At 45.2% G+C, this 128,009-nt stretch overlaps 4 protein-coding genes and 1 pseudogene across 5 annotated transcripts in view; all 5 read left to right on the top strand.

Annotated features, from left to right (window-relative positions):
- The first annotated feature begins 39,484 nt into the window (after window positions 1-39,484).
- On the top strand, window positions 39,485-56,652 carry LOC121484346 (carcinoembryonic antigen-related cell adhesion molecule 1-like). 2 transcript variants are annotated; one of them, XM_041743494.1, is made up of 9 exons: window positions 39,487-39,706; window positions 40,516-40,875; window positions 44,574-44,852; window positions 45,437-45,691; window positions 46,916-47,191; window positions 52,122-52,248; window positions 52,960-53,012; window positions 53,702-53,733; window positions 54,788-56,652. In XM_041743494.1, exons 1-9 carry the CDS (start codon window positions 39,643-39,645, stop codon window positions 54,905-54,907), a joined length of 1,566 nt encoding a protein of 521 aa, XP_041599428.1. In that variant the 5' UTR covers window positions 39,487-39,642; the 3' UTR covers window positions 54,908-56,652. The 2 variants fall into 2 exon arrangements, with proteins under 2 accessions (XP_041599429.1, XP_041599428.1); XM_041743495.1 differs by lacking the exon at window positions 52,960-53,012 and having other exon boundaries at window positions 39,485-39,706; window positions 54,788-54,917.
- Window positions 56,653-73,019: 16,367 nt separating this feature from the next.
- LOC121479054 lies at window positions 73,020-73,870 on the top strand (annotated as a pseudogene).
- Window positions 73,871-79,102: 5,232 nt separating this feature from the next.
- Window positions 79,103-79,990, top strand: LOC121484347 (60S ribosomal protein L17-like). Its single transcript, XM_041743497.1, has one exon. The coding sequence runs from the start codon at window positions 79,436-79,438 to the stop codon at window positions 79,988-79,990; it is 555 nt and encodes a 184-aa protein (XP_041599431.1). The 5' UTR covers window positions 79,103-79,435.
- A 25,773-nt stretch (window positions 79,991-105,763) lies between these two features.
- Window positions 105,764-121,405, top strand: CXCL17 (C-X-C motif chemokine ligand 17). The gene is made up of 4 exons (XM_041743498.1): window positions 105,764-106,138; window positions 115,917-116,000; window positions 116,661-116,762; window positions 120,905-121,405. Exons 1-4 carry the CDS (start codon window positions 106,060-106,062, stop codon window positions 121,000-121,002), a joined length of 363 nt encoding a protein of 120 aa, XP_041599432.1. The 5' UTR covers window positions 105,764-106,059; the 3' UTR covers window positions 121,003-121,405.
- A 3,827-nt stretch (window positions 121,406-125,232) lies between these two features.
- Window positions 125,233-128,009, top strand: part of LIPE (lipase E, hormone sensitive type) — a 15,838-nt gene continuing 13,061 nt past the window's right edge. Inside the window, exon 1 of the mRNA XM_041743485.1 lies at window positions 125,233-125,407. Within this exon, the coding sequence (XP_041599419.1) occupies window positions 125,290-125,407 (118 nt within the window). The 5' untranslated portion in view covers window positions 125,233-125,289. The remainder of the gene's footprint in view (window positions 125,408-128,009) is intronic.

Consider the following 128,009-nt stretch of genomic DNA (forward strand, 5'->3'; position numbering starts at 1 on the left):
ACTGCTCCACATCACTTGGCATCAGGGAAATACAAATCAAAACCACATGAGTTATCACCCTACACCAGTCAGAATGGCGAAAATTAACAAGACTGGAAACCGTAAATGTTGGTGAGGATGCAGAAAAAGGGGAACCCTCATACACTGTTTGTGGGGATGCAGGCTGCTACAGCCACTCTGGAAAATAGTATGGAGGTTCCTCAAGATATTGAAGATAAAACTACAATACGATCCAGCAATCCCACTTCTAGATAATTCCTCAAGAGAATTGAAAGCAACATCTTGAGGAGATAGGAGCACACCAGTGCTCATTACAGTACTATTCCCAACAGCCCAGATATGGAATAAATGTCCTATGCAGATGAATGGTTGAGGGGGATGTAGTATATAGGTAAAATGTAACACTATTAAGGGGCTAGATCTCATATGACCTGTTAATAAAGTAAAAGGAAGATGAAAGACAATGATAAATGTTTTCACAGTTGAAACCAAAGCAAACAGCACCCTGAGATGCCACTTCTCATACATCAGAATGACAAAAAATTTAAAAGACTGTCCATGATTAGTGTTGTTGAGCATGGGGGCAGCGGGCACTCTCATACATTGCTAGTGAGAAAGTAAAATTACAATACTTTGGGAAACAATCTAGCATGTTCTTCAACAAAGTAAACTTGTGCCTCCTCAGCGATCCCCTCGCTGCCCTCCTGGGTGCAACTCTCCCCAAGAGATATGAGACCACACACCCATCTCAAAGACTGCTGCACAAAAGTTCCTGACAGTCTACCTGTAATAGTCTAGAGGTGGAAACAACATAAATGTCCATAAGTGAGTGAATGAATTTTTGAAAAAAGACCTTTCTGCATCTTTCCAGTGTAATACAACTAAGGGTGTAAAGAGAAAAAACTGTGAATCCACAAAACAAATGTACCAATGGGTGAATTTTTTTAAACCACACCAAGTAAAGAACTTACTCAGGAGCCAAATTGTATTATATAATTCAATTTCTAAAATTAAAAATTGAAACTAATGTCTAACAACAATCAAATGTAAGGTTTCATGTGAACAAGTGGAAGGAGGGTTAAGAGGGGCCAAAGGAAGAGAATAGAGAGGACATGAGGAGATTTTTGAGAGGAAGGGACATATTCACTATCTTCACGTAGGAGTGATGTCTGTGGTGCACGTACACGGGAAAACTTAATAAACTGTGTACTTTACATAGGTTGAGTATAACTTATTTCTTTACTGGGAGAGAGAGCAAGAGCAAGGGGGAGGGGTAACAGAAGAAACAGAATCTTAACTGAGCAGGGAGTCCCACCTGGGGCTCCATCCAGAAGCAGGAGATCATCACCTCAGCCAAAGGCAGAATTGAACTCCCAGGCATCCCTGGTGAGTTTCCTATATGTCCACTGTATCTCAATAACGGTGTTCAAATTACATATACATATATGAAATATTAAAGTACAAATTTCTAAAAATAGCCAACTGCAGGGCAGGTCTCTGTCTTCCCTCCTTCGCTCCTTGTCCAGCAGAGGGCGGCAGAGCCGCTCTGTAGCCAACAGCCTTGCTCAGGGCCCCACAGCCCAGCAGGCTCTGACCCACCTCAGTCTCACACAGGAGCAGTCCTCCTTGCTTGGCTCCCAGGCTCCTCATCCTGAGGGCCCCTGGTCTGTGGAGACCCCTGCTGTGTCTCCCTGATGATTTCTCAGCAGCCCATGGAGGCCTGGGGAACCAGGGGACGTTTCCAGGCAGATGGCACAGGCAAACCCAGGATCCGCCTTTGTTTCCAGGGACTGAGGGTCTCCTCCCCTTTCCAGAGGCAGCGCTGGGATCCCTCAGCTGAGTCTGGGTGGAGCCGCTCCAGCTCCTGGTTCCTGTGGGGACACCTAGAGCAGAGGACAGACAGGGACACAGATGACTTGGTGGCAGTACCCCCACCCCTGGGCTGTGATGAGGAGAGAGGGCATTGTGGTGTCCAGACCCCCATTGTGTGTTTCTTCCAAAGTCTGAAAAGTCCACTACTAGATCATTCCTTGAAATCTGGAGGACAGAGAGCTCCTCTGAGGGAACACATCCCTGGGTGGACAATTCTCCTGACACAGGCTCAGGAATCTTCTGGACAGTGCCTGTCCTCGCCCCAGGCTCACCCTGCCCTGGGATGGAATCAGGCAATCTAGGACCCACACGGACCAGGCCCCGGGCAGACCAGCCCTACCTCTGCCCAGGACTCAGGGCCACCCACATCCTTAAGAGCCCGGACAGCATCCCGAGTGCATCCCCCGGCAGTGCCTCCAGGAGGAGACATGGGGACATCCAGGCAACACCCAGGAAAAGAAACCCCTAAGCTGGCTTTGGCTAAAGACTTGGAGCAGGAGCCTGATTTCAATCCTTTCTGCACCAGACCCTCTGGTCCTTCCCACGTGCCTGTTCTGTCCTGATACCCTTTGGGGTATCCCGATCCATCAGGGATCCCTTTACAGCTCCCACTTTACTCCATCAGCCAGGAGGAGCTGGTGTGACCACAGGAGTGTTCCCCAGGCAGAGGACACAGGCTGCCGGCACACTCAGGAGCACATGAACAGTCTCTGGGCCACACTCCAGCCATCTGACTCTGAGAGGGAGGGGCTCCTCAAATCCTTCTCTGTGGACCAGAGAACCTCAAGCTACCTAATCTGCCACCACCATCTTCTCTTCCCTGGACACGAGGGAAACCCCCTTCCTATCTCATGACTGAACTCATGAGACACCTGGTTCTGGGGCTCTGACCCTGGAAGCAGAGGCCAGGTGGCTGACACCCAGGGATGGACACTGGATCCTCACCAGTCATCACCCTGCCTGCCCATGTCTCACCCTCAGAGTCCTCTCTGTGACCTTGCTGCCAGGAGGAAGTCCATCCTCCCCAGAGCAGGTGAGATCACTGGGGAGACCCGTGCCCGGCTGGGCTTCTCTGTTACCAAGGGAAACGATCCCCTGGATCTGGGGACCCTGGGCTGTGTGTGTGGTGCCCACAGACTCAAGGCCAGGACACAGCACAGGCCAATGAGGGAAGGGACAAGGGTCACCCTCTCAGGGAGCCGGGTCCCCCTCAGCCCGGCTCTTCAAAGCCTGCTCCCCGGGGCCAGGAGGATCTGCGTCCCCTGGGAGCTGGTTAGATGCAGGCTCTGGGGTCCACACCACACCTGCGGAGTCAGATCTGCTTTTCCACAGGATCTGCGGACCCTCCCTCCGTGGGCACAGAGCAGAAGCGGCTCCGGCGCCACGTCCCGGGGTCTCAGCCTGGCTGCGCATCTGCTAAAGCCGCCTGTCCAGGGGTCACCTGGGCCTCCGCAGGCTTGATGACGTTCCCCAGGTGATCCCCAGGCCCGGTGGGGGTGACGTCCCGGGACAGGCGCTCTGGAGGCAGAGGACACTCCCTACTGCCCTCAGATTCCAGTGTTCTCTCTTGGAGCCTTTTCCATCCAGCAATCAGAGTGGTATCACTAGAATAACATCATGTAAAATAGATAATGTCACTTCTGGAAAACAAATCAATCCATCAGCAGATACACAGTCTCTTGAGAGCCTTCTGATGGCACATAGAATAAGGCACAGAGTCCCTCAAACCTCTGCATGATGGGTTCCCGGGCTTTAGGCGTACTGGCTGCTCAGTTTGAGGGCGGATGGGTGTGAGTACGGAAAGTGGGTCTCCAGGTTCTTTCATTCTTTGGACTGTATCCCATTTCTTTTTATTGTGTGGTGAGGTCATGAAGACTGCAACCTCAGGATCATTGTCTCCCTAAAGACTGCGTTCCCTGTAGCTCTTTACATGAGATTCCAGCGTCATCTTGAATGATGCCTGTTCCTCTCACACCCATTCCCCTATATGTTCTCTCTTGAGCCAGGGTCCTTCCTCCTGGACTTCAGATTCATCACGTACCTTCATCCCTGCCCACATGTACCTGGGAGGGCAGCGCTTTCAAGAAAATGGTCTCAGGACACCAGCAGCTGGGGATGCCTGGGCTTTGGGCACCCAAGCTGCACAGACTCCTAGATAAAGGGAAGCTCCACTCAACAAGCCCAGTGTGGCTACTGTGGCCCAGGACTGCCTGAGGGTCAAAAATGTGGGAAGAAATCCTGTCTCTTCATGTGAACCCCAATGGTACCCTGGAGTCCAGAACGAGGACAGGTCCCAGAGCACCATCTGGCTCTCTTGGGTAAGGATGGTTGCTATTCCAAGGAGCCATTGCTCTGGTACCTTTCCCAGGACTCTGAAGCTCTTCTCCCTTTGAGGGGTTTCCTTGAGGCCTGTCCTGGAGCCTGGAAGTAGGAGGAACATCACCAGGAGACACGTTTTGTGCCCTTTGCACGTGTGCTCTCCTTGTCCTAACCATCTGTTAATGCCATGAATGACTCTCCTCCTCTCTCCTCTGCACTTCCAACTAGATGCTTCACCTGTAGGGCACTATTTCCATTTTATATCTTCAGAAAAGGCAAAGGTTTTCTTCAACACAAGGGAGCTTCAATGGCCATACAGAACACTGGACTCAGGAGCTTCCCAACCTGCTCATCTAAAGTATCTCCCTCCCTATCATATCCTGCCCTCATTCTTCTTTTTTTAATTTATATTTGTTTTTATTTTACTTTTAATTTTTTAAAAGTATATTTAATTGGCACCATGCAAGCATAGTGGCCAACAGGGGGCTTGAACACAAAACCCCTGAGATCAAGATCTGATCTGAGCTCAAGACTTGGGCGCTTCAACAACTGAGTTGCCCAGAAACATCTATTTTTATTTTTAAAGTAAACTCTATGTGGGGGCCTGAGGCCACCATCCTGAGACAAGAGTTTCCTCCTCTAGGTATTGAGTAACTTAGGTGCTCCCCTTTCTTCTCTTCTCTTTTCTTCTCTTTTCTTTTCTTCTTTCTTTCTTTCTTTCTTTCTTTCTTTCTTTCTTTCTTTCTTTCTTCTTTCTTTCTTCTTTCTTTCTTTCTTTCTTTCTTTCTTTCTTTCTTTCTTTCCTTTTATGTCAAACTTTGACTCTTTGGCCTTGATCTGCCCCCCTCCCACACAGTAGCCTCCTCTACCCATGTTTCCATCCCTGCCCAACCCTTCCTCTCCCACCTTGGCCCCTCAATTCCTGGTAATCCCTGGAGCTTTGAGCCTCTTCCCTATTATGGACTGAGGGGCTCAGGAACCCCACAGGCTGCCATGCAAGGTTGAAAAGAGGTGATTGGGAACTAGAACATCACCCACCAATACTTTGTATTGGTCACACCCAGAGCTTCCTCTTAGAAGGCAGGAAGGTTTAAGGGCCCCAGGGTCCTTCACCCTAATTTCTCCCTTAAATCTGTTAAAAATTATAATGAAAAACACATAACATTACATTTCCTACCAGGAACCCGGATATAGTTGAGCAGGGGTATCAATATTCCCAGTAGCGTACAACACATCTCTAGCACCTGTTCATTTTGTGACTGGAAGTCTGTATCCACAGCTCTGTGTTTGCTCCTCTCCACCCCCACCAGTCCCATAGTTCTTCTATTTCTATAAATTTGACTACTTTATGTACCACGTAAAAGTGGAATCATAGGGTATTTGTCTTTCTGTGACCTGCTCATTTCACGTGGCAGAGGGTCAGAAGAACTACCTTCTTCTCTAAGATGGAACCATGTTCCACTGGATCTGGATGCCCCATGTTCATTCTTCATCCTTCTGTGCGTGGACACGTGGGCTGCTTCTACATCTTGACTCTTGTGAACAACATTGCGATGAATGGGGATGAGTAGGGATCCCTTCATACTGTTGGCTTTCTGTTCTTATGGATGTAAAATTAGTAGGGAGATGGCTCTATGACATGGTAAGTCTATTTCTTAATTTGGAGTAAACATGGCACCATGTTCCACAGCAAATATTCCATTTTACTTTTTCACCAACTTTGTGCCAGGGTTCCAATTTCTCCAGATCTTTACCAACACACGTTAATTTATGATATTTGGGTTTGGGGTCCTTTTGGTTGTTGTTGATGGTGCCCATCCTAATGGGTGTGACATGATATGTCTTTGTTGTTTGATTTGCTTTCTGTAATGTTTAGTGATGTTGAGCATTTCTTCAGAAGCTTGGTGGCCACTGTATATCTTTGGCAGTCACAAATGTCTCTTCAAGATTTTTGCCCATTGTTTATTTTATTGATTTTTAAAGATTTTATTTATTTAGTGGCACTTGGGTGGCTAGTGTTTGAACGTCTGCCTTTGGCTCAGGTCGTGATCCTGGGGTCCTGGCATAGAGTCCCACATCAGATTCTACATATGCTCTCCCTCTACATATGTCCCTGCCTCTCTGTGTGTGCCTCTCACGAATAAATTAATAAAATATTTTAAAGGATTTTATTTATTTATTCATGAGAAAGAGGGCATGAGAGGGGGAAGGGGCAAAGGGAGAGGTAGAAGCTGACTCCATGCTGGGGAGGGATCCCAGTGAGGCAAGCCCACACTTCCAGGGCAGCCCCAGGACCTCAGAGATCCCAGGGAAGGTGGTTCCACTTACATCCTTTCCCCTCCACAGGGTCTCTCCTGACCCAAGGGGGGCATTCTCCTGAGTCTTCTGAGTTTAACCACCACCCTACCCCAATGTGGGTCCTCTGAAACATAAGCTTTGGGAGCCCTGACCTTTCTCCCAGCTCAGTCCTCAACCCAGGTGGCCCTACTCTGACCAAATTTGGGATATATGCCCTGAAAGTAGTAAGGATGCCTTCACCCAGTTCATGGTTCGTATGTCTCTCACTTTGAAGTTCTCCTGGGGAGAGGACACATCTCCAGACCTCCTGGGATGCTGTGTCCCAGAATATTAGCCTCAGAAACCACCACCAGCCCCATCCTCCATTCAGCAAATCTCACCCAGGCTGTGCACCCATCCCTCCCCAACCCACATCACACCATGGAGCGCTCTTTCTCATCACACTGGTTTTTCCCTCCTCTTCCTCAGATCCTGGCCACAGACTCTAAGCCACAAAGGGCTAGAAAAAAGGCAGCCTAGAATGGGACAGTAGGACTGCAGAGACTCCATTGCTTGATACTAACTTTATTTGCTTAGTTGTGTGAAATAAGAAAGAACTGAGGCTGCAAGCAAAACCAAACTGTATTGAAATCTGGGAAACACATTTTCAGAAAGAATCAAATGTGCTCTGAGGGGTGTGGGGCGGAGGGGCAACAGTTGATGAAGGTAACACCATAGGCTTGGAGATGTTCTGAGGAAATTAGGATTGATGCAGCATAAATAACTGGCTTTGCTATATAGAGATGGTAGTTGCTGGGTGCAGTTTGGCGAAAAAAGCTTCCTTCTTGACAACTGTGGCAGAACGGAGCTGTGTTTCAGTTGGTACAGGCTGCAAGTTCATGCGACATCCAGACGTGGAGGCGGATCAGACCAGCTTGCACTTTGGTCTCCGGCCTCCAAATCAGGCTGCTGAGCATTAGGGTTTCAGTATCAATGTTTGCACCTACAGTTGTGAGCCAGTGTTGTTTGTGAGAGGATAGAATGGGCCAGGCTCGGGGAGAGAGCGGAGCGTGCACACAAGCCTCCAGTGGCAGGAGATAAGCGAGGAAAGTCCTTTGCTCTCCTCCGGGTGCCAAGTATCCCCCCAACGAATGCAGGGTGAGTAGGTGTAAGAGTAGCTAAACGACAACCACAGCTGTTGGCTCAGAAACCATCTTTTTGTGTAGAAAGTAATATAGCTTATTGAGGAAGACTTCTCCAACAGTTAGATTGTGTATAATGGATGCAAGAGAACTCAGGACATAAATAAGGGTCTTCTTCACCATAAACTGGCACATCTTTTTGAAACAACCCAGGAGCTTCCATTGGTTGTCCGGCCATGTCACGAACAATGCAGGAACATAACTTCTTATCTTAGCCAGGACAAAGGTAGCTACAACTTCCACCATTAATTCTGTGAACCACAGTTTGATATTGAGCATAACTGACCTGTTACAGAACATAGGCAGTGTCCCCTTGTGTGCTCCGGTCCCAGGAAGATGTGAAGCCTCGAGACCAGCCTTTAATAGTCACTGCTATAGAGTAGGAGCTGGGGATGTGTTCTCTGTCTCTCTCTTTCATGGAAGAGTATGTGTCAGATTAGAATTACATCATTTATGTTTATAAATCTCTTCTACCAGTTGAAATAGATTCCAAAACAGTACAAATCAGTTTGTTGGTAAGTTCATATGACTACTCATGATTTTCTTCCGATTTGACTCAGTCTCAGCCTTTTTTGTAGATAATCACTCCACAAATGAATACCAAAGTTTGAAATCAGAATGTTCATGATCTCTATCAAAGCCATTGCCCTTTTTTTTCCCTTATGCCTCCTAACATTGCTTCTTGTGACAGGCTTGAAAAAAAACCTTGTCCTCTTGTTTATACCTATCCTGGCTAAATATAGGTATTTTCGGTTTCAATATTTTGTGAAAAACTTCAAAAAAAACCCCTGTCATCTTTATTACACATAAGCTGGCCAAATACAGGTGTCTATCTATAGTGACAATATTTTGTGAAAAGCTTCCAAAAACCCTGTCCTCTTTTTTACACATCTTGACTGAACCTAGATTTTTTTTGACAATATTTTGTGAAAGACTTCAAAAACCTTGCCCTCTGTTTTACGCATATCCTGGCTGAACATAGGTATTTTTGTGATAATTTTTTTGTGACAGGCTTCAAAAAATCATGTCCTTTGTTAACATAAAGTTACATTTTCTCAGCATTTGACTCATCCAGGAAACCTAATGAAAATAGGGCAGCACTTTGAGGTAAATTTCTTCATGGACAAATTGGAACTCCAATGCCATGTTCCCAACCTGAGTACTAGCCACTTCCCACTGCAAAATCCTGATTCTTGTGGCACAGATACTGCAATGTTTAATGTCACCTAAAATAGATTTTTCCATGTATAATATCCCAAAAACAGAACATAAGACTAATGGTATTAAAGTTCAGAAACAAAAAAAATACAAAGAAATCATGTCCTCTTTTTTACATATGTCCTGACCCAATATACATATTTTTTGTGACAAGATTTTGTGAAAGGCTTCAATAAACCCTATCTTCTTTTTTGCATATATCCTAGCCAAACATAGGTATTTTTGTGACAATATTTTGTGACTGGTTTCAAAACCTCTGGCCTCATTTTTACACGTATCCTTTACTTTTCATTAGGAATTTATTTATTTATTTATTTATTTATTTATTTATTTATTTATTTAAACAGAGAGATAGGCAGAGAAAGAAGCAGTCTCCCTGCAGGGAACCCAATCGAGGACTGGATCCCAGGACCTCAGGATAAGGACCTGACTGTCTGCTCAACCACTGAGCCACCCAGGTGCCCCACATATATCCCTGTTGTTACATGTCAGTCTCCTTCATTTTAACTGCTGGCTAGGATCCCACCATAGGAATAAACTTGTTGCCCTACTGAAAGGCAGTAAGTTGAAACCATTGGTTTTGCTATCATAGCAAGATTTCTGCATCCTGGAATATGTGTTCTTCCATACAGGCTGAAGAGTTCCCTCTGGGCTGTATTAATGCCCCAAAGTAAGGCCAGTTGCTGGCTCTGGAGCAAGGGCATCCTTCATGAGAATAGATATTTCCAGAAGCTTCCTCTGAGGGGTTCTACTAATTCACACGTCTATCATGAAAATAGAAGAATTTTAGTTTCCCAGATCCTACACTTGGTCATGTAGTAAGACCTTAGATACTACACACTCTTCACCTTGCCTTAGGAGAACAAGTTCACAGAATACAAAGTGTGAGGAAAACCATTTGCTGCTGTTGGAAACAAAATTCAGTAACTTTTTTAAAAAAAGATTTTATTTATCCACTCATTATAGACACACACACAGAGAGAAAGAGAGGCAGAGACACAGGCAGAGGGAGAAGCAGGCTCCATTCAGGGAGCCCGATGTGGGACTTGATCCTGGGACTCCAGCATCATGCCCCAGGCCGATGGCAGGTGCCAAACCGCTGAGCCATCCAGGGATCCCCAAATTCAGTTACTCTTGATGGCTCTCCTTTCACTATAGAAGTTTTGTGGGCTTCAGCGGACAAACATGGACTAGGTTAAGTACCTCTCTTGAAAAAGCCACTTGGAATCCATTCTTTTGGTAGAAGATTTGAGCCCATGTCTCTCAGCAATTAGAGGGCAAGCTAAACAAGAAGGCTATAGAATATTGGAGCAGTGAAAGAAGCTTAGCCTGTATATACATAAAATGCTGCAATACAGTTTTTAAAGCACACAAGGCAACTTTATGAATATTTGCCACATACTCCACCAAAGAGCAAATTTCAATAAATTCCCATAGATGGAATGCTCTGTGAACACTGTGCTATGAAGTCAGAAGACCGATTACAAGGGGGACCAGAACATCACCATCTGCATAGAAACTACCTCTTAAAGAACTTGTGCTTGAAGGAGAAATGGTAATGGCCATTTCAAAATCTCTAGAACTAAAAGTAAAAATACTTTTCATAGGGACACCTGGGTGGCTCAGTGGGTTAAGTGACACTTGATCCCAGCTCAGGTCTTGATCTAAGGCTCCTGAGTTAAGCCTCCCTTGGGCTCCACACTGGCCATGGAACCTACTTCAAAACAAAACAAAACAACCTTCTTTAGAACACACAGGATGCAACTGAGGCAGGCTTGTGGGCAAATTTAAAACACTAAGTTGCTTAATAGGAAAAAAATGAAAGGTTGGATGTTTCTGAGCTAATTATCCACTGGTCGAAGTAGGAGAAGGAACAAACTCAAAGGAGAAAGAACATAAGAGGTGAGCAAGAAACATAAAATTCTAGAGATGGTTCTTTCAAAAATTTCTAACCACGTGATCAGAAAAAAATGAACCAAGGTGCAAAAAGCAATGTTAGGAATCAAAAAGAAAAACAAAAGGATCATGCCCTTGAAAGAGATGATGAACATTCTGATTTCAAGCTTTGGTATTCATTTGTGGAGTGATTACCTACAAAAAAGGACCAGACAGGGTCAAAATGGAAGAAAAGCTTGAGTAGCCATATGAACCATCCAACAAACTGAGTTTTACTCTTTTGGAACCTATTTAAACTGATAGGAGAGATTTTTAAACGTTCATAACTCCATTATAATATGATACATACTCCTCCAGAAAAGAGAGAACATGTCCTCAGCTCTTATGGTGGTGCCACAGTAACCTTGACCCCCAAACTACAAAAAATACAGCAAGGAAAATACCAGGCCCAAGTCAGCACATACAAACATCCTCCAGGACTCGGAGACACAATGCAGCAATGAATTTAAAAGATCATATGCATAATATGTAGGGTTTATTCTAGGAATATAGTTAAACAGTAGAAAATCAGTGTAATTCACAGCATTAATGGTTTAAAGGAGGAAAGTCCTGTGGGTTTTTTGAAAGATGCATTTAAAAAAAAAAATGCTACCTAAATCTCAGGCTCCATTGGTGGTAAAACTCAGTAAACCAGAAATTAAAAGGAACTACCTTCATCTGATAAAGAATATCTCCAAAATGTCACAGCAAATGTGGTATTAAAATCAGGGGGCAAGGCTCAGGGGCTACCATCTACTGGAAGAGTATGTAGGGGGTCTTCTGATACAGCAAGGCAGAAACAGAAAAGGAAAGGTCTGACAAGGAAAAAATGCAGAAACAATGTCCTAATTCACAGGCGGTATCATTGCCTAGATCGAAAATTCAAAAGAATCTGACAAATTATCAGAATCAAAACTGTAGTTTAACCAAGAATGCCAGATAGGAGCATCCATATCTGAGGCTCAATGTCATGGCTTTATAAGAGCACCTGTGATTTCTTTAAAAAGATTTTATTTGTTTATTTAAGAAAGAGAGTGAGCAACACAGAATGAGAGAAAAGCAGGGGGAGCAGCAGAGGAAGAAGGAGAAGCAGGCTCCCCAAGAAGTAGGGACCCCAGAGGGGTGCATGGGGCTGAGGGGAGCTCGATCCCAGGCCTGTGGGATCATGACCCAAGCCAAAGGCAGATGCCCAACTGACTGAACCAGTCACATGCACCCTGCCTGCACATGTGATTTTAAATAATATTTTTAATGGCAACCTGAAAAGAAACGAAGAAAGGCCTTCTTTATTTAGAACAGAAAACTTGGCTGAACGTGAAAGTTTGGCTGTGAGTTAGCAATAAGGTAAAAGATGATAAATAACAGAAAGGAAAGGAAAAGATACCAGGGAGTATCAGTAAAGGACTTAGGACTTAATTGGGTGGAATAGCTGTTCTCCCCAAATTTTCTGGACAATTATGAATCTCCAATAGCATTGTAGTTGCTTTCTTTTAACTAGGCAAGCCAATTCTAAAATTAAATAGCATAATAAAGGGCCTCAAAGTAGAGTAACGAACTAAGTGGCAACTGCCCTGCTAGATTTCAAGATGGATCACAAGCCACACTGTTTCAAACTGGTGCTGTGTCTCCTCTAGGAAAGGGAATACAAACTCAGGAACCCCTCCTACACGCATAGAGAAACTTCATAAGGGAGGTGGCTGGACAGGTAAGGTGGGCAAAGGAGGCACTTTTCTCACAAATGATTGTGAAAAACTGGTCGTGTATACACACAGCCTTGGGAAAATATTCTAAAGTAGAGCAAAAAAGCACTAATGGAAAGGGAGAAGAGATAAATTCCACTATATTAAAATTAGTATCTCCTTAGGAAAGGACACTCTAAGGACAGAATAAAGACAAGCCACAGACTGGGAGAAGTGTAGATCACAGAGTTGGCAAAGAAGGCATCCAGAATATGTAAAGACTCTTACAATGCAACAAGGAAAAGGCAATCCAAGAGAAAAGCCGAAGGGGTCACCGCCAAGAGTGTGTGTGTGTGTGTGTGTGTGTGTGTGTGTGTGTTAGCAGACATGTACAGAGGAACATTCATAGAGGCACCGCTGGTACCACAAGAGAACAAAAACAAACAAACAAAAAAATCCCAAATTTTCACTAGGAGCGCTAAGTTCATTCAGTGGGAGACCATATAGGAATGAAAATGTCCAACCCACAGCAAAGAACCGGCAAGAGTAAATCTGGGGAACGTAATTTTGACTGAACAGAGCAAGTAGCAGAAAATCCAGTGTCATTTCATTTTTATGAAAGTCAAAAACACTCGAAATTAAATATATGGTTTTTAAGAAGAAAGTGTGTGATTAAAAAAGGATGAACTGCAGGGATGGGGCATATTTTGCAAAATGCAGCTGGGCGTGGAGTGGACTGGGGGTTGGACTGGCTGGGAACACAGGAGTGGTGGGGTGCTGGTTCTCTCCTTCCTTTAGCTGAGTGAAGACACAGAGTGAGGCTTTTTCTTTAAATTATTGCTCTCCACACCCAGCACAGCTGGTATAAGAAATTACTTTGAATATCTCCAATACTCAAGATGAAGACGAGAAAAAGTTTGAAGGTCTTTGCTGTCAGCTGAAGAAGAAAAGGCCCCAGTATAGACTCATACAAATACTGGGCAAACCTTGAGCCTACGCCTATAATAATCAACCAAGTCTTACTAAATATGTGGCTTACAACCTAGAAACATAACACATTTGAGAAGAATCCATAAGGACATAGGAAAAGGGAGGAATGAAGGGGAAAACAGGTGGCCAGTGCACACACATCTGAGGAGAGCCAGTGGAGGCAGGTCCGAGAGCCATCGCCCGAGGTAGAAATAGAACCTGTGACTGCTGGAAACCCCGTGTAAAAGTGCAGATGGAAGCTTCTCAACATTCTTCTGACACCCAGGGATTCAGGCAGATGGCTGATGAACTCCCGTGGAAAGGGTGCAGTTGGATGAAGAAAGACTTCCCAGAAATTTAAAAAAAAAAAAAAAAAAGATGGAGCATGACTGCTAAATAACTGGACTGTAACTGATGAAAAAAACAAATGATCTGGAAGATACGACTGAGGAAATCAACCATGAATCTGGGAACAAAGATGGGGTGTGTGAGAGAGAAGTGCTTGGAAAGATGCACCCATTTGTTTAGTGCCCAACGGGTGCCAGGTGTATGCGCAGGACTGATATGGTCTACTTTAGTCTTCAGGCAACCTAGGAGGATGTGAATGTGTCCCTTTCCCAGTTTCCTCTTGCAAAAGGATTTTTTTTTTAATTAGGGTTGACTCTGATCAAATAGTTTTACTAAATCTATTTAGATATGTAATTTTTCCTTTATTCTGTTGATGTGGAGAGTTACATTCTGATATTGAAACACATCTGCATTCCTTTTTTTTCCTTCTTTTTAGAGAAAGAGTAAGTGCAGTAGGGCAGGGTGGGGCAGAGGTAGAGAGACAGAATATGAAGGAGGCTCCACACCCAGTGTGGACCCAACATGGGGCTCGATCTGATGACTCTGAGATCATGACCTGAGCTGAAATCAAGAGTCAGATACTTAAACAACTGAGCCACCCAGCTGACCATCACCTCCCCCACTCCCGTTATTTTAAAAACACGCTTGCGGGATCCCTGGGTGGCACAGCTGTTTAGTGCCTGCCTTTGGCCCAGGGGGCGATCCTGGAGACTGGGGATCAAATCCCACGTCGGGCTCCCGGTGCATGGAGCCTGCTTCTCCCTCTGCTATGTCTCTGCCTCTCTCTCTGTGACTATCATAAATAAATAAAAAATTTTTAAAAATCATTTAAAAACACGCTTGCTTTCCTGATAGAAGCCTACTTGATCATGATAACTTTTTTATCTCTATGCTTTTTTTGTTATTATTAATTCTGCATTCTGTTTTCTAATGTTTCCTTTGATTATATATGTATTTGTGAGTGAAATTGGCCTGTAATTTCTTGCCTGGTTTTCCAGCCTCATAAACTGAGTTAGGAAGTGATCTCCTTTTACTGCTTTATTGCCTGGAGGGGTTTGTTGAGGATTATCTTATTTGAAGATTTATTAACTCACTCATAAAGACATTGGGGCCTGGTACTATTTTTTTTTTTTTTTGGTGGAGGGTAATTAGTGGCTCTCATTTTAATTTCTTTAATGGCTATTGCTCTACTCATCCATTTTGTTCTGAGGTCAGCTTAGGTGATTTACATTTATCTAGAGAACTGTTCATTCATCCATATTTGAAAATATATTGACATAGATTTTGTGGTCATCTCTGACAATGTTTACAATCTCTTTCGTATCTCCATGATAAGTCCTTAAAATTTTTTATCGGTATATCAATGGATCCCTTTATTTCTTTTTTGTTTTAATTTGTTTATTTTCTTGAGGAGGGAGGGGCAGAGAGAGAGAGGAAGAGAGAATCTCCAGCAGACTCCTTGCTGAGTGGGAAGCCCAACATGGGGCTCTATCCCACAACCGTGAGATTGTAACCTTAACCAAAGCCAAGAGTTGGCCACTTAACCAACTGCACCATCCAGGTGCCTCTACATTGATCCCTTCTTTGTTTTTCTCTCCCTCACTCTCTGTTTGTGGTTTAGTGGTGAATGGTACAGGGTAGAGGGAAACTCACAACAAAGATTCTCTCTTGGACAGACTTTAGTCAAGTTCTCAAGCCTCTTCCTTGACTAGGCCTGACCGTGTGCTTTAGGTCCAGATTGAACAAGAAACCTGCTAAGTCACTGGAGCCAGGTCTCTCACTATCAATACCCGACCAAATTCCTCACATCCCAGCATTTCCTAGGTAGTCTGTGATCATTCTGGCCTGTCTTCAGTAAAAGCCCTGTTGGGTCAGTTTAGCAAGAATTACTCTACCTTCCTGGTAACTTTCCATCTACTGACCATCACTCCATGCTGCCCTTTGGCTCTAATTCCCCACTCTTCTTGTTGATTTGAAGTGGAGTCCAATCTGTGTCCCACACTGCAAAACCACTGCAGTAGTCTGCCTCAACAAACTGTGCCTCACCGTCTGTAATGAATGTCAGAATATTTTTTTTGGTAACACATACAAACAAGTAATGACAATATGGTTGATGAGGGCTAGAAGAAAGTGCATAACAGGGGCTCTGTGGTTTCTAGAGGATCACTTGGGCTTGTAAAGGTTCAAGGATTTGGAAAATATTGAGACAAGTGAGAAGATGGTATTTAGAGTGGACCAAAGACTGGGGAAAAAACAGGTGTGGGAAACTGAGAGAAATTAGCCCATCAGTGGGGCAAAGCAAGTGAGGACCCCAAAGAATAAGTCTCAGAAGAGCTGAGCTACCTAATAGACATGTCAACATTTTATGTACAAAAGGCAGCTCTTGGGTTAATTTTTCTTCAAGTGTTTTCCCCTAAAATACACAGTTTCCCATATCACAAACTAGAACCTCTATTCCCTCTGGGTTGAACAAGCCCAAAGCTTCAGAAAGAGCAGTGAAGGCTTGCATTCTGGATGCACTTTTCTTCTTTTTCTTTTTGTTATTTTATTTTAGAGAGAGAACTCATGCAAGTGAGTCGGTATGTGTGTGAAGGGGCAGAGTGAGAAGGAGAGAATCTAAAGCAGCTTCCCTGCTGTATATGGAGCCTGACATGGGGCTCAATCCCATGATCCTGAGATCATGACCTGAATTGAAATCAAGAGTCAGTTACTCAGTGGATTGGGCCACCCAGGTGCACCACTGAATGTACTTTCTAAGTGTGTGGGGGGATACAGGGGATCGATGGATGATTTTCCAGAACTCCATGGCCTGTGAAGTTTGTCCTAGGAGTTCTGATTACTGGATTATCAGGAAACTCGTCAGTGGGGTTACTTTCAAGGATAATAGGGGCTGTTTCAAAACAGGAGTGACAGTGATTTTGATCAAAATGAGACATCTGAGTGAAGCAGTGCAGTGAATGTTCCCCGTAGGCACCCATGCTGGGGGAAATAGGATAATTCATACACTCTTCTAGTGTTTCCATGAATTAGTTGACAGGAAAATCCAACCTTTAAACTTTGTTTCAGAAGCAACAAGCTAGGTGTCATTGTCAGAAAGAAGGCAGCTGATGGTCCGTTGGCAGCGTGACTCTTTGGTCCAGATGATACTTCCAGACTCACTGGGTATGACCCCTGCCCATGGAGTCGCAGAAATCTAGACTAAATTCCATTCATCTGAAGGAACGTTATACAAGAGGACCCCCAGAGTCAGGTAGGTGCCCTGGAGGTGGGCTGTGTTCGAAATCTGAGCCCAACCATTTCTGTGGTTTGCTGGTCACCAGAGAAACCTGACCATGTTTCTTAGGCCCTGGCACAGCCCTGGCAGCTGTCTCTTTCCATCAGGTGCCCCACTGCCCACCCAAATCCACCCTAGCAAGGCTGAGGACCTCCAGGCCTAGGTGAACACCATAGGGATGGTGTCCCACTACATGAACTGCATCCACCTCTCCTCTCTGGCCTCTCACATTAGCTGAGATGAACCACTCCCTGCATCCCCTCCTAGGCACCTTAACTCACACACGATTCAAACATTCACCTCTGATCTTCACTCGGCCTCAGCCTGTACACAGCTCCTTCTATCCAAGGTCTTCCCGCCATGTGGCTGCTGCAGCAAGAATCATGAGAGTCACGACTGAATATTTGGTCCCCCCTGCCCCATGTTGAATCTGTCACCCGAACCTCTGCGGATCGCCCACCTGCCCCAACATCTTTCATATTTCTCCACCACTTTCTTCTCTGCTAATATCACAGTCCAAATTGCCATTTCCTATGTGGACCCAGGGGGTCTAATCATCTTGCAGGGATTCAGCTCCTACTGTTGCTGTAACAAAGTAGCACAACCTTAGTGGCTTAAAACAGCACCATTTGTGAATCCTAGAGTTTGTAGATCAGACTACAGCCAATGATCACCCAAGATAATTTCTTTCTTTCTTCTTTCTTTCTTTCTTTCTTTCTTTCTTTCTTTCTTTCTTTCTTTCTTTTCTTTCTTTCCTTTTCTTTTCTTTTCTTTCTTTCTCTCTTCTTTCTTTCTTTCTTTCTTTCTTTCTTTCTTTCTTTCTTTCGAGAATTAGAGAGGGAGAGCCCATGCACATGGGCAATAAGAGGTGAGGAGCCGAGGCAGAGGGAGAGACACATTCCCAAGGTGATTTCCCACAGGGTGCAGAGCCTTACACGGGGCTCCATCCTAAGACCCCTCAACCATGACCTGAGCCAAAATCAAGAGTTAGACTCTCAACCTACTGAGCTACCCAGGCGCCCTGATAATCTCCCCGACTAAAGGTCAGCCTATTAACACCCTTAATTCCCCGTTGCCATGTCCAGTCACGCATTCACAGGCTGGGAAGCAGGCTTGGACATCTCTGGGTGTAACTTTTCTGCCTACCGCACTCAGTTTCCACTGTCTCCTCTCTGGGGCCCTCTCCACCTGGTAAGCAGAGCGATACCACTAGAACAGCATCATGTAAGATAGATCATGTCACTTCTAGAAAATCAAACAACAAATAAACAATCTCTTTAGAGATTTCTGATGGCCTGTCTAATAAGGCACAGAGTGCCTAATGTGGCCCCCAAAGCCCTGCAGGATGAGTCCCCAGGCTTCAGGCATACTGGCTGCTCCAGGTTTGAGGGCAGGTGGGTATGAGTGGGAGGGGGGTCTCCCCAGCCTTTCATTCCTGGGGGGAGATCCTATTTCTTTTCATTGTGTGGTGAGGTCATGAAGACTCAAGCCTTTGTGTCATTGTCTCCCCGAAGACCTCCTCCATGTAGCTCTTTAGATGTCATGCTAGCCTTGCTATGATCCTCTACCCAGCACGTTCCAGCAGCTTTATGGACTCGGCCTCTACTTTAGTGAAACAAGCCTGTGAGTGGTTGATCCAGCTGGACCAAAAATAACAGAATATGTGGTGACACCCTTGTCTGAAGTCCCCACTATGGGAGGATGGGAAATAGTAGCTTGAACCATGATCCTTTTCTGCTATATTTTGAGGGGAGCTCAGAGCCACAAGTAATTTTTTTGTCTCTAGGATTCCAGTTACCTCTACATAACTGATGATATATTTTGGTTTTGTTTTTTAAATTATAATTGACACACAATGTTATTGTAGTCTCTGGTACAACACAACTATTCAACACTATGTTTTGTGAAGTGACCATCACAGGAAGTCTATTTATTACCACACATGTTACAAAATTTATTTTCTTGTGATAAGAACTGTTAAGATCTACTCACTTAGCAACTTTCAAATATGCTAAAAAGTGTTACTAACTATAGTCCTCATGCTATGCATTACATTCCCAGGGCTTATTTCTATTATAACCAGATGTTTGTACCTTTTGAACACTTTTACCCATTATGCTTCCCATCCTGCTCTGTTTCTGGCAACCACCACTCTATTCTCTGTATCTGTGAACTTGGTTTTTTTTTAATATTTTATTTATTCATGAGAGACACAGAGAGAGGGGCAGAGACACAGGCAGAGGGAGAAGCAGGCTCCATGCAGGGAGCCCGATGCAGGACTTGAACCTGGGTCTCCAGGATCACGCCCTGGGCTGAAGGCAGCACTATACCGCTGGGCCACTGGGGCTGCCCTGAACTTGGTTTTTTAATATTTATTTTTGTGATCCACATATAAGTGAGGTCATATGGTATTTGTCTTTTTCTAAATTATTTCATTTAGCATATTGTTCTGAAGATCTATCCATGATGTCACAAATGGCAAGATTTCCTCCTTTAAAAAAAAAAAAAAAGATTATCTATTTAGATGTGAGCAGGGGTGCCATGGAGCCAGGATAGTCAGATGCAACCATATGAGGAAAGATGTGAAGTCTCACTGAATTTTCACCAGGGCAACAAGGAGATAAGAGACTCTGATTTGGACTTGGACCCTGTGGCTTTGTCCCCTCCAGCTTTTATTAAGAGAGCTAGCAGGTTGGCTATAGCAATGATTAACTTTGGGAAGCAGAGAAAAACATGTTTACTTCAAAGGGTAAGAGACTAGGCTACTAACTCAAGGAGGGGGGCAGAGGAGTTGTATCTGGAGAACAATGTGGTAAAGAGTCAGTATGCGAGAAGAGTTACACCCAGAGATGTCCAAGCCCGCTCCCCAGCCTGGACAGGGCAATGGGGAATTAAGGGTGTTAATATGCTGACCTTTAGTGGGGGAGATTATCAGGGCACCCGGGTGGCTCAGTAGGTTGAGAGTCTAACTCTTAATTTTGGCTCAGGTCATGATTGAGGGGTCTTAGGATGGAGCCCCGTGTAAGGCTCTGCACCCTGTGGGACTCAGGACCTCACATAACCCCAGTGTGCCCAGGACTAGAGAAGTTCCGCAGCTGGTTCCCCATGCAGGGGGAAGGGCAGAGGGAGAAGAGAGAGAATCTCAAGCGGACTCTGAGCTGAGCTGAGCACAGAGTCTGATGTGGGGCTTGGTTTCAGGACTCCGAGATCATGACCTGAACTGAAATCAAGAGTTGGGCACTTAACCAACTGAGCCACCAGGTGCCCCCAAATTTCCTTCTTTTTAATAGCTAAATAATGTTCTGTGGCACCTGAGTGGCTGAGTCAGTTAAGTGTCTGCCTTTGGCTCAGACCATGATCCTGGGGTCCTGTGATTCACCACTGTGTGGGCTCCCTGCTCAGCGGGGGTCTCCTCCTTCTGCCCCTCCCCCAAATCATGCTTTTTCTCTCTCTCAAATAAATAAAATATTTTTTAAAAAAATTTAAACAGTTGAATAATGTTCCATTTTTCATACATACCACATTTTCTTTATCCATTCATCCAGAATGGACACTTGGGATTCTTTGCTTTAGTTTAACAGGTTAGGATAAAGAGGACTGATTCTTAAATCTCCTGTAAACTGCAACGAGGCAATGATCTGTCCTACTGGTGGAATCAGTAGAATTATACTATTTTGGAAAACATTTCTCAGATTCTCAGTGTTCTTGAAAATGACATAGGGTGAATTTTGGGAATAGAGATTCCTGGCGTGTATGTTCCTATGGCCGAGTCTGTAATAAACACTTTCCTTTGAGTGGGAGAAGCTGCAGGGGTGTGGGCAGAAGGTGTGGGTGGGTCACTCTAGCACTGAGCAGGCAGGAAGATTAAGAAGAGGGATTCAATACAACAGGAACCCTCGCTTATTTGATATGGAGTCTTACCATGAATCCTTTAATGTAAAATAAGTATTCACTGAATGAATCTCAAATTCCCTCAACCTCAGATTTCATGTGTGTGGAGAGGTTTGTCACACACACACACACACACACACACACACACACACCTGCATATGCACACATACACACACACACCCCTCAGGGAAACTTCAGGATCTTGGACAACTCCAGGCAGGCAGCTGCAGTGTGGGAATGACCCACACAATGTACCTGGGGCTGGTGTCTCTGAGGAGCGGGGACCTGCATGGAGGCTGGAGGGCACCGTGGAGCTGGGTGCTGATATGCAGGTGGGAAGCAGCATTGTGCCCAACAGAGCACATCTCTCTGCAGCAGCTGTGCACACAGGGTCCCCGCGGCCAGGCTGCCAGTGTCTCGGCCCCAATACCAAACCTGTACTAGGCCCTGGAATTTGTAGTCCGGGCCCCAAATGGTGGAAGAGAGGTTGCCAGTAACATCCCCTAATTCCCAGCTCAAAAGCCTATGACTAGAAAATAAGAAAATACCCAGGCAATCACCATGGACTTCCCAAGGCAGCACTCTCCAGGTTTAAATTAGCAAGAAGTTCCATTATTTTCCTGGTTACTGTCCCACATGTGGATTTGCAGATACGCAGAGTATTGTCCCTGCATCTCTCCTTTGTTTGGGAGCTGCCATTTCCTAATGAACGACTGACAGCCTCCAGGTTGGTGGGGACAGAGGTGCGATGACTGACTGGAGAGATCGGGACAGCTGGGCACACTGAGCTACCCGGGTGTGATGGGGACAAGGAGCTGATGCAGGACTGGCTTGTGGAACAGGACTGAGGTGCCTCGGCTGGAAGCACCAAGGTGGGAAGTGAGCAAATGTTTGCAAGGAACAGGCTGGATTCTCCAGAGGACAACCTCTCCGTTAGCGAGTCAGCTGCAGCAGCACACGGGCTGCGTCCCACGTGTGTGTCCATCACCTAACCACTGCTACCTCCAGGAATTACAGTCTCCTTACCCACCTGCCCGAACTCACCTGTGCTCCTTCACTGTCCAAGTCTGAAGGGACTTTGGGGTTCTTTCCTGCACTGCAGTCAGAGGGTGGGGAGGCCAAGTTCCCCACACACAGCCCAACAATGATGTCCTGCAGAACCAGGCCAGGTGAGACTTCACTCTCCCAACGTCTGGGGGCCTGACCCAGAGGAGGTGGTGAAGCCTGGATACCACCTACTCCTTCAGGCCCAGAGAAATCCTGTGCCCTAGTGAATGCCATACCTCTCCTGATTCTTCCAGGTAAGAAGGTTCTTGAAATACCCAGGAAGCCCTTCTGGAATGTTCCACAGAAGCCCTGCCAAAACCCATAGGCACAGATCCTTTAGGGACTCAGGCTCACAGTCATTCCCCCAGAGCCCGTACGTGGGGCTGGGGCATCTGAGAGTCCAGCCTACATTGCCCGCTGTCCCTGCACCATCCCCTCGCCAATGCATTGGACCTAAGGTTGGTTCCAGGTCACCAGCCCATTCTGACACATCCTCCCATTGGAGGTTCTTCTCTGGGGACCCCTATTTCCGTCCCAGGAACTTCACCCTGGGTGAATGTAAAGAGCATTTGAGGGTTGGTAGTTGTGGCAATGAAAACACTTAGAATTGTCTCAGGAGATGGGAAAGGTGGACGAGAGTTCAGGGAGGGCCGTGGGTGTCCCCTCGTGGATTGCTCCTGCAGATGGAAGAGCAGAGCGCCCTGGAGAGGAGACTGTGGGGCTCAGCCTGGACAAAAGGGACATTCAGGTTCCCAAGGAGGCATATTGAACAGAGATTCATTTATGGCCGCCCAGGGCTCACCACCTGGAAGACTGGTTTTGCAAAGCGGGTAACCACAAATCAGAAGGGCACCCACCGGGTTATACTGGCAAGTCGGCTGAGGGAGAACTGTAGACATTGGGACGTAGAAACACGCATGAGCACAAATCTGTATGCGATGTCCTTAGACGGTGTTCACTGATGTTCTCACCATTTGAGGGGCATCTTAGCAATGAATGTGCAGTTGTAGAGACTCTTCATTTGGAAGAAATCTCAACAGGGACATGAGCCTACGCGCCTTGTTTGGCGGACTCTTCCCCCAGTGGGGGGCTTGCTTGCTTAAGATTCTCTCTCCCCCTCTGCCCCTCCTTTCCCCTCACTTCCCAGGCTCTCTCTCTCTCTCTTTCTCTCTTTCTCATACATTATATCCCAGGAGTGTCTCTGTATCTTCAGAATCATATACTTTGGCATCATTCCCTAAGTATGAGTCTAAACTCCACAAAATGGACTTTAGTTGAGGACTGGACAGTATTGGTCTGGTTCCCAGCACCTGTGGGCTGGCAGCACCCTGCCCTTCAACCCTGGGTCCCCTCTGAACCACGGGAGCCTCTGATGCTCCACCATCTAGAGGAGTGCTTTATCAATGTCCTCACCAAGCACCCGCCCACCTCTGGACTCTGCGGGGCTGGTGACATCGGCTCTCCTGGGTGTGCACTGGCAGCTGATTGCATGTGTGCCCTCCTCCCAGTGCCGTTGAGTGGCTAAATCTCAACCATCACCAGAACCTCCAGCTCCTGGCCACAGGCAGTGTCCACAGATTGAGAAGTTCTGAAAGCACCGACCCGCACTCAGCTCTCACTGGCAGCAGGTTGGAGCTCCGGAGCACAGCCCGCACCGGTTCTGCCCCGACCCCATGACCACCCAACAAGATGCAGCTGGATGGGACATGCAAGTCCCAGCACATGGGGGTCACCTCAGCTTGGAGGCGCTTTCTCAGGAAGCTTCCCTGATCCTATAACTGGGCCCTTTTCTCCAATACAAAGACGGTTATGTGAGGCTCAGAGTTTGGTCAGCTGGAGGTGCCAAGAGGGCCCAGACGTCTGTGCCAGGGAGGCTGTGCTAAGGCAAGGGGAGGACAAAAGACGAATTTTGTCAAGATACAATGTGGGAGAGCAGCGTGCGGAGTCAGGATGCAGGCCATCTGCCCTAAGCCCCGATGAGAGAGGGGACAGTCCTCTCCTTGTGCCCAGTGTGTCCTCTGAACTGACACTGCACCAGCCACAATATCTAGGAGGATGAGACAGCAGCCCCGTCTGATATCCAGGCGTACTGTGTGCTCAATAAGAGTAGCTCATAAACATGTATGAAATTGATAAGGAAAACCACACCACAGAATCAGGTCACCCACGTGTTATACCTGGCAGTCACAGTCCATTACCTGTAGACCCAGGGCCATGGCATCAGCATGGGGGGAGGCCACCAAATGCCTGAGGCCATCCCTTCAAAGTTGTTGGGCCTTTACCCCTTGACCTCAGGGATCAGGCCCTGAGCTGAAGGCAGATGCTGAACCACTGAGCCACCCAGGTGTCCCAGAACCATACTATTTTGATTCCTTTACCTCTGTAGTAATTTTTGAAATCAAGATGCATGAGATCTCCAATTTCACTCTTTTTAAATTTTATTTATTTATTTATTTATTTATGTATTTATTTATTTATTTATTTTAGACATAGAGAAAGAGAGAGAGAGAGAGGCAGAGACACAGGAGGAGGGAGAAGCAGGCTCCACACCAGGAGCCCAACGCGAGACTCAATCCCGGGACTCCAGGATCGCGCCCTGGGCCAAAGGCAGGCGCTAAACCGCTGAGCCACCCAGGGATCCCCCAATTTTACTCTTTTTTAAAGATTGCCTGAACTATTTGAGATTCCATATGTTTTTAGGGTGGATTTTCCTATCTATGCAAAAAGGTCACTGGCATTTTTCATAAGGATTGTATCAAATATGTGTGTAGTTTTGGATAATATTGACATCTTAAGATTAAGCCTTTCAATCCATGCACATGGATTTCTTTCTATTTTTTTTTTGTGTCTTCTTTAATTTCTTTCCAAACATCTGGTAGCTTTCAGTGTATACATCTTTCAGCTTCTTGGTTTTTTTTTGTTTTTTTTTTTTGTTTGTTTCTTAATTATGTTCATATCAAAGTGTTTTTTCTTTCTTTTTTTTATTTTTTTTATTTTTTTATTTTTTTTTTATTTTTTTCTTTCTTTTTTTTAAAGATTTTTTGTTTATTCATGAAAGACAGAGAGAGAGAGAGAGGCAGACACACAGGCAGAGGGCAAAACAGGCTCCATGCACAGAGCCCAACGTGGGACTCCATCCCGGGTCTCCAGGATCAGGCCCTGGGCTGAAGGCAGCGCTAAACTGCTGAGCCACCCAGGCTGCCCGTATTTTTTCTTTTTGATGCTATTATAAGTGGAATAAGCCCCATCCCCTCTCTCCACACCATTGCTACCTCAGTGTCCCCAGAGAAGCCTGGGAACAAGACCTGGGTCCAAGGAATACATAGGATCAAAGAAAGGGGAGAAGGAGGTTGGGGGAACAGGGCTACATGGGGTCCATCTGGGCCCTGCAGGTTCTCCCTCCCAAAGGCATGTTCTGAGGACACTGTCCAAGAAGAAGTGCCTTTTTCCAGCCTGCCCTGCTCAAGTCACTCTCTATGTCCCTCTCCATCCCTGGCATGGCTGGACCCTTTTGTGACCAAAGTTTGGAAGAGCCAAAGCCCTTGGACATGTGTCTAAGAGACACATCAGAAAGCATTTCTTATCCCTGGGACTGGGAGAGGAGGGCTGGGCCTCTGCCTCCCCCTTGTTTTACAGGACATACTGACCCTGAGTTGCCCTCGCTACTGCTACACGTCTATCCGCCAAGGGTCCCATCCTAGTTCCCTGGAAACCCAGGAGATCCTGGTGACCCAGGCTCTGCAGGGGCAGCGCAGGACAGAGGCTGGGCCCAGAGGTGTTGTTCCTCCGTGCATAGGAGACTGGACCACATGGCTCTGCCTGGATGTTTTAAATATTTGGTACTTGGTTAAAAGTATACCTCTAGCAAAACTTACAAGATACATCAAAAGTGATGCTCTCAAGGGAATTCATTACCGTAGATGCTGGTTAAAAATGAGTTAATCATCCAGCTAAAGAAGTTGAATAAAAACAAAGGCAAGGAGGAAAGTGAACATAAACTTAAAAGGAAAAAATAATAAACCAGAAGACAAATACAGAATCAAGAAGATCCACACATTCCCAAATCCCAACATTCCTTTCTTGAGAAGGCTTATAAATTTTTAACACCTTTGAAAAACTCATCAGCAAATGATAGAGGAAGCACAAATAAGCTATGCTAGCCATGGGAAATAATGGACACAACTAGCTCCAGTAGAGATTAAAGAGTCCTACAAAATCTTCATGGCAGTAAACTCATAATTTAGACAAAATTGACAATGTTCTTAGAAAATTAGAAATAACACAAACTGGGGCACCTGGGTGGCTTAGTGGTTGAGCACCTGCCTTTGGCTCAGGTCATGATTCAGGGTCCTGGGATCAAGTCCCTCATCAGGCTTCCCTCAGGGAGCCTGCCTCTCCCTCTATCTATGTCTCTGCCTCTCTTTCTGTGTCTCTCATGAATAAATAGATAAAAATCTTTAAAAAAAAAAAGAAAAGAAACATTAACTTAGGAATAAATAGGAAATCTGACTTTTACTATAATGAGTAAAGGAAGTTTAGTTAATAGTTAAAATGTTTTTACACACTTGCATACAGACTTGTTTGTATGCACACACACATATATGTGTGCCACATGCATGCACACTCAGAAAACACAGATGGCTTAGAATGAATACAAATATCTCTGGAGGAAAATACAGGAACCCTAATTCATACCAAACAATCTTTTAGAAACTAAAATTTATTAAAAGTAGAATTTCTGGTCTTCAAAAGATGCCCAATTCTCTCTCCCTCTCTCTCTTTCATACATACACAAGTTATATGAGTGTGTGTGTGTGTGTGTGTGTGTATCTATATGATGAAGAAACCATGTCCAAAGTACCATGCAAAATCCTCCAAAAGCAATAAGAAAAAGACTGACAATCCAATTTTTTAAGTTGGCACTGAACAGCAGAACACGTGAAAACAGCCAACAAGCATATGAAGGTTGCATTTTTGGGAAACACACAGTAAAACCATTATGAACTATCATGTCAGCCACACAAGAACAGCTGAAATTAAAAGGACTGATGTCCAACCAAGAGTTGGAACATCTGAACATGTAAACACTGTTGGTAGGGCTAAAGATTTGTTCAACTATCTGGCAGGAGAATCTAAAACTTCTACATATTTTAGAAGATGTTCCAGTGAACACAATGGCTCTACCCCCAAGGAAATGGGCTAGAGACACCACAACACACATGTGTCACAATATTCATATCAGTATTATTCAGAAGAGTCAAGAGACAGCACAATCCAAATGTCCAACAATACAACAGGCAAATATCGTAGTGTATTCAAACAAAAGAATATTCAGAGATGTGAAACAGGAATGAATTCCAACTACACAACAATGTGGATAAATCCCACAACACAGACTTGAAGGAGAATAGCCAAAAGCAGAAGGAAACAAATGGATTCTACTCATGTAAAGTTCCCAAAGAGGAGAAACCAGTCTGTGGTAGTAGAAGTCAGAATGGCGGTGATGGTGGGGGTCCTAATGCCGGGGAGGGGCATGAGAGTGGTTCCTGGTGTGGGGAATGTTCTCTACATTGATGTGGGCAATGGTTTCATAGGCATACACCTATGCAGAAATTGATCGCGATGTTCATGTTACTTAACAAAAAAAGAAGTATAAAGTCTCTTCAGGTCACACACACAAAAAGCAATATCCACGAAACAATCAAAGACTACCTCATTCCAACCTTAAATAATTCTTCCAGAGAACAGAACAAGTAGGGAATACTCACAAATTCATTTTATGTGGCAGTATAACCATGTCAAGCCCAGACCAGGAAAGAATGAGGAAGTAAAGGTGTAGACTTTTCTCATGACCAGAGATGAAAAATCTCCAAATGAAATGCTACCAAAGTGGATCAGGAGTTCTCAAGCTGAATTTCGTTCCCCAAATGCAAGGTTGATTTAGCATTCAAAATCAACCATTGCCTTTTACCACATTAACACATTAACTAGAAAATCATTGCTAACAGTGAGAAGAGAAGCAAAGTGGCCTTTGACAAGCTTCCACACTCACTCAGATTGGGGCAATGCAGAGACCAGGGGCAAACTATTCCAGGATAGGAGCTCCTTGGCCTGATGAAGGCTGCTATACCTGCAGCAAGCACCAAGTTACTGGAGGATCACTAGAAACCTCAATTCTGTCAGGAGTGGGGCAAGGCTGGCTGTGTTCACCACCTGAACTCCAAGCCCCTGGGCCACAGCCCTGCTACAGAGGCTCTCTCTGGGCCACAACCCAGGGGCAGAGCCACAGGCAGGGTTGGTGAACAGAAGCCCTACTGGGGTCAGAGCACCCTGAAGACACAAGGGCCTGAGGGAGGGCAGCTCCACTGGACCAAAGAACCAGACCCATGGCTCTGACCTCAGACTGTGGATGGCCTATGATGTGTAGCAGGTTTCTTGAATGCACCAGAGGAAAGGGAGCCACCTTTCCAGACACTCTTCCTGTAGCTGAGGTGGAGACAGCGAGGTGACATGCTGGGCCTCCTATGGTGTGGAGGAGATCCACTGGCCCAGATCCCTCCTCCTGCAGTCCATTAGCCTCAGCAAGCATACAGATAAGTTCCAGATAAATGAGGGAATGGGGTGGGGGGACATGCTCCTCTTCCAGTAGGAAGAACTGCAAGGTCACAAAGGGCAAGGGTGTATAGCTCTACCGCACGGAGGGCAAGAACAGTTAAGAAGAGTGATTCAGTCCTTCAGAGTCATGGACTTACAGTCATTTCCCACAGTGCCAGCAGGTAGAGTGGGGGCATCTTGTTCCTGCATGTCCAGCCTAAGCTGCCTACACTATGTGTGGAACCATCCTACACTGTGTGGGCCCTGGGGCTACTCCTGGGTCATCAGTCCATTCCCCCTACAATCCTCCAATGTCAGATTCCTCCCTGGGCACCCAGATGTCTGTCCAAGGAGCTTCACCCTGGGCAAATCTAAAGAGTGTTTGGAGGGCTGGGAGTTTTGGCTTCAAGTAAAAAACTTTAATTTGTCTCAGGCAGAAAAGGTCAACAGAAGTTCAAGAAAGAGTGTGAGTGCCTTCTAGTGGATTGTTCCTGCTAGAAGAAGAGCAAAAACCCATGAATGCCTTTCTCCAGAGAAGCTATCCATACAGGTATGCCTAGGTGGCTCAGTGGTTGAGCATCGGCCTTTGGCTGAGGGCGTGATCCCAGGTCCAGGAATTGAGTCCCGCATCGGGCTCCCTGCAAGGAGCCTGCTTCTCCCTCTGCCTATAACTCTGTCTCTCTGTCTTTCATAAATAAATAAATAAATAAATAAATAAATAAATAAATAAAACCTTAAAAAAAAGAAGGTGTCTGTGCAGATGGCCAATGGACACATGAAAATATGCTCAACATCACTGATGTTCAACATCACTCATCATCAGGAAAATACATTGAAAATCACAGTGAGACATCACCTCACACCTGTCAGAATGGCTAAAATTAAAAATGCAAGAAACAAGTGTTGGCGAAGATGTGGAAAAAAAGGAACCCTCTTGCACTACTGGTGGGAATGCAAACTGGTACAGCCACTGTGGAAGACAGTAGGGAATTTCCTAAAAATTAAAAATAGAAACACCATATGGTCCAGTAATTCCACTTCTGGGTGTTTGCCCAAAAGAGAATGAAAACACTAATTCAAAGGGATACATGCACCTCCATGTTTATAGCAGCATTGTTTATAATGCTGTATTATATACATATATGTGTATATATTAATTATATATAATTATTATATTACTTATTAATTATATTACATACTAATTATAATATATAATATATATAACATTACTCAGCCATAAAAAATGAAATCTTGCCATTTTCACTGATATGGATGGAGTTAGTATTATGCTAAGCGAAATAAGTCAGACAGGGAAAGACAAATAGCATATTATTTCACTCATATGTGGAATTTAAGAAACAAAACAAATGACCAAAGGAAAAGAGAGAGACAGAGAGAGATAAACCAAGAAACAGACTCTTAGCTATAGAGGACACACTGCTGGTTACCAGAGGGGAGGAGGTGTGGGGGAAACAAGTGATGGGGATGAAGGAGCACACTTGTCATGATGAGCACCAGGTGATGTATGGAGTTGCTGAGTCACCGTATTGTATCCCTGAAACTAACAGTATACTGTATGTTAACTAACTGGAATGAAAATTTTAAAAATTAAAATAAAAAACACATCAATGCAAAAAAGAAAAAAGAAAAGAAAAAGAAAGTCAATTGATTAAGTTCTTCTGAGGAGATATTAGCATTTGGTTGGGAAAGTCCTTGTTATGTGGGACAGTCCTGAACCTCTTTCCACATTTATTACCCCTTCTCCCCACTCTCTGATTTCCAGAAGGCCTGTCAAGTCACTGATGGAACTAACCGATTGTCTTCGACACACATTTCCAATGTGTGGGAAGTGCTATCCCTTGGTGAGAAAAAAACTTCTAAATCTTTAACAAGTCTCTGACCCACTGTGGATCACCTGGAAAGGATCTGGATAAAGACGGCTCTTCCCTTCATTTGTGTGTGTGTGGGGGGGGGTTCCTTACCCATGGGGATTTTCTCTTAGCAGAAATTCACGTGAAACTCTGTTCTTTCTTTGGTCACGCAGAGAAAATATTATGTCTAAATGACCCCACCCCGCCCCCCATCCCTATCTCCTGGGAGAGAAGAGTTGTGGTGTGGGATGTGGTGAAGACAATATCAAGAGGAAAAAACGAGATTCACAAGAGCCCCTATCCAGTCAGAAGAGTGCTTGGCTGTCCTCACAGTGCCCCAGGGAACAAGGGACCATGGACAGCCCCCAGCCTTTTTCCCTTTACAGGTGCTGGTAGAGACACAAGAAAACAGAAAATTGGGCCAGCTGATATGAGCCAGGAAGCAGACACATTGTGGGTATCTCTTCTCTCAGCCCCCTCTCCCAGCATCCTGGGCCCTCCTACCCTCTTCAGCTCAGGCTCTGGTGGAAAGACCCAGAAAACACACCAACTCTCCAGAAAAGCCTACATTTTGTCTCATCTTGCCCTGTGACCTGCTCCTTGTCATCCTATCTCCACACATACTGTGGACAGTAGGGCCCCTCATAATTCTTGGCCCACCAAGACTTGCTCCTGTGTGTCTTCCCACCACAGTCCCTGCCTGAGGTGCACTCTCCCCCTTTCTTTATGAATCTGCTCCTTCTATACAGCCAACCTTGTTGGCCATCTGGCTGCAAGATCATCCCAATCTCCACAGGTGGACACAGTAAACTCCCCTCTGAATTCCCACCTCTGACTCTTGCTTCTTTGTGCTGTGATAACACATTTAGGGTCATCTACCTATGCTCCCATCACATGTCCAACAGATCCCTGAGTTCCCAAAACAGAGACAGGATGAGCCTAGTTGTATTTCTCAATGGCCCCATCACAGAAAAATGGCTATCAGTGTTCAGAGAATGAGCAAGGGAAAGAAAGATAGATAAATGGGGGCCTGCCTGCTTCTACTCTCATATAACCACTGCGGGCATGCAGAGTATATGAAGAAATGGACATTCACATGCACTCCCAGTGGTGTACTGCTACCAGTTTTATACAAGGTAATATGTAGGTTTCTTTCCTAAGTTTTTTGTTTGTTCATTTTGAGATAAAAATCACAGAACCTAAAATTCACCACTTTAAAGTGTGGGGCCAGGAGACTGGCCTATCCAGTCTTATCAGAGTTCTACTGCACTGCAGGATAGACCAAGGGTGGCTGGAATCCTGCATTCACTGTCCCTGCACGTGAGAGGTGAGACCCTATCTCTGTCCAGGGGTCAACATCCAGGGCACTGATCTGAACTCTGGTCATATGCCTGGTACTAAGCCTGACAGAGGGTAAAAATCCCCTTAATGTCCATCACAGGGCAACAGTAGGACACATGAAGGTGGTCTGTCTGTCTCTGTCTCTCTCTCTCTCTCTCTCTCTCTCTCACACACACACACACACACACACACACACACACGAACTGATGAACTCACTTGACCCACTAATGTCCTCAAGTACACTGAGCATGGATGGAGTCAAGGTTTCAGAGGAGAATGACCACCATCCCTAGATAAAATGATAGAGATGTTTTTGCTAAAGAAGATCCTGTGCCCCACAGAAGTGACATCATATCCCAGTTGCACCACCTGGGGAGAGCTATGCTGGATAAAAAAATGAATCCTGTCCCAATAAAGTAGGGGTGAGTTTCCTGTTAGTGCAAACACTGAACACTGTAGATTTCATTCTCCCTGTTCTTCCAGGACCCACCCCAGGAGCCTCAGCACCTTTCTCCCTGCTGTGGTCATCACAGGAATCATGGCTGGGGCCCAGAGTGAGCTGACTCTGAGCTGGAACCCTTGGATATCTTCTGCTTCCAGAAACAAGTGGGGTGATGGAGCCCTTCAAATCAGGCTCCTCCACTGCTTAGGGACACTCAGAGGGCATCCATTCATCTGCAAATAAGTCTCCCTTCCCATCCTCAGCCCTCATCTCCCACTCCATGACATTCTCTTACCCTTAGCTAAACAGGATGACTTTGCAATAGGCCTTTGACCAAGGCAACCCCAGATACCCAGAACTTCCCCTAATTCTGTTGTGTGAGCCCAGGGAGCATCTGGGAATGAGGGCTCCAAGGATACCCACATCCTCCATTCCCTCCCTCCTTGCACTGGCCTCTCTGTCACCTGGGCCTGAGTTCTTTTCAAATCAAAACCCTCAGCACAAAGTACCTCACACTCCCGCCAAGGCACAGGACATTCCCAAGCAACACAAACATCCTAAGAAAGAAGAGCCTCCAGACTGTCAGGCCTGACCAGAGGCACATGTCCATGGCACATGTCCATGGGCATTTACTTAGCTGGCTTATTCCCTTCAGCCACCCCAGGAGAATCTGAGATTTCATGTAGAATAGTCTCTCCCTCCCTTGGGGTTCCATGGACTGGGACACCTCTCTGAGAAAAATACCTCCAAATCCTCCCCACTTAGTTCACCAGGTCACTGCTAAGTTTTGCACCTACATCTGTTTATCTTGACAGACCCATGAGGTCTCTGCATCAGAGAATATCCCTGAGACTCAGAGACAGAAGAAGGGATCCAAAGGCTAAGGGAGATTGGAATGTGGTATGGACTTATCATTTAAGACCTGCTCATCCACCCTGGGAGGGTCCAGAGGACACACCTTTCTCTTTCATGACAGTGAGGTATCAGTTTATAAGGGAGCCCCAACACATGTGAAGAGCTCTGTGACTGCTCTTCTTTCTAGGTCAGAAATTACAGTGTGAGCTGCTGCCACTGAACTGGGAAATGTAAAAGTGGAGGTGATTGGATCCTGAGGCAGCAGGGACAAGAGGCTGTACTTAATCACTGAAAGCGAGTTGGGCCATGGTGACCATGAAGGACAGCAGACTCAAAGCAGCAATCAGAGTAGTCTGATTCACAGAGACCAATGACAATGACATTGGCTACTTGATCATGGTATTCCTAGAAATGAGATAGATGAGAAGCCTACTAAATGCTTCCTTGCTCTGTATAAGCAGAAGAATTCTAGGTCAAGTGAACAAAAGTCTATCTTGAATCCTAGAAACCGAGTGTTATATGGCCCCTTAGTCAATTCCTAGACTTCAGCCAGTTTAAGCCAGAAGCGCTTGAATAAAGGAAGGACCAGGTCCCCTTCAGGAAGGACTCCAGTAGGCTGCCAAAAATTTATACTATCAACCTTTCTCCCAGCATTCCTCAGAAAGACCTGTGGCCTTTTACCAGGATGATGTTCTTGGGAAAAAGAAAATAGTCACCTCTTTGGGGTGCCTCTTTGGGGCAGCACTAGGCACAGGCTCTAAACTGAGGACCAAAATGTCACATTGGCCCACCAATTAGAGGAGGGGCTGATGGAGCCCAGGCAGTCAATGGAGTCTGAGCTCAAGTGCATCTCACAGTGGGCCCAGATGGGTGGAGGGGTGTGTGTGTGTGTGTGTGTGTGTGTGTGTGTGTGTGTCCCTGAACCAGTCCTGTGGTTATTCCCATGTTCAGCATAATTGGAATAGTCATACTCAACACTGAGGGAACCTCTTTGGATTTCGAGGCAACATGTCCTCCATTTAGGTGTACTACTCTGGCTTATTTACCAAGTGACCCACAGAGCTCCTAGGTCTGAGTGGCAGCCAGAATAAGAGAAGGCTCTGCACAGAAGGTCCCACTCTTGGCAAACTGCTCTGCCATTGGGGCCATATAGCCCAGCAGTTCCAGTGATGCTTGAGGTGGCAGTAGTGGAGAGGGTTAGTGTCTGGAGCCTCTGGGAGACCCACATAAGTGAATCACAGTGCAGGGCCTTAGGATTTTGAAGCAAAATCTTGCTATCTTCTTGTTAATGCTCTCTTTTTGACAGCTTTTGGCTTGCCACCAGACCTTAATAGAGACTAAATGCTTAACCATGGGCCACCCAGTTACCACATGACCCAAGCTGCCTATGCAGTGGGGAAAGAGAAATACAGCCAGGCCTTTTGGAAGTTGCTGGACACAGGCTCTGCACACTGACAATGATTCCATCATGGACCAGGTGCTGTCTAACACACCAGGTCCCAAAGCCAGGCATACACAGCAACCCTCCATCATCAAATGGAAGTGGTAAGTTATATGATCAAGCCTCACCGGGCACTGAAGGCACAAGCAGTACATAAAGAAGGGGCCCAAATGCCCATGCTCCCACTTCTGCGACACTGCCTTCTCCCTCCCAGTCACACCTGTGGCCTCATGGCAAGTTGTCTATGATCGACTGATGGAGGAAGAGAACACTTGGGTGGGGCTTATAGATGGTTCTGCATGAACGGCAGAAACCGCTCCAAAGTAGACAGCTGTAGCACTGCAGGCCCTTTCTGGAACAATCCTAATGGACAGAGGTGAAGGGAAATTCTCTCAGTGGGCAGAGCTTTGGGAAATGTACCTGGCTGCTCATTTTGCTTGGAAGGAGAAATGGCCTGATGTATGATTATATTCCGATTCATGGGCTGTGACCAATGATTTGGCTAGATGGCCAGGGATTTGGAAGTATCGTGGTTGGAAAATCGGTGACAAGGAAGTCTGCGGAAAAGGTATGTGGATAGAGCTTCCTGAATGCTCACCATGCACTTCAGTACAGGAGGATTTTAATACTTACGTGGATAGGTGACCTGTTCTGTGGCTGTCAGTCAGCCAGCCTCTTTCACTAGCCAAGCTGTGATTGCCTGGTGGGCTCATGAGCAAAGTGGCCATGGCAGGGGTGGAGATATGCATGGGCTCAGCCATATGAACATCCACTCACCAAGGCCAAACTAGCTAAGGCCACTGCTCAGTGCATGATCCACCAGCTCAGAGACTTAATGCTGCACCCCTGATATGGCACCATTCCCTGGGGCCTGACACATCACAGATACCCAGGAAATACTCCTTCAATGCATGAAGGAAACCACACAGTGGACTCTAGACAGCTGCCTGCTGGCAGGCATTACACTGGACCACTTCCACCAGGGAGGGAGCAATGTTTTGTTCTTATTGGATAGCCACTCAATCTGGATACAGATTTGCCTTCCCTACACTCAAAGCTCTTGACAAAACTACCATCCATGGTTTCACAGAATGCCTTATCGACTGTCACATATTCCACACAGCACTGCTTCTGATCAAGGGACTCACTTCAGAGCAAATAAAATGCAACAATGTGCATGCTCACTCATCGTACAATTCTGAAGCAGCTGTCCTGATAGAAAAGTGGAATTGCTCTTTTGGGCACTCAGTTACAGCACCAGCAAGGGCTGGGGACAGGAACTCCAGGAGGCTGTACCTGCTCTGAATCTGTGTCCAGTCTGTGCTGTTTCTCCCCCAGCCAGGGTTCTCGTGTCTACAAACTAAGAGGTAGAAATGGGAGTGATGGGGGGGTTCCCAGGTGGCCCAGCGGTTCAGTGCCTGCCTTCAGCCCAGGACATGATCCTGGAGACCCGGGATCAAGTCCCGCATCGGGCTTCCTGCATGGAGCCTGCTTCTCCCTCTGCCTGTGTCTCTGCCTCTCTCTGTGTTTTCCATGAATGAATGAATGAATGAATGAATGAATGAATGAATAAATAAATAAATAAACAAATAAATAATAAAATCTTAAAAAAAAAAAAAAGAAAGAAATGGGAGTGACACCGCTCACTATACCTCTCGGCGTCCACTAGCCCACCACCTAGCATTCTAGCCACACACCACTGCTGTCCAAGGGCACACGCAGTGTAACTTCCTAGAGACAACACACATTGATACACATTCCTAGAAATCTGAGTTTCGTGACATTTTATTGAGGGAAGAGGCAGGGACAACGTACTTATAGCAACAGACACTGGGGACTCACAGAGCTGGAACACGATGGATATGTGATGCATGTGAAATGCCTACAGATGGATGTTGAATAAACATTCAGAATGGCTTGGCACATGACTCTGCTTTCCACACTTCCCCCCATGTCCACCAGATGGGGGAAGAGCTCCCCCCGCAGGCGGGAGACTTCCTCAGGGTGCCCACAGCCCAGCAGGCTGACTCTCCTCAGCCTAACCCAGTCACCATCCTCCTTGCCCCCAGGCTCCCCCCACTGCACTACGTCAGCCCCTCTGGCCAGCCAGGCCTCTGCCGCTGAGACTGGTTCCTCTGTGGGCAGCTCATCCCTCTACAAACTCTGTCCTTCCAGGGGTGAAGGTCCACTCATGCTTCCTGCTTCGGCCAAAAGATCACTTTCCCAGGATTCTCCATTTGACCCTCCATCAGCTGAGACCCCTTCCATGCTCCAAACTCACCAGACTCTTTCTCTTCCTGGCCCTTCTCTCAACTATAATTGACTCCTAAGTGCCTGTGATCCTGTTACAGGATAAACCCCAGGAGTCCAGGGCCCAATTCTGTCCTGTTGTCTGTGCAGTTCCCTGGACTCAGCCCATGGCCAGACACGTCACAGATACCCCGTAAATACTCTTTAAATGCAAGAGGGAAACCACACAATGGAAGCATTCTCCCCCAGGCAATAATTGGGCTCAGAGTCTGTTCCCTGTAGACACAGGGCCCTGGAATCAAGATGAGGAGAGGCGAGCAGGTGCCCAAGACAGTCTCTTCGAGGCTGTGGGGCCTCTACCCCCTCCTAGATTCAGGAGGGAGGATAGGAGCCTCCTCTAGTTACAGGCCAGATATCCATTCATTCCAGAACATTGACACTCCCTCCCATCTCCATCTTGTGAATGACTTCTCTCCCCAGAGGGCCTGGGTGGGCAGCCTGTGTCCATTCTCTTCTCTCAGAGATCTGACCTGGCACAAAATCTAGATCACACTCTAGGTGGGTTTACCACCAGGGGAGGTCAGAGCCCTACCCTAATCTCAAAAGATGTCAAGTGGCAACTCCTCATCCTGAGGGCCTCTGGTCTGCGGGGACACCTGCTATGTCTCCCTAAAGATTTCTCAGAGGCCAAGGAGTCATGGGGAGCAGGGGACATTCCCACGCAGGTGACACAGGAGAATCCAGATTCTGCCTTTGTTTTCAGGGGCTGAGGTCTCCTCCCCTCTCCAGAGGCAGCCCTGGGATCCCTCAGCTGAGTCTCTGGGTGGAGCTGATCCAGTTCCCGATTCCTGTGGGGGAGGCCTAGACAGGAGGACAGACAAGAACACAGACAACTTGGAGGCAGTCCCTCCATCACCTGAGCTGTGATGGGGAGACAGGGCATTGTAGTGTCCAGCCTCCCAGGCAACTGTGGTTTCTCCAAAGCCTCAAGAGATGCCTTCTAGTTCTTTTGCTGAAATCTTCAGGACTGATAGATCCTCCTGTGAAGCACATCCTTGAGTGGATAATTCTCCTGACACATGATCAGGACTCTTCTGGAGAATGGTCATCCTCTCCCGGAGCTCACCTTGCCCTGAGATGGACTCAGGCAGTTTAGGACCCACAGGGACCAGGACCCAGGCTGACCAGTCCTCACCTCTGCCCAGGGCTCAGGGCCACTCACATCCTTTGGAGCCTGGTCAGCATCGCGGGTGCAGTCCCCGGCAGTGCCTCCAGGGGACGACATAGGAACATGCAGACAACCTCCAGGAACCCAAACCCTAAAGCTGACTTGGTTAAGGAGGTGGAAGAGGAGCCTGATTTCCATCCCTTTCTCCAACAGACCCTCAGGTCCCTCCCACGTGCCTGCTCTGTCTAGGGCCCTAAAAGCACCCAATTTGTCAGCAGTCCCTATGTACCTCCCTATTGCTTGCCTGGCTCCACCAACGAGAGAAGCAGGGTGAACACAGGAGGGTTCCCAAGACAGATGACATGTGCTCCTGAGCTACCCAGGACACCCAGGAGCGAGTGGACAGTCTCTGGGCCACAGTTCAGCCCACAGACCCTGAGAGGGAGGATCTCTCCAAAACCTTCCCTTGGGATACAGGGTGCCTCAAGCGACCCAATCTGCCCCCATCATTATCTCTTCCGAGGACATACAGGAAGTCTTCTTCACACCTGGGAACTGAGCTACTCAGACATCTGGTCCAGGCTCTCTGTCCCTGGAACCAGATGCCAGGCTGCTGACACCCAGGGATGGACACTGAGTCCTCACCAGTCATCACCCAGCCTGCCCCTTTCTCACCCCAGAGTCCTCTCTGTGACCTTGCTGCCAGGAGGAAGTCCATCCTCCCCAGAGCAGGTGAGATCACTGGGGAGACCCGTGCCCCGGCTGGGCTTCTCTGTTACCAAGGGAAACGATCCCCTGGATCTGGGGACCCTGGGCTATGTGTGTGGTGCCCACAGACTCAAGGCCAGGTCACCGCAGAGGCCACTGAGGGAAGGGACAAGGGTCACCCTCTCAGGGAACCGGGTCCCCCTCAGCCCGGCTCTTCAAAGCCTGCTCCTCGGGGCCAGGAGCATCCTCGTCCCCTGGGAGCTGGTTAGATGCAGGCTCCGGGGTCCACACCACACCTGCGGAGTCAGATCTGCTTTTCCACAGGATCTGCGGACCCTCCCTCCGTGGGCACAGAGCAGAGGCGGCCCCGGCGCCACGTCCCGGGGTCTCAGCCTGGCTGCGCATCTGCTAAAGCCGCCTGTGCAGGGGTCACCTGGGCCTCCGCAGGCTTGATGACGTTCCCAGGTGATCCCCAGGCCCGGTGGGGGTGACGTCCCGGGACAGGCGCTCTGGAGGCGGCCCCGGGCTCCCGCTCTGCAGGGGGAAGCCCCAGGGCCAGGAGGGAGGGCTGTGGGGGCGCGGACCCTGCACCTCGCCCCCGAGCTGCGGGGCGCGCCCCGGACCCGACGCCCCGGGCTCGTGCTCGTGCCGAGCAGGCCGGGTGCGCGCTCGCGTCTGCCGGGAAATCCCAGCGGAAGACCGAGAGGCCTCAGCAGCTGCGGGGACCCCACGGGGACAGAGGATGGGAACCCGGCACCTGCCGTCTGGGGGGGGGTGGCCGGCGAGCCCCCGCCCGACCCACGTGACCCGGCCCCGCCCCCAGAGGCGGCCCCGCGCGGAGGGGGAAGGACGCGGAGCTGCCGGGCGGGACCGCGGGGCCCGAGCGTCTGCGCGGCGGCAGCTGCTCTCCCCCGGGCCGGACGGAGCGGGCAGCGGGCACCATGGAGCCCCCCTCGGCCTCTCCCCGAGCAGGGCGCGGCCCCTGGCGGGAGCTCCTGCTGGCAGGTGAGGGGGGGATCCCCTGGGAGGGGCGGGAGGTCGGGGGAGCGGCGGCCTGGGGCCTGGGGGGGACGGGGCTCCGCAGGGGACGGGGCGGCGGGCGGGGCGGGGGAGCCGGCTCAGCGGCGGGACGGCCTCGAGATCTGCAGGTGGGACTGAGGGGCTGTGTCCCAAGGGCCTCCTCACCGGGACTCAGTTTTGCAACCTGACGGAAACCACACCCAGGGACCCCAAACCCTGCCCTTGCCACCACCCTGGGATGCTGACCGATAAGCGCCAGGCTCGGAGGGCCCCGGGGACGCTCAGCCCTGGGTATTTGCAGCCGGGCCACCCCGGGGTACAGCACAGAGCAGACCAGTCCCTGCACCCTGAGCTCACTTCTCTGGGAGGAAGACAGACCCGCAGAGACATCTGGAATGTCATGTCCGGTAAGGACAAGCCCCCTGAAGGGAACAGAGCAGGGAAAGGTCAGGACGTGAAGACAGAGGGTCGTCATAGGAGATGGTCAGGACAGGCTTCTCCCAAGAACCCCTGAGTGTGAGCAGGTATCTGCGGGCAGTCAGAGAGAGAGCCACAGACATCTGAGGGAGAGCGTTCAAAACAGAGGAAATTACCTTCAGAGGCCCGGAATTAGCATAATCATTCCACTGACTTTGACCAGCAGCAGACATACACAGACACCCAGGTATGTGTGCATGTTCACACACCCACACCAAGAAGCTGGGGGATGAGGACCTGCTCCATGCCCAGGGCCCCAGCTCTCCATCCCAACACATAGGTCAGAACACTGATCCATCCCCTCTCTTCCCTCCTAGTCTCACTCTTAGCCTTCTGGAACCCGCCCACCACTGCCCAAGGCACTGTGGAATTGGTGCCTGTCCTTGCTGCTGAAGGGAAGGACGCTCTTCTGCGGGTCCCCAATCTGCCTGGGGATACAGCAAGCCTTGCCTGGTTCAGAGGGGAAATTGTATCGCCTGCCCATGAAATTCTATTATATGTAATAGACACCAAAGAAACTACCCCGGGGCCTGCATACAGCGGCAGAGAGACAATATACCCCAATGGATCCCTGCTGTTCCGGACCATCACCCTGAACGACACTGGATCCTACCTCCTACAAATCATAAACAGAAAATTTCAAACTGCACTAGTACGTGGACAGCTCCGAGTATTCCGTGAGTAATTCCTCTCTCACCTCTGGTGTCAGGTGGGGGGAATTCTACTTCACACACACAGGATTCATAGGCCTGCACTGGGCCTCAATCCCTCTCTGCTTTATGTCCCTGTAGTGGTTCAGGCATTTAGTGCAGGACACACAGTGGAGACACATTTCCAAGATCAGAATTCACTGCCTGGATTCCAGCCCAGCAGACATTCCCTGCAAAGAACAAGCCTGACAGGTGTAACTCAGCAAAGGGAAACAGATTCAGTCCAGCCCCTGGAGCTCCTCCCTGTAATCATGACTCTGAGAAAGACCCACTGGGGCTCAGTTAGCGCCAGGCCTGATGGGTCCCCTGGGATCCGCAAGAGAAGCTCAGGCCAGAAAGCCGCTGCCTAGACATCTGTTTCATGGCTTCTGACTCCTGTGACCAAGTTAGGGGACTCTATGCTAGGCTTGGGTTTTGGCTTCCTGGCAGGGCTGACTGGGAGCAATGATCTCCTGGCTGCCTGAGTCCTGAGGTTCCTGAGCGGGTCACCTGCCAGGGCTCAGCATCTGGGGAGGGGCAGAGCCTGGTCCCTCACCTGAGAGGTAGGGCGGAAAGCAGTGATAAGCAAGGTTCCTGAGACACTGTCTGAGCGCCCTGGAGGACAGGAGACCCCAGAGGAAGGTCAGCACCCCCAGGGAGGAAGAGGAGAGATGTTCCTGGCAGTAACTCCTGCACTTAGGATCCGGTCCAGGGAACTGTCTCTCACAGAGGTAAATAACAGATGTTTATTGGGCAGCTCCTCTATAGCCAGCCTTAGGTCAGGTAATTGTGAAAGATTTCAGGTTAATTACAGAGAACACAGCTAATCAAAAGCCATTACTTGATTTTGATTGAGGGGAAATGGAGGCAGAGGGCGATGCAGACACTGAATCAGAGTCACACAGACCAGAGCAGCAGGCAGATCACAATCCCACAGGGTCTGTCTGCAGCTGCGGCCCCATCTCCTCCTCCTCCACCCAGGGGGCCTTATTAGGCATCTTGGACCCTGAGACCAGCTGGTGGATCAGATCTTTCTTCTTAGGGATCCACAGCTCAAGGCAGATTTTTGGTCTGGGAAGTGAGAGCAAATGAGAATTCATGGTTTTACTCAAGAACTGAATTACCTTCATCAACGATCAGAGTCAGTGCGGGGAATGCCCAGGCCTCCCCTCAGTGGCCGATCCACAGCTCCTGCACTGGACCAGGACTCACTGTTTCCCTGTGTGTTGGTGTGATCCCATGGGCGTGTAAGGGAAAGGACTCTGCCCTCTCCTCCTGACCATGTACCCTGAACCCGCACAGGGCCCAACATCTCAATTGCTCTTTCATGAAGGAGGAAAGGAATGAATGAATGATTCCCAATCTCTTCAGATTCTGGACCCTGGGTGCAGAGTCCTAGGAGGTCCTGGCCACACCTGCTCCCTGTCCATCCAGGGGCTGAGAGCCATGTTCTGTCCCTCTGACCACCAGCCCCTGAGGCCACTCCCAGAGAAGAGTCTCCTGATGCCTGCGGTATTGCTCGACCATGGGAGGATTTACAGGGCTGCCCTGGCCCTGCCCCTGGGTCAGCTATGGGCTCTTCCTGCCTGGAGTCTTTGAAGTCTCTTGTAACCAACCCTGCTCACAGCCTGGGACACTTCTGGCTCCCTGCTCCTTCCATGTCCTTCATCTTCCTCCTCCTCCTCTTCCTCTTCATCTGGGACTAGTCCTGCTCTGCACAGCTCCCTCTACCCTTAAGCCTTCCCTGGATTCTTCTGCTAAGCCCTGTGGCCAGGCCCACCCTCCCGGGCTATTGCCTGGAGGACACCGAAATCAGAGCAGCAGCATCTGCCAGGCTCCGTGAGGAGCCAGCTTGCCCAGGTCACCAGGAGAATAAGCTTTCACTGTGCCCTCATCCAGGGCTCTTTCCCTCCATGACGCTAACAAGTGGAACACACCTGACAGGGACATGTGATCCCTCGATCTACTCTCTACCTGATTCATCCAGAGAGTTAAACGCAGAAGGGGTAGGTCTGCAGTCCCCAAAAGCTCATGGGTCATTTCCTGCCTTTTACTCCTGACTCACAACATCATCCAGGTAAAATTCTTCCTTACCAGTGGTTCCCCTGCCTTCCCACCATAGGACTGGCCACACCCTATACCTTCTGGCTGCTTCACTGCCTATATTACACACACACACACACACACACACACACACACACACACACACAGGTGCTCCTGAGGCCATCTTTACCATAGGGTGGGATCCTCTCACTTGGTGAGATCCACCAGTCACTGTCCTTTCACCTAGATGCTGCCCAATTTGGGTACATTTTATCAAACTTGTGTTTCCTGAGGTCAAAAGAAAGCTACATGCATGCACTCGGTTTCGTCCCAGTTGTCCTGACTGTAGAAATTGTTGGCAGGGACTTTCTTCCCTAAATTTGCTAACATAATGCATTTCTACTAATTTGGTATCATTCCTCCCTTTATATAATAACTGAGGCACCTCAGACTTTACCCCAATTAATTCTCTTTCTTAACAGAACTCCTATGTTTTTCTCTACCCAGGGAGCCACTAATTTCAAACCCACTATAACACCTTCCTTATCATAATGTGATCCTGGTTGGACTGCAGAACTTGGTGTACAGCGTATAGTGCTCTCTAGAGAGATACTCCTCCAGAAACTGGTCTTAGGTTTCTAGGGTATTAATGCTGATTTTCACATATGTACACAATTTAATTTCTTAAATTTCTATCTTACAACTGTGTTTACAAATGACCCACAAGGAACCAGATACACCCAACCTGACCCAGCCTCCTCCCACAAGTCACCCTTTCCTTTTTAAAAAAAAGATTTTATTTATTTATTTATTTATTTATTTATTTATTTATTTATTTAGAGAGCGGGAGACAAACAGAACAGGAGCAAGGGAGAGGAGTAGTAGGGGAAGCAGACTGCCCACTGAGCAGGGAGCCTAATGTAGGACTCCTTCCCAGGACCCTGGGATCAGGACCTGAGCCAAAGGCCAACACTTAACCTAATGAGCCACCCAGACACCCCACTACCAGTCACCCCTTCTGCATTTGAAAACATCCATTTGTATTTCCGGAGAGACCAGCATGGTCTTCACTGGCCTCTCCAGTGGGAAAAGAAACTTTAAAGACTGAGGGCAGAGCACATAGTTCTCTGCCAAAGCCAGCCCTGCCCTGCCCGTCCCCCTCACTCATTTCTGGATCATTTCTACCCTTGACTCTGCTCCACCCTGTGTGGAGTCATTGTCTCTTGTCACTCACCATGGAACACCTGGCAGATGCCCTACTTCGAGGCCTGAAGCCTGAGTGCTGTAGGTAGACTGGTGTAGGTCCGTACCGGAAAAAAGGCCTCAGCACCTGCACTTTCAAGTTGGTCTGATGGTTAGTTGGTCAGGGAAGAACCAGGAGAGATCTGTTCTGTGTCTTCTACAACCAAACCCTGATGCCTGTTTGACCCTAGAAAGCCCATGCTTGCTCTCGGATACAGAGTAGGGGCCTGTGTTCTCTGAGCGCTCAGATCCTCTCACATTTGTCTTGAGATATATACCTGCCTTATTCTTTGAAGGATTCAGGTTGGCTGAGAGGTGAGAGATGCCAACTCTGATTAAAGATGTCTGCCGAGGAATCACAGATACCACACAGGGCAATGTTCTCTCTGTTATCTGCACAGCGGAGTTACACAAACCCAGCATCACAAGCAACAACTCCAACCCCGTGGAGAATGTGGATTCTGTAGTGTTAACGTGTGAATCTCAGACTCAGAGCACAAGCTGCCTGTGGTCAGTAAACAATAAGAGCCTCCCGGACAGTCCCAGGCTGGAGCTGTCCCTGGACAACAGGACTCTCACTGTACATGGTGTCACAAGGAATGACACAGGATCCTATGAGTGTGAAACTCGGAACCCAGTGAGTGCTGATCGTAGTGACCCATTCACCCTGACTGTTCTCTGTGAGTAATTTCCGTTCCTACCTGGCCCAGGCTGCCAGCTCAAGTCCACACAGCCAGAGGCCAAGCCACATCCCTCCTTCTGGGGTCCATGTCCATGACCCTCAACTGGACACCCAGCCTGGCCATGGCTTCTTGTCCTGCAAACTTGGGCAGGCTCAGCCTAAACAAGACTAGGAGGGGATGAGCTGCTCCTTCCTGAGAGGGTCAGCAGCTTGGGAGGGGAAACAGCTTCATGTCTCAGATCCAGGCTCAGTGAACACAGGGGGCTTCTGGTTGGGACATTTTATCTTTTTTTTAAATTTTATTTATTTGAGAGAGAGAGACTACTTGAGCAGTGGGGAAGGGTAGAAGGAGAAGCAGACTCCCTGTTGAGCAGGGAGCACCACATGGGGCTTGATCTCAAAACCCTGGGATCATGACCTGAGCCAAAGGCAGATGCTTAACTGACTGAGCCACCCAGGCACCCTGGTTGGGACTTTTTAAAACAAGGTTGGGACCTAAAGGGACACTGTGGCCCTTATACAGGCAGGAGCTTCCCCTTCCCTGGGATTACATCACCTGTGGCTTTATTCTGTTTGCTCCAGATGGCCCGGACACACCCACCATTTCCCCCCCAGACTCCTATTACCGTCTAGGGGCAAACCTCAGTCTCTCCTGCCGCACAGCCTCTAACCCACCTGCACAGTATTCTTGGCTTATCAATGGGAGGCCCCAGCCATCCACACAGGAGCTCTTTATCCCCAACATCACTGCGAATAATAGTGGATCCTATACCTGCCTCGTCTATAACAATGCCACCCGCCTCAATAAGACCACAGTCAAGACTATCACAGTCTCTGGTAAGTGCATCCCTGGAGCATCTGCACTGAGCACTGTGGTGAAGGTCGGTCTGTCTGCCTTTCAGAATAGAGTCTAGAAGTTCTTTCCCAGTTTCTTGCCACAAGCAAATCCCAAAACTGTCCCTCAACTCTTCCATTACATGTCTGCACCTCCTCCCCTTGCTCTCTGATTCATGGCCCTGTGGGTCCAGCCTGGAATGTGGGGAGATGGTCTGTCAGCCCCAGGAAGCCCCATGTGGTGGAGGGACTCACAGAGGGAGAAAGAAGGTCCTTTTGCTCCTGGCTCGCTCTATGACTAACTGTTCTGCTGTCATCTGTGGTGGGACAGAAACATGGAGAAGGTCCTGGAAAAGCCTGTCTTCAATCTGGCCAAACTATCCCACCAGTTGTACCAGAGCCTCCTTGTGGTGAAGCCACTGGGAAATGGGAAAGAGTGAGCCCTAACTCAAACCCCCTGATTGTGTCCTGGCTCTGCAGTCTCCCAGTTCTCTAACACTGTGTGACCCCAGCACATGTGATCCACCACTGAGGAAAACACTGCATAATGGTGCCCAACTACAAAATAGGTAGATGCCCCCATGACGTCCCTTCATGGCACAGAAGGAGCAGTGCCAAAGTACATATTTATACCCACAACTAAGAGTACCAGCCTTCTGTGAAAACTGTGACCACTACTCTAAAGATTTCCTCCTTGTAATAGTCAATCCACAGGCAGGAAGTAAAAGTCTTACTCAGATTGAGAAACCCTTTAGATTGGAACTTCTCCACTCTAAAGCTACAAAGACTGGCTTGGCCATTCTCATTTTCTAGTAAATTATTTCACAAAAGAGAAATGCTTTCCCTTTCTATGTAAAGCTATTATACTAGAGAAGGGGCCTGATTTTTTTCAGAAAGCTCTAGGAAAGGGTCCCACAAAAACCACTGGGTATAAAATTCCCTGTGATTATGGGGATGCTGTAGATTTAGAAGAGGTTCCTGGTGCTGATGCTACAAAGATGTCCAGGTGGAGAAGACGCATGATGGAGATGCAAAGGGGGAGGGACAGCCCTCTCCTTCTAGATTGTCACCTGAACAAAGACACTCATCCTTCTGCAGACAGCAGGGCCATCCTCAGAGGCACCTTGACAGAGCTCCCTGGGGCCCTCCGAGAGGCCCAGATCTCAAAAGAGGGAGTGTGGCCCCAGGCCCCACTCTCATGCTGTCACCTCCTCTGTTTCTCCACAGAGCCAGTGTCCCAACCCCTTCTCACTGCCAGCAACACCACAGTCACAAAAGATGACTCTGTGGTCCTGACCTGCTCCTCAAATAACACCGGGGTCTCTATCCAGTGGCTCTTCAATGGCCAGATTCTAACGCTCACGGATAGGATGAAGCTGTCCCAGGACAACAGCACCCTCACCATAGACCCTGTCAGGAAGGAGGATGCCGGGAAATACGAGTGTGAGGTCTCCAACCCAGTCAGTTCCAACAAAAGTGACCCTGTAAGGCTGGATGTGGAAGGTAAATGACACCTTGCCCTATGTTACATCTTCCTGGGAAGATTACCAGTGGTGTCCAAAATGGATAGACGTACCAGAGGGCAGAAGAGCAGAATAGAATCAAGTGACCATTTCAGTAAACAGAATGGGAGTGTGGTGAAGACCTAAGTCTCTGAATCAAATACACTTAGTTTCTTAATTAGGTCTGGCATTTACTGTATGACCTTCCACAAGATTCCTTTTTTCCTCAGATACCATTTTTTTGTGTGGTAAAATATATATAATTTTTATCATTTTAACCATTTTAGGTATACAATTCAATGGTATTAGTATATTAGTATTTTTGCACAACCATCACCACCATCCATTAAACACTCCTGCCCCTAAGCCCAGTAACCAGCAACCTACTTGCTGTCTCATATGACTGTGACCATTCGTTTTTTTTTTTTTTTCGGCAGCCCCCTCCCTCCCCCGAGGCCCCGCCCTGCCCCTCCTCGGGAGCGCCCCCCCGCCCCAGGACTGTGACTATTCTAAGTACCTTGTATAAGTGGAATCCTAATAATACTTGTTTTGTGTGTGTGTCTGTATTTGTTCACTTAGCATAAGATCTTCAGGGTTCATCCATGTTGTAGTATGCGTCAGAATCTCATTTCTTTTAAGGCTGATTATTCCCTCGTGTGTATGTATCACATTTTGTTTATCATTTATCTGTCTATGAACTTTTGGGGTTTTCCACCTTTTGGCTGTTGTAAATAATGCTGCTAGAAACATGGGTGTACAAATATCTATTGAAACACCTACTTTCAGTCCTTTGGGGGCAGAGACTCAGAAGTGGAGATGCTGCACCAAATAGTAATTCTTTGTTCAATTTTTTGATGTTCCGCTGTACCATTTCTACAGCAAATTGCACCATTTTGTACTCCCACCAGGAAATGCAAGGAACTTCCAGCTTCTCCACATCCTCACTAACACTTGTTTTCTGTTGTTTTGTTTTGTTTTGTTTTGTTTTAATAAGAGCCATCCTAATAGGGCATGAGGTGATATCTCATTGGGTTTTTATTTGCATTTCCCTGATGGTGAGTGATGTTGAGCATATTTTCATGTGCCTGTTGGCCATCTGAATGTCTTCTTTGGAAAAATGTCTGTTCAAGTCCTCTGCCTATTTTTGATTAGGTTTTTTGTTGTTGAGTTTTAGTTCTCTATTATGGATATTAACCCCTTATGGGATATATGATTTGAAAATATTTCCCCCTCTCTGTGGGTTGTCTTTTCACTTTGTTGATAGTACTCTTTGATATACAAAAGCTTTTCATTTTTTTAAATTTTTTTTTATTTATTTATGATAGTCACACAGAGAGAGAGAGAGAGGCAGAGACATAGGCAGAGGGAGAAGCAGGCCCCATGCACCGGGAGCCTGACATGGGATTCGATCCCAGGTCTCCAGGATCGCGCCCTGGGCCAAAGGCAGGCGCTAAACCGCTGAGCCACCCAGGGATCCCCAAAAGCTTTTCATTTTAACTGAAGCCCAATTTATCTTTTGTTGCCTCTGCTTTTAGATTCATATCCAAGAAGTCGTCGCGAAACCCAAAGTCATGAAGCGTCATCCTGTGTTTTCTTCTATGAGTTCTTATAGTTCTAACTCTTACATGTAGGTCTCTGATCCACATTGAGTTAATTTTTTATCTATGGTGTTAAATAAGGATTCAATTCCTTTACATGGACATCCAGTTTTCCCAACATCCATTTGCTAAAAAGACTGACTTTTCTCCATTATGAATGGTCTTGGCACCCCTGTCAAAAATGGTGTGACCATGTATGTAAATGTAAAGGTTATTTCTGGGATCTCTATTCTATTTCATTGGTCTATTTGTTTGTCTTATGCTAGTACCACACTGTTTTGATTACAGTAGCTTTGTAGTAAATTTTGAAATCAGGAAATAAGAGTCCTCCACCTTTGTTGTTTCTTAAGATTGCTTTGGATATTTGGGGTCCCTTGACATTCCATATGAATTTGAGGATAGATTACTCTATTTCTGCCCCAAAAAATGTCATTGGGATTTTGACCAAGATTGCACTGCATCTGCAGATCACTTTGGGTAATACCATCATCTTAACAATATTAAGTCTTCCAACCCATGAACATGGAATGTCTTTCCATTTATTTATGTCTTTAATTTCTTTCAGCAATTCCTTTGTAGTTTTCAGCGTCTAAGTCTTTTACCTCCTCAGTTAAATTAGTTCCTAAGTATATTATTCTTTTCAATGCTGTGGTAAATAGAATTTTCTTAATTTCCTTTTTGGACTATTCATTGTTAGGGTATAGAATTCCAACTGATTTTGCATGTCGAGTTAGTATCTTGCTATTTTGCTGAATGTATTAGTTATTATAGGGATTTTTTGAGGGGGTGGACTCTTTAGTGTTTTCTATGTGTAAGTTTATGTCATCTGTGAACAAAGATCATTTTCCTTCTAATTTGGATGCCTTTCATTTCTTTTTCTTGCCTAATTATTGCTCTGGCTAGGGCTTCCAATGCTATTCTAGATAAAAGTGGTAAAAACAGACATCTCTATCTTGTTCCTGATCTTAGAGGAAAAACTGGGTCTTTTAACATTAAGATGTTGGCTGTAGGTTTTTCATCTATGGCCGTTATATTGAGGCAGTTTCCTTCTATTCTTAGTTTGAGGGGTTTTATTATGAAAGGATGTTGACTTCTGTTGAATGTTTTTATTGATTCAATCTCCTTACTAGTTACAGGTTTCTTAATGTTTTCTATTTCTTCATGATTCCATCTTGGTTGGTTTTATGTTTCTAGGAATTTGTTATCCATTTCATTCTAGTTATCCAATTTGTTGGCCTACAATTATTCATAGTACTTTTATAGTATTTATTATTTTTTAATATTTATTATTTCTGTAAAATTGATAGTGATTTCTCCCACTTTCAATTCTGATTTTAGTAATTTTAATCTTTTAAGTTAAAGGTTTGTCAATTTTATTCATCTTTTTTTAAGAGTCAGTTTTTGGTTTCATAAGATTTTCTCTATTGTTTTTCTACTCACTATTTTATTTATCCCTACTGTATTATTCTCTTCCTTCTGTTAAGTTTGGGTTTAGTTTGCTTTTCTTTTTCTAGTTCATTACAAAGTTAGGTTATTGATCTGAGATCTTCTTTTTTAAGGTGTTTACAATCACAGTTTTTTTTAAAGATTTTTATTTATTTATTTATTTGAGAGAGAGAATGAGTGAGGGAGAGCATGAGCAGTGTGAGGAGAGGCAGAGGGAAACAGACTCCTTCAGGAGCAAGGAGCCAGATGTGGGACTCGATCCCAGCACCCTGGGATCATGACCTGAGCTGAAGGTAGATACTTAACCAGCTGAGCCAACCAAGTGCCCTACAATTACAGATTTCTTTTTTTTTTTTAAAGTCTTTTTTTTTTAATTTTTATTTATTTATGATAGTCACAGAGAGAGAGAGAGAAAGGCAGAGACACAGGCGGAGGAAGAAGCAGGCTCCATGCACCGGAAGCCCGATGTGGGATTCGATCCCGGGTCTCCAGGATCGCGCCCTGGGCCAAAGGCAGGTGCCAAACCGCTGCGCCACCCAGGGATCCCCAATTACAGATTTCTTGCACAAGATTCTTAACTTCTCTGAGCCTCAAATTCCTCAACTGAAAATTGTAATGAGTACCTGCTTCATGATACTATTTTAAAGATTTAATGTAATAATCAATTAAACTCTTAGCAAAATGCTACACACAGAGGAAATGAAATGTTCCATAAGTGTTAGCTGCTATTATTACTATTATTGTCATTAGCTTCTATGAAGTTGGGTAGTACTAGAGTCAAATCTCAGATCCACCTTTTACTGGCCATATGACTTTGGGTAAATTGTTCACTACTCTAATTGTTTTCATCTGTAGAATGGAAATAATGTCTATCTGAAAGGGTTATTATATGAATCGAATGAGATATATGTGAAGTATTTACCCCAGAGCTTAGTACATATTAAATACCCTATAACAGTAGCTAACATTAATATTAATACATCAGGCTTCAGTTAGCTGGTGAAAGCAACAGAAATAAAAAAGTAACAGATAGAAACAGTATTATATACAGGTGTGGAAGGCATTACACAAAAAGCCACTGGGACATAGTTATTGACTGAACACGAGAAAGGAAAGAAGGGAATAGAATGCAAAGTTTCAAGCCTAGTATGTTAGTTTTTATCCCCTGAGATGCAATCAAAGTGGAATTACTTATTTATTTATATTTATTGAAAAAAATCTTTATTTATTTATTGGGAAAAGTGCCTGTGAGGGAAAGTAGGACAGGAGTGGGAGGAGCCTGGGCGGTTCCTCAGACCATGGTATAGATGTGACAGAAAGAAGTTTTAGATGGAAGTGCAGTTCTACGAGGGTGTTTGCAAGGGGTCCTCGGGCTCAAGTCACCCATCAGAGGAAACAGTTTCTCAGAGAGTTGGGGTTATTTCATATCCTTGCTGGGAGTCTGTGGGCAGTGTGGTCTCTGGAGATGGTGAATTCAGAATGCACTATCCAGGCCTTCCATCACTTAAATCCTCACCACAGAAGACTTGAGAGGCACATATTCATGGCTGCTGTGCCTGGCACACAGAAAAACATGTAACCATGAAAAGGTGGGAAGTTATAGAAAAATGGCAATCAGCCCTTCTCACATATCCAAAGCCTTCTAAAATATCTGAGTGCAGAAAGACCAACATGGTATTGAGGCAAATCTGATCAACAGCCTAAAAACTGAGAGAGAAAAACTGAAGGATGAAGTCAACTAATCACTTCACAGCAAATTTCCCATAGAAAATGTATTCCTTGAAGGAACAAGTAGAGACTATTACATGTTCAGAGATGTCCTCCAGGAGACTCCCACTGTAAAATAATGTCACCTTCATTCATTTTTCTCTCTGCTTTCCATGACAGATGATTCCACAGAACAAAGTTCTGGCCTTCCACCTGGGGCTATTGCTGGCATCGTGATTGGAGTTGTGGCTGGGGTTGCTGTGATAGCAGCCCTGGTGTACTTACTGTATTTCAGAAAAACTGGCGGGTATGATCAACTTTCCTCCTGTTCCACTTTCTCCAAGACTAACTGACATGCTTGGGAGAGGGAAGGAGACTTTGCCCTGTCTCTGCACCTGGATCTGCTCCTCTTTCTTTCTAAACTCCTGCTTCTCAGCACTAATTCCTGTGGATCTTTTCTTCATACTGTCTGGACCTTACTCTCTCAGACATGGTTATTCCTGTCTCCATCTGGTTTAGAGTGGCAGATCTCATTACTTTCTGTCTCAAGTCAGTGAATCCAAGTTCCTAGAAGGAAACAAATGAGGAAATGAGAGGAAGAGCAGGAGAAAGTGAATCGCTTGCTCTTTTGACAGGAGTAAGAGGGAGGGATAAGACAGGAAGAGAACCTAAGAAAAGGCAAAAACAACCAAAGCCTCTTGGGAAATAAGTAAAGTGAGACAAAAACCAGCATCTGCCTATAAAAGGGGAAAGGTGTCAGGGTACAAGTAGGCTCAGATGCAACTGATAAACAATGGACCCAAATGTGAACATCCAGCAAACAGGAAAGGAGTAAAGCCTAGAGGAGATCATGAGTAGACTGAAGAAGGAGGCCCTAAGAGGAAAGGCAGTACCAACAACATATAAGTGAACACTGAGGAGCCCCAAGGAATTGCCTGCTGACAATGTCCTTCCTAATTCAAGGAACAAAAGATCCTATGCTTGGGAATAGCAGTCACAGTGTCTGATATTTATTTAGGGCAAATGACCTGCGTGATGTCACAGAGCACAAACCCTCAGCCTCCAAACACAGTAAGTAAAGCCACTCACCCAGTGAGACTTGGTGTGTTCCACCATGTGTCCTGCCCTAGCAGGGAATCCTGGATTCCCAAGCTACTTCCTACCTTCTGAATTTTTGGAGGGGGATCTCCATTTTCCAACCTTAGGTTGGCATAGGGTCCTCATACACTTCTAGCCACAAAAGATGCCCCTGAGAGAGACGTTTATTCCACCTGGGCCAGGCAGGCCTGAGCAAGATGGACCTGTTTCCAGGAGCCATTTCCTCACCCATACTTCCTCCCTCCTGCCTCTGTGATGGATGTGGGCATTCTCCTTTGGTGAGACTTTCCCTGTCTTGTGGTGCTCTGGGTACTGTGGGCCTCAATGTCCATCCTTGCCACTGAAACCTGTTGCTGAGAAATATATCTGGGCAAAAATCAAAGCCTTGTGGACTAGAAGAAATTGTCAGAAGTAGACTGAGGCCTCCTCTGGTACCAATGCCTAGGGTCTGGACCACAGACTCTGCAGAAAGTGAATTCCTCAAGCATTCATAGGCCACTTCTTTATCCATCCTCCCACTAACTGCCACCTCCTTCAGCTAGAAATCACAACAGCTTAGGACCCACCTCCCCACCCCTGCTCTCACCCCCCAGTCCCTATTCTAAGGCCATAAATGAGTTTTGCCTTTTCATGGATTGGTAACTCTTCTTTTGTTTCACCAGGTCAGGACCAGTCTGACAATTTGTCTAACAAGGTAAGCATAGCCAGTTTCAATGGCTCATTTTCTCATGGAAATATTTCTGTGTAGAATGGGTTATTCTTGAAAATACAAACATGGGATCGAGTTTGGGTCAAAATTTCTCAGTGCAGCAACAAACAAAGGAGTACTGGTTAATGACTGCCTCAGTCTACCTCATTGCAAGAATGTGGACTTTGGAATTAACACCATCCTGGGTTTAAATCCTGGCTGTGACTCTCAATAGCTCTGTGATGTTCTACAAGTAATTTAAGCTCTTTGAGCCATGGCTTTGTCATCTTTGTAAAATGGACATGCTGCCAAGTAAGAGAAGTTGAAGGAATTAAATGAGACAACAAATGGAAAGCACCCAGCACAATGCCCAGCATAAGGCACCAGATCATTCTCCTTTCTCCACCTTCACTGACCCTGCTCTTACCAACAAATGATGATGTCCTTCTAATAGTTCTGAGGTCTTGATTCCTTTACTTTATGATAATTTTACCAAATTTTTCTCAGCCTTTCAGTAGAATATACATATATACCAAAAAGTACTTAAAACATAAATATATTTTAACAATGTATAAATTTTCATGAGTTGAACAGACAAAAGGCATCCAGGTCAAGAAAACATGTCATCCCCACCCCCCAAAAAAAACCCTCCAGTTACCTCCTTCCAAAGAGTAACCACTATCCTGATTTCCATTGCACTAGGTTACTTGTCTGTTTACGTTCTTACATAATGAAATACACAGTACATCCTTGTGTATATCTAGCTTCTTTCATTCAAAATTGTTTTGTGAGGTTCATCCATGTCCTTTTATGCATTTGTAGATTCTCCATTCTCATTGCTGTATCATTATACTCCAGTATGAATAAATACTATAATCTATGTCTTCTAATGATCATTCAACAGGATGTTAGCAAACAGAGTAATCATGGCTAATAAAAGCCTTTCTCCAAAGCTCAAAGTTTCCAAGTGGTGATAGGATATGGTGCTCAATCAGAGCACACAGGTGAGGGTCTGTCCTATGACTCTGATTTAACTAACCACATGGCTCATACCTTTCAGATTGAAGAAGTTGCATATTCTTCCCTGAACTTCAATGTCCAGGAACCAAAGAAATCAACTTCAGCCTCCCCATCCCCAGCAGGCACAGAAACGGTGTATTCCGAAGTACAAAAGAAATAATGTAACCTGTCCTGCTGGCTGTGCTACTCTTTCCAAGCTTCTCGTTCCTATCACTAGGAGATCCCTTTACCCTCAGAAAAAAGGGGAAGAAGCCTATTTCCCCACTTCCCTCCCTAAGGAGGCACCTCCAGGATGTCTAGTCACAGCCCTTCCCTTCAGCATCAATAGATGGAAAGATACATCTGGGATTCCTAGGGAACACAACCTTCCTTGTCATTGGAATTTGGCAAAGCAGACCTTGAGATGTGCCACAACCTCTACCCCTCCTCCTTTTCTTGTTTTAACCTTACCTACTCAGAGCACAGTCATTCCTTCCTGCCCCCATCCTATCCTATTGGAGTCTAACTTGAATTTGCCATAACCTTCAGAGTCAGTTCCTGATCCACTGAAATGCATTTGCCAGAAAAGAAGAGAGAGAAGAAGTAAAAGTAAAAGCTTCTATCTCTCCAAAGTCCAGTGTGAATCCCACCATGCACAGGAAAACAAATATGCTGAATGAGGATGCTGAACTGGGAAATTCTACACCTTTGTCCACTGTCAGAGTTGTCTACCAGGGCCTAAACACCTTGCTGCTTAACTAGAAAGCCACCTAAGCCATTTGGCAAGCCTGTTTTCAGAGAACCCACTAGAAGCAATTCAGAAAATTATTCGTGGAGGCCCACAGGTGATTCCTAATATAAAGTGCAAAAAAATGCCCATATCTTTCATAACTTTATGGGATTTTATTCAAGAAAATGCCCACAGAAGGATGGCTTACTGCTTCAGGAAGCAGTCAGCTCTTAGTAGAGACAATCAGCAGAGAATTTGGGAAAAGAGTCAGTCCCTTCAGAGATTATTTAAATAATTTTTAAGAATGCACAACTTGATGTATTGGCTTTTTTCCCCCTGAGATAGTCTGCCATTTTAGTTCTGCAGCTGCTTGTTTATGTGAAAGGGGCTCTTTTTATGTAGCTATGTAAGCCAGTCTGACTGCCTTAGGTAAAAGAAGCCCCAGAAATCCCTCTAGCCCCCTAGGCCAGGAGTTCCAAATGAAGAAGCAACAACAGCAGTTGTCCTCTTTTGTAGCTAGAAATGGGTCCAAATCAGTTTCCCAGCATCTCAGGCCAGTCTTCAACCACCATCCCTTTCCGTGTCTCTACTGTGCATGGTGTCTGCCCCACTCACTTTCTCAGGAGACCTGGCCTCTGCTAAGGTGCGATTGGTCCTTGAGAAATGGGGGTGCCCTGAGGGGAACACACTCACACCCCTGTTAACACTGCTTACACTCCAGAAAGCTACCCTGGTGCTGGTGCTCTCAGGGAACCACAGCTGTGAGGGAACAGGGGAGGGTAATAACTGGGCTGGAGGCTTCTTGAACCACCTCTGAAATGTTTTCTCCCATGGGGGTCTATGAGCCCCAGTGTGCAGAATAGAAAGGAAGAGTAGGAGAGGAGGAGGAGAGGCAATGTACTTCCCACCTAGCCTCGTTCTACATAGACAGAAACTCTTTGGGGCTGCTGAGAGTTTTATTCTATATTGATTATTTGATGTCATGCTGTGTCTAAGAGCCCCTCAAAGAGGGTGAGTTGGGGATTTTCTGTACTCAGGTACCTCTTTCCAGGGTTTTCTAACCCTGACACAGTAATATATACTTCCTCTCATCCATGCTATTCTGTGTTATTTAATTTTGCCTAGCTAGGGCCATTTCTGAATTATTTGTAAAATTTGCTCTATATTTATAATAAAAATTCTAAAGTGGACATGAATATACTGCCTCGTGGCTGGTGTTACTTTATTTTATTTTACTTTATTTAAAGATTTTATTTATTTATTCATGAGAGACACAGAGAGAGAGAGGCAGAGACATTGGCAGAGGGAGAAGCAGACTCCCCATGGGGAGCCTGATGTGGGACTCCATCCCAGGACCCTAGGATCATGACATGAGCCAAAGACAGATGCTCAACCACTGAGCCACCCAGGTGCCCCCAGTTGATACTACTTTAGACAATATCTTCTTTACAGGCAGAAGAAAGAGAACTGGCTGAACTGGAAGTCACAGTAAGCCTAAGTCTACAGATATTTAACCCAGTGATCAGAAAGTTAGTTGAAGGGCAGCCTAGATGGCTCAGCAGTTTAGCACCGCCTTCAGCCCAGGGCATGATCCTGGAGACCCAGGATAAGGTCCTACATCAGGCTTCCTGCATGGAGCCGGCTTCTCCCTCTGCCTGTGTCTCTGCCTCTCTCTGTGCATCTCTCATGAATAAATAAATGAAATCTTAAAAAAAAAAGAAAGAAAGAAAGTTAAAGTCATTTGCATGCCTGTTAACAAAGTGAGTCTATCTAGAAACAACAGGCCATAGTTTCAACCTACTTGGAAGAAAATGACTATTCTGGGACAGAAGAGGATTTCATGAGTAAAAGATCTCTGGGCCTCTTTATTATAGACAAAGGACACTTCCTGCACAGGTGGCTCCCGTGAATCAGACGCAGCAGCACAGCTCTGGCTCACAGAGCCTCCAACAGGTCCAGTAACACAGACCCCTCCCCTCTCTAGCACCTTCTATCTCTTCCTTGTCCCCAGTTTTTTTTTCCTGCCCTCATGGGGGGTTAGATCTCTTCTAAACTGAATACCTTCATTTATTAATCCTACTAAGTATTAGCCTATTCTCTCATTTCCTTCACTTCCAAGCCATAGAAACATGTGTGCTGAGTGCCCCCAGCCTCATCACCTGGTTTCTCCTGGCCTCTCTGCAGCGCTGCCTCTGTGCTTGAGACTGCCAGATGCAGCATGAAGTCAGTATCCATCCTTGGTCCAATTCAAAGATATTTTCACCATCCTCACGTTGTTCACTTTTACAACATCTAAAACCATGGACAACTTTTCCTTCTTGGACGTTCTCTTCCTTCCACCCATTGACCTATGCATTGCACCCCACATCAGATTTAGTAGTGACACCTGGACTGAATACTTCCTGCACCACTGTCTTCCACAGCTTCAATGACCTCTCTACAGATTGCTCCTACATCTGTATCTCTAGCTTTACTACTTCCCAGAACTCCTGAGCTCACATCCAAACACCTTCTGAAATTCCTCCTCATTTATATTGCCTCCCACCCTGACCCCACAGGCTCACCCAGCAGTTCATTCATCTCTTTCCACAATACCACTGTTTCCTCCATGTTGCTCTTTGGTTTCTGGGATTTGACACATCACAAAACCTGATGGTTCTTTAATACCTCTCATACATTGTTCTGTTCATTCCCATGACCCTAAATAACCCAGGCCCTCAACAACTATTTTGGAAGTACAACCTGACTCCTTGTCTCTGGTTTCTCTACTGCAATCTTCCTTGCTTACTCTTGCCTCACTACCCTCCAAAAAATTGGTTCACTCTCTGCTCAAGAATCTGTACTGGCCTACTCTGGCCATTAGGTAAGCTTAAATTTCCCCCTCTTTACTAATACTTCTTACTTTCTTTATCACAACTCTAATATAACTCCTCCATTCTAATTAAATCCGTCTCCTTACCCGACCCTGCTCCTCTACCCCATATACACATATAATCCTTAGTCCCAGTGATATGCCTGAACACAAATACCAAACAGGGCAAGGTTCTCTCTGTAATCTCACAGGAGTTACCCCACACTGGACATCACAACTCCAACGCCAGGGAGGACGGGGACTCTGAGACTCAGGATACAACCTACCTGTGACTGCGATCTTTTTCTGATGACCAATTCATATGTTTGTGAAATGCTTGTTGAGCACCTACTGTGCTACAAGGGTGAATGTCAGACTCCATGAAAGACACAGAAATGAGAAAGGCTAGGAACATAATGCCTAAGATAAGACATAAGACATGAAGAACTATCATAATACAAAGATAGAAAGGAATAAATGCCACAAGAAAAGACTAAGAAATCCAATGGGAAATGTGGCTGCACATTAGAATGATGGGGAAATTTTTTAAAAATTGACACTTGGGCCCCACCCCTAGAGAACTTCATTGGTTTGGGCTGGAACCCTGGTTCTGGTAAGTGTTGAAAGCTCCCCAGATCCTGTTCATGTATAAGCAGGATGAAGAAGCTCTGTTATCACAAATAGGCCTTGAGCCTCGAAGCAGTGGTTTTTAGCTAGGAATATAAACTGGAATTACCTAGGGAACTTTTCCAACATACATATTGAGCCCATGAACAATCCCTGAGAATGCAGCTGGTACAATGTGTCTGCAATGAGACCTGGGCTATTTGGAAAGACTCCCAGGTGATTCTCACACATATTCCGTGTTGGGAAATACTGACCTAAAACGTAAAACATAAGTAAGCTGAAAAACTGAGGAGTTGGGAGAATACTCCATGTGATGAGCATAAAATGAATATTCTATTCTGCAAGGCACAGAGAAGTATTTAGAATAAAATGATTGGCAAGTAGCTAAACTTTGAGAGACTGCTGATACCACCTAATGTGAGGATGGGAAACAGCTAATAGTCTTCATATTGTTGGTGGAAATATAAAATGACACAATCACTCTGGAAAAGAGTCTGGCATTTTCTTATAAAGTTAAATATACTTATATAGTCCAGCAATCCCACTTCTGGGTATCTACCTAAGAGAAATGAAAATAGATATCCACACAAAGAGTTATACATGAGTGTTTCCAACAGCATTATTCACAATTGCCAAAAAATGGAAACCACAAATATCCATCAGTATGTGAATGGGCAAACAGACTATGGTATATCCACACAAGGGAATACTAATCAGGAATAAAATGGGCACACACTACTGCTAAAATGAGATACATGAATCTTTTGGAGATAATGTTTTGGACATTATGCTATGAAGAAGCTAGACCCGAAGGAGCACATACCATATGATGCCATTTAAATGAAGCTCAAGAATCGGCAATAATAATTAATGATGTTGGGCAGCCCGGGTGGTTCAGCGGTTTAGTGTCGCTTTCAGCCCAGGGCGTGATCCTGGAGACCTGGGATCGAGTCCCACGTCAGGCTCCCTGCATGGGGCCTGCTTCTCCCTCTGCCTGTGTCTCTGCCTGTGTCTCTGCCTCTCTCTCTCTCTCTCTCTCTCTCTCTGTCTCTCATGAAGATATAAATAAAATCTTTAAAAATAATAATAATAATAATAATAATAATAATAATAATTAATGATGTTAGGATTCACCATAGGGGGTGGAATGGACTGCAAAGGTATACAAGGGAGCTTTGTGGGCCATTTTCGACATCTCAATTCAGGTGGTGATTACATGGATGTATACATTTACTAAAAATCAAATGGTACACTTAAGATCTGTATGCATTCCCTTTAAAAAAAATATTTATTTGAGAGAGAAAGAGCACAAACACAAGTGGGGGAGGGGAGCAGAGGGAAAAGTAGACACTCTGCAGAGCATGGAGCTTGGTTCAGAGCTGGATCCCAGGACCCCAGGATCACAACCTGAGCAGAAGACAACAGACAGCTAGCCAACTAAGTCATCCAGGCACCCCAGATCTATATGCATTTCAGTGTATTTCAATTTTATCTCAATTCTTAAAAATAAAGTGAAGGAGCATCCAATTCAATCCATCAGGTACAAAATCTACCACCAACAATGTGAACTCTGTTCATGCTCTCAAGGAGCTCCTCCAGGGTCCTTGTTTTAAAGAAAGAACAAAAAAGCCAAATGTAGTCAGTCCAAACTCAAAATGAAATAACAAGAGACTAAGGACAAAAAACAGAGACAAGAAAACCTGGCCTATTTCCTTCTAGCACGTAAATATCTAAGTCACAGACACACTCACTGTCATCAAAACTTTAGTAATGTTCACAAGCACTGACAGTAGCCAGCACCTAAGTTAATCCCTAACTAAAGTACCAGAAACCAAAAGCCATCCCAAGGAACCAAACAAATATGACAGTAAGGCTACACTCATTCAACTAGGCCATTTTAGAGATTTCTAATGAGTCATTTACTAAACATTTACTGATGATTTCTATAGGTCAAGCACTAAGCCAGGTGCTGATGAGAACATAAAGATTAAAAAAATAAAGCCGTTAAGGAGTGCGGGGTGGCTCAATCGGTTAACCCTCTGCCTTCACTCAGGTCATGATCCTGGAGTCCTGGGATGCAGCTGCCTCAGGCCCACTGCTCAGCAGGGAGCCTGCTTCTCCCTCTCCCTCTGCAGCTCCCCCTGCTTGTGCTCACTCTCTCTCTCTCAAATAAATAAATAAATAATTTTAAATAAATAAATAAAGCCCTTGAATTTTTATTCAAACAACTCTGCTTTTTGAAAAAAAGGGGGGGGAGGTAGGCAAAGAAAGAAATAAAGGAACAAAAAGGTGGGAAAGAAAGAGAAGGGAAGGGAGGGGGAAAATCATGAGATAACTGAAGACATTAAAGCAGTTAATGTTTTATAATATTGAGAAATATTTTTAGTGCGATGATGGTATTGTTATGTTTTTTGTAAAGATACCTTGTATTTAAGTAATACAATTGGAATCTTAAATTATTTGATGTCTTGGGCGTCTGGTTGGCTCAGTGGTTGAGCGTCTGCCTTCGGCTCAGGGCATGATCCCAGGGTCCTGGGATCAAGTTCCGCATCAGGCTTCCCTCACGAAACCTGCTTCTCCCTCTGCTTATGTCTCTGCCTCTCTTTCTGTGTTGCTCATGAATAAATAAATAAAATCTTTAAAAAAAAAAAAAAGAAATTATCTGATTCTGAAATTTACTTCAAAATAATCCAGGTTTGAAGTGCCTGAGTGGCTTAACCAGTGAAGTGTCTGCCTTTGGCTTGGGTCACAGTCTTGGGGTCCTAGGATCAAGCCCCACGTTGGGCTCTCTGCTCAGCAGGGAGTCTGCTTCTTCCTCTCATTCTCCCACAGTTCTCTCTCTCTCTCTCTCAAATAAATAAATAAATAAATAAATAAATAAATAAATAAAATTTTTAAAAAATAATCCAGGTTTGAGAAGGGGAATATATGAAACAATACCGGCCACAAAATAATTGCTGAAGCTGCGTGATGAGCGCATGTAGAATCATTTTATTATTAGCTTTACTTTTATAACTGTTTGAGATTTTCCAGAAAAAAAAAAAAGTCCCTGCTCTCCAGAAGCTTAGAACACACAAGGAATCAGATCTTCCGACAAATACACTACTATATAGTTTACAAAATTTGATAAAGTGCTAGTCAAGCTCCAAGGACAGTGACTGCCCCTAGGATAGGCAAGAGAAGTCAGAGGAGATGTTAAAGGAGAGTCTTCCCGTGGATGGAACTGGAGGGTATTATGCTGAGTGAAATAAGTCAATCGGAGAAGGACAAACATTATATGGTCTCATTCATTTGGGGAATATAAATAATAGTGAAAGGGAATAGAGGGGAAGGGAGAAGAAATGGGTAGGAAATATCAGAAAGGGGGATCCCTGGGTGGCGCAGCGGTTTGGCGCCTGCCTTTGGCCCAGGGCGCGATCCTGGAGACCCGGGATCGAATCCCACATTGGGCTCCCGGTGCATGGAGCCTGCTTCTCCCTCTGCCTGTGTCTCTGCCTCTCTCTCTCTCTGTGTGACTATCATAAATAAATAAAAATTTAAAAAAATATTATTTAAAAAAAAAAAAGAAATATCAGAAAGGGAGACAGAACATGGAAGACTCCTAACTCTGGGAAACGAACTAGGGGTGGTGGAAGGGGAGGATGGTGGGGTGTGGGGGTGACTGGGTGGCGGGCACTGAGGGGGGCACTTGACGGGATGAGCACTGGGTGTTATTCTTTATGTTGGCAAATTGAACACCAATAAAAAATAAATTTATTATTTAAAAAAAAAAAAAAGGAGAGTCTTCCCCTTGACCAGTCTTTAAGAAAAAGGTATTATAGGCAAAAGGGCAAACAAATGGTACAAAAGCACGAAGATGTGAAGCAGCAGAGTTCCCGCATATGCTTTGGATGACTTACCAGAGATCACGTTATTTAGGAGCACATATTCTGGAGCCGGACTACATGCTTTGGAGGTCCTGCTATTAAGGTACCTACTCTGAGACTTCAGGCAAGTTACTTCACAGGACTATTGTCAGAAGTCAATGAGTGGGCAGCTCCAGTGGTGCAGCGGTTTAGCACTGCCTGGAGCCCAGGGTGTGATCCTGGGGACCCCAGATCGAGTCCCACATCGGGCCCCCTGCGTGGAGCCTGCTTCTCCCTCTGCCTGTGTCTCTGCCTCTCTCTCAATCTGTGTGTCTCTCATGAATAAATAAAAATCTTAAAAAAAAAAGTCAATGAGTTAATACATGGGTAAAATGCTTAGAAGACAATAGACAAACAATAAATGTTAGCTACAGGATATAAAATTAATATATAGAAATCTGTTGCAAAAAAAAAAAGAAAGAAAGAAATCTGTGCATTTCTAAAGAATAATAATACCAGCAAGAGAAATTAAGAAAATAATAATCCCATTTACAATTGCATCAAAAGGAATAAAATACCTAGGAATAAATTTAACCAAGGAGGTGAAAGACCTATATTCTGAAAACTGTAGACATTGATGAAAGAAACTGAAGATAAATGGAATAGGTGGAAAGATATACCATGCTCATGAAGTGGAAGAATTAATATTGTTAAAATGTCCATACCACTCAAAGCAATCTACAGGTTCAATGCAATCCCTATCAAAATACCAATAGTATTTTTCACCATGCTAGAATAAATGTGTACGGAACCACAAAATACCCCACATAGCCAAAGCAATCTCAAGAAAAAACAAAGCTGTAAGTATCACAATCCCAGAGTTCAAACAATACTACAAAGCCAGAGTAATCAAAACAACACGGTACTTGCACAAAAACAGACACATAGATCAATGGGACATAACAGAAAACCAAGAAATAAACCCAAGCTTATATGGTCAATTACATACAAAAGAGGCAAAAATATGCAATGGGGAAAAAGACAATGTCTTCAATAAATGGTGCTGGAAAAAACTGGACAGCTACATGCAAAAGAATAAAACTGGACCACTTTATTACACAAAAATAAATTCAAAAGAGATTAAAGACCTAAACTTGGGGACGCCTGGGTGGTTCAGCGGTTGAGCATCTGTCTTCAACTCAGGGTATGATCCCGGGGTCTGGAATTGAGTCCCACTTTGGGCTCCCTGTGAGGAATCCACTTCTCCCTCTGCCTCTCTCTCTCTCTCTCTCTCTCTCTCTCTCTGTGTGTGTATCTCTCATGAATAAATAATTTTTTAAAAACAAAAAAAAAAGTCCTAAGCTTAAGACCTAAAACCATAAAATTCCTAAAAAAATATATAGATAGTAATCTGTTGGATATCAGCCTTAGCAATATTCTTCTGGATCTGTCTCCTTAGGCAAGGAGAACAAAACAAAAAAAACTATTAGGACTTCATCAAACTTTTTTGCACAGCAAAGGAAACCATCAACAAAATGAAAAAGCACCGTACTGAATGGGAGAAGATATTTGCAAATGACATATCTGATAAGAGGGTTAATATCCAAAATATATAAAGAATTCATAAACTCAATACCAAAAAAATATCCAAATTAAAAAATGGGCAGAGCCTGGCCAGCTCAGTCAATGGAGCATGCGACTCTTGATTCAGGGTCCTGAGTTCAAGCCCACACTGGGTATAGAATTTACTTATTAAAAGAAAATTAAGGCAGCCCTGGTGTCACAGCGGTTTAGCACCACCTGCAGCCCAGGGTGTGACCCTGGAGACCCGGGATCGAGTCCCACATCGGGCTCCCTGCATGGAGCCTGCTTCTCCCTCTGCCTGTGTCTCTGCCTCTCTCTCTGTGTGTCTCTCATGAATAAATAAATAAAAATATTTAAAATAAAATAAAAAAGAAAAGAAAAAAATTAAAAATAAACTTAAAAAAAAATGGGCAGAGGATCTGAATAGGCACTTCCCAAAGACAACATATACAGATGGCCAAGAGTCACAGGAAAAGATGTTCAGCATCACTAATCATCAGAAAAATGCAAATCAAAACCACAATGAGATATCACCTCATACCAGTCAGAATGGCTAGTATCAAAATGACAAGAAATAACAAGTACTGGCAAGGATATGGAAAAAAGGGAACCCTTGTGCACTGTTGATGGGAATGTAAATTGGTGCAGCCACTATGGAAAACAGTATGGACGTTGCTCAAAAAATTAAAAACAGAAATACCATATGATCCAGCAGTTCCACTTCTAGGTATTTACCTGCGGAAAACAAAACACTAATTCAAAAAGATAAATGCACCCCTACATTTATTGCAGCATTATTTACAATAGACAAGATGTGGAAGCAACCTAAGTGTCAACTGATAAATGAATAGATTAAAAAATATGTACACACACACACACACACACACACACACACACACTGGGATATTACTCAGCCATAAAAAAGAATGTAATCATGCCAGCATGGATGGACTTAGACGGTATTATGCTAAGTGAAAAAGAAAGAAAAAGACAAATACCATATGATTTCACCTATATGTGGAATCTAAACAAACAAAACAGAAATAAACTCATAAATACAGAGAACAAGCTGGTAGTTGCCATAGGGGACGGGTGTGAGGGGGGATGGGTGAAAGAGGTGAAGGGATTAACAAGTACAAACTTCCCAGGACCCCTTGTGACTCAGTTGGTTAAGCAGCTGACTCCTGGTTTCAGCTCAGGTCATAATCTCCTGGTCATGATCTCCCAATCCTGAGGTGAGCCCCATATCAGGCTCCATGGTGAGCCTGCTTAAGATTCTCTCTCTCCTCTCCCTCTAACCCTTTTCCCACCTCCCACTACCACACCCCACCCGACTCCCACATGCACGTGCTCTCTAAAAAAAAAAAGTAAGTATAAACTCCCAGTTATAAAATAAAGTCATGGGGCATGAAAAGCACAGCATAGGGAATACAGTCAATAATACTGTAATAACTTTGAATGGTGACAGATGGTAACTACACTTGTAGTATGCATTTCATTATGTATATAATTGTTGAATCACCACATTGTACACCTGAAACTAATATAATATTGTATATCAACTATACTTCAATTTAAAGATTTTATTTATTTATTTATTTGAGAGAGAATATGTGAGCACAAGCAGAGGGGAGAGTCAGAGGGAGAGGGAGAAGCAGGCTCCCCACTGAGCAGGGAGTCTAACACAGGGCTCAATCCCAGGACCCTAGGATCATGACCTCAGCTGAAGGCAGATGCTTAACCGACTGAGCCACCCAGGCACCCCAACTAGACTTCAATTTAAAGAAAATGTTAACTGCTGGTAATGGTAGCAGTAGCTCAGCCCACAATACCAAACATTTTGAAACTCTCATCTAATTTGGGTTGTTGGGTTTTTTTTAAGATTTATTTATTTAGTTAGTTGGTTAAGTGAGAGAAAGGGAGACCTGGGGGAGGGGCAGAGGGAGATAGAGAATTCCTGCTGAGTGCAGAGCCCAACTCAAGGCTCCATCCCAGGACCCCAAGATCATGACTTGGGCTGAAATCAAGAGTTGGTCATTTAACCGACTGAGCCACCCAGGCACCCCTAAATCTCATCTAATTTGTACTTGTTATTTATCCTCTTTTTGTTAAACTGTATACTTGTAAAGTAGGGACTATCTATATCTTATTTATCTCTATATCCCCACAACCTACCCTAAGGCCATATCCACAATAGCCACTAATCAAGCAACTCTTCTTTCAGGCACTAAGGAAGGGACCACCCAAAGCCTTCACCTAGCCCCCTTTATTACTCTGGATTATACCCTCAATTCCTACAATTCTTTGGCTTCCTTTAGCTCCTTTCTTTGTTTCCACCTCCTCCCTTACTCTCCTCCAGAGATGTTCATTCACTAATGGTGCTCTCTGGTATCTTCCCTGGCAGATGTTCCAATGCCTCCTTTTTTTCTCTCCCCACAGCTGTATTATCTAAATAGCCTGTGCATCATTTATTCTGCAATTCATTAAGGATGAAGGGAGGCTGAATTTCTTGACCATTGGTCTCATACCTATTTGTGAGAAGTAGAATCTTCTAGAAAAGAGAAAAGCAGGTAAGACAGTAACATTAAAGCCTTCAAATATAGCTCCATCATTAAAAAAATCCTGTAGATACATTTGTTCAATCAGCTAACATCTCATTGGGGTTTTGAGAGGGTCAGAAACTGCTGGGGAGTGAAGGGAAACATGATGGGCAGGAAGTTCAGAGGTATGTTCATTTTTGTTTTGCAAATGTCAGGGTTCCCCACTGCCAATAAACATCTTCATTTTTCCCTACAGCAGAGACTCAAAGAGAAAGAGAATATTGAAGATCCAGAGCTTAAGAACTAAAAAGATACAAGACTATTGATAGCTACAGACTCTACAGATGAAGCAGGAAGAGGGTCAGATACAGGCTTCCCTCGAATCACAGCTCTGTACAAAGTGCCCTCTGCCCTGGGCAGTGTCTCCCCAACAGTGGGAAATGCTGGTAGAAGATTAACTACCAGGACCAGAAGGAAATGGAGCCCTCTGAAGTACCTCTCCTTACTCATTCTCCCCGGACTTCCTCTGACAGAACAATTCAAGGCCAGATTCCCAGCCCCAGTATTTTGTGGGTTTTTTTTATTTTGGGTTTTTTTTTTTCCTGTAAAAAAAGGCTGAGGAGGGGATCACAAAGCAGAAATGGGACACTGGAGAAAGTTTAAAAAGAGCACTTAAGTTTTTTAAATTAAATTTAAAAATTAAAAAATAAAAATAAAATAAAAAGAGCAGCTTAGGGCAGCCCAGGTGGATCAGCGGTTTAGCGCTGCCTTCAGCCCAGGGCCTGATCCTGGAGACCCAGGATCAAATTCCATGTCAGGCTCCTTGCATGGAGCTTCCTTCTCCCTCTGCCTGTGTCTCTGCCTCTCTCTCTCTCTCTCTTTCTCTCTCTCTCTCTCTCTCTCTCTCTCTGTCCCTCATGAATAAATAAATAAAATCTTAAAAAGAAAAAAAAAGAGCAGCTTAGACATGAGAAAATGCTCTGCATCACTTGCCCTCAGGGAAATACAAATCAAAACCACAATGAGATACCACCTCACACCAGTAAGAATGATGAAAATTAACAAGACAGGAAACAATAAATGTTGGAGAGGATGCGGAGAAAGGGGAGCCCTCTTGCACTGTTGGTGGGAATGTGAACTGGTGCAGCCACTCTGGAAAACTGTGTGGAGGTTCCTCAAAGAGTTAAAAATAGAGCTGCCCTATGACCCAGCAATTGCACTGCTGGGGATTTACCCCAAAGATACAGATACAGTGAAATGCCAGAATACCTGCGCCCCAATGTTTATAACCGCAATGTCCACAATAGCCAAACTGTGGAAGAGGCCTCAGTGTCCATCAAAAGATGAACGGATAAAGAAGCTGGGGTCTATGTATACAATGGAGTATTACTCAGCCATTAGAAATGACAAATACCCACCATTTGCTTCAACGTGGATGGAACTGGAGGGTATTATGCTGAGTGATGTAAGTCAATCGGAGAAGGACAAACATATGGTCTCATTCATTTGGGGAATATAAAAAATACTGAAAGGGAATAAAGGGGAAAGGAGAGAAAATACTGGGAAATATCAGTGAGGATGACAGAACATGAGAGACTCCTAACTCTGGGAAACAATCAAGGGGTAGTAGAAAAGGAGGTGGGCGGGGGGTTGGGGTAACTGGGTGATGAGCACTGAGGGGGGCACTTGATGGGATGAGCACTGGGTGATATGCTATATGTTGGCAAATTGAACTCCAATTAAAAAAATTTTTTTAATAAAAAAATAAAATTAAAAAAAATTTTAAGTTTACAAAAAAAAAAGAGCAGCTGTTATATACAAAAAATATATATATATCCAAAACAACAACAACAAAAAGAGCAGCTTAGGGGTGCCTGGGTAGCTTATTGATTGAGCATCTGCCTTCGGCTTAGGGCATGATCCCGGGATTGCCGGGATCTGGGATTAAGTCCCGCATTGGGCTCCTGCTTCTCCCTCTGCCTATGTCTCTGTCACTCTCTCTGTGTGTCTCTCATGAATAAATAAATAAAATCTTTAAAACTAATAATAATAGGGCAGCCCTGGTGGCGCAGCGGTTTAGCGCCGCCTGCAGCCCATGGTGTGATCCTGGAAGACCCGGGATGAAGGCCCACGTTGGGCTCCCTGAATGGAGCCTACTTCTCCCTCTGCCTGTGTCTCTGCCTCTGTGTGTGTGTGTGTGTGTCTCTCATGAATAAATAAATAAAATCTTTTAAAAAAACAAAAAAGAAAAGCTTTTAAAAATAATTAATTAATTAATTAATTAATAAAAAGAGCAGCTTAGAAGTACCTGGGTGGCTCAGTGGTTGAGCGTCTGCCTTGGCTCAGGTTGTGATCCCAGGGTCCTGGGATCGAGTCCCAATTTGGGCTACCCAAAGGGAGCTTGCTTCTCCCTCTGCCTATGTCTCTGCCTCTCTCTCTGTGTCTATCATGAATAAATAAATAAAACCTTACAAAAAAGGAACACCTGGGTGGCTTAGCAGTTGAGTGTCTGCTTTTGGTTCAGGGAGTGATCCCAGAGTTCTGGGGTCGAGTCTCATGTTGGACTTTCTGCATGGAGCCTACTTCTCCCTCTGCCTAGGTCTCTGTCTGTCTCTCTCTCTGTGTATCTCATGAATGAATGAATGAATGAATGAATGAATGAATGAATGAATGAATAAATAAATAAAACCTTGAAAAAAAAATGAAGCAGCTTAGGGACTCCTTGATGGCTCAATCAGTTAAGCCTCTGACTCTTGGTTTCAGCTCAGGTCATGATCTCAGAGTGGTGAGACTGAGCCCTGCATTACTCTCCATGCTCAGCAGGGAGTCTGCTGGAGATTCTCTCTCCCTCTCCCTCTGCTCCTCCCCCCTGCTTACTCACTCTCTCTAATAAATAAATAAACCTTTAAAAAAAAAAAAAAGAGCAGCTTAAGCATGCTTTGTTTAAAGGTCAAAGTCTTGTGCAGTGTGCCAGTCTCTCTTTAAAGCCTCTCTGTGTCAATGAGCCTTGCCCTATCTGACCCCAGAACTCCTCTTATCTGGAGACTAGAGCAAGGGAGGAAAAGGGGAACTGGGAATAGGAAGACAAATAAATACAAGCAGAGTTGGAGGCCCCCTGTAATACTAGGTGTGATTATTAAGGAAGTGAAACTGGTCTTATGTAGGGCTCAGACTAGTTTTGAAACTCTACATGATAAATACCAAACTGTTTTGAGTAACAACTCAAAGTTGGAATAAATGTATAGCCACCCAGGACAACTACTTTTTTTTCTTTCCGGGACAACTACTTTTAAAGTGCCAGTATTTATTGGATATGTTATCCAAACTCACGTGAGTCTCATAATTTTCTTGTCTTAACTTAAATAGGACCAAGGAACAATTTGATACTACCAGGAGGTTGAGGAGAAAGGAAAGAGCAGGGAAGACAGCAGTGTATATGGTGGCAGAGATGATGGCCATGTAAAGAGAAGAGCCAAAGAGAGGTGTAATAAAAAAGGAACAAAACATTCCTATTGTAAATACAAAGAGGGAAACATGATTTAATTGTGGCTAAAATCAGGGCACCTGGGTGGCTCAGTGGTTGAGTGCCTTTGGCTCACAGTGTGATCCTGGGGTCATGGGATTGAGTCTCACATCAGACTCCCCAGAGGGAGCCTGCTTCTCCCTCTCCCCATGTCTCTGCCTCTCTAAAATGGGCCTTTCAAAACCCTAAGTATTTGCTAACTTATAAAGATCCAGTGGAGATGCAAACAGTTGCCCTTTCCTCTCCCTCTCTTTTTGTGCCAGCAGCAGAGTCTCCACCCCAGTTTCTCTCTGTGGGAGTGCTCACTTGTTATTGTTCTTAGAGAAGCTGTGGTTTCAGAAATGGAAAAGGGAAGAATCTGCCTAAGCAGCAAGTGCAAAAGAGGTCCTGACCCTAGGACTGACGGTCAGGAAGGCTGTCCTGCCTGCCCCCCGGGGCAGTTACTCAAAAGTATCATCTCCACACTGCCTAAAAATTTCACCCCACTTTATTAAATTACTTGATATCTCACCCAGTTGATTTAGCAAATGATTATGAGATTAGAGGGCTTTCAGCTACACATGTATCACTTGAATGGTCACGCTGCTTTCCCCTCAACCACCTACCTCAGACCTACCATGGGGCTCTGATGAAGTAGGGTTGGGAAGAGGGCTCAAAAGCAAGGAAAATTGGGGCCTTCCGTGAGGAGCAGGGTGGACCTCAGTCAGGTACTACAGCGGAGGGCTGATGGAAGCATCCAAGTCCTATGTGCCTGAAATCTCAGAAAAGAGAGAAGCTTTACATGAGAAGCATTTGGGAGATGAAAGGGTATCAAAGGTAAGTATCATTTTAAAAGTGTGCCCCATGTTAATTCAATTCCAGGAAAGGAAAGGTAGATCAAACTCTTTTCCTTTCTCTGAATATTTCTAAAATTCAGGACCTAAGTGTATTAGTCAAGGTTCTCCAGAAAAACAGAACCAATAGGATGGATATATATTGAGATACAGAGATTACATAGACAGACAGACAGATACAAAAAAAGAGATTTATAAAGAATTGGCTCACTTGATTAAAGAGGCTGACAAGTCCCAAGATCTTCCGGGTAAGTCAGGAAGCTAGAGACCAAGGGAGCCAAAGGTGTAGTTCTAGTCCAAAAGCCGGTAGGCTCCAACCCAGGAAGAGCCAATGTTTCAGTTCAAGTCTGAAGGCAGAAAAAAGCTGATGTCCCAGACAGCCAGGAGGAATTCTTTCGTACTCAGAGGAAGGTCAACCTTTTTGTTCTATTCGGAGCCATCAACTAATTGGATGAGGTCTACCCACATTGGGGAGGGCAATTTGCTTTACTCAGTTTACCAATTTAAATGTTAATCTCATACAAAAACCTTCAGAATAATGTTTAACCAATATCTGAGCACCCCATGGCCCAGTCAAGTTGACATGTAAAATTAACCACCACATTACACCAGTAATATAGTTCTGTCACATGGTTCATTCAACATTTACAAGGTCCTGTGCTATGAAATACATAAAATTAGATCCTTTCCTCCTAGGGGGAATAAGAATGATAACTCATATATAATTCTAGTAATAGCATTAAGTACTATGAGGGGGTCTAAAAGCTGAGATGTTCAGGGTAGCAAGACTATTTCTTCCACAGGGTTTCAGCGAAAGAGGGTAGCATTTCAGCAGGGAACTGAAGGATGATGGCAGTGGCATAAAGGAGGAGGCATTCCTAATGAAGAAAAGAAACCGAAAGACAAAGAATCAGGAAAACATGGTGAGTCATCTAGTCTAACTGTAGTTTAAAATATGTGAGGAGAGGGGTGCTTGAGTGGCTCAGTTGGTTAAGCTTCTGCCTTCAGCTCAGGTCATTATTCTGGGGTCATGGGATTGAGGCCCACACTGGGCTTGCTGCTCATTGGAGAGCCTGCTTCTCCCTCTGCCCCGCTGGTGTTTGTTCTCTCTCTCTCTGTCTCAAATGAATAAGTAAAATCTTAAAAAAAATAATAAAATATGGGATCCCTGGGTAGCGCAGCGGTTTGGCACCTGCCTTTGGCCCAGGGCGCGATCCTGGAGACCCGGGATCGAATCCCACGTCGGGCTCCCGTTGCATGGAGCCTGCTTCTCCCTCTGCTTGTCTCTCTCTCTCTCTCTCTCTCTCTCTCTCTCTCCGTGTGTGTGTGTGTGACTATCATAAATAAATTAAAAAGAATTAAAAAATAAATAAAATAAAATAAATAAATAAAATAAAATATATAAGGAAAAACAAAAGCAATTTGTATAATGGTAGGTGGTAAAGGAAACCTAGAGCTTCCCAATCACCCCAATAGGACTTTCTAAGAACCTACAGCTTTTGGCCGAGAACCTAGAACTATTCTGAATTGTTTCAGTTCAGCTTTTATTTTTTTTTTTATTTTTTATTTATGATAGTCACAGAGAGAGAGAGAGAGAGAGGCAGAGACATAGGCAGAGGGAGAAGCAGGCTCCACGCACCGGGATCCCGATGTGGGACTCGATCCCAGGCCTCCAGGATCGCGCCCTGGGCCAAAGGCAGGCGCTAAACCGCTGCGCCACCCAGGGATCCCTCAGTTCAGCTTTTAAATAGTTGTGAGAAGTAACTTACTTCCCATGCTGCTAACTTCTCCCATCTCTTAGAGTTCCTCTCTTCCAGGCCTCGGGATGTCTAGTTACCCACTACACTACAAATTTAAAAGGCTTTTGAGGGGGTCAGCAAGCAGGGTGCTGCCAGTGTGGAAGGGGAGTAGGGCCATGGAGAAGCTGTGGTGGGTCCTGAGGGGCCAGGACAACTGACCTCACAGGTCCTGGATGCCTCATTTCTTAGTGTCAATACCAGGTAGAAGTGATTTGTCTTTTGCTTCGTGTCTGGCATTTTCTTCTCTATCCTTAGAACTGGATTTCTGTGAGGGGCACCTGGGTGGCTCAGTTGGTTGGGTGTCTGCCTTTGGCTCAGGTCATGATCCTGGGATCCTGGGATTGAGCCCCACTTTGGGCTCCCCGCTCAGTGGGGAGCCTGCTTCTCCCTCTCCCTCTGCCCAGCTGGTGTTCTCCTTCTCTCTCAAATGAACAAATAAAATCTTAAAAAAAAAAAAAAAAGAAAAGAACTGGATTTCTGTGGCTTCCTGGTGGCCTAAAGCTTTCTGCAGCATTTTATACCCTTGGAAATACTGCTGCATTAGCCAGGGCATGCTTTTTAATGGGACCCAGGAAGCAACTCAAGAAAATGTTTGAAACAACAAGATTGCTTGCAACAATTATGCTTTTGTGTTCCATATTTATCTTGTATGCTGCTCTCTGTGTCATAAGAGGAGACTGGCCCTATTCTGCATATTGCAGTTCTTGTCAATGACATGGTATAGTCTGTCATACAACCCATATGCAACCCATACGGTTGAGTTCTGTCTTGCCATTTCTAGTCCTCTAAAAATCTTTAAACATGAACATTAAAATACTAAAAACCTGTAGTACATGTACATTAAAATATGATATAAAAGGCAAAATAAATAAATATAAATAAAAGGCTTTTGAGGAGGAATAAGCACCTAATCAACATTTACAATATATTTCATGAAACATATTTAAAGTACCAAAAAATGAATTTCAAAATTACGGAACAAATGTCTACCATCACCCACAATATATCATGCACTGTGGTAAGTCTTAGTAATATAAAAATGAATAAAAATGTGCTTAGGTGCCAGTCTTGAGTTGCTTCCTGTCCCTCAGTCACAACACTTGTCATTCTACTCTGTTAACTGCCTGTTTATCTGATTTTCTTATGAGACCATGAGCTCCTTAGGACCACTAAAACCTTTAGTTTTTATTTCCAGTATATGCCCAATATAATGCTTACTATTTAGTAGGCATTCAGGAAACTAAATACTTATTAAGAGATTGATTGAATGAGTGAATGAAAAATATCAAGCATTTATGAGAATCTGTATATGAGGCACATGGAAAAGCCTCAGATTTAATGAATATTTATTAGGTACCTATAATATCAGTAGTTCTTGGCAGTTACTTTAAAAGTCAGAAGCAGAAGTGTTCTATAGTTTTTAGGGTATAGATCCTTTACCTCTTTGGTTAGGTTTATTCCTAGGTATCTTAGGCTTATTCCATGCTCATGAATTGGAAGAATTAATATTGTGAAATTGTCTGTGCTACCCAGGGCAATTTACACATTTAATGAAATCCATATCAAAATACCATGGACTTTCTTCAGAGAGTTGGAACAAATCATCTTAAGATTTGTGTAGAATCAGAAAAGACCCTGAATAGTCAGGGGGATATTAAAAAAGAAAACCAGAGCCAGGGGCATCACAATGCCAGATTTCAGGTTGTACTACAAAGCTGTGATCATCAAGACAGTGTGGCCTGGCACAAAAACAGACACATAGATCAACTGAACAGAATAGAGAATCCAGAAATGACCCTCAACTCTATGGTCAACTAATATTCGACAAAGTAGGAAAGACTATCCACTGGAAAAAGGACAGTCTCTTCAATAAATGGTGCTGGGAAAATTGGACAGCCACATGCAGAAGAATGAAACTGGACCATTCTCTTACACCATACACAAAGATAAACTCAAAATGGGTGAAAGATCTAAATGTAAAACAAGAATCCATCAAAATCCTAGAGGAGAACACAGGCGACACCCTTTTTGAACTTGCCACGGCAACTTCTTGCAAGATACATCTATGAAGGCAAGGGAAACAAAAGCAAAAATGAATTATTGGGACTTCATCAAGATAAAAAGCTTCTGCACAGCAAAAGAAACAGTCAACAAAACTAAAAGACAACCTACAGAATGGGAGAAGATATCTGCAAATGATGTATCAGATAAAGGGCTAGTATCCAAGATCTATAAAGAACTTATTAAACTCAACAGCAAAGAAACAAACAATCCAATCATTAAATGGGCAAAAGACATGAACAGAAATTCCACAGAAGAAGACATAGACATGGCCAACAAGCACATGAGAAAATGCTCCACATCATGTGCCATCAGGGAAATACAAATCAAAACCACAATGAGATACCACCTCACACCAGTGAGAATGGGGAAAATTAACAAGACGGGAAACAACAAATGTTGGCGAGGATATGGAGAAAGGGGAGCCCTCTTGCAGTGTTGGTGGGAATGTGAACAGCCACTCTGGAAAACTGTGTGGAGGTTCCTCAAAGAGTTGAAAATAGAACTGCCCTATGACCCAGCAATTGCGCTGCTGGGGATTTACCCCAAAGATACAGATGCAGTGAAACGCCAGGATACCTGCGCCCCAATGTTCATAGCAGCAATGTCCACAATAGCCAAACTGTGGAAGGAGCCTCGGTGTCCATCGAAAGATGAATGGATAAAGCAGCTGTGGTTTATGTATACAATGGAGTATTACTCAGCCATTAGAAATGACAAATACCCATCATTTGCTTCAACATGGATGGAACTGGAGGGTATTATGCTGAGTGATGTAAGTCAATCGGAGAAGGACAAACATTATATGGTCTCATTCATTTGGGGAATATAAAAAATAGTGAAAGGGAATAAAGGGGAAAGGAGAGAAAATGAGTGGGAAATATCAGTGAGGATGACAGAACATGAGAGACTCCTAACTCTGGGAAATGAACAAGGGGGTAATAGAAAGGGAGGTGGGCAGGCTTTGGGGTGACTGGGTGACAGGCACTGAGGGGGGCACTTGGAGGGATGAGCACTGGGTGATATGCTATATGTTGGCAAATTGAAAAGAAAGAAAGAAAGAAAGAAAGAAAGAAAGAAAGAAAGAAAGAAAGAAAGAAAGAAAGAAAGAGAAAGGAAAGAAGGAAGGAAGGAAGGAAGGAAGGAAGGAAGGAAGGAAGGAAGGAAGGAAGGAAAGAAGGAAAAGAGAAAGAAAGAATAAAAAAAGAAAAGAAAAGTCAGAAGCAAAGACACTGCTTCCAACCTTAAGTTGCTTTCAGAGAACTGAGGGAAGTTAAATATATACTCAGATAAAAAATAGGTCATAATGACAATACAATCATGCTATTAAAGTTATCAAAAGGGCAACGGGAAGGCCATGGCCACAACCACATTGTTTTCCAGAGCTGTTCTTACAATCACCCTAGTTATTCTGGCTAGGTAAGAACAAACCTTTTCTACTTAATTCAGCCAAGACTAATTTTTCAGTAGGAACTATGAACAGAAGCAAGAAAAGAAAAAATACCAAAAAAAATTTTTCCAAAGAAAAACATCTCCAGCCAAGGATAGCCAGAGCCTAACCAGGGAATTCTCACTGGATACCACATGCCAAAGTCTGAACTTCCTAGATTAACAGATCCAGTTCCTCAGGCCCCTGCACCAAGGATTTGGCCTGACTTCGTTTTCACTCCCTTTTAGGAAAACCTGGGTGGCTCTGTGTGTAAACTGGCAGGTCCAGATGGGGTGGGGGTGGGGGAGTGGTTTACTTCTCTTTTTGCCCTCTAAGTATCTCTCTTGAGCTTTAATCTGGACTGAGCTTACTGGCAGCCAACTCTTTTGTCCTACCTACAGACCACTCTAATTTTGAAACCCTGGAATTTCTTCTGAAATTTTGCCTGAAACTCACCTTTCTCTGTCTTTTTTAAAGAACCTGTTTGGGGTAGGGGGTGCCTGGGTGGCTCAGTTGGTTGAGCATCTAACTCTTTTGGTTTGGGCTCAGATCATAATCTCAGGGTGGGGGGATCAAGCCCTGCATTGGGCTCTGCACTCTGTGTGGAGTCTGCTTCTCTCCCTCTGCTCCAACCCCCCACTTGCTCATCATGTGCACACACTCAGTTTCTCTCTCTCTCTCTTAAATAAATAAATAAATAAATAAATCTTTTTAAAAATCCTATCTGGAATATCTGCCTTTGCCTGAACTTTGTCAAGGATGGATGGTTCTATCCTTTAGGGGTATCCAACTGGTTTCCTCTCCTTCCTCTAAACTTACGCTGCTTGGTCTCCTCTCAGATACTTTCTTCGAATGCCACTCTGTCATCCTCCCAAACTTTGCACATGTATATAGTTCACTTGTTTAGGAAGTCTTCTCTGAGCAGCCTAGTCCAGGGAAGCTCTCCTACATCTGAACCCCAAAAATTCTCATGTCTGTTATACTTGGGGCCCTGTGTTACATTATATGCTGCTCCTATGACATTGTGATTTATGTTTACTTGTCTCATTACCGCTGACCCCACCCAGACTATAACTTCCTTAAAGGCAAAGAACTGTATGTTATATTCCCCCACCCCTCAACTTCACCCAGCCATGACTGAGAGCAGTTACTGAGCACCTACAGTATGTGAATTGTTGTTCTGGTGCTTTATGTATGTTATTTCCCTTGATCCTCACAATTTTCTCACAAATGAGAAAATTGAGAGTCAGAGAACATGAATAAAAGGCCAAGGCCACCCAGTTAAAAAGTGGCAAAGCCATGAAGGAAATCCAAAGCCTTGTGGCCTCTAAACCCCGCTGGCACCTCAAGTGGAGTAGGTGTGCCGGAACCGTTCATTGCTCACCAAGCCGTTCCCAGGGCCAGGCGGAGAGCCAAGGTACACAACACCAGGTAGCAGAGCCAGCTTGATACCGCCCTCCTCTGAAGCCCACATATGGGTCTCTCTGCCTTCCAGGCACAACCCCTTCCCCCTCTGCCAATTTAGGCAGTAGCCTCACTCTGTTCCACAGGTGGCTTATTTGGAAGCCCTGATTAAACACATTAGATGTCAGGAAGTGAGAGGTCAAACTCCTCTGAAGCAGAGTCAGAGAAGTGATTCTCGAGCATTGGCTTGCAGGGAGAGAGCCCCTCCCTATGGCCACCCAGTTTCAGCTTCTGTGTTTTCCTTTCGGGGCCTGTTGGGCAACTTTGGGATTACAAGGACAAGACTTTTGCCAATAAGTCCTATCTAAAAGAGACAGATTGGTAGGAGCCCTGACACTGTGTAAACTCCATGTTAGCAGAAGGACTTCTGTCCCTCCCTTCTGACCCGGACTCAGGGCCACATCTTCCAGCTGCCCATGTGTTAGCAGGCTCCTCCACTCTGGTAGAAAGAGGTACCATTTACTGAGCACCTATAATGTGCCAAGCACTATACCCAGTGCTTTTAAATGTTGGTCTCTATGAATTCTTGTTAACATACTAGGAATAAAAGGTCTAGTACAGTAGTTAGGGACACAGACTCTGGGGTCAAACTGCCCAAGTTCAGAATCTCAGCTCCACCACTTACACATTGCATTAACTTGGTCCTGCTACTTACCTTCTCTGTGCCTTCATTTCTTCATCTGAAAAATGGCAATTACATTAGCACTTAATTCCTAGAAATGTATGAGGATTAATTGAATTAAAAATAGGCACTCAATGCATATTTCTCTTATACTAACTATTATGTAGGTATCATCTCCATTTGAAAGGAGTGAGCAACTGGGTATTAAGAGAGCTTAAAAATAAAAAAAAAATTTTTAAAAAAAGGGGGATCCCTGGGTGGCGCAGCGGTTTAGCGCCTGCCTTTGGCCTAGGGCGCGATCCTGGAGACCCGGGATCGAATTCCACATCGGGCTCCCGGTGCATGGAGCCTGCTTCTCCCTCTGCCTATGTCTCTGCCCCTCTCTCTCTCTGTGTGTGACTACCATAAATTTAAAAAAAAGAGAGAGAGAGAGAGAGCTTAAGCTACGTGCCAAGGTCACATAGTTAATCAAGAACAAAGTGTGAACTTAAATCCAGGTCTGGTCTACCTGACTCTAAAGGCACATGGACATCTAAGAAATCCCAGCACTTGAAGTCTTGCATAGGGAACAACTGGGCTGGCGTAAGAGCTACAAAAGGACCCCCGCTGGAATGAAGCTCCCAGCGTCAACCTGGAGAAGTAAAAACGTGCAGGCCCAGAGCTGATCACAAGAATGTAGAGTAAAAATTTTCACTCACCCTACCCCAAGTAATTTTACACCAGTGACCTCAAGCTGAAATGAGTTTCAAAGGCAATACTGGTCTTCCTCTTCCCCCGAGTGGCCTAAGGTGACCTCCGGAGATGGTTCGCTACTCGCTGGACCCAGAAAACCCTACAAAAGCATGCAAGTCGAGAGGTTCAAATCTTCGTGTTCACTTTAAGAACACACGTGAAATTGCCCAAGCCATCAAGGGTATGCATATTCGAAAAGCCACCAAGTATCTGAAAGATGTCACTTTACAGAAGCAGTATGTGCCATTCCATCGCTACAATGGTGGAGTTGGTAGGTGTGCACAGGCCAAACAGTGGGGCTGGACACAGGGTCGGTGGCCCAAGAAGAGTGCTGAATTTTTACTGCACATGCTTAAAAATGTGGAGAGTAATGCTGAACTTAAGGGTTTAGATGTAGATTCTCTGGTCATTGAGCACATCCAGGTGAATAAAGCCCCCAAGATGCAATGTAGAACCTACAGGGCTCATGGCCAGATTAATCCATACATGAGCTCTCCCTGCCACATTGAGATGATTCTTACTGAAAAAGAGCAGATTGTTCCTAAACCAGAAGAGGAGGTTGCACAGAAGAAAAAGATATCCCAGAAAAAACTGAAGAAACAAAAACTTATGGCCCGGGAGTAAATTCTGCATAGAATAAATGCAAATTTAAAAAAAAAAAGGCAATACTGAAGAGGAAAAGAAGTCACAAAAGGACATCACGAAGTCTTAGCGAAATGTTTTCCAAAGGGAGGGGAAGTACTACCCCAGTCAGAAGAAGTTTTGGCACCAGTCAGTCTGAGCATTTTTAGTGCATTAGCTACTGCCAATCTCTAGGTCTGAATGGAGTGAAGTTAACTGTAATTCCCTAAAGATAATTCTGCAAGGCCTCAAATTGCCCTCCCTTCTCACTACTGATGTTCTTTTTTCTTTTTTTAAGATTTATTTATTTGAGAGAGAGAAAGAGTGGAAGGGTCAGAGGGAGAAGGAGAGAGGGAAAATCTTAAGCAGTCTCTATGCTGAATGCAGAGCTGACACAGGGTTCTATCTCAACCCTGAGATCACAACCTGAGCTGAAACCAAGAGTGGGAAGCTTAATCGACTGAGCCACCCAGGCGCTGCTCACTGCTGATGTTCGCTGCTCACTGCTGATGTTCTTAAGAGTAGCTAACCAATCTTGCTTCCAAGGCTTCACAGAACAGGCACTCACTGTACATCTCTGGGATTGCTTGAGGGCATGTTCTTGAGTCGTGAGGAGCTGAGAGACAAGGTGAGGAACAACTGGAGCTGCCATTCCCACCATCTTACCTATTGCAACGTTTCTGAAGGAGCCTAGTTTCCTATCTCCCACAGTCACTGTGCTCCTAAAAAAGATAGACAGCACAGGAAGCTGGACTCCTGCCCCTTTCTCCTGCATCCGCCATTCTAGCATCGACCTCTCCTGTCTGGTCCGGAGAGCTCCCAAAGGCTTTCTGGTGCAAGAATCAGGTACTGAGGGAATTGGGCCCAGAAAGTCCTATCCAAGGAAAGGTCAACTATTAACAATTCAGGACAGGGGATGCCTGGGTGGCTCAGCGGTTTAGTGCCAGCCTTTGACCCAGGACGTGATCCTGGAGACCTGGGATCAAGTCCCACATCAGGCTCCCTGCATGGAGCCTGCTTCTCCCTCTGCCTCCTTCTGTCTGCCTCTCTGTGTTTCTCATGAATAAATAAAATCTTAAAAAAAAAAAAAAAAAGGACAGGGAACAAATTTCATTTATCTTTGAAAATTCAGCACCTGACAGTTGGAGTAGGTGACAGTATTAGTGAAATTAAATTATTCTTAAAGGTTGGAATTAGAAACAAGCCACAAACTTGACCTGTTTATTGCTTGTCAACTTTGTCTCTAATCATCCCAAAACAACATAATACCTCTGTCACCAAAGCTCTTCAGTCTTCTGGATCCTGCTCACAAATCCAAGGACAGAGAGAGTTAAATAATCAACATCTAATTTCTGAGAACCAGCCTCAACTGCTCAGGAAGGCCCAGTGTTTCATTCTCCACCTCTCCACACCCTCACACATTACATACCCGAGAATAAAACAATGTGAATTTCAGACCAGATTAAAGAAATTTCTAACACCTTTTTAATCAACTATCTGACAGCATGTTAGTAGTATTTTGCAAAAAAGAGCAGAAACAGAACAAACCAGCTCCTGAATCACTTCCTCTCAGCATCAACTACCCTAGACCCCACACTCTGAACCACAAGCACACTCAGGCACTTGTAACCCAGGCATGCACATTCTCAGCACCTGCACTAAACTAAATGACAGTGACACACAAGCCATCAGGATGCCACATGACTTAAATAAGTGTGCAGCGAGCCCTCAGACAATATTAAGAACATAACCCCATCACACTTCAACACAGATGAATGCTGGGAGCTAGAGCATGCACTCGTGTCTCTGTGCCTTGTATGTTCTGTTCGCTTCTGTGGGGAAAGAGGAAAACATGAAATGGAAGCCCTGATGGCTATGAAAAGAATTTCCTGCTATTTGTTTCAGGGAACCACAGGCAGGAAAGAGCCCGGAAAGTCATCCAAACATAACCCACTCCGGAAACTGAATGTGATGCTCAAGGTAAGGCTGTGAAGGAGGTGGAAGAACAGGAAAAGAAATCATATCAAACCAAAACATGAGTATTCTGTGCAATGGCAGAGAACTGCAACTAGGCCCTCCTTCCCCAGGGCCGATGGGGCACCTGGCTCCAAAGACTCTCCCCACCACACCCACGGTGGATGTCTTCAGGCCACTGAAATAAACACAGAGCAGTGCAAGAAGAGACACCGATAGAACTGCCAACTTGCTCATTTGGCATTGTCACGCACACGTGACAGAAGCAGCATTCAAGGTTCTGCCTTTCTGCTGCTAATCATAGAATCAGAGCTTGAGGGCAAGAAGGAACAGAAAACATTATATCAGGGAAATTCAACTTCAGATAAGAAAACCCAAGTCCAGGGTAGGCTAGTGACTTTCTCAGGTAACACTCAGTTCACACACTACTAAGAACCAGCTCTCCTCACTCCCAGCCCCGGGCTCTCCCCCTACCTCTGGAACTCCTGGAGGAGGAGGCTGGTGTGGGAATATCCCTCAAAGTGAACTGTATAAAACTCCCTTGTCCTCACTCAAGGTAGGGGTGTAACTGGATCGGCCCTCCAAACTCAGCCAGGGGTGAAATGACTGTTATTTCCTCCCATTTATCTGCATTGCCTGGCTTGGAGCCCTTAGGGAGATTAACCTTCCATTTCAGAAAAGCCCACTGCCATGGGTGACAGGGTCTCTACCCCACATCCCAGGCTGTGGCTCCACTGTCCCCACTCTCACAGGGTGAAGCAGCTAAACTGCATGGAAAGCTCCACCTGCAATGCCATTGCCCCCTCTCAGCATAGCCCCCACAGAGCCTGAACCCCTCCCTTGTTCCTCTGCCCTCCCCTAGTCTCTGTATCACCCAGATGGTAAGCTACCGCAGGGGACAGGGAGAGAAGTGAAACCCACCTTGAGTGGAAAGAGGCAAATGAAGGGTGAAAGGAAAATGTGAATAAAGGACGCTGCCTCCAAATGCCTCCCTATCATAAATGTCAGCATGATTTCATACATTCTCGGGAAGGAATGTACCCCTCCAACAGCCCAGAGGAAGAAAGCAAGCGTAGACTGCATTGTTGATTCACAGAGGGACCAGACCCAAACTGTGGGTGACTAAAGAAGCCAAGATTCCACTGCCTTCCAGAACCCAGACATCCAGCCCCCTCTCAGTAGTCTCAACTATCCATGTTAGAGAAATTCTGCTTTTGGTTGCTGCAGGGTGAGACCCTTGGATCTCAATTTTTAACAAACATCCCAGATAATTCTGATACAAAAAATCAAGGACCATCTCAGAGAAGTCCTACCTTCTCACTGCCCCACCTGACTCTGAGTAGCTAAGAGCACAGGTTGTGAAGTCCCCAGACCTGCCTTCAGACTCTGGCTCCTGTGCAAGAGCTGCAGAGAGCTAAGCAGATGACTGCAGTTGAGCCCCCGCATCTATAAAATGGGGTTCATAAAAGTACCCACCACATGTGTTTATGGGGAGCTCATGAGGTGATCTAGTTATTTACCATGTTTAGCACACTGCCTCGCAGGTAGTAAGTGCACAGTATTTGCTGGGTACTAGCTGTTCTACTAGTTGTCAGTTGTACTATAATTAGTAACCACATTATGTTTTATATTGTAATATGTACATATAAAACTCATTACTCCCAAGAAACTGACAGGTCAAGTAACTTTTAAGCTAAGGATTTCTAGAGCGAGTTGCTTTGCTAGCTTAATCCTAAATTACCTCTGCCCTGTGCCCTGCTAATCTCACCACCCTTCTTCTGCCCCTGGATGCCAGGCTCTCAACAAAAGTTTAAATTTACATTGTGCTTTTATTTTATGATGAATGTCAAGTGTTTTGTAGGGTGTGTTCTGATTGCCTACTCTTTTCTATTAACTTTCTCCAAAGCCCTTGCTTGTCTTCCCTCCTTTCCCTCTCTCCCCTCATCGACCCACAGCCCCCATTTTCCAAATGATTTATAGACAGTTAATATGTGACCCCCAGGCAAAGAATATCCATCTGGCCGAAACCCTGAAAAATCACTTTGATCAACAGAAAAGGTGGACAGAGAGTAGAGCTCAGGCCTGCACACCCATGGCCTTGTGCTGAGGGGACCAGGCCAAGCTGAGAGACAGGCTCTGGGCACACTCCCTCTTCTCCGTCGCTTCCTCCATCACTTCTTCACCCCAGCCTGGCCTCCTCATAGAGCTTCTCCCCACTGTCCATACAGTATTTCCACCAGGACAGTCCATAGGCATCTCATACAAACATACCCAAAGCTGCGTTTAGCATCTCAGTCCCAGGCCAACCTATCCCTCATCCTTACCTCAGGGCAAATGGCACCTGACCCACCCAGGAGCCCAAACCACGCACAGCTCCAAGTCATCGTCAGCCCTCAACCCACCACCACCCGCTCTGGTCACTCACCAAGGCCTGCCAGTTCTTCAAATGGCTCTCCTGCCACTGCTCTCCCAGCTCAGATCTGACTCCCAGGCAGACTCCCTGCAGCTGCAACAAACCAGATGCCAGAGCGTATGTCCTGAAACACAATCTGACCAGGTCACTTCCCACTGAAAGCCTCTGGTAGTTCCCCACTCACAGGACTTCAACTCCTTAGGCTGGTTGTCAAGACTTTCACAATTTGGGAGGGCCCTGTTCTTCTTGCTACCAAAGAGAGCCCCAAAATAAGACCAGGCCAAAATATCCAGTACTCCACTCTAACCTAAGAGGCCAGCCACCTAGGGAACATGTCATCTCTCACACAGACATCAGCCAAATTTATTTTATATAATGGTGGATCGTTGGGCCCTGAAGGGATGATATGGACTTTAATGCAGAAGATAAGGGAAAAGCATAGCCAGGATGTTCAAGCCGCAGGGCCTGTGCTCTTCTAGCCAAAGCCCCTCATTGTGCACATGCCAAAACTAAGGGCTAGAGAAACAAATCTCCTAATTCAAGGACAGAGTTTTAGTCACCAGCACCAGGGCCGAGGTCCCCTGGCCCACAATTCTGCTACTTCTACCAAGAGGCCTAGAAGACTCTCCCAAGAACAACCATGTGGGATTCCCATAACCTTCCTTTTTTCCTGGACATAACTCAGGACTCCCCAGCACACCCCACAAGCCTGCAGATTCTCAGATGACCTGGGAGGAACAGAACAGGAAGTCTCAAGCTTTGGCACCAGTTCAGAGTGGAACTCCTAAGGCCAAACACAAGGGCCTTTGACTCTAGGGGGGAAAAAGGCCCATTGTCTTGGTGGGTGGAATCAAACCATAATAGGAGCAAGGAAACCGGTTTTGTGCCTAGAGATGGGGACTTGGCCCTCAAACATCAGGGTGGAGAGGGGCAAGGGAGAAAGGAACACATAACATACCTTAAGAAAACAGAGGCAACTGCAAGTGAGTTCTTACTCACTCCTGGGTTTTGTTTTCTGTTGTGTATTTGTTTTCCCTCACAGAGAGTTCTGCATGCCCTCCGAGTCCCCCAGGATCTATGAGGACCAGGAAAAGGTGTGGCTCCCTGGAGAGTAGAAGAATCCAGATGAAATTTCGATGACTCCATTATGAGACTGTTAGTGGAGAAAGGAGCCACTCTACCATTTCCTTAATTGCTGGTGGGAAAAAAAAAAAAAAAACCTCCCCCCGCCCCCCCCCCACACAAAAACAACTCAGAGCTCGCTACAGATCAACAAAGGCAACAAACTCTTCCTGCAAAATACCAGGGACATATGCACAGGACAGGGGGATCCTGCCCACCCCAGTACTGCAAGAAACAGGAGGGAAAGAGTAGAAAAGCCAGAGCCTTAAACAACAAATATTTCTTTCTTTTCTTTTCTTTTTTCTTTTCTTTTTCTTTTCTTTTCTCTTTTCTTTTCTTTTTTCTTTTCTTTTCTTTTCTTTTCTTTTCTTTTCTTCTTTTCTTTTCCTTCTTTCTTTCTTTCTTTCTTTCTTTCTTTCTTTCTTTCTTCTTTCTATCTATCTTTTTATTTGAGAGAAAACAAGCTGGGAGTGGAGCAGAGGGAAAGGGACATGCGACTCCGCACTAAGTGTGGAGCCCAAGTTGGGGCTCAATCCCACAACCCTGAGATCACTATCTGAGCCAAAATCAAGCATCAGTCACTCAATCCACTGAGCCACTCACGCTCCCCTAAACAACAAATATTTCACGAGCACATTCTCCCTGGACACCAAGTCCAAAGCTACTTGATACAATTCCCAGTTGTTGAGAGTGTCTTGGTTTGCCCCATAACAGGTCTCTGATCTTATTCCTTGGTGCCTAGAAATTCATTCCTTTGGGTTTGATCCACTGGGGTTATGGGCCATTTATATTTAAGAACAAAGTCTACTGTTTCTAGGCCGCGAAGGGGGAGGAGGGAATCTACTGTTTCTCTCTTCCTGCCCTTGCAACAGCTGTTCCTCTGCCTCTAACACCCTTCCTTCTCCTGCTCTTGCCCTCAGCAAACTCAAAGGGCATGCTCAAAAAAAAAAAAAAAAAAAAAAAAAAAAGGGCATGCTCACTCAGCAATCTTGAAGGGGCTCCCGCAGGCAGATAAATGCTTCCTTCTCCCTGCTCCCACAGAACATTGATTTCTTAGGGTTTTGGCCATATGGATATTCTTTACCAGGGGACGGGGGTGTCACATATTAACTGCCTATTTAGTCTTCTGGAAAATGGGGGCTGTGAGTAGATGAGAGGAGAGGTGAGAAGGAAGGAAGGGCTTTGGAGAAAGTTAATAGAGAAGAGCAGGCAATCAGAACATACCCTATAAACCAAGCATCCCTCACTAATCCATTCCGTGCCCAAGTGCTATCTATGTACAGAGGTGAGTCGGTTTCCTTTATTTTTTTTAAGATTTTATTTATTTTTTTAATATTTTTTATTAGAATTCAATTTGCCAACATATAGTATAACACCCAGTGCTTATCCCACCAAGTGCCCCCCTCAGTGCCCGTCACCCAGTCACCCCAACCCCCCACCCACCTCCCTTTCCACAACCTCTTGTTCATTTCCCAGAGTTAGGTGTCTCTCATGTTTTGTCACCCTCACTGATATTTTCACTCATTTTCTCTTCTTTCCCCTTTATATTTTCACTCCTTTTATTTATTTATTCATGAGAGACACAGAGAGAAAGAGAGGCAGAGACACAGGCAGAGGGAGAAACAGGTTCCATGCAGGGAGCCTGACGTAGGACTCGACCCCAGGACTCCAGGATCACGCCCTGGGCTGAAGAGAGATGCTCAACCGCTGAGCCACCCAGGTGTCCCATGAGTCAGTTTCCTATTCAATGAATGCTTTCCTCCCTTTTCTGCTCTTTCCACCCGCACAGCTCAGTGCTGGATCCTCTGGTTTGGCCCCAATCCCAGGTCTCTAGTATTAGTCTAAGAAGACAAGCTCAGGAGGGGCTATTTATGACATTCTGGAGTAATGATACTTAATGTTTTTATTTTTGAAAATTAAGGTAAAGTATGAAAAAGAAAATACCTATCATCTACTCAATTTTCCACCTGTAATCTAGACCTAATCATTGTTTAATATTTGGCCATATTCTTTCCAGTCTTTTTCCAGGTGGCAGATTGTAACCGTCCAGAATGCAAAGATCAAATACTTTCTTTTTTTTTACTTTTTTAAATTTTTATTTATTTATGATAGTCACACACACACACACACAGAGAGAGAGGCAGAGACATAGGCAGAGGGAGAAGCAGGCTCCATGCAACGGGAGCCCGACGTGGGATTCGATCCCGGGTCTCCAGGATCGCGCCCTGGGTCAAAGGCAGGCGCCAAACCGCTGCACCACCCAGGGATCCCTCTTTTTCCAGTTCTTACACTTCTGGAGGTCAGAAGCCCAAAATGGGTCTCACTGGGATAAAATCCAGGTGTTGACAGGCTGATATTCCTTCTGGAGGTTCAGGAGGCAGATCTGCTTCTCCACCTGTCCCCATTTCTAGGGGAATGTGTCCCCATTTCCCACATTCCCTGGCTCTCAGCCCCTCTGCCTTCAAAGCCAGCAATGGCCAGTGGATGGCCTTGCTCTACCTCACTGCTATTCTCCAATCCTGGCTCTCCTGCTTCCCTCTCTCACTTACAAGGACACTGTGACTGCACTGGGCCCTCTTGTATAATCCTGGATGCTCTTACCATCTCAAGATCCTTAACTTCATCACATCTGCGAAGTTTCTTTTGCCAAATTAAGTAACATCCACAGGGGTTAGTATGTAGACACTTGGGGGAAGCCATCACTCTAGGTACCACAGGTACCTTTTCTAAACTCTACAACAGAAATTTGCTTAGCCTTCCTTCTCTTTTCTTCTGACACACAGGCAAGAGCACAAGCTTTGAGGTGAAACACCATATCTCTCATGTTAACTGGCTGGATGATCCTGGATCAATCACTTCACCTCCCTGCGCCTCTTTTTCTCTCATCTATAGCACAAGGTTAATGCTCACTGCATTAGGAAAAGACAGTGAAAGGATAAGGTAAGCTGTCTGAAGCATCACACACAGTGCCTGGAGTGCAATGTACCCTTGCTAACCATCCTTTCCACCCTTTCCCTCACTGCCCCCATTTCTTTCCCCCTTTTCTCTCCCCCTCCCACCCTCATTTCCCCCTTTGTCTCCTTTCTCATCATTTAGCAAAGGCCCTACTACCCACCTCTTGTGACTCTGCTTCAGTGTTTCTGGTATCTGATATCTATTCAAGGCAACCACTGTATTTATATGAAGAGGTCTGGGTTTTTTTGTTTTTCTATTTATTTATTTTTAATAATTTATTTTTTATTGGTGTTCAATTTGCCAACATACAGAATAACACCCAGTGCTCATCCCGTCAAGTGCCCCCCACTCAGTGCAAGTCACCCATTCACCCCCACCCCTCGCCCTCCTCCCCTTCCACCACTCCTAGTTCTTTTCCCAGAGGTAGGAGTCTTTATGTTCTAGGTCTGGGTTTTTAAAAGTCCTTTTATGTTCACTTAAAACTTATATAGACTTCCTCATAACTTACAGGCGCCAGTCCCAATTCTGTGCTGTGAATCTATACATTCATTTCTTTATTTCATCCTTCTGTAGTCCTCTCTCTACTCCTTCTAAATAACAACAGTGCAGAGAGAGGAGCAGTGCCCAGACATCCCAAGGAACTCCTTTAGCAGGATGAATGCTGTTTGCAAAGATGTCCCCTAAAGCCCACTTCTAGGCTCAGCTTCCAGCAAGACCACTGAACTCTGGGACACATTTCCAGGCCCCGCCCCCAGGAACAATAACTGTGATAGAAGCCACACACCCTCTGGGAATCCTGCCATTGGATTATGACATTTTCCAGAATGTTGTTCATGAGTTACTGTGACCTAATCCTTCCACTCCTGGAAATTAACTTCTCCCTATCATTTTCATGTCCAGCTGGTCTGCCAGGACCCTGGCTTAAACGTACATCCCCACTCAGGTGACCAGCATCTCTGCCTATTGCCATTACTGTTAGAGCTCACATCCACTCAGCGCTTGCTATGTGCCAGGCACCATCCTAAAGGCTGTTATGTAGCTACAGCCTCCACAAAAAAAAAATCCCATGAATATTATCATCCTTGTGTTAACAGATTAAAAAAACTGAGACAGAAAAGTTAAGTAATTTGCCAAATATCCCACAACTCATAATCTAACTTCATCTCCCACCCAAATATTAATAATTTAATCTGGGAGGAGAACATCCTAAGATTTTGGAGATCTCCCAAATGAAATCTGTCTTTCAAAATGATTTTTGCTCCCCAACCCCATTTGCAGGATTCAACAGTCAGCATTTCATTTTCCATCTTGCCTTTCACATATGCACCTGTTTCCTCACACCACACTCACAATTGCACATCCCTCATAAAAGCTTGCCTTTATGAACCTCAATCTCTTTTAGGAAAAATCTCCTTTGGGAAGATCAGGTTCCTAGTCTCCATGAAGTCATTCTTACTGAACTGTCAACTATTTGCACAGCCATTCTCTGGCCACAAAAGAGGTATGCTAGGGAAAGATGTAATGAGAAGCAGGAGGTTGGGAATGGTCATAAAGGGGAGGAGATTGCAAATGCAGAAATAGTCATAAAACACACCCAGGTTTGTGGCCTTTGTACAATGGCAGCCCCACCTGTCTCTTTCCATGCCTGTTGAATCTGACTTCCTTCTCAGCTTGCCCCTCCTGGGCTTGTCTTCTTAGACCAATACTAGAGACTTGGGCCTGGGGCCAAACTTGGGCACTGAGAGCTGTGCGGGTAGAGAGAGCAGAAAAGGGAGGAAAGCGTTCACCGCACAGGAGACCTGACTCATCTCTGTACATAGCACGGAATGGATTACTAAGGGCTGCTTGGCAGGACTCGTGGCTTAAGGACTTTAGTAAGGAGTTGTACTTCCTCAATACTGTCTGAGAGCAAAGGGGAGGGTGTGGGAGGCATCACAGTGCTCTCCATTTAGAAACCCATTGTCCCTCCCTTCTCCCTCTTTTGAGTTACATTCTTCTACCCATAGGTCACTTATTCACTGAGTTGGGTTCCAGGAAAAAGTAATCTCAGTTGAATTCCTTAAAGCCCCAGCCACTCAATTCATCTCAGGAGTGTCTATCATTTTAGTGATGACCAGAAGCAATTATATTTTATTAAAGGACCAGCAGATAATCTTGATGAGAGCCTTTGTTCCCACAATCCCTCTGAGGCTACAAAGGAAGAAAGGAAGGAACCTCCTAGGTGCTGGGGAGCTTTATGTTTACACCTCACCTAATGCCCTTTGAAGCAAGTGCTATTATCCCTATTTTGCAAATGAGAAACCAAAACTCCAAGAAGTCTATTAACTTGTCTCCTCTGCAAAAACTGGTTAAAAAAATGGAACCAGGACTCAGATTCACATATTTCTGAATCTAAAGCTTTTCACTCCACAGCATCCTACCTGCCAGAATTCAAGGAAAGGAAAGATGACTGCTTCTAACAGAGGTACTCACAAAGGGCTTCAGTGAAGAGACAAGGTCTGAGATGGGCTTTAGAGTGAACAGTAATTCAGGAAGCTAGGCAGGAAGGCAGGGGCATTATAGGAAAAAGGGAAAGAATTAAAATAAATTCTGACACAAGAAAGTAAACTGTTGGGGCGCCTCCATAGCACAGTCAGTTAAGTGTCTGATTCTTGGTTTCAGCTCGTCATGATCTCAGAATCATGAGATAGACCCTTGAGTCAGATTCCGCACTCAGTGCAGTGTTTGCTTGTGTTTCTCTCTCCCTCTGCCACTCCCTACTATGCGCTCTTTCTCTCTCTCTCTCTCTCAAATGGATAAATAAATCTTTTTAAAAAAAAAGAGAGAAAAGAAAGGACAGAAAGAAAGGAAGGAAGGAAGGAAGGAAGGAAGGAAGAAAGAAATCTGTAAATTTAAAAAAAAAAAAAAAAAGAAATCTGTAAATTGAGCAAGGCAGCAGATCGGGGCCATGCTACGGGAGCTCTGAATGGCAGCCTGAGGAATCTGAGCTTATCCTACAGATAATAGGAGTAACGTAACTGGGAAGCTTTAAGAAAGTCAGAAACATGACAGAACAACATTGCCAGGAAAATAACTCTGATAATATTAGGCAAGATGACTCAGGGAAGAGATTCTCAACTCTGGCAATTCATTAATTCCCTGGAAGCCTTTTTGCTTTGCTTTCTTTAAATTTTCATTTTAACATACTTTCAGACCTTCAAAACTATTCCAAAAATAGTCCAAGTAGCCATATACCCTTCACTCAACTTCCCCAAATATTAATGTTGTAGATAAGCACAATTACCAAAATCAATATATTATCATTTATATAATACAATGAACTAATCTACAGTTCTTGTTCAAATTCTATCAAACTTTCCACTAAGGTCCTTTTTCTGGACTAGGAACCCATCTAGGATGAAAAATTATATCTGATGCCTTTATATTCTTAGTCTTCTTTAATCTGGGCCAATTCCTGAGAATTTCTTTTACTTTCATTAACTTAACATTTTTAAGAGCATTGGCCAATTATTCTGTGAAATGAATGACCCTCAGTTTGGACTTATCTAATATATTCTCATGATTAAACTTAAGCTATGCATCTTTGGCAAGAATACCACAGACATGATGCTATCCCTTCTCAGTCCATCATATCAGGCCTGTGACACTGATATCTCCCATTACTGGTGATGTTAACTTTGACCACTTGGATAAGGTTTCTCTGTAAAATAACTATTTTACTTGGAAGCTTTTAAAAATCACAAATACCTGGCCCACACCATAGACCAATCAAATCAGTCTCTCTGGGGATAAGGCACAGACACTGGTAGGTTTTAAATGCATTCCAGGAGGGACGCCTGGGTGGCTCAGCGGTTAAGTGCCTGCCTTTGGCCCAGGGTGTGATCCTGGAGTCCTGGGATTGAGTCCCACATCAGGCTCCCTGCATGGAGCCTGCCTCTCTCTGCCTATGTCTCTGGCTTTCTCTCTCTGTGTCTCTCATGAATAAATAAATAAAAATCTTTTTAAAAAAGTAAATAAATGCACTGCAAGTGATTCTAACCAGCATCCAGGGCTGGAAACCACCAGCTTAGACAGTGAAGATTAGAGTCCTGGAAATCGATAAGGAAGCCATTCCTCAGGCCTCTTTCTAAAATAATAAAATAACAGCCAGTTCCAGGCACAAGATAAATATTTTTGGACCTTGGCATGGACCCATGGTAGGGGAAAGGAAAGACCAAAAATCCCCCGATTGAGAAAGTGATGACTGAGTAGACTGCTGTCCAATAAAAAAAGAAGGCAGGATGCTAAGTAAAGTGTCCAGCCCTGCTGGTCTATTTTCTCTCCAGACTTCAAGGAAACCTTTGCTGCAAAGAAGGCACACACCATATAATTTTACTGTCATGAGCCTGACGTGAGCTCCTAACTGCCACTGAGGGAGAGTTATAAATCATGTGATATAAATATATGAACATATGCAAGAAGAGCACTACCAGGTACAACTGAATGAACTATTCACAGAATCTAAGTCAGAGCTACACAACCTGCCTTAACCTTGCTCTCTCCACTTGGTCTTTGTCTCTTCTGAAGTAAATAAGGACCCTGTTGTAAATTTCATGAAATAGGAAAGTGTACACATCTCCTGTCACCAGGTTGTTGAAGCAATGATACCATGCTCAACTTCCTTAGCGTTATTATCTTGAGGTTTCCATAAAGAGATTTCATCAACCCTTCCCTTGCATCTGATAACATGCAAAAAGGAACACCAATTTAACCCAAATCCAGAGGCAGGAAGGACCCTGATGAGAACTATCCCTAAAGTATTCACAAATCACCAGGATCTGGTGCTGCTGGTGCAGAGGAGCTGCTGCTAGGCAGTAAGTGACAAAAGAGATGGTAGCTATGACACTCACAGAGCACTGAAAAAAAATGTAACTAAATTTCCCTCAACTATTACAAATCCAAGTAATAGAGGGCAAGCCTCTCTACTGGGTCTCACTGAGAGCCTGGCACATAGTTAAATGCTAATACTTAGGTGAAATAATTTACAAAAGGGTGGGGTCGCCTAGATCAGGAATGGCTGGGAAAGGTTTCACAAGAGGTAGGATTCAGGTTAGGCCTTTGAATCGTTAAGCCTTAGGGACACAGAGATGATGAGAAACACAAGCACAGGGAACCAGGTGTCAGGCACCACTGTAGAAGCTAATTTTGAGGGGGATTTCAGGAATGAGAAGGGGTTTGCATGTTATTTTATTTATCCCTCCCAACCACCTCATGGGGTTATTTCGGAGGATGCTGATGCTCAGGAAGAGAAAGTAACTTGACAAAGTTGGTGTTGGATCTAGGATTATTAGAAAGTAGGTGTGTCTAACTCCAAAGCCCATGCCGAGAGGACCTCCACTGAGAAAAGACTGAACGTGGTTTAGGGAACAGGAAGGAGCAAGGAGAACTCTGGTGGAAAATAAGTTTAAGAAACAGGGAAGTTACGTAAGCTTGCCAAAGTGGGACTATACGTTGTACAGCGATGAAAACTAGACAGAGATATTGGAACTTGATCTTGTAGTTACACAAGAGCCATTGAAGATTTTGAGTAACACAGTAACCAAAGCAACGCCCTGAGCAAAGACCAACGGGGATAGTGGCGAAAATCGAGATTCTGCATTCCTACACCAAAGAGATGCCACTAACAACAGCAAAGAGGGGCCACACGATACAGTGCATGAAAAATAGACTACGAATCATCTTGGGTTTAAATGCACAAAGTTTTGTGCTAAAGTCATGACTTTGTTAGGCAACTCACATACTTTCTCTGGACTTCAGTTTCTCCTTATCCATAAATTAGGTGAAGTGAGACTTAATCCCTAAATGACCACTAAAGCTTTGCTACTCAAAGTGTGGCCCACCAACCAGCAGCAACAGCATCATTCAGAAGCTTATTAGAAATGCAGCATCCCAGGCCCGACCAGAGGAATCTGACTTGTACTTAAACAAGGTGATCTGTAAACACATTAAAATTTGAGACACTTCTCTAAATGTGTGTTCCAGGGGCCTGAGTGGTTCAGTAGGTTAAACATCTGACTTTGGCTCAGGTCATGATTTCAGGGTCTTGGGATCCAGCCCTGCCTGGAGCCCCGTGCTCCCTCTCCCTCTGCCCTTCCTCCACTCCTGTGTGCTCTCAAGCTCGTTCTCTCTCTCTCTTCTCTCTCTCTCTCACAAGCATGCTCACCCTCTCAAATAAAATCTTTATTTTTTAAAAAAGTATGTTCCAGTTCTAAAATGCAATGGTTTCAGACTCACCTCAATTCTGTCACTTGACAGGGGAAAAAATTACCTATCCACTTCACCTGTGTCTGATTTATTCATTCATTTTTCCCTCATCCCAACACCGAGGGCCCAACACCACAGACTTGCTCAGGCCTGGGCAGCAGTCTTAGGAAACACCAATGGGGCAGTGCTGCCATCTTGTGGCCGTAATCCGTAAATGCACTTAACCTCACTGCTTTTTTTTTTTTTTTTTTTTTTAAGATTTTATTTATTTATTCATGAGAATACACAGAGAGGAGAGAGAGAGAGGCAGAGACACAGGCAGAGGGAGAAGCAGGCTCCATGCAGGGAGCCTGACATGGGATTCGATCCCTGGGCTATAGGCGGTGCTCAACCACTGAGCCACCAGGGCTGCCCAACCTCACTGCTTTTGCGGAGAAGAGGGCGGGTGAGGGAGCAGAGGGGGTGAAGTCCAATTCACAGAGTAAATACGGGGGGAATCACAACCACCCCCAATGACTGGAAGGAGCTGTCAGATAGAGGTCAGCTTGCAACATACAGTAGTGTCACATTTCAAAGGGTAATTTTTATAATACCTAATAAAATGTGGTATTAGTGGGGAACCTGAGTTCCAAGCCAAGCTCTGCCCTTAAAACCTTCATAAGCAACAACAAAATCACTGTGATACATTTTCAGATTTCCAGTCCCTGCCTGAACTCCCTCAGTAAACTTGTAATTTTCCAAGGAAATTTACTTGACTGTGACAGTTCTTTCCCATCCTCAGCCAGATGTGTCTGCTGCATACTCACCAGTCAGAGGCCTACTCTCTATCAGCCCTGAAATACATCCAGTACCTTTTCACAAAACAGACCTCCCCCAAATGACAATCCTGAAGTCCCTACACTCTCCTAACCCTTCCCTTTCCTGTGGGCCAGGGAAGTGTGTCTGGCAAAATAGAAACTTTGTATTCTAGGAATACAAAGCAGCAGAGCCACAGGACTACCTGCTTCCCCATTCTGGGCACTAGACCTGTATTAGAAAGCCACATCAGCTGATTTGATGACACTGGTTTTTCCCACTTGTGCAGCGGCTCAGTCACCCCACACCTCTGTTGGCATATACCTTTTATTTAGGTTTTTTTTTCATATTTATTTTGGGGATTCCCTGTGTGGCTCAGCGGTTTGGCACCTGCCTTCAGCGTGATCCTGGAGTCCCGGGATTGAGTCCCATGTCGGGCTCCCTGTGTGGAGACTGCTTCTCTCTCTACCTCTGTGTCTCTCATGAATAGATAAATAAAATCTTTAAAAAAAAAAAAAAGATTCATTTTGAGGGCAACCCTCTCCGGTCCCCTCCCTTTTAGGAAGCTTTGTACTATCACTTTGCTATCATTCAATAAACCTTACTTTGCTGCCCACCACTCGTCTGGTCTACCTCTTCACTCTTTGAAGTAGCGTGACCAAGAACTGTAGGCACTGATGCAGAAAAAAATCCTACAACATTTATGAGGGCTCATCCGGGATCTCCACCATTGTTAAAAACAACTAAATGTGAGTAGTGGGCAGCAAGGGTCTCTCACACACACACTCTCTCTCTCTCTCCCAATTTTTTTTTTTGTTGTTGTTGAAACAATGGGCACCCGCCAGCCATGTAAGAGTGATTAGCACAGCTGCCATTTTCAAGTCTTGGGTGACAGGTTCTCTGAGCCCCTTTCTGACTGATGCCCCAACAGAAGTTGAGAATGTCAGTTTGGTGAGGACTCAGAACTCGTTTCGGGGCAGATGACTGGATGTGAGGGACCTCGGGAAAACCAAGCAGGTAATGAAGGACCTGACCAAAGCTACCCTTTGGTGGACACTTGAAGGCTCTCAGATGGATCTGGTTCCTTACTTGCCTGTCCAGGCATCTGAAGAGAAACTCCTCTACTAGTCTTTTCTCGGCTGATTCCTCCTCTAGGAGAATGAGTGGGAAAGCCCAGAACAGTCCTCCAAACATTCTCTTGAGAGTGGTTTGGGTGGCCTCCACGAGGTCACACTCACAGTTCCATTAGTGTGAGGAATGGTTTCCTATTTCTGGCTCCTATTCCAGGCATTACCAGGACTCCCCCTCCAACTGGCTACCCCACCTTGTGAAGGAATGGCCATGCAGAACAAAAGAACTAAGGTGTATCTAAGGGATCTCCTGATCTTCAGTTCCATCAGGGCTTATCCCAGGTGGATTTCCCTCCTTGGGTGCCCTACCTTGTCCCTCCATGTGGCTATGCCAGACATAACAAGTCTACTAAAAGAAATCTAGTATATCCATTGACTTCTAAGGGAGTCTTAAGGGTGGGGAAACCAGAGTTGCTCTCTGGAGGCAGGGGCAAGCCTGGGTAAGCACACTACTTCTAGCACCTCACAGAAAGGGCAGGGGCTCTGGCTGTCAGTCTCGTGAGAAGTTAGAGCCAGATTATCAGGACAAGATGAGGAGGAACTGAGATGAGGGATGCCTTTGCCTCTCCCCCCACATCTCCCTGATCAACTATAAGAAATTGAGGTAAGGAATACCTTTATCTCTCTTCTTGCAGACGGGTAATTCCCTGACCAAGACCCTTACTCCTTTAGAGTCCCTTCCTGGCATTATAGGCTATCAGAGGAGTATCAGACCTATAAATAGCTCAATATTGTTTACTTGGATGCTTTCTGGGGTTTTTTTTGTTTGTTTCAAGATTTTATTATTTATTCATGAGAAACACAGAGAGAGAGAGAGGCAGAGACACAGGCAGGAGAAGCAGGCTCCATGCAGGGATGTGGGACTCCAGGATCACACCCTGGGCTGAAGGCGGTGCTAAACCGCTGAGCTACCCGGGCTGCCCAGTCTTCTTGGTTTTAACTGGGCAAAGCTGCAACTCATTTTCTTTTGTTCTGGGGCATGATCACAATATAAGTTGGAGAATGAGACATGGCCACCTGAGGGACTTTGCCTCCCTAGTTTTAACTGGGAAAAAGGTGACTCATTTTCTTTTGTTCTGATATCAGCAATGTAGGATTGATCCCAGGCTCCTGGCTACTCTATTCTGGCCACCGCCCCCCAACCCTGGGGTGGTGGGGGATGGGGAGGAACAAAGGAACACCACACTCACATCAAAAGTAGATCCAGATTGGGATCCCTGGGTGGCGCAGCAGTTTGGCGCCTGCCTTTGGCCCAGGGCGCGATCCTGGAGACCCGGGATCGAATCCCACATCAGGCTCCCGGTGCATGGAGCCTGCTTCTCCCTCTGCCTGTGTCTCTGCCTCTCTCTCTCTCTCTGTGACTATCATAAATAAATAAAAATTTAAAAAAAAAAAAAAGTAGATCCAGATTAGTTTATCCAGATTTAAGATCAGGTCCCCTTCTCCATATCATTTGTCATCAGGGAAATACAAATCAAAACCACAATGAGATGCCACTTTACACCTGAGAATGGCTAAAATTAAGACAGGAAACAACAAATGTTGGCGAGGATATGGAGAGAAAGGGGAACCCTCTCACACTGCTGGTGGGAATGCAAGCTGGTGCAGCTACTCTGGAAAACAATGTGGACGTTCCTCAAGAAGCTAAAAATAGAGCTACCCTATGACCCAGAAATTGCACTACTGGGTATTTACCCCCAAAGATACAGATGTATTGAAACAAAGGGACACTTGCACCCCAATGTTCATAGCAGCAAAGCCCACAATAGCCAAACTGTGGAAGGAGCCACAATGTCCTTCGACAGATGAATGGATAAAGAAGATGTGGTGTATATACACAATGGAATATTACTCAGCCACCAGAAAGGACAAATACCTACTATTTACATCAACATGGATGGAACTGGAGGATATTATGTTGAGTGAAATAAGTCAATCAGAGAAAGACAATTATCATATGATTTCACTCATGTGTGGAATATAATAAATCATGAAAAGGACCATAAGGGAAGGGGGGTAACTGAATGAGGTAAAATTAGAGACGAACACAAACCATGAGAGACTCCTACCTCTGAGAAGTGAACAAAGGGTTACAGAAGGGGAGGTGGTGGGGGGATGGGGTAACTGAGTGACAAGCATTAAGGAGGACATGTGATGAGATGAGCACTGGGTGTTATATGTTGGCAAACTGAATTTAAATAAAATAGAATTTTTAAAATAATTTAAAAATTAAAATCTTTTTTTAAAGATTTTATTGATTTATTCATGAGAGAACAGAGAGAGAGAGAGAGAGAGAGAGAGAGAGAGGCAGAGACACAGGCAGAGAAGGAAGCAGGCTCCATGCAGGAAGCCTGACATGGAACTCGATCCCAGGACTCCAGGATCACGTTCTGAACCGAAGGCAGACGCCCAACTGCTGAGCCACCCAGGCATCCCAATAAAATAAAAATCTTAAAGAAAGCTAAAAAAAAAAAAAAAAATCAGGTCCTCTTACCTGTCCACCCTAACCCTTACCTGCCTGCACTTGAGGGCTTTACAGGTAATGCTTGGAGAGGGGACCAAGGGGAAATGCTGCTACAAGACCTGAGACAAAGGGGGAACCTCAGAAAATTTTCCAAACCTGGAAAGATGTAATGCTTCTGTTAAAACAGACCCCCTCCGAGGCAAAAATGCATGGGGTTCTGGTCACTGCTGAAAGATACGGAGATCAAGGGATGAGTGAGCCCAAGGGTAGCTCTAGTTTCCAACTGGAGCCCAGGCTCTACCTCCTCAAGACCCCATTTGGGATCCTCTCAAGATCTCAGCTGGGATTCTAACAGTCCCCTTGGAAACTGGTATTGCCATCACTTCCAAGCCTGCATAATAGAGGAATTGAGCAGTACATGGGAGCTTCCCCCTCATTCATTTCCTGAGTTAATGGCTATAATTGGAGCCAACTGTTGTTAGTCTACCTTGGGACAGAGACTAAAGAATATTCCAAAGCAGCTGCCAAAACTCCTTTTGTTTCAGGGAAATTTCCCTGCCTTCTCCAGCCCAACATGTTCCCACTTCAGTAGGGGAAAAAAAAAAATAGCATCTGCTCATCTGTCCAGCTGATATGGTTTAGAATCGGGAATGAAACTTATTCTATCTAAGTTGGCTGAAGGTCAAATAAGCTCACATTAAAATGTCAGTTACATCTGTCTCAAAGTTTTCATGGGTAATTGTCAGGAGAGCTTTCAAAGTCTCTGGTAAAGGATATCTGGGTCTATTGGTAACCCAAACTCAGGAGAAAAACCCAAGAGCAAAAGTAAAAAAGAAAAAAAGAAAATAAATAAATAAATAAATAAATAAATAAATAAATAAATAAATAAGTAAACACAACAGTTTTCTTAGATTGAGAGAGGCTCTCATTGAATACTTGGTTCTCCTGAGCCTGATATCATTCTGAAAGACCCAATTAGCCCCAGATATTTGGGAAAAAATTGCAAAAGTTGGTTGTTGGCCTCAAAGGGACCCTCTTACAAACTGCCAGCAGGTCTTTTACAATCGGGACCAAGAGGAGAGTAAGGAACAGAAGCTGAAGATGCATTCTGAGGCTTTGGTTGTGACCTTGCATGACATTGCCAACTTGGCCTCCCAAGGTTCTGGCACCAAATGCCATCCCTGTAGCTTCCCAGGACACTGGAAGTGAGAATGCCTTCAAAGGCAAAAATCAAGGCCCTATAACCCTTGTCCCACTTGTGGAGAGGGACACTGGAAATTCGAATGTCCTTGGGGACCTCAGTCTGCAAGGGCTCAAGTGGCCAGTGCCCCTGATCAGGACTGATAGTGCCTGGCTATGTGGTGGTTCCTCTGAAACAGCTCACTCAAGGAACCCAGAGCCTCAAGTAATTCTGGAAATAGAAGGAAAAGCCAGTCGATTTCCTTCTTGATACTGGAGCCACATTTTCTGTTCTACTCTCCACCCCAGGCCAACTGTCCAACTGCAGTGTTGTTGTTAAGGGCATCACTGGGCTACCCATGGTCATATTTTTTTTCTCACCTTCTGGGATACAACTGGGAAGATCTAATTTTCTCTCACTCTTTCTTAATGCCTGAGAACCCCACTCCTCTCTCAGGTAGAGATATTAACTCTAATATTGATAGCCCCTGGGTAGACTAGCAGTTGCCTCCCCTTTGTGGAGGCTGATATTAATCAGGTCTGGGCCACTTGGGCTAAAGTGCATCAGGCCTTAACAGCAGTGCTTGTTCCCATACACCTTAAGGAACCCAGAACTTTCCCTTGTTGGAAAGGTTTTTTGGGCATAACAGGATACTGTTGCTCATAAATACCAGGATATAGAGAATAGCATGCCCCCTCTACAGGTTGATGAAAGACATCCAGACAGCCAGTACCCACCTATTAATGTGAGATCCAGAGTCAGAAAAAGCTTTTTTTTTTAATTTTTTTTTAATTTTTATTTATTTATGATAGTCACACAGAGAGAGAGAGAGAGGCAGAGACATAGGCAGAGGGAGAAGCAGGCTCCATGCACCAGGAGCCCGACGTGGGATTCGATCCCGGGTCTCCAGGATCACGCCCTGGGCCAAAGGCAGGCGCCAAACCACTGCGCCACCCAGGGATCCCAGAAAAAGCTTTTTAAAAAATCTCAAGAGGGCCTGACTCAGTGCCCCAGCTTTAAGTCTTCCTACCAGGAGGGCTTACAACTTGTATGTGACAGAAAAGGAATGGCCCTGGGTGTTCTAACACAGGCTCAAGGTCAGCTTAACAGCCAATGGAATATTTAAGCAAAGAGCTAGATCTGGTGGCTTGTGGCTGACCAATATACTTTAGGGGCATTCCTGCTCTCTTGATTTCCAAAGCTATGAAAACTAACTCTAGGACAGGAAAAACACGAATAATAACCCATTCTCCCATCTGCAAATCCCCAGAGGTATACAGCGAGTAGGAAGTTATCCTGGGAGAGACTGGCAAATGGACTTCACACATGCCTAAAATGCATAGGTACAGGTACCTTCTGGTTTGGGCAGATACCTTCATATACTGGGTTGAGGCCTTCCCCTGTATAACCTAAAAAGCCTCAGAAATGATAAATGCACTAGTAAATCCTTCAATTTGGACTCCCCACCCCCTTCAGAGTGATAACAGAAGGAGTATCTAAGGTTTGGGGCATTATCTATTACTTACACTGTGCCTGAAGACTTCAATCCTTGGAAAAATGAAGTAGCACGAGAAACAAGTCAAAATTGGATGTCTCTACTCCCTGTTGCCTTACTCCGAATTAGGAACACCCCCATGAAAAAGGAGTTGAGCCCCTTCGAGATCTTATATGGGAGATTCTTCCTTCTAAATGACCTGCTGATAGACAAGAGTCTTTGATTTGATAAATCATTTCATCCCTCTTGCAAGGAGCTTCCCAACTCCCAGCCCCAAAATAACCAACCTGTCCCATTTTACCCTGGAGACCAGAAGCCTGCAGTCAGGGAAGGCCTGCATACAATGTTTTACCTACTTCAATAGCAGTCAAAGTGCCTGAATTTGAAGCCTGGATCCACCATTCCAGAGTCAAACCCTGCTCCCCAATGGGGCCTAACAACAAGGAACCAAAACCCCTCTGTGAACCCAGAGAGGACCTCAAACTAGTCTTGAAGTGACAAGGCACAGATAATGTTACTCTTCCTATATCCCAACAAAATCATATTCCTTATTGCATTCCTTTCACCCTCACAGTACATACAGTGGAGTACAGTAAAACATCCTCCATCTCTCACGGGACCCTTGGCTGTACTCAGTCTTGCATTGGTGCTTTGGGCTTTGCCTCCTAAATGCCCCCAACTTGCTTTATATCTTCCAGAATAAAGGTCATCAAACTCCAAATGGTGATTCATATGGAGCTTCATATGGAAGTCAAACCAGATGTCTACAGGGGACCCGTTGATAGATCAGAATGAGAGGAACTATGACTGCTGCCCCATCCAATGCCCCTGACCAACAGGAAGTAGCTAAGACCGGTCATTGCCCTTTTTCCCTAACAGCAGTTAGGGTTACCTCTTCAGAGTGGAGAATGATGAACAGCTAGAAAGGCAGGCAGGGACAAGGGGTCCTTGCCCTAAGAGGAAACCACCCTTAAAAGAATTTTATACCACCCTGGAGGAAGCCCTCCACCCTTCCCCATATGATAGGTAGATGACAAAAACCTGATTGGATGACAGACGCAGGGAGGGTTAATTAGATTAAAACAGCCTGTCAACAAGCCCATAAAAACCCCTAGACTTAGAAACTCCCGTGACAACCCTTTCCGGTCCCCTTCCTCTTTGGGAGCTTTGTACTATCACTTTGCTATCGCTCAATAAACCTTGCTTTGCTGTCCCCAACCCTCACCCCAAAAAAAGATTTATTTTGAGAGAAAGAGAGAGAGTGGGGGTAGGGGCAGAGGGAGAAAATCTCAAGTAGACTCCCTACTGAGCATAGAGCCTGATGCAGGGCTAGATCTCAAGACCCTGAGATCAGAACCTGAGTCAAAATCGAGTTGGATGCTCAACCAACTGAGCCACCCAGGCCCCCCATATTCAGTTTTATTTTTAAGAAATATTTATTAGAGCCTGCTATGTACTATGTGCCAGAGACACAAAGATGAACCAGATGGTCTCTGCCTTCACTGAGCTCTGGGCTATGCAGGGAACCCAGTTCAAAGTCAGAACATCACAGTACAGTGGGAAATACCTCAATAGAGGTAGACACAGATTTTTAAGGGCCATCTCAGCAATCCCCTGTGAAAATCTTCCACTCTTGGTTTCTGGGCTCAGTTTTCCTCATTTCAAGTTCAACGTGAAAAAAAATAAAATAGTAATAATGCAAATGTCCCAGATGGTCATGGTTGGGTCAGACATGTCCTTCTGGTTAATCCAAGGCATTTGTGGGCTCATTCTGAATGTCCACTCTCTCCTACAAGAGCTCACCACACCTACAGGTGTGACAATGGGCAGCTGCACACCACAGAAATTCTAGCAGGTCAGGAAACTTGAATGTTAGTCCTGTGGTTTTGTGGCTAACAGAACTGTATGCTGTTGCACAAATCATATAACTTCCCTGTGTTTTAATTTCCGCTGTGTGAAACGGAGCAGTTGGGGCAGCCCTCAGGCGGTCTCCATGTCTAGTGAGAGTCCCTCAAAGACAATTTCACACCTTCTTCTTCTCGGTAGCCACTACCTAGCAAACCCTGGGCACACATTCGGTGCTCAAATGTCTACTGAATATGTATATGAATAAATTATTAGGGCAGCATGAATCATGGAATCAGTCAACAAACGTTTCTGAATGTCTACTAAGTATTCTGTGGAGTGAGGAAACCAAATAGGGGCAGAATGGTATTTTCTCCCCACTTTCCCCTTACCTCCTTCCTGAAGGGGAGCTTTGTAAAGCAGAGAGACTGTGTTGAAACAAATAATGTTCTCCAGATGGGCTCTAAGTAGTTGTCAATATTAACAAGAAAAAAGTCTGTCCTGGGGGTGTTTTAGATCAATGGATCCAAAGGGACACAAAGCCCCCTCCTGTGGTACCCAGGACCCAACACCCCACCTCAAGTCCTTGGAGGGGAAAACCAGACAGAGGGAACTGACTGGGAGCCAGCACTTAGGGGACCCGGAGAAAGGGCTAGGAGGAACTCACTGACCCTACAGCAGCCTGGGAGTGGGCTGGCTGACAATTCAATGGGGAAAGGAAAGCACTCCCCCCAGGTTCCCTGTGGTGGGTGACCATTCATCAGTGAAATTTTCTTTCTGATAATGGACTGCACTTTTCACATGCTTCCTAACATACCAGGCCTAGTTAAAGTGTTACAAGAATATCACTTAATTCAACAAATATTGATAAAGTACTACCAAAGTGCCAGGCCCTGCATAAGTTCAAGAACACAAAAATGAACAGTAACACCCCGCCCTTGCCCTCAAAGATCCCCAGTCAGTTAGCTCCATGCTCCTTCTCTGTGCTTCCCTCCTTTCCACCCTCTACCAACACAAATCCTACTCTACCAGCAAGACCCCACCCAAGCTCCACCTAACCCAGAGTTCCCTGAGTGACTCTGAGCCTACCATGCACTCCTGCCACTTTTGGTATTTGGTTCCACTTCCATTTCTAGGTTTTATGAATATATGTCATCTCGCTTTAGATTTGAGCCTCCAGAGAACAGAGACATTGTTAGAATTTTCCAGAGAAACCACATCAATGGTTTATATCAGACCAAACCCAAGCTTTTAACTGGAGGACAATCCCCATTGTACCTGCCCCATGCAGGTGCTTTATAAATTCTGTAGTAGCAAAATCTATAATCAACTCTCCAACATGTCCATAAGCAGCAATAATTTGAAAATTGACAGGGTAAGAATGATCATACATAAATCAAATAGGGTTTGACTCATGACTTGCCTCTTCCCTCCTCTTAAACAACCAAGCCACTGTTCTCACTCCTGTCTGGAGACTACCTGGGAGGACTTCCTTGTTAACCTTCCCTTCAGCACCACCACCCTCCCCCTCCCCCCAAATATCACTCAGCATTCAAGCCCAGTATCTCCTCTTCCTTTGAGCACATTTCCCAAAGTCTCTGAAATGAGTCAAGTTTAGTAAGTACTAATGTTCTGTAACCCTTCATGGTTACTCTAAATAGTATTACCTTCTTCCTTTGCCTTGGGCTGTTTCCAAACAAGGTCTGGAGCCAACAAACACCCTTTAAGGGCTCCTGCCCTCCTGTGGTTCCTGTTTCTCAAACCCTCTTGGACCTGAAGCCCTAGGGTCTTGCACCAGCCCAGTTCCCGCTCCTTTCGGCTGGAGCAACTAAGCTCCAGCCACCTTCCTGACAAACAAGGGGTCCCAGTTTCAGAGCCAATGTTCTGAGCAAGAGAGAAATAGCCTCTCCTCTTCAGGACTCTCTGCTTCCCACCTTACCCATGTGGCCATAGAACCAGGAGGAAATTGTAAATGGAGTGAGGACAGGGCAACTTCACAAGCAACACTCTGGTTGCAAATATTGTGCCAAGGCCATAGGCCCAGAGGACAGAGGGGAAGCGGACCCTTAGTACTCCCTTTCCTGCCCGATATTAAGCTAGAAAGTATCACCAAAAGTATAAGGAAATTCAAAGAGTAAAATGATTTGGGAAAGAAATCATAGCACCCTGGGAGGGAAGGAGGGAACCAGTACTGCTGCCAAGTTGTCAGTCACCTTCCTGTGTTCTTAAGAATGCTTCACTTCTTTTGTTTGGCCAGTTTTTCCTCCTAGATTCCTGTAAACCTGTTACCTAACAAGGTCAGCATCACTTAGCTGTTCTCACCCTCTAATGGGAACACTGGCCAGGGATTAAAGCCCAGACCACCATCCCAAGGAAGACAGGAAGACATCCAGAGCCTCCAACTAGGAACCTTCTGCACTCTCTTCAAGCAACTCACAGCAGCACCAACAGTCGCAATGAAAATTCTAATCTCTTCTCTCCTTCTGTTGCTGCCACTAATGCTGATGCCTGTGGTCTCTAGCAGCCCAAATCCAGGTAATGAGATTAATTTTCTATAAAGGGAAACAGGGGGGAGAAAAAGTGGAAAAAGCAGAAAAGAAAAAGTGGCAAAAAAAAAAAAAAAAAAAACCAAAACAAAACAAAACAAAAAAATCATGCATTGAAATATAGCCCCTTCCAGCTACAGGGATTTGGGGCAAGTTAGCTTCTGTCAATGCCCGCTTCCTCACCCACAAAAAGGAAAAGACTATACTTATATCCAAAGAGTGTTGTGAGGGCAGCCCAGGTGGCTCAGCGGTTTGGCGCTGCCTTCGGCCCAGGGTGTGATCCTGGAGACCTGGGATTAAGTCCCACATCGGGCTCCCTGCATGGAGCCTGCTTCTCCCTCTGCCTGTGTCTCTATCTCTCTCTGTGTGTGTCTCTCATGAATATATAAATAGATTTTTTTTAAAAAGAGTGTTGTGAGAACAAAATGAGATGGTGGGTATCAAAATGTTTGAAACTGTAGCTAGCAAAACATATACATATACTGGCTCAATAAAAATCTGCTCCCTTACCTTCAGCCCCTAAATCCTTTTCCAGAAGAACCAGTCTTGGTGACAGTGTATAAATGTGCTAAAGGCAACTGTACGTATATATTCATGGAGGACGAGAACTCCTTGCTTATATTTTCTTTATAGTGTACCAGAATGCCACCAATAATTTTTTTAAAGATTTTGTTTATTTATTCATGAGAGACACACAGAGAAAGAGGCAGAGACACAGGCAGAGGGAGAAGCAGGCTCCATGCAGGGAGCCTGATGTAGGACTCAATCCCGGGACTCCGGGATCACACCCTGAGCAAAACAAAGATGCTCAACCACTGAGCCACCCTGGCATCCCGACACCAATAATTTTTAATGGTAAAGTAATAAACTAGAAAAATCATATCACCAGATAGTATCCATGTTGGAAGCTTTAGCCATACTCAGCTGACCTTCTGGGAAGCAGGCCTTAGGTTAGAGACTCCAAATTAGCTCCAGCTCTCACTACATCTCAGGTGGCCTCACCATTAGCAGAACAACCACGCAGAAGAGAGCTCATCCATATATGTTTCTGCTTGAGAGAACCAACTCCCCAAGGGTTACTTTGTTTTTTTTGTTGTTGTTGTTGTTTTGTTTTTGTTTGTTTATTTTATTTATTTATTAGAAACAGAGAGAAAGAGAGAGAGAGAGAGGCAGAGACACAGGCAGAGGGAGAAGCAGGCTCCATGCAGGGAGCCTGACATGGGACTCAATCCTGGGCCTCCAGGATCACACCCTAGGCAGCGCTAAACCGCTAAGCCATCAGGGCCGCCCCCAAGGGTTACTTCGAAGTAAAATAACTTTGTTACATATTTAAAATCAATTTGATCCTTAAAATCGGAAGTTCACTTTACCCCAAATTCGAACTTCCCTTCCCTTGGAGAGAGATCGCTGGAAGGTGCTGGGCCTCATAGCACTAGGGCTTAGGCTGCCAGTCTTGAGGGGAAGGCTTTTCCATCATTATGACAGACACCAAGGCCAGAGTCCTTAGCCTGGATTCAAACCTCTAACCACAACCTGCCTTTCCAATCCACCCCTCCACTCACTAACAAATGCTCTATGCTCCCCCTAAATTAGATTGTTGGCTGTTCCCTGAATGGGTCTCATGCTTCCGCACTAGGTTAACCTCACTCATACACTCAGCTCAGAAACCACCTCCTCCTCAGAGCCTCCCCGATTCTTCTCACTACCAAGTATGAGGCCTCTGTCCTGTGAACATACTTAGCCCTAACTTGACTCTCTCTTTGCACTTGTCATTTTCTATCTTATATTGAAGGGATTGGTGTGCCTTTCCTATCTCTATCCCCTGCCCTTCTAGACTATAACCTCCTTGGTGGCACAATCTGCTATATTGTTTCCATATCTCTCACACTATCGAGCATAGTATTCAGTAAATATTTGATAAGTGAAGAATAAATGCTCAGGTTTCTAAGTTCAAAATGTTGCCCTTGAAAGACTCTACACCTTGGTTTGACAGCAGTTCTATTGAAATTTGGGTCAGGGCAATTCTTTGCTGTAGGGTGCTATTCTGTGCATTGTAAGATATTCAGCAGCATCCGTGTGGCCAGTACCAACTAGATGCCAATAGAAGGCTCTCCGCTTCTTCCCCCAGTTAAGATAGACAAAAGTTAACTCCAGACGTTGCCAAATGTCCCCTGGAGGAGGAAACCACTCCCCAGCTGAGAACCCCTGCTCTATATTAATAGTTCTCACACCTGGCTATAGGTTTAGACTTACTTAGACCTGTAGACTCAGCCTTGAAGTCCAGGGAACCTAGATCCAAATCCTCACTACACCACTTACTCTGCATCTTTGAAAAAACTGCTTCACTTTTTGGAGCCCGTTTTATCATCTTAAAATGAGTAAAATACCACTTAGAACATATAATTGTTGTGAATGTTAAATGACCTATAATGTGTACATAACAAGGGTTCAATAAATGGACTGAGTAAAATTTCTCAAGTAGCTTCTCAACCACAATGCCAATGAATTAGGGAAGGCTCACTGTGCTGCCAGTTGGCGCTATTACAGCCATATCCAGCTCAATCCAGGTCACCCAGCCAAGCACAGTTTTGGAGTGCCCAGGTCTGACTGGAGGAACAATTCCCCTCACTTTCCCATCCCCCAAATTCTCAAAATAAAATCTGATCTTACTTTATCTCTTAGAATAACAACATACATGCACTGTGTGTTTTTCACAGAGAGGGAGGAGAATAGATAAGAATGTATGAGAATGCCAGGAAACAAATTACTTATAATAATAGATTAATTACTTATAATATCATTATTAACTACAAAATTATCTACAATAATAGCTGAAATGTGTTAAGCAATCCTATGTGGCAGGCAATGTTCTAAGCACTTCAAACATTACCTCATTGTGTCCTCCCAGAAATATATTTTTTAATTCACTTTTTATTTTTCAGACTTAAAAAATGCCGTAAAAATAATCATAGTTCCAATATATCTTTCATCCAGTTTTTTTTCAAATAACATCTTACATAACTATGATTATCAAAACCAGGAAATTAGCATTGACATAATGTTAATGATGAATGTACTAATATTCACGGTTTTGCTGATCACCCTAATAATGTCCCTTTTCTGGTCTAGCATCTAATCCAGTACGCTAAACTGAATAAAGTTGTCATATCTCCCTGGTTTGCCCCAAGCTAGAGTAGTTTCTCAGTCTTCTTTGTCTTTCATGATTTTGACAGGTTTTGGGGTTTTTTTAATTCATGAGAGACACAGAGAAAAGCAGAGACAGGCAGAGGGAGAAGCAGGCTCCCTGTGGGGAGCCTGATTCAGGATTTGATCCCAGGACCCCGGGATCATGAACTGAGCCAAAGGCAGACACTAAACCACTGAGCCACGCAGGTGCCCCAATTTTGACAGTTTTGAAGAGTACTGGTCAGTTATTTTGTGGAAAGCGCCTCAGTGTGGGTTTGTCTGCTGTTTCTTCATGATTAAATTCTGATTATGCATTTTGGGCAAGAATACCACAGAAGTAATGTGTGCCTACTCCATGCATCACATCAGACAGCCCATGATACTGATCATTCCCAACTACTGAGGATGTTAATTTTGAACACTTGGTTAAGGTGGTGTCTGCCAGGTTTCTCTACTGTAAAGTTACTCTTTTTCCCATTGTAATAAATAAGTATCTTGTGGAGAGATACTTTAAGGCTATGCAAACAGCCTGTTTCTTCTCTTCATACTTATGCCAACTAATTTTTTAAATCCATTGACGATTCCCATCTTCAACAAGTGTTACTGTGGTATTAGCCAAATGGTAATTTTCTATTTCCATCATTCCTTCTACATTTATTTTTTTTAAGATTTATTTATTCATGAGAGACACAGACAGAGAGGCAGAGACACAGGCAGAGAGAGAAGCAGGCTCCATGCAGGGAGCCTGATGTGGGACTCAATCCCGGACTCCAGGATCATATCCTGGGCTGAAGGCAAGCACTCAACCACTGAGCCACCCAGGAGTCCCTCCTTCTACATTTATTAATTGGGATTCTACTATAAGAAAAAGCTTCGGGGGATCCCTGGGTGGCTCGGCGGTGTCTCTGCCTCTCTCTCTCTCTCTCTCTATGTCTATCATAAATAAATAAATCTTTAAAAAAAAAAAAGAAAAAGAAAAAGCTTCTCCTTCTCTCCCATTTATTTATTGACTTATTTATTTATACGCATAAAGACTCATGGACATTTATGGATTATAATCCATCACTATCATTACTATGTTGTTCATATTGTCTCAAAATGGAACATTGAGAGCTCCTGCAAGTAGACTTTTATGTCTTTTTGACATATCATTCTTTAGCAATTCCAGACTTTCTGATACCACAAGATGCTCCAGGCTCATCTGTACTTCCCTGGCTTGCCCTGGAATCAGCCATTTCTCCAAGGAGCTCTGGTTCCTTTCCCTGGAGAATGGTATTCACAAACCCTGGGCAGTAAGGTATTGCCCATAGCTACCAGTGGCTAGTGCTTCTAGGCCCTCTAGTGGACAAAGCTAGGAAATAGACACATGCACACACATTAGTGGACTCATTAGGCTCATTTTACAAATTAGGTAAACGAGATGCAGAGGTTAGCAACTTGCCCAAAATCATAAAGTTAATATGTAATGGAACAGGGAAGTGAAAATAATGACAGATATACCACAAGTCCTAACAAGAGGGAGTAACTTCTTTACACATACAGGTCAGCAGAAAGCAACAAACCTAACACTCCAGATGCCCTCTTTGGGACCAAGTAACAGAAGTCTAACTTAATAACCTCAGTAATAATCATCAGGTAACTGAACACCTACTTGGACACTGGCTATTGGGCATCCCCAGTAGCTCATCTATTCCTAATTCTGCAATGTGGATATTCGTTTTATAAACCAGAGAATCAAAGATCAAAGCCAAGACTACATCGTTAAGTGACAGAGCAAGTAGTTGAGCAAGTAGTTGAGCAAGTAGTTGATCCAGGTCTGCCTGGATGTAAAATTCATGCTTATCCCACTATATCAATATTTTCCAAAATTGATTTTCAGTAGGACATAAATGAGCTTTTACTTTATTTTTTTAACATATTTATTCATGAGAGACACAGAGAAAGAAGCAGAGACATAGGCAGAAGGAGAAGCAGACTCCCTGCAGGGAGCCCGATGTGGGACTCAATCCTGGGACCCCAGGATCACACACTAAGCTGAAGATAGATGCTCAGCCACTGAGCTATCCAGGTATCCTGAACTTTTGTTTTATAAATTATATGTTAATGTTAATGCATGTTAGAAAAAAATCTAAGATGTACCAAACCCCTAATCTCACAGTTTCCTCATCTGAAAAAAAGGGGGGGTAGTGATTTAGTTAATTAGTACAACCCTTTTAAAAGCAATTTAGTTATATCAAGAAATATAAAACTGTTCTTAACTTTTGTTTTTTTTTAAGATTTATTTATTTATGATAGACATAGAGAGAGAGAGAGAGGCAGAGACAGGAGGAGGGAGAAGCAGGCTCCATGCTGGGAGCCCAACGTGAGACTCGATCCCGGGACTCCAGGATCGCACCCTGGACCAAAGGCAGGCGCTAAACCGCTGAGCCACCCAGGGATCCCCTGTTCTTAACTTTTGACCCAGTAATTCGACTTTGGGAAGAAATCTTGCCCAATAATTTAACATTTGGAAAACAGTTACAAACTTAAAGAAATGTATCAATATCCAAAAATAAAACAATCTAAAAATTCAGCATGGGTGAATAGTTGAATTATCTGGAGCACTCGAGATCCCTGGGTGGCTCAGCGGTTTAGCACCTGCCTTCGGCCCAGGGCGTGATCCTGGAGTCCGGGATCGAGTCCCACCTCAGGCTCCCTGCATGGAGCCTGCTTCTCTCTCTGCCTGTGTCTCTGCCTCTCTCTGTCTGTGTCTCTCATAAATAAATAAATAAATAAATAAATAAATAAATAAATAAATATATTTTAAAAATAAATAATAAAATAATCTGGAGCACATATACTTGTTGGGAATATTATGAAATCTTTAAAAATGTCTCTTATGGGGGTACCTGGGTGGTTCGGTCGGTTAAATATCTGCTTTCAGTTCAGGCCATGATCTCAGGGTCCTGGGATAGAGCTCTGTGTGGGTTCCCTACTCAGAAGGGAATCTGCTTCTCTTTCTCCCTCTGCCCCCCTCCGCTTCTCATGCTCTCTCTCTCTCTCAAATAAATAAACTTTTTTTTTTTTACAAAAGGAGGGGGCACCAGGTGGCTCAGTCATGTGTCCAACTGAGTGTCCAACTCTTGATTTTGGTTCAGGTCATGATCTCAGGGTCATGAGATCCAGCTCTGCCTGGGTGTGGAGTCTGCTTGAGATTCTCTCTCTCCCTCTACCCCTCCCCATATGCGCTCTCTCTTTCTCCAAAAAGAAAGAAAAGTTAATAGAAATGTCCATTATGAAGATGACATAGCAACATGCTTATAAAGTGAACAAAAAGAAACTTATTCACATAGTATGGTTATCAATGTATAAAGAAAATCATACGCAAGAAACACACCCAAAATACCACCAGATGGTAAGAGCAAATATTTCTTTCTCTGTACTTTCCAAATTTTCTCTAATATAGCTATATTACATTTAGAATTTAAAAACTTCTCAATAAAGAGATTCAACTAAGTAACCTCCAAGAGTCCTTCTGGCTCTAACATTCTGTGGCTTTCCTCTGGAACTACAAGCAGAGGTCAGGTGAGAGTAAAATATTAGAAAAGTTTAGATGGCAGGAGCTATGTGTGCCCGTTTAAATTATTTTAATAGTACTCAAAACAGCACATGAGAACAATTTGGAAACTAGAACTTGGGGAAATGATGCAACACCTTCCATCTATGTGGCAGAAAGGGCACAAGTCTGGGAAAGAGCCCTTGGATTGAACCAGAGGACCTCTAAGGGCCCTTTCTAGACAAGTTGTTCATTTGCTTATTGAACAAACATTTACAAAGTGTCTACCATGTGTCAGCTGTATGCAACTGAATGACTACTGAGCCATCAATGGGAGAAAGATTTTTAGTTTCCTAGGACAGTCCCAACAAAATAGCACAGAATGAGGGACTTAAACAACAAAAATTTATTTTCTCATATCTCTGGTATCTCTTTGCCCAAATCTCTTCTTTTTAGAAGGACTCCAGTTGGACTGAATTTGAACCCTCCATATAACCTCATTTTAACTCAGTCATCTCTTTAAAGACTCTATCTTCAAATACAGTCATTTTGAAGTACTGGGGGTTGGAGCTTCAACATGAATTTGGGGGGGCGCACAACAGATTTTAAGCAACAAACTATATGTATAACTGTGCATTGAGAGCTGCATTCAAATACAATGGGGAACCATGTGAAGGCATAATTAATTCTTATGGGAACTATCAGAAACTGCAATACAGAGGAAGCATCATCTAGGCCCAGTTTTAGCTCCAGAATCTCAAGTCTAACAACCATCATTCTTGATTGTCATAGAAATATTTTAGGATCACAAAACAGGAATAAGACAGCACCAAGAGATAAAACAGACTTGACTAGAAGCCAAAAGAAGATTGGCTTTGTTCCAAAGCCAAAAAAGTAGAGACCATCCTCTTATAGCTGAACTGGGATTATGGATTCAAATACAGGAAACTTGAAGGTCAGGTGAAGATCCTGACTAGTGTATGGAATAATCTGCTCCTTGTTCCCATTTCTTAAGTTATGAGAATTTTAATGTGTGCTGGGACTAGGGCGTATTGTCAGGTGTCTTTTCCCCCCACTAAAGGTTTATTTATTTACTTGAGAGAGAGAGAACACATCCACAGGGAAAGAGGGAGAGAGAAAACCAAGCTAACTCCATGCGTAGCATGGAGCCCAACACAGAGCTCAATGCAGGGCTTGATCCCACAACCCTGAAATCATGACCCTGAGATCATGACCTGACCTGAACCAAGGGTCGGATGCTCAATCAACTGAGCCATCCAGGTGCCCCATCAGGTCTTGATTAACACCCACCTCTTGTCCCTTCTTCCATCCAGAAGTCATTCTTTTTCCACCTACCTCCAGCTAAGCTTCTCTCCAAGCCAGATTTTTTTTTAAAGATTTTATTTATTTATTCATGATAGACAGAGAGAGAGAGAGAGAGAGGCAGAGACACAGGCAGAGGGAGAAGCAGGCTCCATGCCGGGACCCTGACTCGGGACTCGATCCGGGGACTCCGGGATCATGCCCTGGGCCAAAGGCAGGCACTGAACTGCTGAGCCACCCAGGGATCCCTCTAAGCCATATTTTAAACCTCAATTCCTTATCCATTTAAAATAGTCCTGTGAAATGTTGGAGAGGATGTGGAGAAAGGGAAACCCTCCTGCACTGTTGGTGGGAATGTGAACTGGTGCAGCCACTCTGGAAAACTGTGTGGAGGTTCCTCAAAGAGTTAAAAATAGGGCAGCCCCGGTGGCCCAGCGGTTTAGCGTGCCGCCTGCAGCCCGGGGTTTGATCCTGGGGACCCTGAATCGAGTCCCACATCAGGCTCCCTGCATGGAGCCTGCTTCTCCCTCTGCCTGTGCCTCTGCCTCTCTCTCTCTGTGTCTCTATGAATAAATAAAATCATTAAAAAAAAAGAGTTAAAAATAGATCTGCCCTACAACCCAGCAATTGCACTGCTGGGCATTTACCCCAAAGATACAGATGCAATGAAACACTGGGATAACTGCACCCCGATGTTTCTAGCAGCAATGTCCACAATAGCCAAACTGTGGAAGGAGCCTCGGTGTCCGTCGAAAGATGAACGGATAAAGAAGATGTGGTTTATGTATACAATGGAATATTACTCAGCCATTAGAAACGACAAATACCCACCATTTGCTTCGACGTGGATGGAACTGGAGGGTATTATGCTGAGTGAAATAAGTCAATCGGAGAAGGACAAACATTATATAGTCTCATTCATTTGGGGAAGGAATATAAAAAATAGTGAAAGGGAATAAAGGGGAAAGGAGAAAAAATAAGTGGGAAAATCAGAAAGGGAGACAGAACATGAAAGACTCCTAACTCTGGGAAATGAACTAGGGGTGGTGGAAGGGGAGGTGGGCAGGGGGTGGGGGTGACTGGGTGACGGGCACTGAGGTGGGCACTTCACGGGATGAGCACTGGGTGTTATTCTATATGTTGGCAAATTGAACACCAATAAAAAATAAATTTATTTTAAAAATAAATAAATAAAATAAAATAGTCCTGTGACACCTCGGTGGCTCAGTGGTTGAGCATCTGCCTTTGGTTCAGGGCATGATCCTGGGTTCTGGAGATTGAGTCCCACATCAGATTCACTGCAAGGAGCCTGCTTCTCTCTCTGCCTGTGTCTCTGCCTCTGTGTGTGTGTCTCTCTCATAAATAAATAAAATCTTTATCAAAAATAAAATTAAATAAAAAAATAAAATAGTCCTCTCTTGGGACACCTGGGTGGCTCAGTGGTTGAGCGTCTGCCTTTGGCACAGTTCTGGGATGGAATCCTGCACAGGGCTCCCCACAGGGAGCCTGCTTCCCCCTCTGCCTATGTCTTTACGTTTCTTTGTGTGTCTCTCATGAATAAATAAATCTTTTAAAAAATACTCTTCTCTTGAAGTACCCTAGATCCCTGAATAAAAAAAGGAAGGAAAAATTGCTCTGATGTAGGTAGCACAATGCTGGGGGATCATTTCTGTTGGCCCCTTCCCTTTCCAGTGCCTGGCCATGACCTGTTTCCTTCCACCAGGGGTCGCCAGAGGCCATCGGGATAATCGCCAGGCTCCTAGTAGGAGGAGGCTCCAGGAAGGTGGCCAAGAATGTGAGTGCAAAGGTCAGTATCAACCATAGCACTCCACGTCAGGATCCCGCTCTCACCCCTGAGTTCCCTTCACTCCCACCCCACAGACCTGTTCAGATGTTTTCTGAGCTGACTTCACCCACTGCCCTCTCCACCGGCCCACCCCACAGTACCAATGCTCGTCTTCTTCCTGAACCTCCGCAGCTGACCCCTCCCAGGTCCAAGGGGAGTTGGCTGAATCTCTGGCTGCCCCTTCCCCTTCACTCTTTTCCCCAAGAACCCAGGGCTAACTCCCAAAAACTTCCTGGATCTTGGTTTTGACCTTCTTTTACTCATAAATAAGACTGAAATCTGGGAGGCAAAATGGTTGGCTAAGTTAAGGCAGCCAAAGGCAGATGCCTAGATCTTTTCTTCATTTTTTGGTCTCCTTAATGATATCCTGATGCCCCCTCCAAACCTGCTACCAAATTCCTGGCAATACAGGTCAGGCAAAACAACTCAGAAATCCTGGTGCTCATGTAACTGGGTATCCCCTCTGTTCTCTGCTGACTCCTTTCCTAACTTCCAAGGCAGTCTGAAAAAAAAAAAAAAAAAAAAAAAACTGGAAGGCAAGGAGGATGGCAAGTAAAGCCCTGCCCTACTCCCTACTCTCTTATTAACCTTCCCCTCTAAGTACCAACCCTGTTATTTCAGACTGGTTCCTGAGAGCTCATAAAAGAAAACTTATGACAGTGCCTGGGATGCCAAAGAAGCAGTGTCCCTGTGATCATTTCAAGGCCAATGTGAAGAAAACCAGTAAGTGTCAAAAGAATGACCTTCCTTAAACCAGAGTCACTCTATGGAATCAGTGAGGGATAGACCAGGGTTTGAGAATAGACAAGAGAACGAAATGAAGACCAAGATAAGCCCATCTCTCAGCCCTTTCTACTCAATGTCAACTTAAAGAAATAGAAAGAGGAAGGAAAACAGGATACAATTTTCCTAATACTAGAAAGGTTCAACCAAATTCTTAGATTTTAGAAGCCCATTGCTTATCAAAGTGGAGGGAGATGGAGCTATTGGGGGCCTGGTCATTAATCTCTTAAGATGATACCAGTATCAATGTCAAATAGAATTTGGTTCCTCCCTTCAGCAGTTTTTAAATGCCATATAAAAAATAAATTGTCAAATTAAAAGTGATATTATGAAGACTGAGATAAATGAGCATCCTCATCACTGCTAGTAGAAGTAAAATAGGAAGTACCTATCAAAAATGCATCTATTTTTAAAAATTTTATTTTGGGGGGCTCCTGTATGGGTCAGTTGGTTAAGCATCTGGCTCTTGATTTTGCCTCAGGTCATGATCTCAAGGTCCTAGGATTGAGCCCTAGGTCAGGCTCCATGCTCAGAGGGGTCTGCTTGAGGATTATCTCTCTCTCTCTCTCTCTCCACTCTGCCCCTTCTCCCTACTCGAGTTATATCTTCTGTCTCAAATAAATATATCTTTTTTTAAATAAAATATTTTATTTTTTAAAGTAACCTGTACCCCCAATGTGGGGCTCAAACTCACAATCCCAAGATCAAGAGTTGCATGCTCTACTGACTGAGCCAGCCAGGAGTCCCTCCTATCAAAAATTTAAGTGTGTGTACCTTTTATTCCAGTAATCTCACTTCAAGCAATCTCCAGCATAGGATATTAGCATGGATACTCAAAGATATACATAAAAGAATATTATAGCAGTATTTGTATTGACAAATAGATTAAAATAGAAAATATGCATCAAAAACAAATTGGGTAATTCTGTAGTTCTCAAAAATGATGAGGTAAATCATTATGTGTTGATTAGAAAGATATCCACAATAGATAAAATAAAAAAGAGAGGCCCCCCGGGTGGCATAATCAGTTAAGCGTCCAACTCTTACTTTTGGCTAGGGTCGTGATCTGGGGATGATAAGATGGAGTCCTGCATCAGGCTCCATGCTCAGCACAGAGTCTGTTTGAGATATTCTCTCTCTCTCTCTCTCTCTCTCTCTCTGTCTCTCTCTCTCCTGCCTCTCCTTCTCATGCTCTCTCTCTCTCTCTCTCTCTCTCTCTCTCAAATAAATAAATATTTTATAAAGAAAGAGAGGGGTGCCTGGGTGGCTCAGTTAGTTAAGCATCTGCCTTTCGGCTCAGGTCATGATCTCCAGGTCCTAGATCAAGCACCACTTTGGGCTTCTTGCTCAACAGGGAGTCTGCTTCTCTCTCTCTCTCTCTCTCTCTCTCTCTCTCTCTCTCTCTCTCTCCAATAAATAAAATCTTTAAAAAAAAAAAACAGAAAGAAAAAAAGAAAGAGATGCCAAGACCTTACTTCACACTCTTCATAAAAATAAATTTCAAGTCCATTGAAGAGCTAAATTTGAGAAACAAATTTATAAGGGAACATGAGAGAATATAATCACGATCCTGAGGTAGGAAAGGATTTCTTAAATGAGATTTTAAAAAGAGGGATCCCTGGGTGGCGCAGCGCTTTGGCGCCTGCCTTTGGCCCGGGGCGTGATCCTGGAGACCTGGGATCGAATCCCACGTCGGGCTCCCAGTGCATGGAGCCTGCTTCTCCCTCTGCCTGTGTCTCTGCCTCTCTCTCTTTCTCTCTGTGTGACTATCATAAATACATAAAAATTTTTAAAAATATATTAAAAAAATAATAAATAAATAAATAATAAAAAAATAAAAAAGATAAGCCATGGGATCCCTGAGTGGCTCAGCGGTTTGGTGCCTACCTTTGGCCCAGGGCATGATCCTGGAGTCCCGGGATCAAGTCCTGCATCGGGCTCCCTGCATGGAGCCTGCTTCTCCCTCTGCCTGTGTCTCTGCCTCTCTCTCTCTGCCTATCACGAATAAATGAAAAAATTTTTTAAAATCTTAAAAAAAAAAGATAAGGGGGGGCACTTGATGGGATGAGCACTGGGTGTTATTCTGTATGTTGGCAAATTGAACACCAATAAAAAATAAATTTATTATTTAAAAAAAAAAGATAAGCCGTAAGATAAAAGACTAATAAATCTGGTTTCACTGAAATTAAGAAATTTTGGTCATCAAAAGAATGAAATAACAATCTAAAAGTAGATGATATCTGCAGCATATGAAACGGACAAAGGATTAGTATTCCCAATATACAAAGAATTCTGACAGACCAATGAGAGGAAGTCAGGTAACACAACAGACAAATAGGCAGAAGTTGAAATGGCATTTCAGAGATAGCGAAATCTGAAAGGCTAATAAACATATGAAATGCCACCCACACTTACTAGTAATTGGAAAAATGTGAATCAAAACCAAATGGAGGGATACCTGGGTGGCTCAGCGGTTGGGTGTCTGCCTTCAGCTCAGGATGTGATCCTGGAATGCCTGTATGAGTCCCACATCGGGCTCCCTGCATGGGGCCTGCTTCTCCCTCTGCCTATGTCTCTGCCTCTCTCTGTCTCTCTCATGAATAAATAATAAAATAAAATAAAACAAAACAGCCCTATACATCATTAGATTGGCAAAAGTTTTAAAGTCTTACAATACAAACTTTGGCAGAGTAGGACAGAGGAACTCTCATATCCTGCTACTGGGAGTAATTAATTAGTAAATCACTTTGAAAAGTGATTTTAGGGGATCCCTGGGTGGCGCAGCGGTTTGGCGCCTGCCTTTGGCCCGGGGCGCGATCCTGGAGACCTGGGATCGAATCCCACGTCGGGCTCCCGGTGCATGGAGCCTGCTTCTCCCTCTGCCTATGTCTCTGCCTCTCTCTCTCTCTCTGATGACTATCATAAATAAATAAAAATTAAAAAAAAAAAAAGAAAAAAAAAGAAAAGTGATTTTAGCAGCTATCTACTAAAGTTTAAGTTCTTTGACCAAGAAATTCTACTCCTAAAAAAAAATAAAGAAAAGAAATTCTACTCCTTGGTATATTCTCAAAAGGAATGTATTCCTATATACACCAGAACACACATACAAAAATTTCATAGCAGCATTCCTCATAACTACCCCAAGCTGATCATTGACCAATGAGTAAAAAAATGGTGGTATCTTCAAATATTATGTATCAGTGAAAATGAATGTATAACAATGTAAATGAATCTGACAAATATAACAATGAATTTTTTAAAAGATACAAAGAAATAGCTATAGTATGATTTCATATACATAAATTTCAAAAATAGGCAAAACTAAACTAAATTACTTAGGAATACATAATTAAGTAGTAAACTAATAAAGAAAAAAGTCAATGTTTACTATAAAAGTCAGGATTACCTCTGAGAGGGGGGAAGGGAAGTATAGAGATCAGAAAAGGAGAGGAGTAGCTGGCAATATTCCTTTTCTATTTTTTCTTAGGCCTGGGTAGTAGTTTTATGGGCAGCTGCTTTAGAACTATTTATTGAAATGCACATACAAGTTTTTATAGACTTCCATTGATGTAGTATCTAGCAATAATGAATGATTTGTTAAAGGTGAAGAGCAAAGCAATATGTATGGCATAATCTCATTTTTTGTTTCTTCAAGTAAACTACTATGTTTACATACAAAAGGATATGGAAGGCTACAAACTATTAACAGTAGTTAGTTCTTTTTTTTTTTTTTTTAATTTTTTTTCTTTATTTATGATAGTCACAGAGAGAGAGAGAGAGAGAGGGGCAGAGACACAGGCAGAGGGAGAAGCAGGCTCCATGCACCGGGAGCCCGACGTGGGACTCGATCCCGGGTCCCCAGGATCGCGCCCCGGGCCAAAGGCAAGCGCCAAACCACTGCGCCACCCAGGGATCCCAACAGTAGTTAGTTCTGAGGAATGAAAATTGAAGGATTTTAATTTTATTTTTTTTATTTTACTGTTTTTCCATTGGACAGGTCTCACTCCTCTATCATTTTGAAAGCATTCATAAAAATTAAATTTTTAAAATGTTTTTAACATTAGTCTTTATTGTCACCCTAGGGAACCAAAGGCACCACAGAAAGCCAAACAAGCACTCCAGAGCCTGCCAGGAATTTCTCAAGCAATGTCAATTAAAGAGCTTTGCTCTGCCTTTATAGGAGCTCTGAGGGCCTGCTCTCTCAATGCAACATTCTCATCAAGAACGTAGTGAGCACATCTAGAGGATGCTCTTCTCCCACTTGCAGCTCCCCCTCCCTGTCCCCACTCCAATTGTTCTCACAAAGCATTTTGCCCAAGATTATTGCTCCCTCTAGTGCCGGATTCTCTTTTCAAGTGCGCCACCGGCCCTCCTCCCCATCAATCCTTTCCCAGGGCTTAAGTTTAATTACCCAAAAGAAATATGGAAATCCTGGTTTCTTAGCTGGTCCCAAATGACCTTAAATATAACCATGCAAGTAGCAAACAGAAGTCAATAAATATTTTTAAATGTAATAAGTCTAAATCATTTCTTTCAAATGGGGTCTGGCAACTCATTAATCCCCATTTTAGCCTGTTTACCGCAAACTCTACCCAGATTCTACACACCTCTCCCTACCACCACCCTCACTCTTCCACTCCACTGCTCAACTTTTTTAATATTTTACTCATTCAACTCATTTGAGGTAAGAGCTAGTTGGGGCAAAGAAAGCAAGTATAGCAATGAACCTGACATGATCTTACTAAAGATAATGTAGATTAATTTTTAAAAATTAAAAAAAAAAAAAACCCTGGCACAGTTTCCCAGCACACAGAACGCCTTTAGTATTTATGATTCTTCGTATCATCATCATCATTAATGGTCATTGTACTCCATGAGTTTCCAATCTAGCACAGAAAATATATATATCCATGACCATAGTTCAAGACTAGGGAGATAGTGTGGAAGATCTCAAATGCCATTGAAAACGGCTTCAATAAATAAATAAATAAATAAATAAACGGCTTCAAGCTGTAAAAATGGAGGATGTCATTTCTTTTTTAACATGGGAATGAAATTATCAAAGCAATAATCTAAGGAAATTAAACTGGCATCCATTTGAAAGAATGAATAAAGAGGAAAAGATTATTACAACAGTATAAAGACTGCCTCCCCTCTGACCCTTTCTTGAAACATCAGAAGGGGAGAGGGGAAAAAAGGAACACTCATCTAGAACCTGGCTTCTGTCATCCCAAATGAAACAAAGAACTAAACTGGGATGCTTACCTTAAGAGAAAAAAACACTGAGTGGCAAGTGGGGTGGGGTCCTATTTATGACACAAGAGGGTAAGCCCCTCCCCTCTGGTAGGAGAGTACTGGGCACACAGCCTCCCCGTTCCTAATCCCTCCTTCCACGGCAGAGGGCACAGAAGTGCATCACTTGGCATAGAAGTGGAGGTCAGCAGTGCCACTTGCCAACTGCCTAAAAAAAAAAAAAAAAGACCAGGGATGCCAAGATGAAGTAGTGGAATCCAAAGGGAGGTATCATCATGAGGAATCAATGAGGGATCTGTGACAAAGGAGGCCTTGGGGGCACAGAAAGATGAAACCTGGAAGAGCAACACCTCCTGAGAGGGAAGTAACAACAGTGGAGCCAGACTCTAAGTCTCTGTCTAGGCCTAACTGGGAACCTAAGCCACACCAGACACCTATCACTCAGCCAGAGCCTGAGCTAAAAGTGACAGCCACAGCCCAGGCAGCATCTAAGACTCATCAGGGACCCAATACTCAACAGGAGCCCACTCTGCAGCAAAGACCCCTCACTCAGCAGGAGCCTCTTGCCCAACATGAAGCTGAATCCCAGCAGGAACCTAGCACCCACCAAAATTCAGCTTTGCAGAAGGAACTTCTTGCCCCACAGGAGCCTGCACCACAGCAATCACCTCCCATCCACCAGGTGCCCTTTTCTCCACAGGAAGTTGCCTCACAGCAGGCACCTGGGTCAGGAAAAGAGCCTGAAACTCAATGGGAACCAGAACTGAGAGAGGCAAAGGTTGCCCAGCCAGGACCTGGCCCAGAGCAGAAACCTCCAGCTAAGCAAAAAGCTGGAACAACACCTCCAATCCAGCCTAGACCCAAGATTAGATCACCTGCTCAGATTGAATCTATATCCCAAGAGAGAATGGGACATTCAGACCCTAAAGCCCAGCAAACAGATCCAGCTCAAGGAGCCAAATCCCAGCAAAGATCTCCGATCGAATGGGGATTTCTATCAAAACTGCACCAGCTATCCACACAGGGGCCAGCTTCAGAGTGGAGGACACTGTTTGAGTGGGTCACGGATTCTGACTCAGAATCAGATCTGAGGTCTCCATTAAAGAGCAATTCACCAGCCAAGAGGAGTGGAACAGTGGCCCAGGGAATGAAGCTGGCCTCCAAGGGGAAACATGAAGTGGCATTAGGACACGGTGGGACCATGGCACACGGGAAGAAAACTGGCAGCCAGAGTCAGAGACAGTACAGGGACACAGGTGAGTCTGAGGCCAGAGGAACGGGAGCCTCCCCGGGACGGTCATTTATTCAGTCGGGACGGACCACCAGTGCGTCAGGCTGGCTCAGGGGATCCCTCAATGGTTCTTCCAGACAAAGATCAACAGCTTCATTTGATAGATGAGGAAGCTGAGGCATGGACACGTCAAGGCCCTTGCAGGAGGTGGGGCGGATATAGGGACTGGCACTTCTTCCCCTGCACCGGGCTGCCTCTCCACTGGGAATTTTGGGGAAATCAGACAGAAACGGGACAGGGCTCTGGGTTAGGGAAGGGGCCAGGAAATGGAGAAGCTGTCCCCCGCACCCGACGCCAGTATTCACCCATCAGTCCCCAAACTCACAGCCCTGCGGCACCCTCTGCCTTAGGCACCGGCCACCTTGTGCTGCACATACACCCTTACCCTCTCGGCGTTTCCATCCCCACTAGGTGGAAAATCCAGGTCTCAGCCAGTGACCCTTGAGCTCTCAGGTCCCCCGGGGTGGGCAGGGACACGCTTCTCTGCCAGGCCGCCCCTCGGAGGAGCCCCGGTCCAGCCAGCACCGGTGTTCTCAGGAAGGGCGGCGTAGGAGAGGGGCTGCGGGGTCTGCCAACGTCCTGGGCAGGGGCGGAGGCTGGGCCGAGGGAGAGCTGCGGGGAGCAGCATCGGAGCGGCCGGCCCCTGGACCCCGCTGGCCGCCAGGGATGCCCTGTCCTCTGACGCAGGCAATGGTGTCCCTGGGGGGGTGGGGGGAGGCGGGGGCAGGCTCCAGCTCCTCGGCGCTCAGGCAGAAGCGGGCACGGAATGCGGGGCTACTGCCGAAGCAGCCTGAGAGGAGGCAAGGCAGCCCCAATCCAGAAGCAGAGGGCTCCCGCACAGCCGTGGAGTCGGAAGGGCCCGCAACGGCGGCCTTGGCGCGGAGGCCAGTCCCTCTCCGAAGGGCTGGGCCATCTCTCAGGGCCGACGAGACTAACGAGGTCTCAGGGTCAGGGCTCCTCAGGCGCTTCAGGAGGGAAGGCGGGAGGGCAGGATGGAAAGGGAGGGCCCGAGGTCGGCATCTCTGCCAGTGAAGACGAAGAGCTGTTTCTCCAGGCTCCTGAACCCAGTCTTAAGGGTCGCCCTCCCCACGCCGCCGCTGCGGGCCGGGCCGCCACTCCCACGCTCCCTCGGCGGTTGACTGTGTGCGCATGCGCGAGCCTCGAGCCTCTCCCGTTTCCCGCCTTTTCCCAGGCACCCGCCGGCACTCTACGGTAGCTCTCGGCTGGCGGAGCCTTGGCTTCGGGCCAGTGCGCAGGCGCCGGGCCTTCTCCTTCCCCCGCCCTTCCATTCTCTGAGAGACGGGCCAGGCAGAGCAAGGAACCCCCGAGAAAGAGAGCAATAGGACGCAGAGGTCGGGGGAAGAAGACGGGGCTTCCTTCTCCAACGGCTCGCAGCGGAGCCCCGCCTCCAGCGCTGTCGCCCCTTCCCGGCTTTGAATTGCCGGAGGACCTGGCCCGCCTCGCCCCCCCCCCCAGGCGGAGGCTCAGAGGCGCCCCGCTTTCCCCTCCAGCAGGCGGGCCGGGCCGCGTCCTAGGGGATCCCTACTTGGGAAGGTGAGTGGGAAAGCGAGGCTGAGAGCCAGCACGTGAGAAGATCGAGGCTTCCCTTCTGGCGTGACCCCCGCGGGACTCCCCACGAGTCCTGTCCGAAGGACACTTTTCGCCGCCTCCAGGGCTGCATTTTCGTTAGTCACGGGCCCTTTAAAGGGCGTGAGGAGGCGGGGCCAGGCTTGAGGCCCCGGGGTTTGGGGGCGGGACCCGGCAGTGGAGAGCGTCCCGGATTGCTCAAGGGGCGGGACCCAGAGCGGAGCAAGCCCAGGATTGGCTGGCAGGGGGCCCGATGGCAGTGTGCGGCGAGGATTGGCCATCCGGGCGGGGCCTGGCGACTGGAATCGGCCCCCGCGTGGGGACGGCGGAGAATTGATGGAGTCTGTCTGGGGAACCGGGGCAGCCAGGGCCGACGGGGCCCTGGCCTCGAAGAGGGCCAAAGAGGACTCCAAGAGCCGTAGCCGCCGGCGGTGGCGAAAAAGCAAAACCAAAGGTGAGCGCGCGGGGGCCGGCTGCAGAACGGAAGGAACCTTGGACATCCTGCGGAGAACTGGGGACGAGTGGACTGACCCACTGCCACGAGAAGTGGGGGAGCCCGTGGGCTGGCCCATTGCCGCCCTGCGAGGGGGTGCGGGGCTGATCCATTGTGAGAATGGGTGATGTGAGAGCGGAATATTCCCCTCAGCATAGAGACCACCGTTCGCCCCCGTGCCGACTCGGGAAGAGTGGCCTGAATGCAAGTCTCCTAGACTAGGGTTCCCGGGCAGGCTTCGTGCTCAATGTGTGACCCTGGGGTCAATTCCTGGCCTGTTGTTTCCTACCAGCCCCGGTTTTCAGGTCCCTGGTGCTCATGAGAGGATAATGGAGAGGTTTAGAAACTGTTGCTCAAGGAGGAAGTTTAGAGGGCATTCACTGTCAGAGAAAGGTAGGAGGAAGGGTGCCTCGTAGTGGGAAATGCCCCAGTATGGCTCCAAACAGTCCACCGTCCCATCCTTCATTCGATCCATGCATCCATTCCTTGTCAGCCACCTGCTTAGCCCAGCACCACTGGAGCCTAACTTCCTGACCCCCACTCTTTTTAGGACGAGGGGGCCCTGGGTAGGCTTCAGACTACCACACCTTCCCTAGGGCAAAGAAGAGAGGGCTGTCAACTGGGTTCCTAAGGTGTCACATTATTTACAGATCTCAGCAAGCTGGAGAAAGACAGATCAACAGATGCTACAAGCCTCAGGCAGGGGCACACATTAAGTTCTCCTTAGGTTATGGGTATTTGTGAAGCCAAGGGAGGATCTATGGGAAGTTCAGGTGAAGGAAAGAAACCGAGGTAGCCCCCCAGGCCCTAGAGACATCAGGCCCATTGTTCTCTCTGCTTTAGGCAACATCATCAGCCAAAGATAGAACTAGAGTTGGCTACACACAAGCATGTGTGCGTGTGCACACACGCAGGCGCAGACAGGCTCAGAGCTCAGACTGGGACCTGAGGGCATTCACTGTCATACTGCCAGACACAGCCTCAGAAGCAGGACAGCATGCCCAGAGGCAGTACAGACCAAAGTTAAGAATGTGGCCATTGGGGGCCTAGTTCCTGGGTCATAAACTGGCACATTGGGCAACAGGTTTCTTCTTTCCCTGCCTGAACTTTCTGAGCTGTAAAAGGGGCACAATGATAAGACTCCCTGACTTGTGGTGCTGTTGTAAGGTTTGAATGAGTGTAGCATATTTGGCACTGGCACACAGCACGCCTGCATGAGGGGTAGAGGTTATTATTACTGTTACTCCCCATTAGAGAGCGAGTTCCCTAAGACGGGGACTGCATCTGCCTTGTTTATCCCACATTTTCATAGCCTGATATACCAGGCACAGAGGCACTCAAATATTTATTGAATTAGTAAGTGAAGGAATGTGTGAACTGTAACACTGGGATAATAATAATCGTGCTGCCCTTAGGGTTGTCATGAGGAATCAGAATCCTCTTGGGTGGGGTGCCTTGCACGGGGCTGAGCCAGTCCTACCCACAAACCCATGGGCCCACCTACTCACAAAGGCTCATTCCACTAAGCTCTGAGATTCACCTGTCATTTCCTGAGGCTCAGGAAGGGTGCCACACCTCAGCAGAGTGAATCAGACCTTGCCTCTCCCCTGAGGGCATCCAGGCTGGCTGGAGCTGTCCCTAGTCATCAATTTGATCTTGCCAGTAACCGATGACTCTAGTGTCATTATGATCACCCCATTTCCGAGATGATAATGCTGAGGCTCTGAGGAAGCAAGGTCACCTGAGCTTCCTTACCTGGCCAGTGAGGGCAGAGAGATGGCCAACCCAGCCTCCTGAGGGCAGGGTGTGTGAACTCAAAACTGCTCTGTGCCCCAACCTTAATTATGAACCCAGAAAGCTCCAGTCATACAGATTCATTCAGCAGACATTCACTGAACATTTACTTGAGTCAGGCCTGGACTCTCTATGGTGAGGACAGACTCACGTTTGACCTGGGGACACAGACATCAATCAAATAATCCCACAAATCAGATATAATTATAAACTGGCAAATATAAGAGGGAAAGTCCTAAGAAAATTTAAGAGGGAGGCTTCCCAGGAAGATGACATTGGGCCCAAGGATGAGCAAGTGTTGACTACTGGGCAAGGGGGCAGGGAGGCGAAGGGGACAGTGTGGGCAAAGACCTTGAGGCCCAAGGAAGTGGCTCATTACAGCACAGAGGGAGCTCAGCAAGGGACGGGAGGGCGGGAGGGCGAGGGGGGCTGGGTGGCAGGGAGCCCAGATAGCACCTGGTTTAGGAGGCCATGTCCAGGATTTGGGGCTTTATCCTGAGAGCAGGGGTGGGGGTGTTGCAGGGTTAGGAGTGTGTGACCGGATTGAAAGTTCTAGAAAAATCCTTTAGCTGCTATACAGAAAAGAGATTGAAGGGGGCCAAATCAGAAACACAGAAGGACTTGTTACAGTCATCTAGATCTAGATGCGGGGTCAGTGGAGGTGGGAGAAAAGCCAGATTCCAGAGGTTTCTGTGGGGGCAGAGGGGAAGAACTTTATGATGCGTTGAATGGGAGTGGGAAGTGGCCACACACACACACACACACGACC

Source organism: Vulpes lagopus, chromosome 2 (assembly GCF_018345385.1).
Source record: "Vulpes lagopus strain Blue_001 chromosome 2, ASM1834538v1, whole genome shotgun sequence".
NCBI lineage: Eukaryota > Metazoa > Chordata > Mammalia > Carnivora > Canidae > Vulpes > Vulpes lagopus.

Excerpts from the sequence above, each read along its gene's own strand:
- LOC121484346 (XM_041743494.1), top strand. The coding sequence starts at position 39,643 with ATGGAGCCCCCCTCGGCCTCTCCCCGAGCAGGGCGCGGCCCCTGGCGG. Across the intron at positions 52,249-52,959 it reads TATTTCAGAAAAACTGGCGG|GGCAAATGACCTGCGTGATG; the intron begins GTATGATCAACT and ends ATATTTATTTAG. Across the intron at positions 53,013-53,701 it reads ACCCTCAGCCTCCAAACACA|GTCAGGACCAGTCTGACAAT; the intron begins GTAAGTAAAGCC and ends TTGTTTCACCAG.
- LOC121484347 (XM_041743497.1), top strand. The coding sequence starts at position 79,436 with ATGGTTCGCTACTCGCTGGACCCAGAAAACCCTACAAAAGCATGCAAG.
- CXCL17 (XM_041743498.1), top strand. The coding sequence starts at position 106,060 with ATGAAAATTCTAATCTCTTCTCTCCTTCTGTTGCTGCCACTAATGCTG. Across the intron at positions 116,001-116,660 it reads CCAAGAATGTGAGTGCAAAG|ACTGGTTCCTGAGAGCTCAT; the intron begins GTCAGTATCAAC and ends CTGTTATTTCAG. Across the intron at positions 116,763-120,904 it reads GGCCAATGTGAAGAAAACCA|GGAACCAAAGGCACCACAGA; the intron begins GTAAGTGTCAAA and ends TTGTCACCCTAG.